Source organism: Malaclemys terrapin, chromosome 4 (genome assembly GCF_027887155.1).
Source record: "Malaclemys terrapin pileata isolate rMalTer1 chromosome 4, rMalTer1.hap1, whole genome shotgun sequence".
NCBI lineage: Eukaryota > Metazoa > Chordata > Testudines > Emydidae > Malaclemys > Malaclemys terrapin.
Window position 1 is genome coordinate 10,074,981 of NC_071508.1, and position 142,439 is coordinate 10,217,419.

The following is a 142,439-nucleotide window of genomic DNA, read 5'->3' on the forward strand; positions in this document are numbered from 1 at the left end:
CAGGCTGGGGCAATGTTCTCTGCAGGGACTCACAGGGCCCCACTGCCTGAGTCACCCCTTTGTTCTCCGGCTGCCCTGGGGCAGAGGGTTGCGTGCAGGCCTGTGGCTTGTTTGGTATCCATGTTATACAGGTTACTCTGTTTATTTTGGAAAGGGCAGGTCAAAGCAACGGGCCTGCCCTTGGAGCAGCGGGTGAGGAGTTTGGGATGGGCCTTGGTTCCTGGGGGAGTTCATGCCACAGTCGCTGGCAGCCCCCCAAGGAAGTTTCTGCCCCCACCTCCCTGATGAGCTTTTCCCTTGCTGTTGAGGGCTCTGCTGTGCCAGAGGGGTGAATTTTCAACCAGGGTCTTCGTCCCAGAGCTTTAGGCTCTTTTAGCTACGCAGGGCCCAGGCCGCGGAGCGTCTTGCCGATTAGGACAAAGGTCTGGGCCCTAGATGGTGTACTGTGGGGAAGCCAGTGCAGAGAGCGGAAGGCAGGGCTGATGTGCCCAAGGCAGCTAGTGTTGCTGGGGGGATGGGCAGCAGTGCTCTGTACTAGTGGAGTCTCCTGCCTGCCTGCAAATATTGCACTGTGCAGTCCCGCCCAGAGGTGATGTGGGCTCCTTGTGCTGTTTTCAAGCAGGGGGTGGGGGTAATGGAGAAGCTGAGTTCTCCTCCCAGCTCTGTCGCTGGCTGCTCCCTGGGCGACCTTGGCTGGGTTACTTCCCCCGTCTTTGGCTCCGCTCTCCCCCTCGCCTGAGCCACCTCTGCAAAATGCTTGAATGCTGAGGCTGGTTCCCCTGGTGTCTCAGGGAGAAATCTCCTCTCTTTGGTGGCCACAAGATGCCAGGGTATATGGCTGCTAGTCAGTCTGGCGCAGTGTATTTCGGATCCGGCTAGCTTTCCTTTTTCTAAATTATAGTCTGGAGACACTGCTGTCTGGAGCCATAGTCCCCAAAGGATGTTAGGGGACAGGCTGCTCTGACCGCAGAACTAGCGCCGTGTGTCGTGTTAGCGGGAAAGTGCTAAGAATAGTTGCGTGGATCTTGCTGGCCATGAGTCAGTCCAAGAATGTTTGTAAATCTATTTCTATAAGGGATCAAGTTTAACTAAACCAATGCTTGATCCTGGGCGCCTAAGTGTATCCCGAGCTGTTGTAGTCCACTTTCCATCAGTGGCTCTCAAACCCTTTCATGGAGGAGGGCAGTATCATTATCCCTATTTTACAAATGGGGAAACTGAGGCACAAGGTGGGGAAGTGACGAGCCCCAGGTGTTCCAGCAGGTGAGTGGTAGAGCCAGGATCAGAGCCTGGGCCACTGACAGCCCCGGTCTCCTGGCTCCCAGGCCCGTCTTCTAGCCATTAGACCCCACTGCCTCCCCAAGGGTCCATTTTGCACCTTTGGAATCACAGATTCTGATAGACACACTGGGCACTTGATACAGGTTTGAAGTTTAAGCAATTGGGCCTGGATTCTGCAAATACTTATTCAGGTGTTGACCTTCGTGCATGTGAGTCATTCCATTCCGTTCCTCATGTGTGTGCAGGATCAGAGCACAAAGGCTACATGCCATCCTGCTACCCCCGCGATTTCACTGCAATAGCTCTGGCTTGACAGGGCGGAACTTGGCCTGTGTTTGCTGTTCTGGGGCTCTCAGCAGAGTGAGCCCCAACTTTTGAGCCTCCCCCCATTGGTACTGTGCTCATCTTACAGCTCTGTAGTTTTGACTCCCCAGCACAGAAGGATCAGTGCCTTTGAAAAATTAAAACCCTCTACCACAGCCTGGTGCACCCTAATCAACAGGCTGGTGACTCAGTCACTGGATGTAAGTAAACTAGCTGATGGTTTCCTCCCTCAGAGAAACGAAAGTTATCCTGCCTCAGGAGAAGGGCGGGGAAAGGGGCAGCAGAGAAGAGGCCAGCCAGAAGATCCCTTCGCTTGCAGGCTGATTTTGTGCCTAGGGAGAGGGCAGGGGCGGCAGGTTTGTAGAAATTTTGGTGGTGCCCAGAATGTGCAGAGCCTGCCCCCCCAACCTGCCTAAGGCTCTGGGAGGGAGTTTGGGTGTGGGGAGGAGGTCTGGGGTGCAGGCCCTGGGCTGGGGATTGGGGTGCAGGCTCTGGACTGGGGATTGGGGTGCAGGCTCTGGGATGGACGTTGGGTGCTGGGTTCAGGCTCCAGGCTGGGGCAGGGGGTGAGGGGTGCAGGCTCTGGGATGGGATGTGGGGGGTGTGGCAAGGGGGAGGAGGTGCAGGCTCTGGGAGGGAGTTTGGGGGCAGGAGAGGGTGCAGCGATTGCCTGGGGCGCCTAAGCAAGGGGTCTCCACACACTGCCCCCCCCAGGCACTGCCCCCACAGCTTCCCATTGGCCACAGGGGCACTTGGGGTGGGAGCAGCAGGGAGACCCAGACCCCTGCCCCAGGCCGGCAGCCAGGTGGAGCGAGCAGGCAACAGCTGCTCCGCTCTGGACCGGTGGTGGGTGGGGGCCCCGGGCCGTTTTAAATCGTGCAGGGGGAGACCCGGCCTCAGACAGTGTTGGAGCCAGGCCGGGCCAGGGATATTCCTGCTGCCCAGGCACAGAGAATTCCCCACCTATGGGAGAGGGGTGTGTAAAGAATGGGCCATTCTTCAGGGTGAACAGTTATTACCATGTTAGTTGCTATTTTCTTCCATGGAGCATTCTGGGAAAGGCAGCCAGGTTAGGGAGGACAGAGGAGAGATTGATCGAGCCCACTGCATACACCAGGGAAGGCTGGCCTTGTGGAGAAGGCATTTTTTCTGGGAGCTAAGGGTCATATGCCCAACTCTGTCAATTGTTCACAGTGTGATCTTGGGCAAGTCCCTTTGCCTTTGAGCCTCAGTTTCCTACTTGTACACCAGGGACATGGTACTTCCCTGCCCCAGAGAGAGTCGGGGGTGTGGATAAGGCTCAGATACTACTGGAAGACTGTAAAATATTCAGATTTCTAGGCAAACTATTGTAGGTCCCCGTGCATTGGGTGTAATGCCATTTATTCCTTTGCAGGAGTCACTCATAGACTCATAGACTCATAGACTTTAAGGTCAGAAGGGACCATTATGATCATCTAGTCTGACCCCCTGCATGCTGCAGGCCATAAAACCGTCCCTACCCCTTCCCTGGACTCTGCTGTTGAAGTCCCCAATCCTGTTTTAGGTGACTTCAATCGGCAGAGACCCTCCTGCTAGAGATCCCTGCCCCATGCTGCGGAGGAAGGCGAAAAACCTCCAGAGGCTCGGCCAATCTGCCCTGGAGGAAAATTCCTTCCCGACCCCAAAAATGGCGATCAGTCAGACCCCGAGCATATAGGCAAGAGTCACCAGCCTGACCCCTGTCAGCCATTATACGATTTACCTACCATTGTTTGGTTTTCCTTGACTACTATGTTTTACCATTAAACCATTCCCTCCATAAATTTATCTAACTTAATCTTAAAACCAGACAGGTCCGTCGCCCCCACCGTTTCCCTCGGAAGGCCGTTCCAATATTTCACCCCTCTGACGGTCAAAAACCTTCGTCTAATTTCAAGCCTGAACTTCCCCACGGCCAGTTTATATCCATTCGTTCTCGTATCCACATTAGTACTAAGCTGGAATAATTCTTCTCCCTCCCTTGTATTAATCCCTCTAATATATTTAAAGATAGCAATCATATCCCCCCTCAGCCTTCGCTTTGTCAGACTAAACAACCCAAGCTCCTCTAGTCTCTTTTCATACGACAGGTTTTCCATTCCTCTGATCATCCTAGTGGCCCTTCTCTGCACCCGTTCCAGTTTGAGTTCATCTTTTTTAAACATGGGAGACCAGAACTGCACACAGTACTCCAAGTGAGGTCTCACCAGCGCCTTGTACAACGGGAGCAGGACCTCCTTATCCCTACTAGATATACCTCGCCTAATGCATCCCAAGACAGCATTGGCTTTTTTCACCGCCACGTCACATTGTCGACTCATAGTCATCCTGCGGTCTACGAGGACCCCTAGGTCCTTCTCCTCTTCCGTTACTTCTAACCAATGCGTCCCCATCTTGTAACTAAAATTGTTATTAGTCATCCCCAAATGCACTACCTTACACTTTTTACTATTAAATTTCATCCTATTTCTGATACTCCAATTCACAAGCTCATTCAAGTCTCCCTGCAGGATATCCCTATCCTCCTCCGAATTTACAACGCCTCCCACCTTCGTATCATCCGCAAACTTTATCAGCCCACTCCTGCAATCGGTCCCGAGGTCAGTTATAAATAGATTAAATAAAATGGGTCCCAAAACCGAACCTTGAGGCACTCCACTAGTAACCTCCCTCCAACCCGACAGTTCACCCTTTAATACGACCCGCTGCATTCTCCCCATTAACCAATTCCTTATCCACCTCTGGATTTTCATATCGATCCCCATGTTTTTCAGTTTAACCAATAGTTCCTCATGGGGTACTGTATCAAACGCTTTACTGAAATCCAGGTATATTAGGTCCACCGCATTTCCCTTATCTAATAAGTCCGTTACTTTCTCAAAGAAGGAGATCAGATTCGTTTGGCACGATCTGCCCTTCGTAAAACCATGTTGTAATTTATCGCAATTGCCACTAACCTCCAGGTCCTCAACTAGTTTCTCTTTCAGAATCTTCTCCAGCACCTTGCACACTACAGATGTTAAACTAACAGGCCTGTAGTTACCCGGATCACTTTTTTTCCCTTTCTTGAAAATAGGAACCACATTAGCTATTCTCCAGTCTAACGGGACCACCCCTGAGTTTACAGATTCATTAAATATTATCGCTAACGGGCCTGCTATTTCCCGCGCCAATTCCTTCAATATTCTCGGATGAAGATCGTCCGGTCCTCCCGACTTAGCCCCATTAAGGCAATCAAGTTTTGTTTCTACCTCGAATACGGTAATCCCCCATCCCGAATGCCCCTCTGTAGTGGTGCTAGTATCCCTAATACCTTCATTGGCCTCATTAAACACCGATGCAAAATATTCATTGAGATATTGCGCCATGCCTAGATTGTCTTTAATCTCCTCTCCGGCAATAGTCTTCAGCGGTCCCACTTCTTCTTTCTTTGCTTTCTTCCTATTTATGTGGCTGTAAAACCTCTTACTATTGCTTTTAATTCCCCTCGCTAGGTCCAACTCTACACGGCCTTTGGCCTTTCTCACTCTATCTCTACATTCTCGGACTTCACTAAGGTAAGTTTCTTTACTAATCCCTCCCCTCTTCCACTCTTTGTACACTTTCTGTTTTTTCCTAATCACCCCTTTGAGTCGGTCGCTCATCCAGCTCGGTCTAAATCTCCTGCTTTGTAATCTTTTTCCCTTTTTTGGAATGCAGGCCTCCGACAGCTCATGCATCTTTAACTTGAAGTAATTCCAGGCTTCTTCTGCCTTTAGATCCCTTAATACGTTTGCCCAATCCACTTCCCTTACCAGTCCCCTTAATTTGTTAAAATTGGCCTTTTTAAAATTATAAACCCTAGTCTTTGACTTAATTCTGTTACTCCTCCCATGTATTTTAAACCGAATTAGCTCATGATCACTGGAGCCCAAATTGTCCCCCACTAGCACTTCCTCAACGAGGTCCTCACTGCTTACCAGAATCAAATCTAAAGTGGCCTCCCCCCTCGTCGGTTCAGCTACCACTTGATGAAGGAATTGATCAGCAAGCACATCTAGGAACATCTGAGCCCTATTATTACTACTAGCGTTTGTGCCCCAATCTATATCCGGGAAGTTAAAGTCCCCCATAATTACACAGTTTCTATTAGTAATTACTTCTCTAAACACATTAAATAGTTCCTTATCCATATCCTGGGTCGATCCCGGCGGTCTATAGCACACCCCAAGCACTATCCCCGGAGAGGCTCTAGTAGTCCTTTTACCCAGTGTGAGTATTGCCCAGACGGACTCTGTGTTATCTAATCCATCCACTATTATTTCTTTACAGCTTATTTCACTGTTGGAAAAGTCTTTAGGGGAGCACTATAAACTCCCAGTAAGTGGGAGAGGGCCGGTGGGCTCATGGGTCAGCCAAGGGCGTGATTTAGAGAGGCTCTGTTGCTGAAGGTTTGTTTATGACCATGTCTCTCCATAAACTGGCTTGTGTGTAACTGACTCACTCTTGTAGGTGTGGTTTTGGGTTTAATTCGGGTTGTGACTTGATTAGCACTAGCCCTTTCCTCTCCCTCGCTGCCTCTGAGATTTCCCTCTGGTGCAGCTCCCCCAGCAGTGGCAATGGTAAGACAGGGGTCCAGGTGGTTCCTAGCACTACCGCTGAAAGCTGTTCTGAGAAATTTTCTCACAACACGAGCCTGCTGGAACAGAACCTTACTGTACAGGAAGCAGGACTAACTTCTGACAGCCCCAGAATGACCCAACCCAGGTTACTGTCCTCAAAGTGCACAGCAGGGGCATTCATCTACTTGCTTAGAAAGGGAATACTTGGGCGGGGGTTTATGGGGCCATCAGAGCAATGCAAGGAAGGAATGCGGAGCGTAAATGGGTTCACTGAGAACACTTTGTAGTTCAGCACCTTCCACCCAACCATCTCAACTGTTTTGCTAACATTGTGACAACGGAGACACTGGCCTACCATTTATGCAAACATCTTTACCTTTGTCCTCCCCACCCGCTTATGGTTTACTCAACTGCTGCATATTGTCTCAGTCTAAGGCTTTGCCTATTTTACAAGTGGCACCAGTTTAACTAACAAAAGATTTTGGACTTGTCTACCTAAGGAGTTGTTCGTGATTAACTCCATGTGTGGATACCCTTATTCTGGAACAAAAGTGCTTTTTGTTCCTGTTTAGCTTAACCCACTTATGCTTTCAAAGACTGTCCACACATGGAATTCTTCAGGAACAGCGACTGCACTTTAAATTCACACCCTACCTTACTCCTCATTAACTTTCAAGTGTAGACAAGCCCTAGTAGATAAAGTAGTGCAAACCTCCTCTATGGAGACGTTTATATCAATTTAAATGTGGGTTATACTGAATTAGAACAAGCAGATTCCTTACAATCCTTAATTAAATCAGTTACACCAGCTTTTCTATTTTTTTTTTAATCAATTCTAGTTAAGCTGGTAACACTGACAAGGCCCTAGATTGTGAGCTCACTAGTACAGGGGAGTCTCTGTTGCTTATTTGAACAGTGCATTCTCCAGTGAGGTTTTGATCAGGTCCTTAGATGCTACTGCAATAAGATGATTGAGCGTCAATATACCCCTCTGAGATCGTTGGTAAGCTTCCATTGTTTGTTTTAAAAATTAGGGAAATGGAGGCAGAACAAGGAAACAGTTTACCCAAAGTCACCCAGGAGAGCAGTGGCAGAGCTAGGAACAGAACCCAGAACTCTTGCTCACAGCTCTGTGCTCTGGGCACACACTCAAGTTACTGTCAATCAAATTTTGTTAGAGATGACAAGGTGAGTGAGGTAATAATATATTTTATTGTGGTGGTGCCCAACTTTATTACAAAGGTGGGCCACATAAACCTAAGCACAACCTTGTGTGGGTCAAACAGATTATCTATCAGGGGCTGACAGCCCGAACCCTGCTGTGGGTCTTATGAAATGCTCTGGTGGACCCTGTATGGCCCACAGGCTGTAGGTTGGGCACTCCCTATTTTATTGGACCAACTTCGGTTGATGAAAGAGACAGGCTTTCCCAGCATCCTACTGTATATTGGGTTGGCATACACATTCTTAAAGTGCAATACATTAAGGCTTATACTGAAAAGGGAAAGAGGATTAGAAAATACTGTGCACATATAACCTGACTGAGTTAATGGCACAATTTTAATCTTTTGGAATTCCCTGACACACACGTTTGATCTTGAAACATTAATGTGGTGGGTATCTTCACATGTAGTTTGAAGGTTATTTAAAAGGGAAAATCTGGAGGTAACCGACTTACACAATTCACTTGCAATGGATATGCCAACAGACCTTAAAATAGGGTTACCATATTTTGTGCCTCCCAAAGGAGGACACTCCACTGGGCCCCGCCCCCGCCCCAACTCCGCCCCCTCCCCAAAGTCTCCGCCCCCTCCCCTGCTTCCCGCGAACATTTGAGTCGCGGGAAGCCTGAAGCAGGTAAGGGGGAGTGTGGGGGGAGGAGGCGCGGCCCAGGCTGTCCCCGGCCCTGGGGTGCCGGCCCCGGGCCCGGCCCACCACCCCCGGCCCGGCCTGGCACCGCCGGCCCGGCCCCCGAGTCCCCGGCCCGGCTGGCGCCCCCGATCCCCCGGCCCGGCCGACCCGGCCCCGCCGGAGCCCCCGGCCAGGCACTGCACCGCGGGCCCGGCCCGACCCCCGAGCACCCGCACCGCCGGCCGGCATGTCCCGATTTTCCCGGACATGTCCGGCTTTTTGGGCTTTCCCCCCGAACGGGGATTTGGAGCCCAAAAAGCCGGACATGTCCAGGAAAATCCGGACGTATGGTAACCCTACATAAAACAACCAATTAGTGTGCAGAACCGCACAATGTGTATTATTCCTATTTGTACCATAATGTATCTGACAGAACCCTGATTGTTCCCAGGAGTTAGCTATAGCCGTGATACACTAGCACATGAGTTATTGAGAGTTCGGTGGATACCATATAACATATCAAGGTACTACAGGGACAGACGGTATAAGCCCCATGTGCAATATTGGAATAGGTGAGGTTGTTTTGCAGTCCTCACAGGCACATGAATATTGCAGCTTTCAGTTCAGGACTCCAATTCTAAGCTGGTTTATAGGAGATGGTGGAAAGATTGTGGAAGCCTAGTGTATAGTACTGCTCACACTGTTGCTACCCCAAACTACTCGTGTTAGGATATGCATCATTACAGCAGGATGCAGAGCGGAGTTCCTGTAGCAGTTAGCTGTATTTTGATTAGGCATAAATATCAGATCCTAAAGGACAGACACGAGTAGCTTTAGAACAAAGACTGGTGTATTTCTACCGGAGTAGATGACACACAGGATGTGTGAGGGATGAATGCATGGATATTCTGAATGGCAAATACAAATATATTTTATTTTGACAAAGAATGGGACACCAACACTCTTATTTTGTGGTATTGCGGAGCAAAACTGATGTTTAATGCACAACCCGCCACTTTTTCTTTGCATTTTTAAAAATAGGAAGACCCCAGCCAATTTAAAAAAAGACCTCAGGAAAGGGGTAAGGACAACGAAGTGTAAACGAAGCAGAGTGAATTAGCTGCACAGAGTTCATTTAGCAGTGCATCCACGTTCTGGTTTCTTAGGCCATGTCTACACTAGCTAGCGTACCAATTGAGTTGTGCCACTGTAAGATCACTCGGGTAGCCGCTCTATGGCGATGGGAAAGAGCTCTCCTGTCAACATAATTAAACTACCTCAAACAAGCGGCGCTAGCTACATTGGCGGAAGAGCATTTCTACCCAACACAGCGTTATCCACACAGGCGCTTCTGTCGGGGTAACTTATGTAGCTCAGGGTGTGGTTTTATTCACACCCATGAGTGACATCAGTTATACTGACAAAAGTGCTAGTGTAGACATGGCCTTAGAGAGAGAGAAAATGTACTTCTCTCTTTCAGGGGAAGCTGCTTCTCAATCACTCAGCTGTTTTCTGTGCTATGAAAAATGGAATAATTTAGAGCAAGTTTTCAAAAGCAGATATTAATCCCAGTGTTCCAAGTATAACAAGAAACTGGCCCCAACAGAAAGAGACCAAGATTGCGAGTGATTTTTCTCTCACTTCGGTGCAAATCTTTTATTTATCATTTAATACACCATCCATTCATACACCTGTGGTACAAATTCTAGGAACCAGCCACAAAGCATTAAAGCACAACATACCTACTATTCCTTAGACATTTGCATTTTTAACTCTATTATTTAATCTCCAACCAGACAAAATGTCTCAGCAGTCACAATACTAACAAACTTAACAATACTAAAAAAAAAAAAAAAAGAGAGAGAGAGAGAGAACTAACTGGATTAGCTGTTCTGTAAAAATGCAGATGTCTATTAACCACACTTCCAGGGAAAAGAAAAGCCAAAAAAAAAAAAAAAAGGTTCACTTAGAGGGAACGTGGAATCTTTGGGTTTAAAAAAATTACTTACACAGAAAATCTGGCCTTCTTGAGATTTCTGTAAGGGATCATGTAAACTCATTTCAGATATTAAAATCTAAGCCTATAGGCCCATTGCTATGTAGAGATCGACAGCAGGCATGTGTGGGAGATGCGTCTTCTCTGGCATTTGTTACAGTTTGCAGCGCAGCAGCTTGAGCTGTTACCAGATCTGACAAACTTACTGAAGTACCTGCAGTGCTGTACAAGGGTGCAGGGAAAATACTCCCAACACCAACTGCCTGTATTTATAAAAGGGCTTTCAGGGCTAGGAAATTTTCCAACCAGTAATTACAGTGACTCCCAAACAGAGCTATACCATCGAACCATGAATGTGGTTTAATTCAAATGACCTACCAGTAAATGCAGTAACAGGAAGTTTATATGGTAGGGAACACAAAACACAAAGACAATGCTATTTGTTCAATAGTTCTCCTTGAGGCAAGAAAACTTGTTAACTTTGAAAGCCCTAGCAAAATGCCACACTGGTTTGGAAACCACCTACTTGGCATATGACCACATTTAGTTTTTTTGTACGCTACCATTTCATCAATCTCATCAGTTCTGCCTTAAGCATTTTGCATTTCTTTTCCAATCTTGTAGCTGAGGATTTTGTTCCAGTCAATCTTGGTGCGAGTGACGGGCAGCTGCCGACGCAAGGCTTTGAACGTGGTGTCGGACATAGTCTGATAGTTTTCACTGATTGCCGTCTGCAAGAGCAACCACATTGAAAGTGTTTGTCTAAACTACAGCAGGAGGATGGATGCTTTCAAAACGCATTACTCAGTATTAAAGCCAGACATGCTACTTACCAACTAGCTGATAAAGCAAATTTAGCAGGGGAGTGTGTGTATGTTGAGAAAGGGTCTCTCTTGCCTTCTCCTTCCCAAGTGAATTTATTTGCAAAAGGCCTTCTGGTAAGGCCCCTTCTTACACACAGAACAAGCATTGCATGGGAAGCTGTAGCAGACCTTTCCTTAGCAAAGGCTCTTAGTCACAGGGAGGTGGAGAGGAGAGTTCAGGCTCCCTGGCCTTTCTGCTGAGCTTGCCAACAGCTGTACGCAGTGTGGAATTGGAATTAGTGACTTTGCACCTTCCGGGCCCCACTGGTTTTCTTGTTAATATCCTTTAAAGGGACTTGCCCTACTGCTGACTTTATTTCATTTGTTTTTTAAACACTTATATAAGCCCCATAACTGTGCCTGGTGGCTTACAGATAAACTACTGTCCCTGCTCCAAAGAATTTACAATCAAAATCAGATAAACTGACTATGAAACTAGAAAAAGAAGGTAGAGAAGAAAGGACAAGGGGTGGAACAAAACTAGAGCATTAATCTCATGTTCTGATTGTTTGTAAATAGAGGGAAGTATATTTTAAAATATTCATGAAAGTAAACAAGCCTAATGGAATCACAGGGATCCCTGCTAAATTCTCTTACCTGATACTCATTTTCCGCATGTTCTATGATTTTAATAAATTCCTTGGCTGTTTGGACGTCATTCTACAGAGTAAGAGGAACAAAATTTACTTTCAAGTTCAATCAAAAGGCTGAATATAAAAATGTATTAAATGGGTTTCCTTCTAGAATGAAATTCTGTAACTACTTAGCTCATCAGCGATTAGGGAAAGACAAAGCGGACAGTTTCAGGCCTACATCGGGCCAGTGCCCATTAGCAACTGTGCTGCTGCTCGGCAGGGAACAGACGTAAGTGAAGCTGACATTAAACACACTATCCAGTACAAAGTGAAAGACAGGGCTGCCCTCTAGTGAGCAAAAGTGAACTGGGCGTTCTTGATACAGAACAGACTTGTGAGCAGATACTACTGCCCCCCTTTTGTCGGTACAAAACTGTTACCTTCTCTTCAGCACTGGGGAGAGGGCACTCAAGCACTTGTTGCAACTACATTTGCCTGGCCTTGGTGCTGAAGGATCAAGATTTTTCAGAAACATGCTGCTGTATTTGGGTTCAAATTCTCCCTTTTCCTCCCACAGGGAAGAGAAGGCAACTGGTTTCCCCCATGGCATACGTGACCCCTACTCTAAATGTGAAGAGCATACAACTAACACCCTGCAGCATGCCTCTCGCTACAGTCTTTAGTCTACAAGCAGTGTAAGAAGCTGGGTTTCCCACAGGCCACTGCATGTGTTGCTGCTGCATTGACTGGTCAGCCTATAATTTGATCAAAAGCCTTTACAGTAAGTGACACAAGGGAGGGGAAGGGATAGCTCAGTGGTTTGAGCATTGGCCTGCTAAACCCAGGGTTGTGAGTTCAATCCTTGAGGGGGCCATTAGGGACCTGGGGCAAAAATCTGTCTAGGGATTGGTCCTGCTTTGAGCAGGGAGTTGGACTAGATGACCTCCTGAGATCCCTTCCAACCCTGATATTCAATGAAGAGTAGAGTCATATTAAAGAGCAAAGCTGCCCTTGGGGACATAAACCAACACAAAAGAGCTGCTGAAATGTTGTAAATTCTCCATACTCACTGAAACCGTTAGAGAGTCTTGGATATCTTTATGGCTAACTAGCTGCACGTTGCCATCTTCATAGTAATGAACCTGCACAAAGAAAGAACAAGCCCGGTTTATAATTAACATTATATTGTGGTAATACCTCGAGCCAGACCCCCATTATGCTAGGCGCTGTCCACAGACACGGCCAAAGACCAGGAGAAACGCACAACACTGTTGTGACAGTTTTCTCAGCCTGCAGTGGAGACTAAGGCTGGCTGGATTTTCCAAGGGATTTTATTCTCAGCCAGGACCTTTCAATATTACGCTAATGTAGTAAACACTCATGACAGCTGGGATGAGAGCAGGCAATAAAGGGTTCACAGGACAACTTGTAGGCTCACTCCTGGTTAGCAGGGACCAGGAGTGAAGTGCAGAGCTTGGATGCACATGGTAATACAATCCACTAACACTAAACCATCGGGCCAGACTTTAGCTATTATAACTTTCAAAGGATTACATTTCTTTAGTATTTTCAACAGCCGACGCACAAGTCAGCAGTCATGGCGTGTCCTAGTTTAAAATGGCATCTTTGTGGACCCCCCTAAGGGTTTCTTTTCTGAGTCAAACCCATAAGAACTTCTGGAGAAGCAGCGATGCAACCGAGGCGATTGTTGCTGAGCGGTGTAACTAACCTGGATCTTTAGGACTGCAACCACCTGAGCTGCAGGGGGCGTGATGGTAAATTTCCACTCTGATCGCCAACGGCCATTCCTAAAAAGAACCAAAGCACAGACGGACTGGGAAAGAGCCCCGTGGGCTCGTCTTCCAGCACCCTGTGACCACATTCAAAGGCCTCACCTGGCACCTCAGTCCATTGGTGCAGAGCAGTTCAAGGCAATGATGCATCAGTACAGCTTGGGCTCTGAAACAATGAGGGCTACAGCTCCCTGGCTTCACTAGTGTCTCCTTCACTGGCTGGTTCATGGAGCAGCACAGGGGCCTCTCTCAGAGCAATTTCATCCGCCAGAAGCACAAGCTATCGGGAAGTGGGCAAGACCGGAAGCAGAGGACCTGTTCTGGATCAGCCTACTGCTTGGAAGCAGGCACGGAAAGGAAGAACTTGTGCTCAAAGGGCTAGAAAAGGCAGGAGCACTGTAGGAGCAGGATTTTATAATTGCACTATGAGACTTAATGTATGATTTGATTTCGTCCTGCCAACCACCCTTTTTGAAAAGCAGAAAGGAATGACCCTCTGGGACTATGGGATTCTGTTTCCCATATACATTACAAATTGGGCCCTTTTAGTTCTTTGTTTTAAGGCTTAGTTAGTAAGAGACACGATCCTGTATTGTGTCTGTGTTAAGTAGATTAGAGATACGCTGAAGGTCTGGGCGGCTTCAATGTGAATTGTTTTGGTTATAAAATTTAGCAAGGTTTAATTTACAATGTCTTTTCGCTCGATATAAAAAACTGCTGTTTGTATTCTCAAAGGTCTCTGTCAAAGACTGTTTGTGTGAATGAGGAATGCATGCATCAGGAAAAGATAAGGTGTGAAGGCCACTGTTAACCAGATGGTCAAAAAGGAGGAGCGAAGACACTTATCGAGACTTATTGACGCCAGAGAACCATCAACACGCATCCATGATTGAGGAAGGGCAGATTGATGACCCTGAGGTTGAGGCTGGCACCCCTACAGACAACTGAGTAAATCAAATCCGGGACAGGATGACCCTCTCAGAGGTGTTTTAGAATGTTAACATCAAAAGATAACACCAATTAAGGAGTAACCTGTCATAAACTGACACAGCAAAATCCATAGATTTCAACGGAGAAAAAGGACTATAAGAACAGGGTGCTTTGCCATGGGGCTTTGGGTTAGTCTTGCCACTACTCCAGGAGCATCGGATCGCGACTGACAGAGCCCGGCTCCCTCTGCGACCAATCTGGCTGGCCACTAGATTGATCCAGACTCTGGACTGGTAATTATAAACATCGACTGGCGGGACTGTGTGCATGGTGTGTGTGTGTGTGTGTGTGTGTGACGTAAAAGCATATGCTATCTGCTGTATTCTCCATAAATGTAGCATGTTGCCTTCTCTCCTATAAAAGATCTTGTGTGCTTTGTTTAAGCATAACAGCACGAACACTTGAAAATATTCTTACCAGAAGTTTTTGGGCTGAAACTGGTGGCTCTCAATACAGGCAATAATTGTCTGCTGTCCATCTATAGTCTTGCCGTAAACCTGAATTCATAAAGAAATGAAAAATAAGCATCACCGTGCCAAGTGTGTATTCCACCAGCTTTGAGTTCCTAATCCAGGAACACTAGATGGAGCTTCAATATCCTGCTATACCACAGCGCTGAGCGAGAGCAGACAGTGCACATACACCATTAGCTACCTTGTCTACGCACACACACATTACTTCCCTTTCCTGGTCAGCTTGGCCCTGGAGAGGGCTGCAAGGTGCATTCGTGCATATTTACCCACAGGTGATTGCGGTAAACAAACATTTTGCCACTGCTTTACACGATATGACTGCGCACACAAAATCTCTGCACCCTCTTGTCTTTGCTGTACAAGAATTAGGACCTACAAGACAGACACTCATGCGAGCCCAAAATACAGTACAAAGTCTCCCTATGGGGCTAACAGACATGGGGCAAAGAACCATCAATGAAATAAGGTAGGTACTTAACAGTACAAAAGCCATTGGGATAGTGATCTTTCACATATGCCCTCAGCGCACTGTCACAGGCATCTCTCCATGGCTTTAGAGCTGCTTCTGTGTCCTCAGGGTGGGGATCACTCGCTTCTTTCCTTAAATGATCAAACTTAAAGGAAAGTTTGTTTCTTGGGTCCAAAAATCTGCCATTGCCCAGGTCACCGTGTTCTGTAATTAAGACCTGAAAAATAAAGCGAAAGATCGAAGCGCTTTCTTATGCTGATTTAAATGTCACATTGCTCTTCTGGGGCTCTTGAGTGCAAGTTTGCTAGATTTCACCACAAGGCGTTATTTGTTTCAGATGAAACCTTATGATCTGAAGTGCCCTCTCCTTTGCAAGGACATTAATGTTTCTATGGTTCACTTAATGATTTGGGGTTTGCTGTGAGGTCCTTGGACAAACTTTCCCTCTCACCAAAGATGGCTGCATTCAGTGATGTTGTGTATAAAAAGCTTACAACGTTTTTTGGGATCCTTTTACGAAATACAAACATCAATTATTCTGCTTCTGTAAAACTATAATAGGATAACTCAAGCCCCATTTCTTTCTCCTTCCTAGAGGGAAGGGTGGGTGTACCTCAGGGTTCCATCATTTTCCTCTCTCTTCTTCCTTCCATAAGCCTGTATGTTGCAGCAACTCCTCCTCTGATCAAGGAGGAAGAGTAGATGTGGCTACTTCACTATGTATCAGGTTTAGGCTGGGGTGAATGGTCTTGAACAGCACAACAGGGCATTCCCTGCCCCACCGGGAGATCAGTCATCTCAAGAACCAGACCAAGCAGAAGAGCCAAACCTCTTTCTCACAGGTTTTACAGCTTCTGTCACATCTGCTTCTATCGGCAGCCTAGTATTGCTATATTTCCCATGCCTGCACCACTTGACCGAGCCCTCTGGCACAAGTGGACACTGGGATGCAGTTCCTGTATCAGTATTGAGCTCAGAGACCAGAGGCAGCCAAGCCTGCTTTCAGTCTCCAACAGGGCCCACTTTCTTCCTCAGAAAAACGGAAATTAATTGTACCCTTTGTGAAACTTCAGTCTGTAAGTATCAAGAGGCAAAAAAATTCCCAGACCATCTTTTGGAGGCAAACGGGAAGTTCTTTAGTTTGTGTTTTTATACAGGAGAAGGGAATGCAGGAAGGCTGAAATGATATAATGGGAGAGCCAATGTATTTGGAATAATTGGATAAGGAGGGGTTTGGTCTAGATGGAAATGGAAAAAACATATGCTATTTTTTAAGAGCCTGATGCTGAAACCAATGGGAGCTGGGAGTATGCAGAATCTGAGAGCTGCTAAACAGCCCTAAAAGAAAAACATTCTTTGCTCACTCTGCCTCAGGCAAGACTTCCGCTGGCTTTAGCAGGGAGTTGTGCCCAAGGAAGGAGTACGGCATTAGCCCCATTTAGTTAGTAACAGAGAGCATGGTCACAAGGAAACATTCAGTCTGAGGCTTTTCTGTAAGGAGAGAAGTTTGCTAAGTACTGAGTGCAAAGAAAAATGTCAGGTGATCAGAAGATCATATTTTCAACCTAACCAGAACTTCCCATCCAGATCGTTATGGAAGGACATCGTAATACCTGCAGTGATGGATACCAATCTGAAAACCTGCAAAGACAGGCAGCAAAACTTTGTCTTACCTGATCATCATACCCCTCGATCTTCACGGGAGTGAACTGATCCATGTTATACTGGGCAAATGCACTGTTAATAATTGAAAAGAAAAAAGGTAAGCTTTAACTGTAGAATCTTTATTATTTATATTTTCACTGAGGGACTAATGAATACAAATCCCAGTACAGAGAAAATGTCCATGTTTAATACGTTCATAGACAGTGCTCTTGGGAATATATTTTGGTGTGATATCTAAGGTATGAATTGACCTGGGGTAAATGACTGGTTTCCTGTGATGGGAGCAACATGAATATTTTGAGATCTTTGGTTTAGAGCAACCAACTATCACTAAGGCCTGGTTTACACTACAAACGCCCATCGGTCTAACCACGTCGCTCAGGGGTGTGAAAAATCCACACCCTGAGCAACGTAGTTTTACCAACCTAGCCCCTGGTGTAGACAGCGCTAGGTTGACAGGAGAGCTTCTCCCATCAACATAGCTACCACGTCTTCACTAAAGCACTACAGCGACACAGCTGCAGCACTGTACATGTACCAAGCCCTCCTTCCAGCTTGCCTGGGGGACAAGACAGACTGGCGTGCCCACGGGGACTGTCTGTGACTCCATGGTACGACTGTTTTTGTGCTTCAGGAGTTCACACTTGTTACTGGGTTGGTGAAAGCTAATTATAGAACATACAACTAGTTGGAGTCTTATCTCTGCTTCTTGATATCTGCCCGCCCTGAGGATGGCATTCACGATCATGAACCACTCCAGAGAGCATGACAGGTACCAGTCCTCTGATGGTTTGAACAAAGGTGAATCATTATTGATCACAGTTCACATCATTATGTCATTAGACTGAAAAACACACACTTACACACTTCCTTAAAATGTTCTGAAACCTGTTTTAAATAATACTTACTGTGCTGCCCCTTCCCTGAGAAGATTGTCATTGTTAAGCAGTAACCGGACATCTAGAGAAAAGAAAGTGTTCAGGCAGATTATCAAATGTCTGTCTTTGCACACTAAAACTGAAACGGAAACAGAGGCTCAACAAACACATTACAGTGGCTGTAAATCATTTTACTAAACACTGTGTGGTTGTATAATGGAACTAAATTCTTCCCTCCTTGCTGTCTGTGTGATGATTCTGATTAAAGGCTAGTAGAGCATAACCATGCTAGGCAGAGGGGCTATACTCCTGTCATTACAAGTAACTATCACTATAGTGGATTGAGCACTGGACTGGAACTCGGGAGACCTGAATTCTATTCCTGGCTCTTCTATTGGCCTGCTGTGGGCAAGCCACTTACCTCCATGCCTCAGTCTCCGCATCTGTAAAATGGGGATGATGATGCTTTGTAAAGTTCTTTGAGATCTACTGATGAAACTCTACATAATATTAGTAGTAGTAGTAGTAGCAGAATAAGAATTAATCATTTTCCATTATACTCTCCATTTTCATACAATCACAGCTTTCTGAAACATGTACCTTTGGGGCTGTAATTTTCTTTCTTGGTCACTGTTCAAAACAACTTTTTTTTTATCATTAAGTTAAAGAATTTCTTTAGCCACTTTTGAGTTATGGTAGAATTAAAGTAAACCAAAAACCCTTCTGGCTCTAACAAAATTCCAGTCACATCATCGTTGGACAGTGAAAATGGCTCCTGTGGTGTTTTCTGATGATGGAGTCCAAAATATATTACATAAATGGAAAGCTAGTTACTATTATGTCTCCATAACATAAGCTTCAGAGTACCTGATGATATCCCTTTACAATTAGATTTTACATTTGTCTGGTAAAAGCCAGTTTAGAATATGTACCAAAGCAGCAAGGTGAAATGGCATCCAGACAAAGGATTTTGCATTCATATAAATGGCTTCAAACAGTTCAGCTCAAGCCTGAAAGGTACTAAGGAAACACAATAGAACAACATCCATGTGACATGCACACATAAACAACGATCACACAAAGATTTACGTTAATCTAGGATCCTAGGCCGTGACTCCAAAAATGGCGGATTTGGGTGCCTCAATTTTGAGGTGTTTAAGTTGGGACACTTTAACAGGGTCTGATTTTCAGAAAGTGCTGTGTATCCAGCCTCTTGTCAGATGTCATAAGGCAGTATTTAAAATCATTAGCCACTTCTGAAAAATCTTGGCCTTAAAAAGTATTGCCCCTCTGCCAACCCTATTTTGTGAGGTACCTTAAATATTTTCTTTCTGATAATAGCTGAAACCTGGAAAATCCTATAAACTATTTAATTTTCTGTTATTTACTCACCATTAAACACTTCATTAAATTCTCCTGGTGGTGCATGAGTGATGAATTTTGCAGCTATACGCACCTGCAGTTAAGCAAAACAGTCATTAGACTAAATTCAATAAACAGTGCACGTTTTTTGTTTTGGTACCAACAAACTGCAACATATTTCCACCAACATAGCTCACTAGCAGAACGGAGTGTTACAGTTCTAGATAGTGCTACTATTTATGGACAGATTTAGGCACAAATTTTCAAAAGCGTCCTTTAGTTAAGCTTGACAGAATCGGATTTTTTTTTTTAAATAATTTCGATGGATAATATTGATGTTTATGTTTAAGTATTTTTAAAAATTTTATCCCGGTAAATTTTCACAGCTGCACAAAATTATAGGTTTTATGCATTCATTTTGATGGTCATAAATTTAGATTTTCACAATTGTAGGAAATTATGAGGGGGTCAGGCAATTATTATTTAGTGACAGATGTTGAAAGTCAAAGTTAAAGCTTTCTAACAGTTAAAATACAAACTGTCAATATCATATGCCAAAATACACGGTAAATACCCTTAAATCAAACTCTAACGTTCCCAAATAGCATTTTTCTTACTTTGCCCATCTGTACATTTTGATGATCAATGGAAATAGTGCGCGTGCGCGCATGTGTGTGTGTGTGTGTAATGAAATTGTGCGCTTCCAGTTCTGGGGACCCAACTTGAGACTTCGGGCCCGATTTTTCAGAGTATCTGAGCACCCACAACTCTAACTGAAGTCAATGGAAGCTGCAGATGCTCAACACCTCTGACAAATCAATCGCTAGGACTCCCAAGATGGTCACCCACAATTTGTGAACACTTGAAAACGTGGACTTTGCTTTGGAAACACCCTTTTTGATCACAAACATCACCTTAGACACCAAACTGCTCAGCCTGCACAAGGGCGCACACAATTAGCCAACATTCTCCCTTTTAAAAAAATCTAACAGTCTTCTTGTGACCTAACAAAATACCACTGAGTTTCCCTGCTTGGAACTACCTGGAGGTCCATATGTCAATTACGGACAGAGTGAGTTACCAAAGTCCTGCTACTAGATGACAGCCTACTGGATAACTGTGTAGCTAAGAGGTGTAATATTCACTGAGAGAGGGGAGGGTTGCCTGTGATGTAATTGCATTGCTGCTGATGACTGGTAGGAGGAGATGCCACTGACCACCAGGAAACAAGCAGCATGTGATAGCTGAGAGAGGAGATCCCTTCCAAGAAGGAAGGCAAATACCCTTTCCCCACCAAGTACCATGGGACTAGAAATTTGCATAAAGATGTAATCCTGCCTACTTTAAACACAATTAGTTATGCTTTACAGGCTTCAAAGAGAAAGTAATTGAAGTTATAAGAACTCATGGAAGAAAGTGTAAAGATACAAAGTGAGAAAGCCAGGAGTGATGGAAACGTACAAAGTACAAAAGTGGACAGTGAGGGAAAGTTACAAAATGAAATTGAGATGTCAGCAGAGGGAGACCCTGCCTCAGAAACAAGCCTCCAGATTTAAACAAGTGATTTCTCTTGCATCTGCTGTTGTGCGATTCTGGTGAATCCCACCACCCTGAGGTGGGGGCACATCTGCCAACACTGCCTGGCTTTGTGATGCATGTCCTCCAGAGCAAACAAGTGTCCACAATGTAGAAAAAAAATGGGAAGACCTCACAGAGGTCAAAGTTATTCTCCAGCTGGCAATTGAAACATTATTTCCTGAACACGTTGTAAAGAGACTACGGCTATGGCTACACTGGTGCTTTACAGCGCTGCAACTTTCTCGCTCGGGTGTGAAAACCCTCCCCCCGGAGCACAGCAAGTTACAGCGCTGTAAAGCACCAGTGTAAACAGTGCCCCAGCGCTGTAAGCTAATCCCCTCGTGGAGGTGGAGTACCTGCAGCGCTGGGAGAGCTCTCTCCCAGCGCTGGCACGCGACCACACTCGCACTTCAAAGCGCTGCCGCAGGAGCGCTCCCGCGGCAGCGCTTTGAAGTTTCGAGTGTAGCCACGGCTTTGGCCTGATTAAGCAGATCAGTGATACAACCCTTGGCCTTAAGGCTTTTCACAAACATTGGAAGGATCAGAGAGTTAGTCAGCAGTGAGGCCAGGCACTTATCTCTAAGTTTTTGACCTGTTTAGCTACTGTGGCAGTCTGATCAGGACTCTCTTGTTCTTGCAATCTAGAGAGCAGGAGCCACAGTTAAACCTTTTTACTGGCGCTAAAGCATCTCCAAATACTTAAATAAAAGCAGCCACAAAACCTTTGGGAATACAAAGCAGCAAACCCTAAGCCAACATTATTTCTGCTGCGTGCATTGAACACCTCTTCAAAATTCAGGATATCGTGTATGTATACTACTTTGATTACACAGGTACATCTCTATCGTTCATCCACACAACATGACCTGTGCAAGAAGACCATGGAGTGAATATGGTCAGGAAACTTTTAGACCTAAGCCCTCCTATTTGGAAACAAGGGAGAAAATTTCTATTTAAGCTCATCTAAGCCTATCAATTAGTTGCTGAGTTTGCACAGAGTTGACTAGGGATTCACTACTGGACACCATGGTTTATCATTATCAGGGATCCTAGCAATCCATTTGCTATGGAAAAATGTGGAATTTGCATTTTTACAGTGAATCTTTTGTGAAAAAATAAAAATGTATACAGTGAAACCCCATTTATCCGAGCCTCCATAATCCAGCTCTTTGTATTAACCAAACCACCAGCTGCCCAATGCTGATAGCTCTTGCAGTCAGCCCCTGGTGGCTGGGGCGTGGGCGGTCAGCCCCTGGGCAGCTGGTAGTTCGGTTAATAAGGAAAGCCAGATAATGGAGGCTCGGATAAATGGGGTTCTACTGTATATCACTAAAACATTGATACCTATATATATTGTGGCTAGGGAACTAGTTCAGTGTTTCATTTTAACCATGGAAAAACATGGATTTTTGTGAGGTTTTTTTAATCGGATAATTTTTTTTCCCCCAATCACGGAAAGTTAAGCTCCCTGATCATTAGTAATGCCACGTTACTCTCTTTCCTGGAATTACTGTTCATTTGGAGACTCCGGTTAAGGAAAAACCTGAGAACAATTCCACATAGAATGTAGAACCATTTCTGGCATGTGTCAATAAAGGGACTTGGTGCCATTCTGTGACACATTGTTAATTCGTTTGTCTAGAACTGTATATTTCACTCATAGTTGTACTGTGGGCCTATCATTAAGCTTCACACTGTAGTGAAAAAATTAAGGCATCTGGAATCAGAAGCACTATGATAAAGATCTGAGCAGGCTGATGTCAGAAGAAAGTAATACCTGAGATTTCCTGAACTCTGAAGTGGGAAAGGAAAATCAAAACCACCAGTGAGTTCTAAAATGTATTAAATGCTAGTGTGTTGTATCATTTGAATTCACATGGTACTAAGGCAAATTTGTTTGTCTAAACAACAGGTTTCCTAATTCCAATCTAGGCTTTATGGTTTGCACAGTACCTGAGGCAATATAATGTTACTGGACAGGACTCTGGAGGCAAATAGACTCAGCCCCACAATTACACTGCTCCCTTTGAGGCTTACATATAAAACATACCACTTTTTTCCACTTAGTTTTACAGTTATTCATAGCTTTCGATTATGGCAAAAGCTGGCTAAGGCTTTCTTGCTGGATAAGGCATTACATTCATTGTCTTCAGCTGATACAGCAAGTATTGTTTTAAATTTGTCCTGTAAAGGCCATTTTGAACAACAAACCAGAGTAGTACAAATATCAAATTAATCATTCAATCAATTAATCTGCAGGAGCAGAGTTGAGAGGCCAACCCCCTTTAAAAACATTTTTCTGGCGTCTAGCTTGTAATTCCACATCCTTCAAAGGGATTTAAAATATTTCACTGACAGAGGAGGCATTGCCATGCTTTCTGGGTGCTTTCCCATCCTACCAGGATCACCTCCATCTTAGCTGGACTAAGCTTGAGCAAGGTGCCAGTATCACCGATACCTGAAAAGCAAAAACTATTTATACTTATTTATTTTAAAAATTATGCTTGAGTGCAACTGACAAAAGAATAAAAAGTCATAAACACGGGCATGAAGCGGGATGGAATGTCTGCCCACCTTTTCAGTCTGGGGACACGTCTTCACTAGCAACGTTAAAATGCTGCCGCGGCCGTGCTTTAACGTGGCTGTGTAGTTGCGGCATCAGCTTATAAAAACCCACCTCCACGAGGGGCGTGGCTCCCAGCGCTGGTGCGCTATCTACACTGGCACTTTCCAGCGCTGAAACTTGCTGCACTCAGGGGGGTGTTTTTTTCACACCCCCGAGCAAGACAGTTGCAGCGCTGTAAAGTGCCAATGCAGACAAGCCCTTAGTTTCCTTCTGCTTTTTGCGGAAACATGCCAGACATTTAAATTGCTAAAATGTGTTTTTTCCATTGCTTAATAAAATTCCACTAGCTAAGTAACTCTCATTCTAGTTAGAGTATCTAATAGCCATATAACTTCTGCAAATGTGTAACAGAAAGCGTTAGACTATCCTCAACTGTGATCAGGATTACGGGATAGTAACTAATATGGACATTGCTGTTCCACAGTTTGCCCTGTAGACTTTACTGTGAGTCCTACCCTACGTGGCTGATGTGTGTGCTTTTCTTAGAAAGTACAAGCATAAGCATAAACATAAGACATGTCACTCTGGAAATGTTAAAGCATTACTACAACTGCTGTACTCAGAGTACACACACAACTTCATCTAACTGATGCCAAGATCCATTTCAATTGGAAGGATCAAGGCAGAGGATATAGTCCCCCTACTCCAGTTCCCCAACTGGACACAGTCACTCTTCCAACTGAGCTCCTAAAATGGCAGCTGGATAAAAGGCCATTAAAAAATAATTATGCAGTGTCTATATTTATGCAACATCTTGGTAATTAGATAAATGATATGGCTGGTCATTAATGCAGCTGCACAACTGCATTGTACTTGGGATCCTGATAAAGTGGGGCCTTATTATAGTTAGGAAGACATAACCACCTCTCTTTTGGTATTTTATCCCACCTTAGACCCAAATTCTGCCCTGCACCTAAAATAGTTTGCTTCCTAAAAGGCTAAGTCCAGGACTCAAACCCTGAATAAACCACAACTCCTACCTACACTTCAATCTGTAAGTAACTTCTCCCACTTTAGTAGGATTGGTGAAGTTAAATAGACAAGACAGTGATTGACAAATCTACATTTAGGACAAGTGCCATTAAAACAGCAGCCATGAGCAAAACACACTGCGAAGGCATGTAATCATTTTTATAAAGTGTAACTTTATCCTCTCCCTCCCCTCCCTTTGATCAGGAGCAATTAAAAAAAAATGGAAAAGATCATTACTCCACACAACTGAAAACAACAATGTCTACCCATGAAATGGAAGAAGCAGACTTTGTATGTGGTAAAGAAATTAATCCTCTATATCAAGCTTCCGCACTGTTGTCACTTTGGAGTCTCTTCGCCTTTGGGTGTCAGCACACTGATAGCATGTTCATCTGCAGAAGTATGAAACTAACACTATTTCTGCAAAACTGACCTACTTCCTGGCTCATCATTACCATTTCAGGTATCTCTGCAGAGTGCTAGCAGAAACTAACTTCCTCTTTCTAAAATGGGGAAAGCGTCAAGTAGTGAAGTCAGCTGACCACATTTTTTTTTTTAAATGGAAGCAGAAAAAGAGGGTGACGGTACACAGAATTCATAAGAAGCCAGAGCTATATACATTCAAAAAGTCTTGAATATACAGCATACGCTTCAATTATCCAACATTTACTTATGACTATGAGGGACAACGAATAGATACTTATAGATGTGACAAATCAGATTAGTTCATTTTGCTTGGTCTCTCAGTGATGTGCACTGATTTTTTTTTAAATCAGAGCAGTTAAAGCTAAGCATTTAAAAAGAGAAAGTGTATGCAAAACAAACAATGCCCTAGATTTGTCAGCAAAGTGATTGCAAGGTTGTCTATTGGTTAGAACAGAAGACTATGAGCTCAGAGTTCTATTCCCAGTGATGCCACAGGCAACTTGTTTAATCTCTGTCTCAGTTCCCTTCTGATTCCAACATTTTTAAAATTGGGGAAACACCTACTGAAAGGGGTAAAAGATTGCTTAATTTATTTTGTTAAAATCTTCAGCTGAAATTCAATATTGAACTATAAAGTATAAATAGCTGAAAATGGTATAGAATTTACTCAAAAGGAGGAAATATACAATCTTATGGTTAGAATTTATACTATACAATATTGAGCAAACTATCCTAACTAAAGGACTATTGGTCCTGTGGCTACACGGCTACTCTTTGTCGTTTTTTACAGATCCAGACTAACATGGTTACCCCTCTGATAAAGGGCTATGGGTTATTCTGATTTAAGTCTCTCTCAATTTCTCTTGTTGAAGCTGTCCCATTTTGTATATCTAATTAAACATTCATTAGCCCACAGACAGAATGAGTGACTCTATAAATCAGTAGTTAGGACACTCACCTGATAAGGGGAAATCCTGGTTCAAATCCTCTCTCATCAGGCAGAGGCGGGATAACTGAACCAGGGTTTCCTCATCCCACCTGAAAACCCTAACCACTGGGCTAAAGGTATTAAAGGAGGTGATCACTCCTTCATTCATTTTGTGTAGAATTCAGCATGCTCTAAGTTTGCTTAGAAGGCCCAATCTAGTGAGCACAATAGACAGGGCAACACCTGACTCGGTTTTTGATCACACTGGGGCTTAGGTATGAGACAGTGGTGCACATGTCAAAAAGCTGCAACTTAAGCACCTTAGAAACTTTTACAGCAAAAATTTAAGTGCCTACACAGTTAGGCAGCAGCTGAGTGGGGGCTCTGTAAAACACAGCAGAGCCTACATTTTTATTATTTTTTTTGTAGATAGAGGCCTCTGTTCCTTTGCCTAGTTTGTTCCTTTCTTTTGTTGCAAAGGGTCACTAACATCATTGATTTAGGAAGAGGCCTGGACTAAAGAAAGCCACAGAAACAGATGGCCAGAATCACCACAAACACCAGGTATCACTTATTGGGTGTTTAGCTTAAAAACTGCTGTTTGCAAATGGAGAAAACTGTTAGAAATTAGCCTTAGAATTGTTCAGAAGAAAGCATATTTTATCCCATACTACTACTAAGACTAACATAGTACTTGCACTCAAAGCTATGAGAAGATAAATAATGCAAAGTACCAAAATATCAGAATTTAAAATACCAGTGTTTAGTTAAGTAAAGTAGGTCTCTATTTTTAGTATCAACATTCAGCAGGCAATTCTAGCTTCCAAGTGAGAGGAAAGCCAGGGTAGTACATAAATGAATCTATGAAGCAGATCCTTATTATGAGCTGAAGCTGGTCAGAAAATTTCAAAAGAATATTGGAGGGGGTGGGGGTGGAAAGGAAATGAAGAAAAATTACTGGGAAGAAAAAAAGTGTAAAATGAACCTTCCCAATGGCAGTTTAAAACACTGAAACAAAATTGTGTGTGTGTTTGTGAAGAGATCTGGTGATCTCATTCCATCTTTCTTGTATCTACCCTTTGTGCCGCTTCTTGCGTATGAAACCAAAGTTTAATCAATGAGAACTCCTATTGCTAGCAGAAGTTAGGGTTACCATACGTCCTCTTTTTCCCGGACATGTCCGGCTTTTCGGCAGTCAAACCCCCGTCCGGGGGGAATTGCCAAAAAGCGGAACATGTCCGGGAAAATGGCGGCTCTGTTTAAGAGCCCGGCTGCCTGAACGCTACCGGCTTCGGGCAGCCCCGTGCCTGGAGACCCTGCGCCGCCGGAGCCCGGGAGGGGAAGTGCCCGGCTGGGGGCGCAGGGTCTGGAGGCACGGGGCTGCCCGAAGCCGGTAGCGCTCGGGCAGCCCGGCTCTTAAATAGAGCCGCGGGGACTGGAGCCTCCAGCCGCCGGGGCTGTGTGTAACTGACACAGTGTCAGTTACACAGAGCCCCAGCCGCTGGAGGCTCTGTTTAAGAGCCGGGCTGCCCGAGCGCTACCGGCTTCGGGCAGCCCCATGCCTGGAGACCCTGCGCCCCCAGCCGGGCACTTCCCCTCCCGGGCTCCGGCGGCGCAGGGTCTCCAGGCACGGGGCTGCCCGAAGCCGGTAGCTCTCGGGCAGCCCGGCTCTGTGTAACTGACACTGTGTCAGTTACACACAGCCCCGGCGGCTGGAGGCTCCAGTCCCGGCGGCTCTATTTAAGAGCCGGGCTGCCCGAGCGCTACCGGCTTCGGGCAGCCCCGTGCCTCCGGACCCTGTGCCGCCGGAGCCCGGGAGGGGAAGTGCCCAGCTGGGGGTGCAGGGTCTGGAGGCACGGGGCTGCCCGAAGCCGGTAGCGCTCGGGCAGCCCGGCTCTTAAATAGAGCCCCCGGGACTGGAGCCTCCAGCCGCCGGGGCTGTGTGTAACTGACACAGTGTCAGTTACACAGAGCCCCAGCCGCTGGAGGCTCTGTTTAAGAGCCGGGCTGCCCGAGCGCTACCGGCTTCGGGCAGCCCCGTGCCTGGAGACCCTGCGCCGCCGGAGCCCGGGAGGGGAAGTGCCCGGCTGGGGGCGCAGGGTCTGGAGGCACGGGGCTGCCCGAAGCCGGTAGCGCTTGGGCAGCCCAGCTCTTAAACAGAGCGGGGGCGGCTGGAGCCTCCAGCCCCCGGGGCTCTGTGTAACTGACCCAGTGTCAGTTACACAGAGCCAAAGAGGAGAAAAGCCTCCAGCCCCCGGGGCTCTGTGTAACTGACACAGGGTCAGTTACACAGAGCCCCAGCCGCTGGAGGCTCTGTTTAAGAACCAGGCTGCCCGAGAGCTACTGGCTTCGGGCAGCCCCCTTGCCTCCGGACCCTGCGCCCCCAGCCGGGCACTTCCCCTCCCGGGCTCCGGCGGCGCAGGGTCCGGAGGCACGGGGGCTGCCCAAAGCCGGTAGCGCTGGGGCAGCTCGGCTCTTAAACAGAGCCTAAGAGGAGCAGAGCCTCCAGCTGCGGGGGCTCTGCTCCTCTTCGGCTCTGTGTAACTTATACAGTGTAAGTTACGCAGAGCCGCCGGAGCCCCGGAGGGGAAGTGCCCGGCTGGGGGCACAGGGTCCGGAGGCATGGGGGCTGCCCAAAGCCCGAGCGCTACCGGCTTCACGGTTTGCTGGGCAGCCTCCAGACCCTGCGCCCCCGGCTGGGCACTTCCCCTCCCGGGCACCAGCTGCGCTGGGGAAGCGCCGGCTGGGGGCGCAGGGTCTGGGGGCTGCCCGGGAAACCGTGATGCTGGTAGCACTGGGGCAGCCCTTTCCCCCTGGCTGGGAGTGGGAGGGAGGAGGGGGCGGAGTTAGGGTGGGGGAAGGGGCGGAGTTGGGGCGGGGCTAGGGGTGGGGAAAGGGGCGGGGCCATGGCCCATGGAGGGTCCTCTTTTTTTATTTATGAGATATGGTAACCCTAGCAGAAGTAGATTAAGGAACTGACACACCCTGACTGACCAGATCTAGAAAAAAACTGAGAACAAGACAGCGTCTTTTATACACTGTAGTAGCAAGCAGGCCATGCTCTGTCTGCCTACACAGTGTGCTGGCAAATTCATGTTCCTGAACATGTCCCAGACTACAGCCATATACTCTCAGGTTATGCAGCTAAATTATGGTTGTAATTTGTTAAGTGTTCTGAATTTTCAGTGTGTTCTTTTCATAGGGGGCTATCCGAAGAGGATTTAGAAAAACTTCAACTAAAGATAAAGGCAAAATGAAAGTTTTAGACTAATTAGGATTGACAATATAGATGTAATCAGTGTATTTGCTTTGTAGGAGAGGCCCTGTCTGCTGTGTTGACACTAAATAGTTCAATGACTTTTCATAGGAGATGAGGCTTGTCACAAGTCTTCCTCCAACTTGTGTGCTAGCTGACTGCTGACTTCCAACCTGAGGTTGGTACATTCAGCAGTGGTGCAGGAGTTGAGACTTACTAGAAAAGGACAAGACATCAACAAGAAAATGGACATTTACAGGGTTTTTTTTTCCCCCCACAATCAGTGAAAAAGATACTTGAAAGAGCATTTGCACAAAAACCTTAGAAGGAAACAATCATCACAAGGAACTGACTGCTCCTCTCCTGGCTCTCCATTAATGACTGTCTCGGTCTTCCTCCCAATGGCAACTGGAAACAGTCCAGATTAACTGTGCTATTCCCACAGCAAGAGCAATTCCCATCCCATGTCTGTGAAGTAATATGTGGAGAGAAAGGCCACCATTCCCCCCACTATTAGAGACACAAAAAGGACATACTAAAAGAGGAAGGAGGTACTACCACCTCCTAGGCACCTTCTCCTCTGAAATGAGCAAGGAGGAGGAGGGAGAATTCTATCAGGAAGGGGATATAGTTATAGGGGGTGTGTGCACATGCCATACTGAATCAAAATTAGTATAAGGGGTTTTCACCCTCTCATGGGGGTGTGACTATCTTCCTTTTTGGAGGCAAGATGATACACTGGGGGCTCTCTTCCCTATAGGGTAACAGTTCACATAGGTCCTTGTCCCTCCTCTATGGGGCACCAGGAAGATATTGGGGGGAGGGCAGCAGAGGGGGATATTGTGGGTCTTGTCCCTCGCTAGAGAGGGATGTGGGGGTATTGGAGGGGGTCTCTCCCCTCGGAATAGGGGAGTAGTGTCAGGGGGTCTCTTCCCTGGACGTGGGAGGTACTGGGAGAAGTTTCTCCCTCGCTATAGGGGCAGGGGGCTGCTTGGGGGTCTCCTCCTGCCGTAGCGCGGGGCCGAGACCCTGTCCGCCTAGGGGATGGGGACAGCAGGGGGCGCTACGCGGTAAGCTCGGGGGAGGCAAGAAACCCTGCCCCTACCTTCTCCTCGTCCGACACCCGATCCTCGAAGTCAGCCATTTTGGGTCCTTTGGCTGGGCCCCGCCCCGCCGGCCACCCCGTGCAAAGCACGCCGGGAACTGACAGCAGGGGATGGGGCGGGGCAGCAGGCAACCGCCCATCCGGAAGTGCCGGGCCGGAAGTGCTGCCGGCGCCATCTTGATTGTGGGCAATCGTGGGCCCCGGTAGTTCTCACTGACGCTAATAGGCGCCATCTCGGTCTTGGGCAGTGGCTCAACCCCGCCCTCTACCCCTGGTGCAATGACCTCGGTGCGTGGCGCGTCCGCACTGTTGGGTGCGGCGGCTCTTAAAGCCCCAGCTCCTGGAGGCAGGGGAAGGGCATTAGGGGAGGTTTTGCGCTCCTGGCTGCAAAGGGGAAGGTGGGAACGTGACTGAATCATTGAATGCATTGGCAGCCACCGGAAAGCAAATGAAAAGGCACCACAACTGCTTTCTAATCTCACGAGTTTTGCTTGCTTGGGGTTGGCGTGTACTGCGTGGAGAGGCCCCACGCACGCCAGAGGGGTGGGTCCTAGGCCTGACACTGACACAGCCAAGCCTCATCCTCGGGCAGTAGGGGACCACAGTCCTTTAGTATTGGGTACCCCTTAAATCTCTAGTCTGGGACATACACCCCAAAATCCCCAGAGCAGGGCATGCACCCCCAGTGCTGTGTGTACCCCCAAATGGTTAGTGTGGGCGGTGTGCCTCAAATCTCCAGAGCAGGGCATGCACCCCCAGTGCTGTGTGTACCCCCAAATGGTTAGTGTGGGCGGTGTGCCTCAAATCTCCAGAGCAGGGCATGCACCCCCAGTGCTGTGTGTACCCCCAAATGGTTAGTGTGGGCGGTGTGCCTCAAATCTCCAGAGCAGGGCATGCACCCCCAGTGCTGTGTGTACCCCCAAATGGTTAGTGTGGGCTGTGTGCCTCGAATCTCCAGAGCAGGGCATGCACCCCCGGTGCTGTGCATCCCCAATGAGTGTAGGACACGCACCCACAATCCCAGAGCAGGGCTTGCACCCCCAGTAATGTGTGCACCCAAGTCCCCAGAACGTGCTAGGCAGCCGACCCCCCCCCCCCCCCCCCGGCGCAGCGCAGCGCGCGGACCCCCCAGAGCGCAGGGCGCGCGCAGCCCAGTCCGTTTGCGGCGGGGACGCCCCCGCGCGCGCGGCCGAGTGGTGCGCTCCGGCCCAGGCGGTGCGGCGCGGCCATGGCGGACAGCGGCAGCGGGGAGGCGGCTCCGGCCGCGCAGCCTCAGGGTTCGCCCGGCGCCCCCGGGCGGTGGGAGCGGCTGAGGCGGCGGGGGGCCGGGCTGGCCGCCGTGCCCTGGGCTCGGGCGCTGGGGCTGCTGGCGGCGCTCGGGCTCCTCTACTGGCTGCGGGTCCCGCTCCGGCTCCGGGACAACCTGGCGGCCGGTGAGAGGCGGGGCGGGGGTTCCCCCGGGCTGGGGGGGCGGGGGTGTGAGGGGGCTGGGGGAACACGTTGGGGGGAGGGGCGGGGGTTCCCCCGGGCTGGGGCGGCGGGGGTGTGAGGGGGCTGGGGGAACACGTTGGGGGGAGGGGCGGGGGTTCCCCCGGGCTGGGGGGGCGGATCTGGGGGAACACGTTGGGGGGAGGGTTCCCCCGGGCTGGGGGGGCGGGTCTGGGGGAACACGTTGGGGGGAGGGTTCCCCCGGGCTGGGGGGGCGGGTCTGGGGGAACACGTTGGGGGGAGGGGGGAGGGTTCCCCCGGGCTGGGGGGGCGGGTCTGGGGGAACACGTTGGGGGGAGGGTTCCCCCGGGATGGGGGGGCGGGTCTGGGGGAACACGTTGGGGGGAGGGGGGAGGGTTCCCCTGGGCTGGGGGGGCGGATCTGGGGGAACACGTTGGGGGGAGGGGGGAGGGTTCCCCCGGGCTGGGGGGGCGGGTCTGGGGGAACACGTTGGGGGGGACGAGGGTTCCCCTGGGCTGGGGGATGGGCTCCCTGGGGTGGGGTAGGCAGGAGGGTATATTACCTGTAGGTAGTTGCTTTTGGTTTCTGACCCCTTTGCCCAATCTCCCATGGGCCCAGTGGAGGTTTCTGAGGCGTCACCCGTCATGAGAAATGTCATTAATTCCAAATAAAAGTACTGTAAGTTTTCAAGTCGTGTCAGCCCCAGATTCCTCTCGGTTTGCCCCTCCTGAACCTGACTGCTGAGGCTCCCTGATAGTTGCCATGGTTTTACAGTCACATTGATGGTTTTTTACCCCCCACCCCCCTTGTTGATATGTGAAAGATCCTCCCCCAAGTAGTGACACTGATTGCATTTACAAAACTGTCATATGCACACAGTAAACAAACAGGGTGGGTGGGGAAGAAATATTCTTTTCTTCTGATCTTGTCAAAATCTAGAAATAATTGGGATTTGTTCTTTGTTTTGTTGGTGTTCATTGTAAATAAACCAGCTGCAGCAGACTGTCAAGTGCAGCCCAGAAAAATGGAGCAGGAAGCTACCCTTGCTTTTCTGGATAGTCCTATCATTAAAGCACAGGATAGACCATCAATTCTTCAGGGTTTTAGGCCTGGTTGTTAATTACATGTGGGCACTACTGGAAACAAAAACACTGCTAGTTTCATGTGCTCTGTATGTTGGGTTGGGCATGATATTTTCGAGGACACCAACCCTTCTGTTTAAAAATGTCTTTACCTGTTACTAGGGCCCTACCAAATTCACCCTCCATTTTGGTCAATTTCACAGTCCTAGGATTTTTAAATCGTAAATTTCATGATTTCAGCTATTTAATTCTGAAATTTCACAGTGTTGTAATTGTAGGGGTCCTGACCCAAAAAGGAATGTGTGTGGGGGGGAAGGTCACAAGGTTATTGTAGGGAGGGTTGTGCCACCCTTACTTCTGCACTGCTGCTGGCAGAGCGCTGCCTTCAGAGCTGGATGCCTGGCCAACAGAAACTGCTCTCCGGCCACTGAAGGCAGCGCTGCCACCTGCAGCAGTGCAGAAGCAAGGGTGGCAATACCACAACCTCCCTACAATAACTTTGCAACCCCCCCTGCAGCTCCCTTTTGGGTCAGGAACCCCAGTTTGAGAAATGCTGATCTACTCCATGAAATCTGTATAGTATAGGGTAAAAGCACATAAAAGACCACTTTCACGGTCTGTGACTCGTTTTTCGTGTCCATGAATTTGGTAGGGGCCTATCCATTATTGTTTCAAGTAACATTTAACATGTCCAAAATTGAAAGAGTCTAGAAGAAACAATGCTTTTCCTCTTGTTTTCTAGTGTGTTTACTTTGTGCATTTGGCAGCTTTTTGTGTACAGTTTTCTTTGTGTGGATCTTTCATACATCAGCATGGAAGATTTTGTTTTTTAAGGTTGGAATATGTGACTATAAAATGACAATTTTCAGGGAGACTCGGGCAGGTGGAGGAATTGTAACTGCTTTCACAATTTCCCCCCCCTTCAGATGAAAGCATTTCAAGTTGATGTCCAAACTGGGTGAAATTGACCCAGTCTGAGTTTCATTTCAGCCCATAGGGTTCTGGACAGCATCTTACAGAGGATGCTGCAATTAGCTGTGGAAATAAGGGAGAAAGCTCTCTTGTCTTCCAGGAGCCAGGGGAAAATGGGAAAAGGCTTCACTCTTCAGTTTTATTAGTTAATTATTAGCCAGAGGCTGATACCAAAGATGGAACCTCCTGAGCGTATGAGCACTTGGAAAGAAGCTCTGCATGCTCTCCAGCTGCTGGAATGGGGTTGGTGTCCTAACACCTCTTGTTGGGTGTGGTACAAGCCTCATCTTTTTGTATTAGCTCCTTCCTAGACAATTGGTGTCTTATAAATATTTCAAGTGCTGTATAACACTTGTAAAATACTTGGAAATTCTTGGCTGGATTGAAGCTATCTATTTACAAGATATTAATTATTACTGTCAGCCTTAATTTTGGGAACAAACTCAACAAGCCTTGTCCATTCCCTGATGAGCCCCTTAATAAATTGCACAAGGCACGATTGGGACCCTGGCTAAGGAACAGATATTCATTTGATGAAGTCACTCACCCTTTTGTTAATATCTGCAGTCTCATAACATTAATCATTATGAATTATAGCTTTCTGGTACTAACTTCCAATTTCTGCCCTGCCTAACAAAAATTCCCAATTTCAGTTTCCAAAATTGTCCTCCATGTGGTTTGTTCTTGGTTGAACTTGCAGTTAAGTTGTGTTCAGTGCTGTTTCAACTGCAGTTGTTGCATAAATCGTTTATTAATAGTGGGTAACTCTTGTTAGTGTAGACAAGGTTTTTGTGTCCCTCCACTGCAGACTGCTTTCTGGTTCTTATTTGTGGCTATCAGACAAGACACATTTACCTTAACATAGATTTTGAAAATGTTCTAATACTTTGTACAATGCTTATGTAAAAAGCAGTTCAAGAAATAAAAATGAATATCTACCACTGCCATGGTTTCCTCTTGGCCTGGGGAGAGTTGGGTTGATGGTTTAATTGGCATGTTTATTTCCTATGAACTATGTCAATTAGAAGGATTTTACTGGGCCTTAGGTAATCATAGGCTATAGAATACTTGATAGCATCTCAAGCTCAGTGCTTTGAAATTCACTTAACAAATCGTAGAGATGTTCAGGAATTAAAATTTCCTCTGCAGTTTGTCAATATTGTATGTTTTGTTTGATGCAACTGGAAATGTCCCTTCTGGCCCTGGTTTTGAGTTATTTGGGAGATAGATGGTGTATCACCATTTGGTAACAAAAATGTTCTTGTATTGGAATGGTGGCTGGTGACTGTTAGGTCATGTTCTTTGGTTGTGCCACAGTCAGTTTGAAGGTACTGGTTACCTTATATCCATCATTTCAGCTCAGTTTGGAATGTCACCTGTGGTTGGGCATCCTCTGGAATAACTCAACACTACACCCCAGCTGGTCCCACAAAGGGGTTCTTTAGTCTGCTTTATTGCATGTGGGCGGGAAGACTAGATGAAAATTGATGTTTTTCTTGAGTCTGTAAGATTCTCTGAGCTGTGGGAGTTTCACACAAATTTGGTCTAGTGTTCAAAGCGGTCCTTTGGTCACATTTCTGAGAACAATATGGTTTTCTAGTTAAAGATCTAGAAATAGGTAAAGATTTGGTGAAACTGCAGTGGTCACAAGTATCATTTAAAAACTGAAGGAACACTAGACCATGACATTTATTGCTGAACTACATAGGCTACAGACTGCTGTCATCAGATGTTTCTTTCTTCCATCTCTCCTTTACTGAGGGTCAGTGGCTGGTTAAATAGGTTTATGCTATGAAGGTGGTGGGCCTGCTCCTTAAAATTAATTCTTCCAGAGAAGTCTGCAATTGATGATTGCCTCCGTTTTCTTTAGCCAACAGCTAGGTAGTCAGTATATTTAGTGTCTCTCTCCACAGCTGTAAAAGACGGATTATTTGTGCAAAAGAAGTTTTGACGTTATGCGCTCTGATTCTGGCTTGTGACTTTCCAGTGAAAGTTAAATATGTTCTTGCCTGCCCTTTTAAATACACTGATGATCGTATTGCTGCTTTTCTGTCTGTTGATCTATTTAAAAATCCAGCAAATGAATTCTTCTCTCCCCAGGAGCATGTTTACGTAGGAATTAGCATTTCAACATTTTGGTGTGAAGTTGAATTCAGGATTTTATTATAGTTAGAGAAATTACACTGTTACTTTAATAGCATCCTCATCTAAAAGAGAGTTCATTTTCTGCTTGCAACCCTTGCTGTGATTCCAGCATGACGCTTGTCACTCTTCCTGCATGTGTACTAGTTTCTTTTCAAAGGTAAAACTGGATGTTTCTTGTGTCTGTTTTTCCATTTAGCTGTTGGCCACTGTTTAAATTAGATTTTTAGGTTTTATCAGAACGAAGTCAATTTTCAACCTGCAGTATTAAACTCAGCATATCCTCAGCCTGCAGAGATATTGGACATTGGAAACAGAGGCTATCTCTGTTATGTAATACTCCAGTTGGTGGTGCTATATGATTCTAGTTTTCTCTGTTACTGCTTCCCTGCAGTAGATTAGTAGAACAACGCAGACCAAACATGCCTTTCTTACCTGGAAATGTGACATTCACTCAGGGTGGTAACATTAGGAGGTTTCTTCTGTTCTGTAAATAGCAAGGAATGGAAGTCTGTGTAAATCTACACGGTACAATGTATTTGAACATAATAACTTTTGATGCACTCTTTGTTTTGCTGTGCCTTTTTTAATATCTGGGAAATAGCAGCACCTATTTATTGTTGATTGATTATTAATTCTGTGTGGCTAAGGTAGTTTAGGATAGAACATATGCGCCTTTTTAAAACAGAACTTCTGATCAGTTTACTTGCTAAGACTTAATAGAAACTTGTATCAAAATAATATAGCTCACTTTTAAATTAAAATAAAGCATATGGTCTATCAGAATTACTTATTCATTCAGTAACCATGCAACTGTTAAGATCCTTTGGTGTAGCAAGAGCATTACAATTGAGATGTCTTTTCAAAGGATTTGTATAGAGTCATTCTGATTGCAAAGACTAGCCATGTTTGTTACAGTATCTTCTTTTAAGTCTCATCTTTCTGCTTGCTGTACTCTTCCATCTGTGAAATTACCAAGGCCCTTGCAAAACCTAAGCAATTTTGTTGTGTGTATGTGTAGTGTGCTATATATGGTTGTTTATGTTGCTTTCAAACATATTGTTTGGAATTTTCTAGTTCTGCCTATTGACTGTGCTGTTCTTCCCTCTTAACAGTGACTGTGTTCTTAAGCACTTTGACTCCAAAATTCTACGTTGCACTTACAGGGACTTCATCTCTTATATCTGGACTGATATTTGTAAGTAGATTCCTCTTCTCACTAGAGCTTTTGGATGTCTCTTGTTAAAGTGAGGATGCAAGAAACCCTCCTGTTCTCTAACCAGTCTCTAGGTGGTGTCCTTATACTGTAAAAGAAACTAAAACTCCTTGGTAGTTTCTGATACACAGGACTCTATCCATTGTTACCTGAAGAGGGCATAGGTATGATTCCCACAACAACCTTAACTCTGAATTTCCTGAATCCTGTGCTAATTTAATCTCAACCTTCAATATTGCATATAATTTCCTGTGTTTTAAAGAGGAAAAATTCAGTCCCTTTCCCAATGGATAGTTTGCATCACAAAGCCACTGCCACAACTGGCATTCTCTCATTGGCAGTCTCAGCAGCCAGACCATGAAGACTGACCACCTCTCTCACCGTTGGAAGCGGTCCCTTCAAGTCATGGGTGAGGGACTGGTGGTGTGCGCAGAGAAGGCTTGCACTGCTGCAACATTGCACATGTTCTTTGGACAAACTGATTGCCTTGGAGGGTGAAAGCCGTTCTAGATGTTTCACCAGCACTAAGTTCACTAAAAAGTTACATCTAAAGAGAGGCTGGTGGGGGGAGGGTTTGGGCTAGAAAAGAAATTATTCTTGCTGAACTCTGATAGGTCTTTAGCCATCTGAGATTTCAGGCTCTGATCCTGCAATCAGATCTGTGTGGGCAGATCTGGTTGCAGGATAAGGGCCTTTTGGAACATTCTTTCACTGTCAGATATCACACACAGTTACCAGAATATGCTGAAGCTGTGTTTAGCAGACATTTTGTGTGGCTAAAGTTAAAAGAAAAATCTTTTTTTATGTGAAGGAAGCAATTTGTTTACCATAGCTGCAGGAAAAATGTGGATTGTGAGTACTGAATGGGGGATTTGGGAAGAGCTGTTAAAGAAGGAAATGGATGATGTTGTTTGCCCTAGTCATTTGACATAGTTAAGATACAGAAAAATCCCCGCTTTAAAGAAAAAGTGGATTTTTTGTTGACATTTAAAATGGATGAGTTATTGCAACATTTCACAATAGGAATGCCGTGTATTTGAATGTGACTTATCTCTTCATGCTGATGGAAATACCCAGATGAATTGGTCTAGGGTGGTCCTCTACTGTAACTCCTGGAGATCATGATATATAAATGCCTCATAAGGCCTACAGGAGGAAAGAAGAAGAAAAAAAAAACACTCTTGACCTTAAACATCTCATAAATGAACTAAATGACTTCCCTCCCTGGACTCTCACATGCTATCAACAAAGCATATTGCAGGTGATACAAAATGGGCAAAAAAGGTGAATTTGGAAGAATGAAACCCAAAGCTAGGCCCAGTCATGTAGTCCTTACTTCCAGGGGAAAGTCCCCTTGACTATATGCTGAAGTAAGGGCTGCAGGATCCAGACACCTTATTTGTTAAAATTGCTTCAGAAGTTAGCATACTTTTGTGGATGTTAATCCATTATTTGGCTAAAAGCTGATAAATTTCTTAATGTTTTTTCTTCCCACATTGTTTGGGGAGACCCATGTCTCTCTTGTTTAGTGGAAGGAGATACAAAAATTAACAATATTTTATATAGATAAATAGTGTCTGTAATCAGTTGCAAAGGGATGTCCACATGGCTCACTTTTTTGTTTCACGTCTGTTGTGAATACTGGTAAATTGTTGTCTAGTGAAACATTTGGGTGCAATTTTTCTCTTGTTCCCATTGCAGATATTCGAATGGTGGTACTTCCAAAAATATGGCACCTCTTTCATTGAGCAGGTGTCTGTGAGCCATTTGAGGCCACTCATTGGAGGAGTAGAGAACAGTCCTCCAGTGCCAGGTTTTTCAGCCAACAACGGAGAAAACGAGACAAACAGGCAGAGTTTGTCAGGTAATTGCTTCTAACTTTTGGCTTTGCAGAGACATGTTAAGTGTCGCCCCTAAACCCAGAAAGATTTGTTCAAACTAGTTGGATTTCTGTCTTAGAACGGTCTTGACATCCCGTTAGGGCCTATATTAACAATCAGAGAAAGATGTTCTCTCATTTGGGACCATCAGCACGAGAGAGTAGCAGAAGTAAAGCGAAATGATGATGGTAATCAGTGAAGTAAAATCCGGAATTGCTTTGTGAATATCGTTGCATTTGTTAGAACTGCTGAAAGAAAGAACCTATGTATTGCCTAGTATTTTACATAATTATTAGAAATAAGAGTTTAAGTCAAGAGATTAATACACAGCTTGAATGCAAAAAATAGACTGAAACACACCACTGAATTGTCCCAGTAATACCAGGCTTTTGCAGACACCAAAATTTTACAGTTTGCAGGCTCCAGAATTATACAGTTTGAGCATTGCTCTGGTTATTCTCGTGCAATGTTTAACCCTTCTTCCAAGTGCTTTTGTATGACAGGAATGCTGGAAAACTCTGGCTTTGCACAAGTCATGTCCAGCAGGAAGTGATCAGGGAATGAATTGAAGTTATGTGGATTTTACAGAAAGGGCTGTAGCTGTGTAAAGACAAGGGATTAGTTTTGGAACTTGATTCAAACTTGAAGTAGTGCTCTTTCATTTTGTAGAGTGCAAAGTATGGCGAAACCCTCTTAATCTTTTCAGAGGAGCAGAATATAGCAGGTATTAATTTCATTTTATTTTCAATGTAACAAGCAGCGGTGGAAATGAACTTAGAGCCTGCACACACCTTTTAACTTGTTGCCAGAGCTCTCATCCTTGCACTTCTTGGAAATAATGGTGAGATCCAAAGAGCATCATGGGTAATTGTTGGGATTTATACCAGTCCTACCCTTAAAAAATATCTGTCCAGAGCTCTAAGTGCCTTCATCCCATATTAGAAATACAAATATTTGTGCAAACAAAGTAAATTCTGTGGCTTCCCCAAAGCAAAGAAACAGCCGTTCCAGTGCTCATCACAACCCTCTTTCTCCAAAATTCTAAAATATCTGCAAACTCGAAAAGATCTGAGCTTTGCAGCATGCCCAGAAAGCTGACAAATTTGGGCTATTTCATTCCAAAGCTCGAGGAATGAGTTCCGAAGAGATTCTGTCATATAGAACGCCCTAGTGGAATCACACTCCCCTTTATAGAGTGGTGGTTTCAGCTCGAGCATTGTCGTTGTCCATAACTGTGACCCTGTTGCAAAGGGATAAAAGCATTTCTCAAACAGGCAGTTGCCAAGCCATTCTGGCTTTTAGGTTAAAAAATCATGCATTGCCTTTCACCAGGAAGCCCTCTGGCAACCTGTACAGAACACTGGTGTTGCAATCTTATGATTAGAAAATGCACATAACAAATGACCCTTCAGTGCTAACCTCAGTTTCTGAAGACATCAGACATCCCACTGTACCAGCTGTTACAACACAGGTTTTGAGACTTTTCTTGTCTTTTGCTAAAGGTACACGTGGGTGACTGGGAAGGAACCGCTTACATACTACGACATGAATTTGTCTGCTCAGGATCATCAGACCTTTTTCACGTGTGACACAGACTCTCTTCGGCCTTCAGATACAGGTACTAGCTATTTCTGCATGAAAACAAGGGTGTATGTGGGAAAGATGGAACAGTTGGAATATCTAAAGTATATTGGAAATATTCACCATAAGGCGATCCCAACTACTGAGCAGAAACCTATAAAGTAATAACAGCATAATTCTGCAATGTAGGGAGTACAAAATATATGTTTAGTGATAGATACACTTCTGAGTTCTATAGGGAGTGCAGTCTAGAGGTTTAAAGCGATTCCTAAACTCTGCCATTGACTCACTTTGTAACTCTGAGCAAGTTACTTCCCGTCTTGTGGCTCAGTTCACTCATCTGTAAATTGGGAATAATGCTAATGTAATTTACAGGAGTATGATGAGGCTTCATGTTTTCCTAAACACTCAGATCCTTGGATGAAAGACACACTAAACACAGTGTGTTGCGTATATGAAATAGTAAATTGTGAAAATGTTCCTGTTTTTGCAAAAGGTGCTTTAGACTCTACGACATGCTTCGTATCATAGTTTGGTCTCCTGAAAAATGGTCCCCTCAGCAGCATTCTGCCCTCAGTACTGTGGTTGGTCATTAGTTCAATACTGACTCAGAAAGAAGAGCGCCAACCCTGCTTCTTGCGTCACCTAGATCAGTGGTTCTCAACCTTTTTTTCACAGACTACTTGAAAATTGCTGAGAGTCTCAGTGGACCACTTAATGTTCTTTCCAAATGTTGTTTGTACCATTACCTAACTATTGTAAAGCACTTTGGATAAAAACACTATATTAAAAAACCTTAATAATAATTAACATTTTATTTTTGTTCTACAGATAAAAGCACACAACTTATATTTTAATATCAGTAACCTTACCTTTCTAATGCAATTGATGTGCCTTCTCTCCCCTGCCATGGCAGCACCCGAGCTGGGGCTGGGAAGGAGGGCTGTCTCTCCCCAGCAGCCGCAGCCCTGGAGCTGGGGAAAGTCGCCTCTTTTTCTGGCCGCCACATCCCTGCACATCCCAAATTCCCCCCACCCCCTCTTCTCACCCCACTGCCCCCTCCCACCTAGCCCCTATTCCCCCCAAGGCCACCACCTCACTTTACATTTGCGTCTTCTCCAGGGTCCTGGCAGGCGTGGCTCCACTAATTACATGGGTGGCCCTTCATTCTCTCTTCTTCATTCTGCCCAGGCGTGCACCTTAGCAAGAACTATCCGTGAACCACCTGACTGGAGCTCACGGACCACTGTTTGAGAACCTCTGACCTAGATATTCCTTGGAGTTCTCCTATTGAACAGGCTGTGGCCAACCCTGCTTAGCTTGAGATCTGATGAGTTTTCAGCTCAAGACGGTTTGGCATCCACAATACAGGACTAAACCTCTTGCCATATAATAGATCTATGGTTGCAACTTTGTTGGTATTTTAGTATAGATTACAGAATTACATTTGTTAAGGGATATGGTGAGAGACACTTGTTTTTGTTTACTCCGTTGTTTGTAATACATTTCAGAAGTTTGAAAATAACATCTTTCCTTGTTTGTCTTCAATCAGTTTCTTATTAAACTAGCCCACAGGACTTTCCCTTTGATTACATTTACATCTTCATGGAGGTAAATAGTGCTGCACAGCTTGGTGAAAAGGGAGATCTTGTGCTGTCTCTGCTCGCTGTGAGGTTCGCTGTGCATATAGAAAACCAAATATTTTAGGATGATGCATAAACTAGCTGTTACAGGGTTGTTGTTTTTTCTAATTATATATTTTTAAAACCTGGACTGTGTTCTCCACTAGTTTAATGTCTTTAAAGAAGTTCACGGTTGGGGCCATAACTAATGAACAGGCATGTCTCTTTAAGTGTGTTGTAATGTTACAACATTTTTGTACAGTTAGTATGCCCTACCTGGCTATTGTCAGATGAGGTGCTAACTCTTATCAATTTGTCAAATTCAGGAAGTGTTAGCTGTCAGCTAGCTGGTGACATGTTTGATATGAGGAATGTATTTTTGTTGCACAAATGGAGTATATTGTCTCGTCTTTTAAGCCAAGACTAATATTTTGTTTCCAAAGGAAAACTCAAATATTTTCCACATTATTCTTACTGGACAGTTGCAGTTTTTGTTCCAAAAGAAACATGTATAGATTCTCCAGTTTTTCTTATCAAACTTGAGCGAGGCCAGATATTCCGTTCCATGAACCAACAGTTTTGGAGTCTTTTCAGAAATGTTGTTGGGTGTGAAGACTCTAATTCTGCCTAGGAAATGGTAGTGGTAAGAACATTGCCCTTCTTTTGGTTAAAGTGGGCTCTTAAATTTGGGTTCCATTTTTTCATAATGGGGGCTGATATTGTCCAGAGATGTGCTGTGTTGAATTGGTTCTCTTCCCACTCCTCCTCTTGCTGTAATTCTTTTGCAGAAAATTATAATTCAGACAAACCTCCTAGATTCAAACATAGTTTAAATAAAGAGCATGTTCTGATCTATGTGTATTTTTAGCTGCTTCGTAGCACCTTTCAACAAGATGATAAACAGTAACAGTATATTTTGAATTGGTTGTAACATATTATGCCACTCGAATTTGCTCTTGCTTTCTAACCCCAACTTTAAAAGGAATTGCTTAACCATTTATAATCTATTAAATAACAGCTTTAACACAACAAAACTGCACCAGAACAACAATAATTTGTTTTATCATGTCTTTCCTTAAAATAAAAGTATTGTCAATAAAAAACAAAAAATAGGATTTCATGCAGGTCTGTGCCAGGGCAACTGTCAATGCACACAAAAAACAGTGTGCACCAATCGAGGAATTGTACACCAGTCTGTATGTGCACAGGAACTATGTGATTTGCATATCAAATGAGGTTTTAAATGAACAATGAATAATCTCCTTGCAGATATTCCCATTTTAAGTGGAATTTGTAATCTAATCAGATGTGTCACAAGTGTCATCAGTTGGTGGTGGAAGAAACTTTCCTCAGAATTTAAATCTCCTTTTGCTGCGTGGGTCTGAGGGAAGAATAGAGTCAAGCTCAGAGTACAAATGATTGTTGGTCAAGTGAAGCTGATGTATAAATTACCTCAGTGTTACTTCTTAAAAAGCTCTAGTTTTTGTGGATGGTTAACTATATATTTCATACATAAGCATTTCTATTCATGATCTGTTTTAAAACATTTTTCCCACAGTTATGCAGAAGGCATGGCGAGAGAGAAACCCTCAAGCCCGAATCAAAGCAGCATATCAAGCTTTAGAATTAAATAATGAGTAAGTCTGAAATGAACATAAACATAAATTTAAGTTCTGGCATAAAAAACAAAGCGCTTTACCCAGGACACAGTGTCACTTTTTGTTTAAAGACCTTCCTCCTTGCTAATTCTAAATTCAAATAGTGTGAGGGTTTTCCATGTGGCTATCAGAGTACATTGCATCACTTAGGTCTGGTTTGATTAAAAGATAGCTTTTGGCCTGCCTATCTTTTAATTTTAAAAAGAGAACGTTAGTTTGATTTGTGCCATTTCTATCTGTGGGTCAGTAGAAATAACGTACAGAAGGAGAAAAACCTTATTTTGAGGTGAAACAAAGTAAATCTCCATATGGAGTCTTGTTATTGCAATGTCATTACTGACCCCCAATAATATTGTATGCAGTGTTGTTGTAATCAGACTTATAGATTTCATGGCCACAAGGGACCATTTTCATCATTGTCACACTACCTTTTCATTGTTTTTGAGAAAATATTTTTTCTTGCTGCAACCAACTTATTTTTCCATTTGGAACATTTGCCTTAAGTTCTTAAAACTGTAAAGCAGGGGTCGGCAACCTTTCAGAAGTGGTGTGCCGAGTCTTCATTTATTCACTCTAATTTAAGGTTTCACGTGCCAGTAATACATTTTAATGTTTTTAGAAGGTCTCTTTCTAGAAGTCTATAATATATAACAAAACTATTGTCGTATGTAAAATTAATAAGGTTTCAAAATGTTTAAGAAGCTTCATTTAAAATTAAATTAAAATGCAGAGCCCCTCAGACCGGTGGCCAGGACCCGGGCAGTGTGAGTGCCACTGAAAATCAGCTCGCTTGCCGCCTTCGGCACCTGTGCCATAGGTTGCCTACCCCTGCTGTAAAGGCTTCTGTTTTCCTAGCACTTGTCACTTGACTGTAGTCCAGTGAATACTCTACTAGGTACCATATATTTCACAGGGTGTTTGATAAGGATTCTTGCATGCTTAATTCTTATTCATTAGTAATGGGTTTTCATAAACTTTCAAGTACTACATACAGGACAAAACCCATAGATACCTTTGATGCCATTACTTTCTTGTGCAAAAAATCCTTACAACTGACTTCCATCTGAGTAGTCTGTGGCTTTCTTTTTTTTGTTTCCATTACAGTTGTGCCACTGCATATGTTCTCCTAGCTGAGGAAGAAGCAACAACTATTATAGATGCTGAGAAGTATTTTAAGCAGGCACTAAAAGCAGGCGAAACAGTTTACAGAAAATCTCAGCACTGCCATCCCCAAAACTCCCAACATGAAGCGCAGCTTAGTAAGCACCTTTGCACTGAATAGTTACAGATTTTTCTGTTTGAGCACAAAAGCAAAATGAAAGAAGTATGATTGTTTTTAGGGTAGCAGTTGAAACACCAAACCCTGATAAGGAGCATCATTGTTATTACTTATTCTGTTATTCCACTTTAGCATAATATGCTGTATGAATTTTATATGGTCTGCATATGAGTAAATCTATAAAAAAGCAGATAGAGCTTGTAGTCATCACAGTAGCATACATCACTCTGCCTTGTTGGGCCTGTGCATATACGTGGCAGTGTATCTTAATGTCTTGATAGGATACTCTGGTGGTGGGGAATAATAGAAGGATTAGTAAGCGTTAATGGTGCAGTTCACCATTGGTCACTGATTTTATCCCACCCAACAGATGGAAAGAAACTCAAAAGTTCTTGCCATATGATGACTGGGAACCTAGCTGAAATGAATTGCTGGGTTTGGTCTTTTTCTTGGTGGACCACTGCCAGAATTTTGTCTGGGAAGCATAGGTGATTATTCCATACTCTTACTTCTCTCTGCTGCTGGTTAGGGAAAGGGTGTTGTGCATTCTTTCTTGGGGAATAATGTCATCTCATGCCATTTTAGGCACTCTATTAGAGAGATGTCCACAACACATCCCACAATCCTTTTTTATTACTCCCTTTCTACAACTAAGCATATCTTAACATGAATCTTAACAAAATAAAGATTGAAAGTGAGTTTTTAGAATGGAGATTAATTGTTTTATATTCTTACTCAGGAAGAGACACCAATGTATTGGTTTACGTGAAAAGGAGACTAGCCATGTGTGCAAGAAAACTTGGAAGAATAAAAGAAGCAGTAAAAATTATGAGAGATGTAAGTCATTTTAAATAAAATGTAAACAACTTGTATAATTTGGACAATAGAGTTATTAGCTTAAAAGCACAGTGGAGGTGATGGAACAATTAGGTTGTGACTGAGTTTCATAGTGAGATACGAATGTTTTCAACAAAATTTTAGTTTTTGATATCTGTCAAGTATATATGTACATAATATGGCTAATGTGTTTAGAGTTTTACCTTCCATTTCTCCTTATGTTTGGCTTGATGATTAACTTGTTAAAGTAGCTATACTCTATGCTTCGTACTATGGCACTCAGCGGCGGCTCCAGGCACCAGCACTCCAAGCGCGTGCCTGGGGCGGCAAGCCACGGGGGGGGCACCCTGCTGGTCCCTGCGAGGGCGGCAGTCAGGCAGCCTTCGGCGGCATGCCTGCGGGAGGTCCGCTGGTCCCATGGATTCGGCGGCAATTCGGTGGCAGGTACGCCGAAGCTGTGGGATTGGTGGACCTCCCGCAGGCAAGCCGCCGAAGGCTGCCTGCCTTCCGTGCTTGGGGCAGCAAAAAAGCTAGAGCCGCCCCTGATGGCACTTTATTTCTTTCACTTGCCCAAGGTGGATGCGACATTATTTTTACACAGGCATGTATTATAGATCAAACCGACCACTTTGTGCAGCTAGCCAAGTCATGGGAGCACATTGTGTGAACACCTGGGAAACAAGTGTACTGAGCAGATAAATGTAGAGAAAATTGTGGTGGTCTCTTTGGTGGCGGGGGGCAGAGAGAGATGGGAAGAAGTAAAGGATGAAAAGGAACATCAGCCATTAAGTTCTTGAAACCATTGCATTGAATATTATGTACTCTATTTTATCTGAATGCCTTGCTGAATTTATTGAACAATGTGATTAGATTTATCATCTGGTTTGGTTTAGCAGCTCAGAGCTGATAATTTATTAAGGATGTAAAACAGTGACCTAAACAACACTGGAAAATGAATAAAATTCTGATATTGTATTTTGGAGCAATTTATGGATACTTGCTTTGGTTAACAGATTGAATATAAGTAAGTGTGTCTATTGCATTGGCAGGAAGAATTACAAGGCCTAAGATGGGTTATTTATCAACTTTTTTTTCTGGATTTCCACAGAAGAACTGGTTGAGGGCCTGATTTCTTTGGGCTTTTGTGACCTTGCATAATTTGAAGCATGAATACCAGACAAATGTTATTTGGCTAAATTAGATTATTGTTGGTCTTAAATTTTGGGTTATTGTGCCCAAACTACCATTTTAATAAATAAAGGCAAAGGGCTTTCTGTGTTTTCAAATCCCGCTTATGGTAAGTGTGAGTAAAATGGAGTTATTTCTCTTTTCTGATGTGCAGTTAATGAAAGAGTTTCCACTTCTTAGTATGTTGAATATTCACGAAAACCTTCTGGAGGCACTGCTGGAATTACAGGCGTATGCTGATGTCCAGGCAGTTTTAGCGAAGTATGATGGTGAGTGACATTTGTCATGAAGCATAAAAACATTCATGTTTGCCATTCTGTATGTTAACATAGAGCATGTGACAGACATTCTTCAAACCTCAGCTTTAATCCGTGAACAAATATAACTGCTCTGTGTAGTGGGGGCAAAATGAGCTCCAGGAGCACTCTTTTTGTACCTCTCCCAGTTCCTTCATTGCTAATGGATTTTTTTCAGCCCTTCACAGTCAATGCGCTGCCCCCCTCACCAGAGTAGTCAATGCGAGTGAGCGGAAAAGCGGCAGTCTTCCCTACTGCCTGGCCTGCGTCTTTCATACCACTCTTGGATCCTGTTTGCCAGAGAGATCAGGACTCAAGCATTTGATCCCTTATGTTGCAGAGTTACTAGTCCTCCAGGCTGACCTGCTTCCAGTGTGCCATATGCTTAGATATTCTTCTGTGGAAGAGCCTAGCTATTTTGTTTGTGTCCCTAGAGTTATAACACATAAGTGTTTCCCAAAGCAGTTTTTCTTCTGGTCGGGGACCAGAATGTTACACCCAAGTCACTGTCAGAACTGTCCCTTAAATCAACTTCAGAGAGGAGGCCTATAGAAGCAATGTTTCTGTCACTCTTCCTCGCACCCAGGAGTCAGTGTGTTCCATAATGCCTCTATTCACTATTGCTTCAGGGAATAAGTGGCATGAGATTCTTGCCAAAATCTAATACCCAAGTGTATGGCCAGTGTGCTGATATTACTCAACCCAGGCTGTGCTGTGCAGGTATTTTTCATTAACACGGTAAAAAACATTTACGTGGTCATGAATTTTTTTCATGTTGGCTTCAGAAAGTTTGACACTTATTTAATTTAGGGGGCACTGATTCCTTCTAAACATCTGGAACAGTTAGGATGAGCTTCAGAGGGCTGTTCAGAGAAACTTGCAAGAAATCCTTCCCATATGGTACTTGCCAGATGCTTGGCTGGCTTGTTACATGATGGACAAGCCTGAGAGAGGTTTTAAAAAACAGGAGGCGTTCAACTGGTACGCATAGACTAGTATTCAGGAATTTATTTAGAAACAGAATCTTTTATCTATTTTTACAATAACCTTGTACTGTAGAATTTTAACTCTCCTAAAGACAGTCAGGTCAAATTTGGAACCAAATTTAAGCTTTGTATAAATTTAGGTTTTACAGAAACTAAAATTAATAGATATTTTTCCATAGAACTAAAAATAATTAAATGGTAAGATATTTTAGTTAAATTCCCCTTTAGTGTTTGTAGTTCAATGTTGAAAGGTGCTAATGTATGAGAACTTGGAAAATGAAATTTACTAGAAACTGACTAGTATATTTTTAAGTTAAGAAATGCAAAAAGTAAGTTGAAGGTTAAAAATTATTTATTTTAATACTGAGAGTGGTGTTAAACACAGCTGAAGGCGCTTTCTAAAAGTGTTTAACCCGATAATGTACTCTGTATAAATTCAGTTTTACAGCATCATATTTGATAACTATGCTCAGAAATGAGTGGTGAGGAACAATTCCTGACCCTGCAACTGGGACTGTAAAATCAGGGGATTTTTCTGAAAGAGGATTTTGGGGACTGGTGCAAGGCAGTTAAGGAATTGAAAGTTTCTAGTCATAACTGAAATGTTCCAGATGTTGAATTTACTGTATGGGCCATCCCAAATGCAAATCATTCAGCTCAGAGGAGACAGATTTAAAATGTTTGTCTTACTTTAGAATCGTAAAGTTAACTATTTATTGTACCGTAGATATCAGTCTTCCAAAATCAGCAGCAATATGTTACACAGCAGCACTGTTGAAGGCCAGAGCTGTTTCAGACAGGTAAGTGAACACAGAAACTACTGAAATCAGTGTATTATGCTAATCTTGGATTCTGGTGTAAAAAAATAGATCAATTATTAAAAACAAACAAAACCCTAAATCCCATATATAGCATTCACATCTCTGAAGACAGATTCTTTCTTTATTCATGAGCAAATGTTCAGCTTCTCTCTATTACTATTATTCTCCTGCTTTCTTTAAAGTATAAATTACAGGGGTTGGCAATCTTTCAGAAGTGGTGTGCCGAGTCTTCATTTATTCACTGTAATTTAAGGTTTCACGTGCCAGTAGTACATTTGAATGTTTTTAGACGGTTTCTTTCTATAAGTCTATAATATATAACTAAACTATTGTTGGATGTAAAGTAAATAAGGTTTTTAAAATGTTTAAGAAGCTTCATTTAAAATTAAATTAAAATGCAGAGTCCCCCAGACTGGTGGCCAGGACCTGGGCAGTGCGAGTGCAACTGAAAATCAGCTTGCGTGCCGCCTTCGGCACGCGTGCCGCAGGTTGCCTACCCCTGAATTACACTCACAACTAGTCCATCCAAATATCTGATATCTTAGCTCTTCTGGATTTTAGATGGTTCACTCTTCCTGAGCATGTGCTGAGATGGTGGAGGGTGTGTGGGGAAGATGGATGCTTGACCCTACATGGAGATTGTTTGGTGCTCCCCCTTCTCTGGTTGCTTGCTGACTGTATCCTCTGCTAATTTTAGCTTTGCCTCTTAGTGTATGTCATCATAAAATCTTGTATCACTAATTGAATGCTCAGCTTTAAGTCCAGTTTCCATCAGAAAACTCCAGATGGAAAAGTTTCTAGTATCTTAGTCGTCACTTCAACTTCTTGTGTTTGTTATGCTCCAGAGAAAATCCTTCTATAGTGCCACTTGGTTTCCAAAAGCTTAAGATGCCTTTGGCACATGAATAAGGATGGTAGTCAAGATACCTGAGTTAGTCACCTGTGGTGGTTAGCTGCATAAAGAGCAAAGCAGGGCTGAGCCAAAAGGCGTTTTCTCTTTCTCAAGAATCAGTCTTTCCCACAGTTGATGATGATCTTCGATCTTAAAGTATCATTCTTATTTGGATTTTCTTTAGTAAATTGTTCAGTTCAGGTTTTCCATGCAGGTTCTCTCCAGAAACAGCCTCCAGAAGAGGGCTCAGCACAGCAGAAATTAATGCTGTGGAAGCAATTCACAGAGCTGTGGAATTTAACCCTCATGTCCCAAAGGTAAGAACTGACTTTTTTTCTCCTTATGGGATCATTTTAGCTTACTATCTGAAATATAGTCACCGTTTGCAGTGGTCCTGGAGTCTCGCTACCCCTGTGAAACATGTGACTACTTCTCTGTGGTTGAAGTAGGCTGAGGATAGCTCATGTAGAACCTGAAACTACTTGGAAATCCTGGGTGAATCGTAGCATGGATAGAAATAATAGCATCCACCACTAATGACTGCTATAGTTAAGGTTGCAAATCAGCCTGAGCCTCATCACTCCTGAGAAGGTGGGGAAGTCACTGGCTGCCTGCTCCTCCAGCGCTGTGCCCCAGGTAACGCCATAGGGAGGCAGGGCCCAATCCGTACTGATGGCCCCAGCAACCAACACCAAGACGGTGCATCCAGGAGCAACAGGGAGGGGGAAGGGGCATTACTCCCCTCCCCACCCTCCAGCCCCCCATCACAGCCCAGGAGGCTGTGGCCGCATTTGAAAAACGCTAACTTCCTGATTTTTAGTCCAACTTCTGCTGCTAACTTAGTATTTAGCACTTTCCAAACATTTAATTAAGTCTCTTTGCACATCAGTAGAGTAGGTAACAATATAATTGTCCCACTTCACAGATGGGGAAACAGGCACAAAGAGTGGAAATGACTTTTCTAAAGTTTTGTATTAGAACTAGGATTAGAAACCACATGTCCTGATTGCTGTGCCTGTGCATAATCTGCCACTATAACACTTCTCAAACAAGGCACCTAATTTCTGTCAGTTTCCTCATCTGTAAAATGGGCACAATACTGATACTTGTCTAATGGGTAGGACCTTTGCCAATATTCAACTTCTTGTTGGGGAAATTACAACCACTGAGGTTAAGGGTGTCCAGAAGCAGATCTAGATGGAAGTTGTTCAGTTTGACGATTTTATGATAACTGCATCTTTGATGGAATACCCCCATTTAACCCAAGTTGAGTTGGGACTGTAATTATTGTATGTTGGTGCAAACTGTTCTTGAATTAGAAATTTCTTTGGGCATAAATAGCAAAATTGCATGCTCTTAATAGTAGCTTCTCTGACAATTTCAAACAATGAACCTATTAGATCAAATTTCCTGTGTTTTAACTATAAGTAAAAGCTTTTTCTAAACATCTGAAATTTTGGAGTTTGCAAGTGCTGATAAAGACTGGACATGTAAAAGATCAAATAATTAACAATAGGGAACAGATGATTCCCAAAAGAATGGCTGAGTCATTATTTTAGTCCCGAGTTCATTTCTGTACCAATCTCTCTCAGAAATTTCTCCCACTTGTAATTAAACAAGTGCATGGAACAATATTCCCAAATTCCCCTCCAAGGCAAACCGCACAATATATCTAGTTTAGCACAGAGTGCCTACTCCTGTTGCAGCAGTAATTGCATACTAGAAGAAATCCTTCTGCTGCCATAAAGCTTAAGGGCCCAGAAGCCATGACACAGCTTCTGGGAGAAAATGGTGAATTAGCTACATTTTCCTGCTGTCCTGGCTAGTAAATCCTCGGTGATCTAGTGATTACAGGACTAGAAGTCGGGATGGTACTGAGGTCTTATGTGACCGAAGATAGTAATTTGCTGGGCAAGCTACTTCACTACCTTACACACCACTCGTTCTACCTGCAAACTCGGGGCAAAGGCAGAAGATTACTCTTCGGAACCTTTTGGCAACCGTCTGCTTACCAGAGGACTTTCCAGGCTTATTTTCCTAAACATCTCCTGTGACTAGCAACTTTTCTATGTAGTAAAGCTGTCTTTTTAACACTGTACTTGATAACATTGGCAAGAGTTAGCATTATCTTTAAAGAACATAGCAGCAAAATGGCTACAGATAGAATTGTTTATCAGGGATTCTTTGCCATTTCCCTCTCTGGGTTTAAAGGGCCTGGCTATCCGTAGCACGCATTTGGTTAAAGAGGGAAACTTAGTGTGGTGGATTAATCTCCCTTAGCTGCAAATTTGCTCTTAAATATTTCATTAGCACTAATTGCTTATACAGGGCTTTGATTCATCTGAATAGATAATAGTTTGAATAATTCTGTGCTTAACTGCTATACATAAACGCATGTAAGCTGCTACATCCTTGTGGTTACATAGGAAGATCTTTTTAAAATCAGCAGCATATTTAAAATATTTATGCCTAGATGAGAAATCACTTATTTGGTTATCACATGCAGACTGCGACAGCATTAGCTTCGTTACTGTGAGAATGTCTGTGAAGCTGAAAAACAAGGGTGTCAGAACACACTTTTCATTCAGCTGCAGCCGTTAGCAGATCCGAATGAAATATAAAACTGAACAAATGGGCTAAATGTAACCATACCTGCAGCAGATGTCCTCACTGTTTCACCAGGATTGTCACAATATGCTGTGATAACTGCACCCCCATGAACTGTTAAAATTGGCTTACAGCACATGTCCTGTTCCCTGCCTGTCTAAGCCTCACTGTGCAGTCTTTCCTGCTAAGACAAGGCCTATGTTTGCATGCTCCCCTTATCAGGGAAATTTTCTTGAGGACTGTGGTAATTCCAACCCATTATTGGTATTAGGCCATTTAATATTTATATCACAGCAGTACTTGGAGGCCCAGACAAGGTCTCTGTGCGAGGTGCTATACAAACCACAGTCATAGGTCCTGTCCCAAAAAGCTTACGGTCCATGCTAAAATTTCCTGTCCTCCTTAGGACAGTCTGCTTGTGTGCTACTGAAGACACTGTCAGGCAAGGGTAACGGCTAATTAAAATGTGTAGTCTTCAAAATCCCTGAAGCTGGACAGGCCTCTCCAAGGAGTAACTACTTATTTTGTTTTTCTAGATTATTGGCAAGAGAGCCTTTAAAACTCTGATAATTGTATGAGATCTGAAATCTCTAATTCAAAACAGTATGTGTTCATCTCTCCCCCCGCCTCCCAGTCTGTATATGAACAAAAATAAAACCAGTTCACTCTTGTGCTGCCGTTCATGTCTGCTAATACCTGAAGTGGCCGGATATTAGGCTCCCCAAGCAGGCCATGTAACTAAAATCTAGAGCAGCGCGGGACTTTTTTGCCTAGGGAAAATGTCAATTTGTTGAAAAGGAAACTTTTAATGGAAATATCAGTTTTGACAAAATCTTTGGGAAGAGGGAGCAAGAGACATCCCCTGCCAGAACTTCCCACAGCTTGATGGTTAGGGCACTCACCTGGGATATAGGAAACCCTGCTCCAAACCAGGCAGGGTAGGGGCTTGAACCCATATCCCCCACATACCAGGCAAGTGCCCTCATCACTGGGATACTGGCTATTCCAGGGTGGGGGGGTCTCTCTCTCTCCCCCCTCCCCTCCCATACATTTTTTTTCATGAAAATTTTCAAATGATCTAGATTTTTGTTCCAATGCACAATGAAAACGTTGAAACCTCAGAATTTTTTGTGATAAGGAATTCTTGTTTTCCGGCTAACCTTACTGAACTCTCAGCAACCCCTTTACTAGCACTGTTGATACATGCAAGTTGTAGTCTTGAAAGTGGAAAGATGGCTTAGCACTAATTCTCCTCAACTAATCATGGAGTCCAAATGAATCTAGACATGAAGGTCTGAATTTATCTATCCACAGTGTTCTGTCTGCCTGTCCAGTTTAATAGAATGTGCATGGAGAAAGCTAATTGCTGAGAGAAATTGCTGCTTGTTCGCATGATTGATCAAGAGTGTAGCAAGTTCATTTCAGGCAGTCTCAGACAGATTTTTCTTCAGACTGTGCCTTTAGGGGAAGAAGATTATAACACATTATCATCACCTAAAAGTTCTTTTATTTTGTGTATCCTTCAGAACCCTTATGTTCTCTGAAAGAGTTATATTAAACTACTTAATCAGTGTTTATGTGAGATGCATTCACTAGTTTTGTAGACAATCAACTAAATTAGTATCATGTTTCAATAACTGTCTCTTCTCCTCTGACCATACCCAATTCAGACTTTTATTATTTGTATTACCGTAGCACCTAAGGGCCCCAGTTGAGATTGGGAGCCCGTTGTTTGTAGAGTTTACAGTCTAAACAGACAAAGCAGACAAAAGACAGGAGGGAAAATGGGCACGGGGGGGTGAAGTGACTTGCCCAAGGTCACACAGAAGTCCAGTGCCAAAGCTGGGAATAGAACCCAGGTCTTCTGAGTCTCAGTCCGTTGTCCTATCTCCTGACCAAAAATGTACCTACGTAACATAGACATTCATCTTTCTTTGCATTTAATGGAAGTGGTTGGTTTGGGGGAATAACATCATGCAAGGGAAGTGAACAACAGGTGTTTTCTTTTCCTTTCATTGCAGTGACACTTCTTTGAGATGGATCTTATTCTGAAAGGGTGGGGGGGTCATCTTAGCATATTATTTTGTTTCCCCTTTTAGAGGTGAGGCACTGAGTCAGAGCTATAAATCCAGATCCCTGTCCTATATTATAATAGGAATGAACTACAGGCACTGAGATGTAACCAGGAGAGGATTAGGAAAGGGGGTCTCAATATTGCAAACATAAGTTTGCTTTGAATTGGGTGAACGAGTAGCTTTTGGAAATAGACATTTTCTGCATTAGTACCTGGTTTGCTTTTTATTACCTAAAACTAAATGGTTAAACAGGGACTAGAAGAAGTGAAGTTCAAAAATTTGCAACTGCCTCTTTTATTTGGACAGCACCATAAATGTGCCTGGCATAACACACACAAGGCAAAATACATGATCCCTGCCCTCTAGAGCTGACAAACATGTTGAGGCACTAATAATTACATCGAGGCTTCACCATTGCTGCTACATTTTCCTTCCCTTACTGTTTAAGCACTTAATTCAACTGCCAACTAGTCACTGCAGAGAGTATGAGGAGTCATGTCAAAGGTCAGATATTTGAGACCATTTTCCCACAGCAGCCCTGTGCGAGTGATCCTTTACCGTGTTAAAAAAAAAAAAAAATAGAAGGGATTAAAAAGGATTAGCAAGAATATTACCCTCCAGAGTGCAGGCCCAAGGCACTAAGAGAAGAACCCAGCCAGGCAGTAAATGTGCTTTATTTGGCCAGAGCACAACCTCTGCTACATTCCTTCAAGAATCTGAATGGGAAAAGTTAAGTCCCCAAACTGGATTAGTAAATAATCTCATAGTTTGTGGCATCTGCTGAAATAAATCGGTGAGTTGACTGCATTCTTATACTTTGGGAGGGAGTTAAAGGAATTACCAGCTACACTGATCAAAGATGAGGATTAACTTTGGCCATTATTGAGTGGGACACTATATACTACGAAAGGACAACTCATAAGCATATACTAGAAAATTGGAACATTCATTTTAAACTTGTAAAATTATTTAACATTTCTTAAAAACAAAGTTGAGAATTAAAACATTGGCTTATCTTCCTCTGCTGCATTTTAAAAAATAAAAATAAACTGAACATCCTGTAAGGTTTTAGAAAAATGTAAAATGTTTGTTTAGAAATTCTGCAATTTTCATAGTGCATATGTTCAGTTTTATGCTCGCCGCCTCCCGTTCTGAGCATCTAAAATTGGGAGTTCACTGCCTGGAAACAAGTCAGTGTGTTCTGCCTGTGTATCGGCGCACCATCACTTCTGCCTTCTCCCATCACCTTGTAACTGCAGCTATAGTTGTGCCAGCACAACATAGCTGTGAATTAAGGATGGGATTTTCAAAAAAGTGCTCAGCATTGGTTTAACAGCTCCCATTGAAGTCAGTGGAATCAGAGCTAGATCCTTGCTTGGTACTTCTGAAAATACTGTTCTAAACTTTACAATCAAGGATATACCTGATAGCCTGGCAGTTAGCATCAGTTTCTAATTTGCACCTGACACTTGGGAACTAACAGATCTTAAACCCTTTAGATTGAAAGTTTTCAGAGGCAAAGGTATCAAGGTGCAAATGAACCTAGACTTGCAGCAAGCACTTCAGTGTCATATCATTAGCATTGCTTTACATGGAGCTCTTAACAGAGTTAAAGGATGACTTCTGGGATACCGGTGTATGAAACACTTGCGCTTAATCAGTCCACTTTCCTTTGGCCTTCATGGAGCACGACCTGATGCAGCATAAAACCTGTGTATATGTGTGTGCGTTTCCCCAGATAAATTACCTTGTGTGTTATGATCCAGGAACTACACTCCAGCCATAGAAGGGTTTTAAATCTCCTCACTGAAGTAAAATGCAGATCCATTTTGATAGCATATATACTTTTTAACATTGAGTGTAACATTCTGCTGAGTTTAGCAGCCCAAGCTCCCAATTGTTCTGTGTAAATAAGATCTGTCAAGAATTTATCAGGACTGGGCCCTAAATTGCAATACCTCCTTAATGCATTAAAGACCTCCATATGCTATGCTCTGGTCATTTTGAAAAAATCAGGGAAATCCTTTGGCAGTAACAAGGATTTGGGCATGGCCCCATAACTAAGCATGCTTTCTCTTTCCATTTTCTACTTCTAGTACTTACTAGAAATGAAAAGCTTAATTCTACCTCCAGAGCATATTCTGAAACGAGGGGACAGTGAGGCAGTAGCATATGCTTTCTTCCATCTTCAGCACTGGAAGCGGATAGAAGGGGCCCTTAACCTGCTGCATTGTACATGGGAGGGCAGTAAGTATCTTTTTTTTTCCAGTGCAGCTAGCTAATCTCTCTACCTTTTTATTCAAATCATTCATAATAGGCCTACTTTAACCAGTGTCTGAACTTCCTTAAGGCAGCCTTGTTCAGTTCAGTTTCAAAGGGAACTCAGTGCTGTTGTTTGGCTTTTTGCTGGAGATGCTTAATTGATGCCACATTACAGGAAGGCAAAGGGATTTACCCAGGGGGATGTAGACAGCTACTATCAATAGATACAACTATTTGTATTCATCAGCAGGGCTCCAACGATAGCGGTTCACTGCCATATACAGAACTAACACTTTTTGTGGCCTCCACCAACTTGTTTCCTCCCCCCACAAAAGCTCCCCAGTGTGTCTTTGTCACTGGGCAATGGGAGTCAGTGCCACCAAGCAGCCAGGGTATAAAAAGCCGCACTGAGGCTGCAGACACCCTTACCTAGAGAGGGACCTAGGGCTGAGAACAGCCAGCCCCTGAACTGGGATGGGGTTGGGGGGGAGTAGGTCCTGAACAGTCACCTAGGAAGAGGTCTGTGTTTGCTTAGCAGCTAGCCAGCAACAGCTCCCGTGCTGCTGCTGGCTGAATCAAGAAGCCAGGAGTGACCCTGGCAGGTCAGGATGAAGAGCAGCAGCAACCCCAACAAGAGCAGAGCAGAAGAGACCAATCCACCCCAGATCAAGACCCAGTGGGATTTGATAATTGTTTGCTTTTCTTTCACTGTTTGATTAAAACGTGTTTATCTTATTATCTGTTAAGTCTCTGTACCGGAGACTGAAGTATCCTCTTTCTTCTCCCCAGAACTGGGGTACAGCACAAGCAGCAGCAGTGCAACTTGGCACACACATACACACACCTGCCATCATGCCCTAACATGCAGTTGGCCACCTTGTTGGCATTGTCAGCAGGGAGAAATGGAATGTTCCTTGGAGACTGAGCTTCCTTCTTACTCCTGGAGGGGCTTGCTCCACGATGGAAACACCTTGGTAGGGGGGTACAAGGGGCATGCGCTGCTGCTTATACTGGAACAGATCTGTAGAATAATAGGGCTCGTCCGTCTCTAATGTTGCTGTCAATCTTCTCTCTCATCTGTATTTGTACAGCACCCAGCACAAGGGGGCCCCCAGTCCTAATAGTAGAATTTATACTGTGGTAGGACCCCATCCAGACTGGGGCCTTTGAGTGCCAGCGTGGTATGAATTCTTACTAGAGTTACGACACCTTTCTCCAAATTCACTTCTAAAAGAAAATACAAAATACAAGATGCAGCTATTTTCAGTCTATTTCTAAATTTGCTTTCTTCGTGACTGAGAGGTTCTTTGTGGTGGAATTTAGGGGGTTTGCTTTGCACATAGGTCTAGCATAAGTCTGACTGACTGTCTTGTCCTCAGCATTTAGAATGATCCCGTATCCGTTAGAGAAGGGCCATCTTTTCTATCCCTATCCTAGTTGCACAGAGACAGCAGACAGAGAGCTATTGCCAAGTAAGTGGTTATTTTGTTTCTAATTAATAACTAGAATAAAATATATGTAATAAAATTCCAGTGTGTACTGTACTGTATTGCTGTGTATTTACTCTCTTGTGTCCTTAGCTCATGAACTGCTTGTGACATGGATTCTGCTGTTTGTCTGGTGTATTTGGCCAGATGGAACGCACTGTGCAAATGCAACAGCAGTATAGGTTGTAACTTTGCATCCCAAAGGATCCCAAGGCAGTTCACAAATGCATGTGTGTGTGTGGGGGTGGGTATAGAAATATATAATATTACATACTTTCCCACTGAAATGCAGCCACCATTTGGATGAAATAAACTGTGTAACTGAATAGCGGCACTGCCCAACAGTTTAGTGGGGAGAGTGAGAAACGCCATACCAATTGCAACAACAAGGGGAATTTAAGCAGATGGACTATAATAACATCTTGGCATCCGTACCAAATTCCAGTTTAGTGTACACCTAGACTGAGTGCCATGGGATCTTTAATGACCACTGGCTATCAGAAATTAAGTTTTCAATCTCACTTGGATGGAGTCCCCACCAACGGCAAAGCGCACCTCTCTGCTGACGCCTTAAATCAGGACCAAATGCTAGCAGAGGGTGCCACCAAGGGTTTACTGAGTTGCCAGTGAGTGTTACCCTATGTCATGAGGATTTTGTAATAACATCATGTCTGGCGGAAAGAGGCTTCCATACCTGGTGCTTCCACATTCTGTTTCTCAACTTGGAGGGCAAGAAAACTTGGCTAGTCCTCTGTGATCACTTCTTCTTCTTCTTTTTTTTTTTTTTTTTTTTTAAGTAATGGGTTCCCTGACTGTTGTAGTGGAGCTGCTTCCTTCGTCATTATCTGCAAGTAGCAGGTAGATAGATAATCATTCCAGACTCTTGCATTAGAGTACCCAGCAGAACCTTTATATTTATCAGCCTTGGTTAACCTATAGTTTGAGAGAACACTTTATTGTTCCATAATTTGATTCGATTGATTGTACATTCCATGGAATATTTATGATCATACATTGCTGTACGTTAGCAATGAGACCTGAGATTTGACACTGAAGAATGAGTCTTCTCCTCTACTTCGTTATCCAGGTATTAGCCCACATATATGCTGTCTGTAAAGCAACCTGAAAATAAACCACTAGGACCCTCACTCATTCTGTCGCTCATTCACTTAGATGATAATGGGGCTCTTGTTTCATCTTACCTGCTGGTGGGATTCTAAGGGCGGGCTTCAACAACTCTGGAAATCTCAGCTTCTTCATAGAATTGCAGGGGCTACTGCTAAAGTGTCAGAGGGATACAGCTGCAGAAGAGCAAACTTACACATGTGTGTTTCTGTTACAAAAAGTGAAAAGTTAAATTTAAAATGTGTAATTGAAGTCTGCCCCCAGACTGCTTTAAATTATTCATTTCTCACTTATGCAGGATATTGCACAAGGAATTCCTTGGTTAGTGACTAACCCTAAGCTGTAGGCTTTCCAGCATAATTAAACACCAGCACATGCATGTATTTCAACACAATCATTCACGCATTCCTGCTACGTTTTAAATATAAGGCTATTCATAAAATAAAGCCATCTTAACATTTTTTATTGTGCAGCTTTCTCAAGAAGTCTTGGAATTAAAAAAAAAATCAATTCTTTTAATATATTTGAAAACAGAAAGTAAACTAAATTGATAAACTTCAAATAGAAAGCTAATTGTTCTAATTGATAAGGATGCACAAAGAGAGAACTCTGACCATGCAGAAATCTATTTAGCTCCTTTTACATACTTTGGGCCTGATCCTGCATTCCTTGTGTAGTGGCAGTTCTGGGAGCATAAGGAATTCTTGTATATTTTTATTTGTTGCTCTCCCCAATTTTTCCAGGCTTTCCTACTCTTGTGTTCAGGTTACTTGCTAGTTTTCTACTATTTGTTCCTCTCTCTAGTTCCTGTTTAAAAAGCACCCCCCTCCAACCCATATATGTCCTTAATATATGGTTTCACACCATTCTGTGAGCTGACCATGTCCCAGTTCAGTTTTTATGAGGGTGGCTGATGGAAGATGGACTGTATTGCATGTCAAGCTTCATCATGGGCAGGCCACTGCTTTGTTTGCCCAGTAGAAGAACAGTATGGGTATCCTACTTGTCTGCTGAGTAGCAGGGATGACTAGATGTCAAGGAGGTGAAATGAGAGAGAATCTTGAGGGGAGCACCCTTAAGCATGTTTGATTAGGACTTACTTTCTTTTCCTTTGGCGTCTGGCCTCACAGAAAACCTTAGCATTCCACATCATTGTACTTCAGAATCTCAGCTTTCATTCAACAATTTTTTTTCTAGCCTTCATGGGTTACAAAGGAAAGGTTGCATCGCAGATCGGGTCACATTTGCAGTTATCACTTCCTGAATTTGAAGGCAACCTGAAACTTGGTGACATCTTGATTTCTGTCACCAGAAATCTTCATGGGTTACAAAGGAAAGGTTGCATCGCAGATCGGGTCACATTTGCAGTTATCACTTCCTGAATTTGAAGGCAACCTGAAACTTGGTGACACTTGATTTCTGTCACCTCTGTCATCTTTAAATTTCCTTCTGCAGCCTACTGAAAGCTGAAAACGCGCACAACCCAAAAGTGAATAAAAATAAAAAACACTGGCTGTTGCACCGACTATACCTATTTTCCATATTTAATTAAATCAAAAGTTACTTTTTGCTGGGTCTGCTCCAGAATTAAGTCTAGTTTACTGAAGAATATACAGGACTTTTCATACTTAATTGCATGTACAGACCCTGCCTGCTCCTTTTATTTAAAAACATTGCAAAATTGTTGGATAAAAAATCTAGAATTGTCACAGTCCCTAGATGGTGACCACTTTCAATGTCTTGAGCTGTCGAAGCTCCATATTCCACTCCCAAGAGCTGTCTAGTGAAATTATTTTGATTTCTTTGCCCTAAAGTGTAACTAATGGTTGTGTACAAAATTTGTAACCCAGTCTTGATGCTGCTTTCTTTGAGATCTGCTTTGTCAATTGCTGTGAAATTTACTGTAGTCTGCCAGCTTGCAGTTTTTGGGAAGTTTTAACAGAATCTGACCATGTATATTATCTGATTTCTTTCAGAGTTATTTTACTTTTTAGACATGGGAATTCTTAAGATAGAAAAACATTACATTAAAAAGTAGGAAAAAATAGGATGCTTGCTTTTTAAAACATTGGCATACACTAAAATAACAGAATTTAGCATTTGTAACTGTTACAAATTCCTTGATTATTTAAATTGGGCCAAGTGTTTTCATTGGAACCTTTGTCTTGATGACATCTTGTGAATTTTATATTACTTTCTTCTCTTCTGTTGCAACAGTTGATTCCAAAAATTAACCCTGCAATGTTCTTAAAAATAAAGGAGAGAAAAAAGTGGTGGGGGAAGGATAGCTTTAGTGACACCAAAAATAACTAAAGAGCAAAAACACGTAGTATATGAGAAAATATATCAGGACTAAGCCACTTAAATCTGCTTTGAGCAAATGTCAGGGATTTAGTCTTGTGTTGCACTTAAGCTTCAGGTCCATGTATATGTCCTTTGGAACTATAAATCTGAATGTAAAACACTGGCTGCTCTGCAATAATAGTTCTCTTTGTCATATTTGCATAATGTAAACTGGTGTGTAATTATGACCTTTTGTAAAACAATCAGTGAATATTAAAATGTCAAATAACTTTTCAATATTTCCCTTTCAGCGTTTCACGATGTCTCCGTTTACCCACAGAAGGAGCTTCCTTTCTTCATCCACTTCACAGCAGGGTTGTGTTCCTTTTCGGCAATGCTTGCCGTTCTCACACACCAATTCCCTGAACTCATGGTCATTTTTGCTAAAGCTGTAAGTATTGTCTCCAGTCCAGGACTTGCTTAGAGTGTTTGTGAGATATTCAGAAGCTGAGGGCCCTGTCTGTGCAGATGTTTTGAGATGCAGTTAAAATGCATTGTCATGTGCTTCTGAAGTTCCTTGTCATGTAACTATTAAACTTGATTCTTCACTTGGACTCAGAGTTCCTCATTTTGTAAAGAGAAATATTTTTATATTATAAAGCTGGTTTCTGCATATCAATCTTAGTAGATAATCAGTCCTGATTACCAACTTAGGAACACCCCAGCCCTCTCTTTCTCCCTTGGCTGGAAAGGCTGTGGTAGAGAATTTGGTTTGCGGATTAGACCTATGTGTCACAGACATAGCTTCTGATTTTTAGTTTAAATTGAATTATTGGAAGCAAAAGCTTCTGAAGTTCAAGTTAAGGGCTCTTCAGTAACTAATAGGTTAAAACCAAAGCCATGGGAACGTTTAGATTGTAAGCTTTGTGAGGCAAGGACTCTGTTTATAGCTACATCTTGTACCATGCTGAGGGCATTGTCTGTGCTTAACAAATACAATTTTGCACACACCCTCTCAAGCTGTTTAACCTCCTCCTCCTACCCCATTGCTGCTTGATGCTACTGCTTTTCATTCTGCAAAATGCTGGATAGTGACCATCCAAAGATGCTTCAGTAGTGACATTAAGGACTGAAAAACATCTGCAAAACACTTTCATTGCATCAGATAAAGTTGGAAAGCAAATAAGTGAATCCCCAGAACAGGGCTTTAGTAAGTGCGGGACCCGATTCGACTACCCGGCGGCGGTCCGGGTCTTCGGCACTTCGGCGGCGGGTCCTTCACTCGCTCCGGGTCTTCGGCGGCACTGAAGGACCCGCCACCGAAATGCCGCCAAAGACCCGGAGCGAGTGAAGGACCCGCCGCTGAACCGCCACCGGGTGAGTAAAAATTAAAGAGGCGCCTAAGTTAGGTGCTCTTCTTTAGGGCACGGGGCCCTCTTAGGCATGGGGCCCAATTCGGGGGAATCAGCCTAAAGCCGGCCCTGCCCCAGAAAACCTGCTAATAAAATAGCCCTTTTTTCACATGCATCTCACTTCTCTCTTGTGCCTCTTCCCTCTTCTTTGCCTTTAAAGATCTGGGAAACAAAACTGCACATGAAAGGTGTTAATTATGTTACTTAGTGTGCTTCTGGAAAGTGCTCAGATACTATGATGATGAGCATGGTATCAAACCTATCTAGAATAGAGGGAGAGTGGTCTAGTTAGTGTGACCAGACAGCAAGTGTGAAAACTCGGGACAGGGGGTGGGAGGTAATAGGAGCCTAGATAAGCAAAAGTCCCAAATATCAGGACGGTCCCTATAAAATCGGGACATCTGGTCACCCTAAGTCTAGTGGACAGGGCAGTGGCCTGGGACTCAGGAGACCTGGCTTCTGTTCCAGCTCTTCTACTGATCATCTGGGTGACTGTGGGCAAGTCCCTTTATCTCACTGTGCCTCTGTTTTCCCTGCTGCTGTTTTTGTCAGTTTAGACTGGAAGGTCTTCAGGGTGGGGCTGTGTCTTACTGTGTGTTTGTACCATGCTCAGTGTGGAGGCGCCCCAGTTTCAGTTGGGACCTTTAGGCACTACTCTTTTATAAACAAGCAGGCAGTATTAAAGTTGCTCAGTAGTTAATGGAGCTGGTCTCCCTGGAGCGCCTCTTCATCAATTGCATTGTGTTAAGCCACTGCTACTGTGAGCCTGGGAGGCAGAGTCTACATCCAGCCAGAGCAGCGTTGTCTTCCTGCTCAGAGAGAGTTCTTTCTAAACGTGCAACAGACAGTACAAGGGAGTTTTACAGAAATAGCCAATGGAGTATTACACTATGCTGTGACTTTCCTGATGGCCATGCAGTCAGTCCCTAGTGGGAGGGCTGGGAAACACCCCATAGCACTGTGCACCTCTTGGCTAATGTGGAAGGGTCACTGCTAGGCTCCATGGGGAGCTGCACAGGGTGGAGTGAAATGGGAGTCCCCTACATAGATAACTTCCATACAGGCTTCTACTAGCCCCCCATGGAGAAATTAGCCATGAGCTGGGATTTGCATTTGTATGGTGCCCACAGCAACCACTCAGATAGTTTGAAAAGAGCCTGTAAGGTATGTATGGTAGACTGGGGGGGGGGGGGGGGGGGGAAGGTTGGAGAACAAAACCAATGTTCTCAGAGTCCTTTGAGACCGATGGAAAAGCTTCTTGGGCATGCACAGCGATGAGTCTAAATGCAGCAGTTTCATTTCCATAGTGGGAATGGCAATACAGCAGTTTCTAAGACGTTGGAGTGCAAAAGACACCTTATACATTCCGAGCGTCTTCTGTTAAAGTCTTGTGACTTAAAACACGCACATTGATTTTTGTTTTTGCTTAACACAATTTGAATCGGAACTTTGCACACTGTTCAGTTAGGACCTTTCATGCTAAATTTAAGGCAGAGATTTTTTTTAAACAGTTGAGTTGTTAATGCATGAAATTAGGAGGGTTCTAATGGAAATTCTCCTATATAGAGCAGTGCAATTGCTGTCATAAAGCTAATGGTAAGTTGCTGAGCCAGGTATCCCAGTGCATTCAAACGTTAGTAAGTCAGCTACTACAATAAATTAACTTCTTCTTTCATGCTAAGCTCTGTTTGTTTTGTTACCTCATTTCCTTCCCTTACCCTATTTGTCTCATCCACTTGTTGCATTTCATCTGACACTTAAATTGTGTAAGCTCTTTGCAACAGGGTCTTTGCTTCTTGATTGCAATACGTTTACTACAGTGGGGCCCTGACCATTGATTGATTGGGTTTCCTAGGTGTTATATAATAGAAATCAATGAGCTAAAGCCTATAAATAGGTTCCTATGTAGTTATCTTTCGGTTGATTTAAAAGTTATTTTAACACTTTTTCTGTGAACTTTGTTAGTACATGGCCTGAGTGCTAAGATACTGTGATGATACGTGGATAGATGTTAACCAAATCTATGTAAACTTGGCACTTACACAGTTGCTGTCTTCTAACATGTTGTTCATATTGCAGTGTAATGCAAAACTTTTGGCTTGCATTGGTGAAAGTGAAGTTCTAAACCCTTTCTCAGGAAGAGGCACTGGTCATGAGTCACCTTGTCCTGCTTTGTAAGGAACTAATTTGTGAAAAATGGTTTTTGAAGTTGGGGTAAAACCAATAGTCAACTTGGACAAAGAAGTGGAGTGATTAAAACATACTGTGGTATTCACTTGTTCTCTTATTGGGGCAGTGGAGCATTTCATCCCCACGGAAACTTCCCCACCAAGCACTGCATTGAAGATAGATTTTATTTTCATAAAATTTTACAGTGTGTGAGCTGCAAAAAAGAAATTGGAAACTGGAAACTCTGAAAAGTGAGAGTGAAAAGGCAGATTGGAAGCCAGAGCAAGAGAGTCTCAGAATGGGACTGACAAGGACAGAGAGGTGAATTACGTGTTTGCTTCCAAGCCAGCTGTTAATTAACTGCCATTTGCATTTTAGAAACTAAAGCAATTGGATATAAAACATTCTGGTTCCAGTTACTAGGTGGGAAGTTGAATGAACCTTACAATATGGTTAACTCATTCTGTTTCAAGGAAGCACCATGTTCTGCTAATTTGAGCTTCAGGATGGAAGTTGGATGTAGGCTTTGATCCTGATTTACTGTGCTCAGTCCCCTTACTTGTGAAATGGGGATTTTTGCCTATCTTCTGGAAAGTATTGTGAGGCACTTAGAAATGTGCTACATCGAGATAGAGTATCTTGCATGTCTCAGGGAGAACTGAGTCTTCCCACCCACACCTTTTGTTTCTCTTCATGGTTTCTCTCCCCCTGCCAGCCCCATATAAGGTTGCACATAGTGGTAACCTTCCTTCCGACTCTCAAAAATTGGTTATGCGATCTAGAAAAGAGGGAAAGCTACAGGCATACAAGCTGCTTGCCACGCTGCTTATCCCTCAAATAAAAATAATCAGAAAACCAAAACCACATTGCAATGTGCTTGCCCTCATGTCTTTCATGTGGTAGCCTGGAGCACTAACCACAGAGCCACTGAACACACATTCAGTAACTAAAAAAACCTTGAATAACTTGAGAATGAGAGCGCATCAGGCTTTCTGCTGTTGAACAAGTCAGGTACTGAGACAGATGGAACAAAAATGCTAACTTATTTTAAAGTGCAAAGTTCTCATGAAATCCTTGTTTTGCTGACATTTCTGCTCGGTGGTGTCCAAGCCACACAGGTCTGAGAGCGGGGCCCCATTTCCACACTGTTCTGTTAATCTTTATGTGGGAAAATGTAGTTGGACATGCCAATGACAAATTTCTCTGCTGCTCGTAATTGGCTGGCTTCATGGCAACCAGGGTCTAACTATTTGCTTGATTAATTCTTTAAGGACTACATTAGCAAAGTTGTATGATTTCCAAAGAGATACAAGGTCAAATGTTATACTAACAAAGACTCGCTTGGGGAAGTTCTCTCGGCCGAGTTTCTTCAACCAAAAAAATGCAATTTGTGTGCGTTACGTTCGCTTTGCATACCAGGCAATTTGCATGTCAAGTGGAATGTTGGTGAATGTGGGCAAAAGCACTAACCTGGTTTGTTCATTGGGCAAGTGCTTTAAATTGCACTTATTTTCCACGGGAAGGGATGGTTTCCTAGTCCCTGTTCAATTGAAAAGATGGATGAGAAGTGTGCGTGCCTCTGTGCCTCTCCCAGCAGGATCCCAAGGGATAACCTCCACAGAAAGTACAGAAATGGTTGTACTGACTTGCATTGTCCCTGGATGTGTTCTTTTCCCTGACTGGGTGCAATAATAGTTCTTAAAGTGCCATTCAGAACAGGTGCTTCATATTGACACTTTTTAAAAAAATGAATTCAACTAGTTATCCATATCCAGTATGTAGAAAAGCTTCCTTTTGAGATAGAATGCCTAGTGGTTAGAACGTAAACTGGGAGTCTGAAAACCTGCCTTCGAATCCTGACTCTGCCACAGCTTTGCTCTTTGACCCTGGAAAGTCCCTTCAGCACGGTCTCATTTTCCCCATTAGTAAAGTGGGGTTCTGAGACTTTAAGAACATACGTAATTAATAATAAACTCTTACTGTTTTTCTGTGATTTTTCTTGCATCGAAATGAAAAGAAAATGCTAATTTTGATTCACTCCAATGTTCTAGCTCAGTGTTTCTCAAACTGGGGTCACCGCTTGTGTAGGGAAAGCCCCTGGCGGGCCGGGCCGGTTTGTTTACCTGCCCAGTCCGCCGGTCCAGCCGATCGCGGCTCCCACTGGCCGCGGTTTGCTGCTCCAGGCCAATGGGAGCTGCTGGAAGCAGCGCGGGCTGAGGGACGTACTGGCCGCCGCTTCCAGCAGCTCTCATTGGCCTGGAGCTGCGAACTGCGGCCAGTGGGAGCCGCGATCGGCCGGACCTGCGGACGGGGCAGGTAAACAAACCGGCCCGGCCCGCCAGGGGCTTTCCCTACGCAAGCAGCGACCCTAGTTTGAGAAATACTTCTCTAGCTAGTGACGAGCCAAACAGTAGATTGTCTGCCTTTTAGACACAACTTGGTATCTTCAGGTACCAATTGAATCAGAAATACAGTCAGATTTCCTTAAATTTCAGCGAGGAGGCAGTGCCTCACGTAAATTTGGGACGTCTGTCAGATGCTAGCAAGAATTCCATATATTTGTATGAATTGGAACTCATACCTAGAAAACTGGTACCCAATTGGATCAGTTTAAAAAGAGATGTTGAGGTCTGCTTGAATATGTTTTAATTTTCATGCCCTCACTTTTAATCTAATTTAACTTGATTCATACATCCTGAATTTGGAGATGTCCCTTTTGAAAAATGTAGGTTGTGAAGTGGCAGAGAGCTGCTGCGGGAGCTGTAGGGGAAAAGGCTTGGTCTTGCCACATAGTGGTATTTTAGTTTTGATAGCAGCAAGGGAGAAATGTTTTTGTTTTGTTTTTTGTAGTGAGCAACATAAAACTTGTCAGCTCTACAACAGCCTACTGAAGTTAATATCAGGGATACAAAGTTATAACTCAGGGGTCGGCAGCCTTTCAGAAGTGATGTGCCGAGTCTTCATTTATTCACTCTAATTTAAGGTTTCGCGTGCCAGTCCTACATTTTAACGTTTTTAGAAGGTCTCTTTCTATAAGTCTATAATATATAACTAAATTATTGTTGTATGTAAAGTAAATAAGGTTTATAAAATGTTTAAGAAGCTTCATTTAAAATTAAATTAAAACACAGAGCTCCCCGGACCGGTGGCCAGGACACGGGAATTGTGAGTGCCACTGAAAATCAGCTTGCGTGTCACCTTCAGCACGCGTGCCATAGGTTGCCTACCCCGATATAACTACTGGTTTTCTGATATTTAAAAAAATAGGATTATCGCTATAAACTTTATTCATACTCAAGTGGTTAAAATTTCATTATTCCTAAGCATAAGTGTGTCACTATACTGTGAATATTACATAAGTCTTATTTTTATACCTTCATAAAGGTCTAAAGGCCTTAAGTTTATCCCTTTGAAATGGAAAAATCCTAATTACAGGTAAATCATAATACTTTTGTGCATTCGTTTTTATTACATAGTTCAGGATTTTTTCTGTAATGGAAATTTTGAATGGTTTGACCACAGTGAAGTGTGATGCCAAGGATGGGTTTATAGGAAATCAAAGAGACACAACTGTGCGCTTGGTGGGTGGGGTAGAATGGTATTTGTAATACCTGGATTTTTCACAATTAAGCTCTAGGTGAATGTAAACCCTAATTTTGTTTCTTATATCGTAATTCATTGAGTAGATTATTTTAATCAAACCATTGTTTTCAGCTGTTTGATTCTGTATTGTTAATTATATGCTTCACAAAAGCCCAGATGTTAATATTTTTTTTAATTTGAGTTGAATAGTCCTGGTTTACATATTTTCACAGTTTAGTGCTTTAATTTAGTGCCTTGCCGACATGCTCATTATCTAACTGATCGCCATATTTGGGGCTGGGAAGGAATTTTCCCTGAGGTCAGATTGGCAGAGACACTGGAGGGCTTTCACCTTCCTCTGCAGCATGAGGCATGGGTCACATGCTGGTATGAATGAAAGTAAAATGGTGGATTCTCTGTAACTCGAAGCCTTTACATCGCAATTGAAGACTTCAGTAAGTCAGCCAGAGGCTATGAGCCTATTTCAGAAGCGGGGTTCTGTGACCTGCAGTGTGCAGGAGCTCAGACTAGATGATTATCATGATCCCTTCTGGCTTTAAAGTCTGAGTCTATGATAATTGGGCCTTCAAAAGTATGAATGCACTTGTAGAAGCAAAGTTTCCCAACTCTTTAATGTGTGCAGTCTTACATATACCTAGGCTTGGAATGGGGTAAGATTTTTATCGGTAAATATCAGTACACATCGATTTCACCCTACACACACAAACCGACAAAACATATTTCTATCAATAATCAACATTTACAGATAGGCAAGGTAAGAAAAATGCTGCTTGAAAACTTCTTACTTTGATTTAAGGGTATCTATTCAGTATATTTTGACACAATGTTGATAATTTGTGTTTTAATGGTTATAAACCTTTAACGTTTTGAATCTCAATGTCTGCTGTCGTTAAATAATTGTCTGACCGCCCATAATTTCCTGCAACTGTGAAATTGTAAATAGATAAAAACAGTGTTTTAAAATAAACATCAATATTCTCCATTGAAGCGATAAAAAATTGAAATTGAATTCTGCCAAGCCAACACATACTCCAGAGTTCTACAATAGCTGCCATCAATCTGTATCAGATAGTGATTTTATTCAAGGTAAATTATTTTGTTTTCAAGGTAAAGCATCTTACCTGGATGTCTGTCATTTTAATTCATCCCACTTTGTAAATCATATTAACTGTATTCCAGGGTATCCTGCTGGAATTTGCCCCTATTAGTTTCTTATACATGTTTAGCGATATAGCAGTAATGTCCAGAGTCTCCAGACAGAACACAACCCCACTATGAGGGTATGGCACAAACCCATTGGAAGGCAGCCCCTGCCTTGCAGAGCTTGTAATAAAATAATTGCTCAACAATGTAAGAAAGAAAAAGTCTTCCCAAAAACAAAGAAAGGGTCTTTGGGGATTTGTTTTAAATATCTCACCTAGCCAGTCTCTGATGGGATTAGGAAGAAACTTTCTCTGTGGACAGGTTATTCCAGAACTGCCTACTGGAGGGTTAGTTGCTGCTGTCTCCGAAGCAGCTGGTACTTCCGCTATTGGAAACAGGACACTGGACCATTGCTCTGATCCAGTGTGGCATGTCCTATGTTTTTGTGACAATCTGCTTTACTCTATGAACAAATCCCCTACCATTTTCTGAAGGCTCATTAAGTGAAATTGGAGAATTAACTTTTTACCCAGCTGCTGAACTTTTCATATTTATAAACACTTGAGGCTTTTGCTTATCTAAGAGAAAATGTACATAGTTTGGAGATGTGCAGTTCCCTGCCAATATGTAATGATAATAGTTCTACACTTCGTATAAAAAATCCTAATGTTTCCTGTCACAAGCTGTGTGTGTCGATGCCAAGGGCAAAGGTTTCTTGCCTTGCTAATCTACATCTTAATTCATGGATTTAATGTGAAGGTGTTGCATTAAAGGGGGGAAAAAAAAGTCTTGGTGGTTTACAGAACTATATCTGTGAGCACTGTCTATTTGTTAGATTGTATTTATACTATTGAATCAATGGTCTAAGCACTTCTTGCCTGGAAAACTAAGGAAATGTGCCGCATTCCTCCCCCAGCCTCCCTGATCAACGTCAAGGGGGTAGAACTTAATGAAGCAGCAGGACGATTCAGAGCAAAGAGAAACTCCATCCTAACTCATCCTGTTGTGCCTAGGTGTTGTGGCTCTTTTGGGGTGCAAGTTCCCCCAGTGTTCTGGCATCCAGATGATAGCAGACTGCACCATCTAAGCACAGTGGGGTGAGTTAAATTGAGTTTCAGCTCCTCCTCTGCATTCTCTTGATTTTTGTAGATTTGTCAGACCCTCCAATATAGGATAATTTTTTTAAAAAGTGATAGTTACTCTTGGATGAGTTTATATACACACATTCTGTACAGTGTTATCACATTCCTTCTTGGGGCTATACTGTGGCTATAAGTGTCATACAAGCGAACATTAAGGTGCAATTAGAGCAAAGGACTGGAGGCCGGGATCTGCTGGGTTTTATCCCCAGCTCTGTCATTGTCCCATCAACTTCAGACAAGTCACTTAACCTCTGCCTCAGTTTGCCCATCTCTAAAATGGGAATAAGACTTCCCGTGTCACAGAAGTGTTGAGTGTTTAATGTTTTGTGACATGCACTGAGATTCTGAGAGAAGTGTCTGTAAGTGTAAACCAGTATTAGTATTAAATTTCTACTTCATGGTGGCAGTACAGCAGCAAGGATGATGTAGCCTGGGTTTGATCTGAAGAAAGATGAGAGATTTCTCCATTCGTACTCCAATGATGCAAGATATCCCACTGCTTTTTTAACTCAAGCACAAACTTTTTCTGTTTTGTTTCTTCTAGTTCTTTGGGATGCTTCTTTCACCCTTCAATTTCATTATGGAAAAGATTAAGCGCTTCATGCCATCCAGTCTCTGGCATCAGCTGACCCAAATTTGACAGGAATGTGTTTTGCACAGTAATGAGTCCCGATGTTCTCAGGAACCTTATCACCAGCTCCCGTTGGGCAATGGAGCACTTACCTGGCAGCTAGAGGAGCGAAAGGAAGATAAGCTGCATTACTTAAACTGTTGTCTTCCATCTTGTTAATGGTGCTTAAAGTAACCAAATCCCTTGTTTGGCCTTAGGATCTGTAATCATTTAAGAAAACATTTTTGTTGAACAATAACTTGTTTGCTCCCTGAACCAGATGTACAAGTCGAAGCTGCTACTTTCTCTGTACTAAACTTCAGAACACAATAAATCAGGTAGATGTTTTCAGTGTTGGCATTTCCTCCTGAACTGCCAATAGCGATACCGTCACTAGCCAGCCTCCCTGGTTTAAGTATTCCTAAAGGACTGAGTACAGTTCTGCACTCTCTTTATTAGAAGGCCCCCTTTGTAAGTAGCTGAATGTGTCGACCCTTTAAGTGGCAGTTTAAGACAGGTTACACTAGACAGTAAGCAGCACGAGCAGTCTGCTTATGTCCTATCCCATAGGCTTACGTTGCACAAGGAAACTAAGTGCACACTTAGAAAAAGCGTCTGGATTCAGCATTCAGATCGTTCTAGGTTAAATGCTAAACATTCTGCCTTCGTTTTTGTTTTCAAAGTGAAAGGATTTAAGAATTGCCTTTTAAAGTGCCACCAAGATGCTTGAGGTACCGGTATATGAGTCATTTTGTGAGGCAGGGACTCCTAAAGGTAGGTCCAAGATTCGTACTAGCATCCACTGATTCTGAGGTGTGAAAACTGAAACTTGGAGCACTCCTGAGAGGGATAGCACACTTACATAGATGTTCACTGGTCAGTAATGTAAAGAATCTCCCAAAGGAGGTAGATGGCAGCAGCATGGCTTGGGACAATTGAAATATGAGACATTCAGGGGGCAAATTGCCTGTTTTGTGCTTACAGGGCTTGGGTGTCTGTTACTCCTTTGAGGAAACAAAACCACACTAACCTTGGCCTCTTGAAGTATGGCAGTCGTAAAAATGTAACAGACATAAATGTAAAGGTATCTGCTTTTGGGTGGGGGAGGTGTCTATTCATAAAGATCAGTGTTTATCTGCATTCACTTCTGGAGTCCCAGGAAGGCTGTACAAGGCTGCTATCCTCACATTTCAACCATTTCACAGAGGTCTCGGGAGTGCAGCAACTCGCGATGCTTTTCACTGCACTCTGGGCACATAACTTGGATTGTGGTGGCCGATACAGTCCTCTCACACCCTCTTTCTTGTTACTGCCAGCCAAATGCACAATGACTAACTTCTGTGCCCCTAATGGAAGCAGCTGCTGGGTGCTGCATATCGTCATGTTACTGTTCGGCAACACATAAATCAAGATCAGACACTCAAGGTTCTTTCGATCTTTTCTTTAAGCACTTCTGTGTTCATGGTGCCCAATGGAGTCAGGGCTCCTGAGGAGATGGGGGTATTCTAATTGATGCAAATAAAGGCCATGTTTAGCCAAACCTTTGATCCTATGGAAGCATCCCAACCCACCAGCCGCTCAGTCCAGTCTCCAGTCCCAGCCAAGGAACAGGTGGGCAAAGTCAGGGTCTGAAATCTGATCCACACAGTGGCAATGCAGTCTCAATAGGCTACATAAGGGATGTTTCCCCCACCATTCAGATTTGCCCCGTAATTCCCCCTTGATGCAGGAGAATGAGCACGGATTAGCCAAATCCTTCTTTAATTTGTCATTGAAGGACTGTGAAGCAGCTGGTCATTAGCACATCCATCCTTAAGTATCTCTTATGCCACTATTGTGGCTGAGAGAAAGACCCCCCCTTAGGTAGAAGCTGTGACACAGCATTTTTATCTCCCACTGTACATTTGCATTAATGGGGCCTTTGCTGTAGGCAGTAGGTTAAATACTTGATTTCATTTAGGAGTCAAGAGGGGAGATCTACAGAAAGATACTGACAAAGTTTTGGAGTTCTCCAACTACCGGTAGGTAATTTTCTCAACTTTTCCTTCCAGTTGAATATAAGCCAGTGGGACTATTTCTCACTGTGGAATCATTGCAGTGATTAATAGACATGTTGTGCTCATGTAATTTCACTTCATGGCCCACAGGGGCCCAGAAGGTAACCAACCTAATGCTTTTTAAAGTTGAACATTTTCCAGCATTTGTGTGGGGTTATAAATGAAGCACTACCTCCCATGTATCATCCCAAGAGCTGCTTTCTCTCACTGTCCTCCCCTGACATAACAGTAACAGAAAGGGGATGGGCTTGTGCCGAAAGGAGTGCTAGCAACTTTCTCTGTCATGAAAATCTGCTTGCCTTCCAGCGCTGTCAGTGATTCTTAATGAGGGAGCCGCTCTGTTTCATTTCTTAGGGGAACCACGCATGCCCTACATAGCATTCCTTTGCCATTTGTGAGCAGTGTCCCAGCACCTGATCCATACATAGCAATGCCATTTAACTGTATCCCCAGTGATGTGCACAGGTATCTCTATAGAACTGGGTAATGATGGCTGCTCAGGGGAGATAGAAAAATCAACTATTGTTACCATATGTTCCATTTAAGAATATTTAAGCAAAGTGCAACACACAACCTCAAACACACCTAGCTCCTCACAGCAGCCCACACCCCATCATTTACCACCGGCGCAAACCCGCACAGCAACACCACCAGCACACACAACAGCCACAAACATCATTCAAGCCTAGCAGTCTGTTGAGTCAGTGAGAAGCGATGGAAACAGCTGCAAACAGGACGGAGAGCTCTCTTTCGGATATCGCCAGGTTTGTAGTTCACCGGGCTTTGTAGTCCATTGCCCTCCAGTTCTTAAGTTCTCGACCATTTTTGGTTTTTTACACGTGACTTTACAAATTACCCCGTGAGACAACATAGACTTTTGGCTGCTAGCTTATCTAGAACTTTGTCATGACTGAGATTTCAAAGGAACCTACGGGAGGTAAGGTCCCAAATTCCCCTGGAAGTCAGTGGGCTAGGATACCAATTCCCTTAGGTCCGTTTAACACACTGCCAGGGAACACAGTATCCCTATGTGTTGTACCCTTTTTTATGCTCTTAAACGGAGGCCTGGATAAATGAATGATTCAGAGAAAGAAACCTGTTTCTGCTAGAAATTCTCTCTATATCTTAATCCCCTTTGCACAGGTCTGAGCATTTCCTGCTTCTGCAACATGTCACATAAATCCTGTCATTAAAAAGATTTCCACTCGCTGACCTGCTGCGACTGACGTGGCATTTTGCGGGTTGCAATATGTTTCTGTGTAGCAGGGTCTGCGAGAGACAACATCACTTCCCTCGGGCTTATAAACCAAAGAGGGAAGGCCCTTGGTGCCCTAGAATTCCTGGTGATTTATTTACAACACTGCAAGCCTTTTGTATAGGGGAGAGGGGACAGGTGCACGTGCCGCTGGACTTCATTGTTACCCATCAGCGTGTGTGTAGTGACACTGCTAACCAAGGTCATGGGGGCAAGCGCAGTGCAAATGTCATGTTGGCACAATGAAAGCCGTGTCCTGGCCATGGCAGTTGAGTGGAAGAGGTTCCCGGGGCAGTTTTGCTGAGGCCTAATTCCCACTTACTGCGTCCAATGAATTTATTCCCCACCCCCTCAGTTTGGAATTGTTGTGAAGGTGCCAAGGCTCGTAGATCCCCGACTCTGAGCGAGGCAGGGTTCAGGGGTCGCAGGCAAAACCATTAATAACAAGGTGCAAACGGCTGGTTTATATGGAACGTGAAGCTTTTTACTTATTTCGTTTTTGCACTTTGGGGGCTCTGTCTGGTTGCTTACGGAGCACTTGGTGTCTGGTACCTATTTTGGCTGAGAGCAGGCGATTGGGTTCCTACAGGGCTTCGGAGGAATGCAGCAAATTGTTCTCTGGTGTTGTAATTCTGCAGCAGTAGCTGGAGCTTGTCTTCCAGTTATTAAATACATGCTCATCTTGAGGTCCTTTTTCTTTCTGGGAAGCAATGGGTGAAAACCTCCAGAAATACAGACTGGAGAGGGGTCAGTGGGGGGGCGGTGCTGGGGTCTGCCTCTCTCCTTCAGCTGGATCACAGGTCTCTAGTACCAGCAGACTGAAGCGGTTAAAACGTGAGCTAGTTCCCCAGAAGGAGGTGGATGCTCTTATCGGATTCTCACAGGCATAAATGAACTGAGCCTATCATTTCTGGGCTGGGGGAGAGGAGCAGCACTCCCCAGTTTGCTAGGATCTGGTGCTGGGGTGTGGGAGCCAAGTTGAATAACTCCCAGGATTTCAGGATAGGAATGGCTGCAGAGGTAGGGGCTTCCTCTCCCGAGGGACCAGAGGACAGTGCAGCTGCTGACGGTGCAGAGAGAGACAGGGGTGAGGAAGAGATGCAGTATAAAATCCTGCCCAGCAGCCTATGAGCAGCGCCAGCTTTCCATGTATGTTGCACTTCCAAAGAACGAACTGGCGTCTCATCTGCCTGTGGACAGCTGGTGTCCACTCTTCTTTACCCAGGTTGCAGGGTAGAGTGAGCGGCCTTTGGACAAAATCGCCCCTGTGCCCTCCACTCTGGGGTTATATAGACAATTGCAGCAGAAACCCACTCCCACTTCGAATCCTCTACAGTCACTCCACCTGGCCTGCCACCCATTCACTCTGCTTCCCTGTCCCCATTTCGCCCTTCTGGCCACCAACCTCCCTCCCTCCCCTGAGGAATATCAGGGCACCGTGTGCGCTGCTGCCGATGGCTTGGCAGCTGGGCGTAGCTGTCTCTAGTGCTGCCCGTCTCTTTTGAGCTTTGCCTCTCCCTCGGAGCCACTTCCCCTTCCGTCTGGCCTTTTAAATCTAAGGAACCCTGTCTGAGCCAGTGCCCTGAGGATGCTGTGTAACACACTGTCTCTACCATAATTCATGGTATCAATCGACTGTTTCCATGGGGTTCATGTCTCTCTCTGTGGGGGGTCTCTTCTCATTAGTCTTTGGCTCCTTGTTTGTTTGGTGAATTCCTGGCTCTAGCCCTAGAGCTTTGTCCAGTGATGTGTTCCTCTGCTCTTGATAGCCTCTGAATTATGCAACCACAGCTTGGGCTCAGAAACACCCTGCTGTCTAGATTTCCCCTCTAATCCCGCTGTAGGCTATCATCAGTCATACAACGGACTCTGACTAGTGCGTTCTCTTGTCTTGAGTCATCAGCTGAGATTCCAGGGCCGTAATCCAGTCCTTCCCCCTCCTCCGCTGCTCTCTGGGGCAGCCTCTCATGTTCAGTAATAATGGACTTGGAGGCTGTAACAAAACAAAACAAAAAAGTCCTCCCACGTGGGTCACGACAGGTTATGCAACAAATGTCCCAAGAAATCTGACCCTGGGGCTTGGCGCTGTGGTCCCTGCTGTGGGGGAGCATGGCGGCTTGGCTAGCACCCTCTCAAGGTGACAACTGGCAGGTGTATGTCAGCAGAGCTCCTTGTGTCCATGCACACACACAGGAGACGGGCACAGCATGGGCTGTTGGCTAAGTGTACAAGTTGTTGGTGGGTCTATAGCAGCAAGGAGGCACTTTCAGGGCTGGGGCACATTGGAGCAGTCCCCTGGCTCTCCTTAAGTGCCTGTTTCTGACTTTAACCATATCTTGTAACTAGCACCATGTTATCCACGAAAAGCAGGTCATTGTGTAGTCAGGGCACAGTGCTGGCTCTCGCTCATGCACGGCTTCTGAGGAGGAAAATCCCGTACTCAATTTATGTCCATTTGGAAGCGTAGGATATATCCAACCGGTGCTTCATTTGTAATGAAAGCGGTGCCCAGGCTCAAGCAATTTTTTTACATTAATAACTGATGCAGCAAGCCCAGCGGTGCCAGGGCTGTCACCGGCCAGGCCCAGCGGTCCCAGGGCTGTCACCGGCCAGGCCCAGAGGTGCCGGGACTCAGCCCTGGCAAGCCCCAGCACAAATTAAGCACTGCATCCTACCTCTTACCCAGCCCCACTATGTGTCCTGTCCAAGATCTCAGCCTCACAGCCATCCATTCAGAAACCCATAAAGCAATTAATTCTGCTCCTTGTCTTTTGGTTCAGACAGGCCTTGGGGAATTTCAGGATGATTAGCACATGATCTTCCATGGAGGGCTTTCCATACACTTAGCACAGATCACTTAAGAGAGGTTAGTGAGTGGAATTGAGTATCCTCTGACAAGACTCCAGCCTTAGTAAGCTCTTATAGATAGAAAACATCTGCTTTCTAAGGAGGCTTGTGGTGAATGGAGGGGGAGTTTGTTGGTCCCATTTGTAGCAGAGCACAAGGGAGGTCTGAATTTCATTAGCCCTGCAAATGGAAAGTCTCCACATTAGGCACGAGAAGGTAATTCCATGTAACCAACTTATTTCTAATTGCTAGATATTTAATGACTAATTCTTTGCTGATAGAACACGGGGCAAACATTAGCTGTCTCACAGTGGCCTCTGTGTGGTCACAGACGAGTGGAGAGGCAAAGGGAGTCCTCCAAGGCTGCACAGCAAGTTGGTTGCAGAGCCAGGAGTGAGTCCTCTGCTAACTCCACTGGGCCACTGTCCTTGTCTGTGCTACTTTGGATGTATTTCAGTGTTGTTGATACAAGCTCCTTTGTTAATGCCAGCAACCCACTCAAACCCAGGGAAGTGTCAGGTATCACTGTCTGCCCTGTGCCTTATCCCATGCATGGCTGGAAAAAAAAGAACACATTTCTACATTGCTAGGTGTGAGATGTGCATGCAGTCCTGCTTGGACTCCCTCCGAGGCCTTAAGCAAGCCACATAAGGCCCAGTTTTCAAAGGTGTTAAGCACCTGCCGCTCCCACTGGCTTCAGCTGGGGTTGTGCTGCCTCAGTGTTTCTGAAGATTTGGCCCTTAACTCGTCTGCTTTGGTCTTGCTGTCTGCAAGACGGGGATAATCCTGCGCAGTGCTGTACGGGTTGATGAATGTCTGTCACATGCTAAGGATGCCCCTTGTAGGGAGAAGATAACTTTAATATTTCCTGCCTTATGTGCAAGTCACAAACACGCATCCTCCGTGATCTCCTAGACGTATTCCAGCACTGGTTCACACACCTGCCTGCTCAGTCTCTCTCTTCCCCCGGTGAGCACCTCTCACAGAACCGGCACAGCTCATCCGAAATGACCTGGAACTTGTTATTGCCTTATTGGGAGTGTGTTAAAGCTCAGACTGACTTTTCCCAGTCCCTCAGAGGTCACACTCCTGCCCTGTTTAAACAGATGTAAGCACCGACGGAGGAGTGACACATCCCCTATCTGCCCCTTGTGCACACAAGTCACTCCCTCATTTTGCACAAAAATCCACCTCCCCCATCTCGTGTCTAACATGCATTGTAAGCTTATTGGAGCCAGAATTGAGACTTTTGTCTGTAATGTCCTATCGAAATCATGATTATTTTGCCTCTGGTTGCTCATTCCCCTTCATCTATCTCTAGTAATGCCCCTAGGAGAAGCGCCCATTGGTAGTGGTGGATTGTTTCATTTGCATTTATTTGGACTCTTGAGATTTTTCCTTCCTCTTCTATGGCGTGCCTAAAAATCTAAACAAAAAGGCAGGGTGGTCTTGTGATGCACTGGAGTGGGATTCAGGAGATCTGGCTTCAGTTCCTCTGCCACAGACCCCTCCTGTGTGTCCCTGGGCAAGTCACTTAGTCGCTTATGCCTCAGTTCCCCACCTGTGAAGCGTGGAGAATACTTCCTTTTTCTCATCCTTGGTCTACCTGGTTTATTTAGGACTATACATTCTTTGGGGCAGAGACTGTCTCACACTAGATATGTGCAGCCTTCAGCACAATGGAGCCTTGCTCTCGCTTGGGGCCTCTAGCTGCTTCTTTAATAATTGCTAACAGGCATCCTTAATCCACTGCCCTGTGTCATTCTAATTCCCCATCATGCCGGGGTGGGGAAGGCCACAATTACCAGTGCTTGAGAGGCTTGCCCCTTCAGCTGCTGTCACACCGTGAAATGACGCTTTCCCAAGGTTAACCTTGTAGCGTTGGTGTGGTTTGCAGCTAGGAAGGGAAAGCCAATAAACCCCCGTGGCTGAAGCAGTCTGCCAGCATTGTTGGATGGTGTGCAAGACTTTTTTCTCCATTGCTTTAAAATATTGAACACCCGCGTTCAGGGAGAAGAAATATTCCAAGGCTTTAATGGCAGTTAATGATGAAGGTGCAGCACATGTCCTATCATTCATCAGGTGGACCTGTAAACCCGCAACATTGTATTTCTGCCAGAGGAGCACTCCCGAAAGGTCTGCAGGGAGAAAGAAACGTTTCTTCAACACTGAGGGCACTGGGGTCCTTTCTGGCCCATTCAGTGTGCATTACCCAGGGGGAGGGGAGGCAGATTTCTTGCAAAAATTCTTTTTTTCTTTTTTAGTTTGTCTTAAATTGATGGCAGGCGGGGCCGTAATGAAGATAAACGAGGGGCGCTCTTCCTGGTAGATTAGACCTTGCACAGGTGAACACGTCTGCTACAGCAGCTTTGAAATGCCCTGGGTGGAGCACAAACCCTTCTCCTCCCCTTCACCTGCAGGAATTCCACCAACACCCTTTGGAGAGGAAACAAATCGCTGTGAAAATTGCATAATGTCGGAAACCCAGGCGGGTTTGGAGAGCCCAAGGGGAGGCACCAAAACCTCTGAGATGAACAAACCTGACCTTGAACCAAAGCCTTGCATCAGCTGAGAGAGGCTGGGAGCTGCTGGTGGGCCCTCTAACAACTAATATGAGCACTGTTCAAAAGGGAAACCAGTCTGTAACTGCAATGCGTTACCAGCCCCTGCTGAACTTGTAGTGTTATCAAATGTCCCCTCTAGTCCGTGTTCACACACAAACCCATCCAATGCTGCACTGGCCCTGCTCTGGGCCTCTAGGCTGGCCGAGGGTTGAGTCCTTTGCCACTGCATTTCATACAAGACTAGTTCAAGTTTCAGCTCATTACCTTGTCTATATGAAAAGGATTCAGCAAGGGCCAGACGGGGAGCCCCTTCCACTCCTGGGCAGCCCACACCAACTTGCCACGCAGAGGAAGGGATTCACAGCTCGGCTCACCAGCAGACGGTTTCGATTCCTGGGATGCGTCTAGGTAAGCTGGTTCCCCCACTTCAGCCTAGTAACTCCCGAGGCAGAGCGGGGTAAGATCACAGTCCAAAGCAGGAGCTTCATTCCGAGCCATGAAACGGCACAGGCATGGGTTAAAAATAATCATAAAAAAATCCCTTTGCTTTAATCCCTCCCTGCCCCGCTTCTGCTGGCTGCATCTCTAACTGCCTAGTGCTAGAGGAGGCTAATCATTATCAGAGAGTTTTCCCAGCTCTCTTAGGCGTGGTGGAAATACAAAGAGGTGCAGAAAGGACCCCCCAATTTTTTTTTTTCAGATGGAAAAAAATGTAAATGTTGAATTGTCCATTGCCATGGAAACCAGTGAGCCATGTTTCCAGGGAAGTTGGATTTCATTCCAGTCGCTTTAGGTTTATGACACCCTTGCAAACTTGCATAAAAATGTCCAGGTTCAGGCACACCGGTTACTCACCTGCCCTTCAGCAGGATGATTGAGCATGGAAAACCCAGTCACACTTTAGTCAGCCATCAAACAAGCATGACTCGCCCTGGGCAAATAGGGAAACAAACTTGGGGAGGAGAGTTTAGAGGCATCCTTAACCATTTGATTCAGTATCATGGCATTTCATATATATTGCCTTTAAAGGACTTGTATAAAATGACACAAAAACGAACTATATCTGTATCCCAGTAAATAAATACACTACTGTAAACCCACCAGGAGGGGAGGGGAATGTGCATCGGACATACTAAATTACAGTTAACTCCTAAGGCACAATACTGTCCAAGCAACGGTGCATACTCTTGAGAGTTGGACACCACAAATGGTGGGCCAGTCTATACGCCAAAATTACATTGGGTTAGCTACATCGGTTTCTGAACCAGTTTAGTTACACTGGTGCCACCTGCTTGTTAGGAAAGTCTTAAACCAGCTCAGAGTGGCTAACAAATCAACGTAAAGCACCCTTAAACCAAATTCTCTGCACTCCAAGGCTTGAACTCTACTCATTCAGAAACGTAGGTAGTTGGTGCAATTTCTGTGTGTAGACCAGGCCTAATTTAGGGCTTGCAGTGGTGGGGGGCAAGGGGTGGTGTGTGTGGGGGGTGGTAACAAGTATTTTTTTCTATCAACTTGAATTTCGGTCAATAATAAAGTTTCAGCCACTCAGCAAAGATCTGGAGGCTAACCTAGTACTTAGTCTAGCACTGTGCAATCAGGCGGCTTTCACAGAGAACTGCCTGCCTATAAGGCAGCCAGCGGTAGAGACAGGACGCTCTACCTGAACTATTGTTCTGTTCTGGTGGGACATGTCTGGCATGCTGACGAGCTTCACGGAAAGCCAAGAATGATCATTTCAGGGGGTTGTGGTGGAAATCTCACTGGAAGACTGCACCATCTGCCAGCCTACAGGCTTTAAACAGAGTGGGGAAGCAGGTCGGCTTCTGTATTGGAGACTGTGAAGAGAAGCTCTCGCTCCCAGTCACACGTGTAGTAATGCACAAAGCAAAGAGCGTTGGTTTCTGATATAGGTTTATAATGAATTTTATCTTAAAATAATAAAGCCGTATACACAACATACAAATGAGTTTTACAAAGAGCCACTGTTATATAAGTTTACTTTAAAACCTACCAGTCTCTTCACAGACTCTTTGCTCTCTTTCTCTCTCTCTGGACTTTTTCCCCCCTTTAGTAGTTAATCAGATTTTGGGTGACAATTTGCAACTCTGCCTGTCCTCTTCATTGAGGAGTGGAAGAAAAGTCCACTTACAAAGAGTTGCTCTTGTCAGCTCCTGTCTCTAGTGCAGCCGTGCATTAACGTGCTGGGTCTGTTTGAGACCATCGCGCTTCCTTAGGGCTTTGCAACATCCTTCCTTGGGCCTCGCTAAAAACAAAGCAAAGAGAGAGAGCTTTCTGCAAGGATTTCATAGTTTGCTCTAGGTTGGTGACGGTTGTTTTGGGGTGTTTTTTTTTTTGTTTTCCTGGTGAAATTTAATTTATAGCAAGAAAATTCTTTAGGGACACGCAGGGATCAGTCACTCACATTCCGACGATCGGTCTCACGTTCGTAAGCAGCTGCGCTGACCTTTTGCAAGACGACAATGGGCAGAAGACGCTTCACAGTTTAAGCAATGATTGCAGACTCCTTCGAGGGAAGGGGATAGACTTGCTGAGCAGTTGGAAAGGTCCACGGTATCTCCTGGGAAATGTAGTCCTGTCGTTAGTGCTTTGCAGAATTCATTAAATAAAAGCCATGCAGCTGAACTACAGCTCCCGGAATGCCATGGCCCATGGGGCACGGGTCGTGCGTGAGTTTGTTTTTTCCCTCTCTGGTTCCTGTCTCCTCAGGTTTGGTCTAACCACTCGGCCCGCTTCGGTGCTTTACACGTGTGCACGTCAACAGTGTCCTCGCACTCCTTGCAGCGCACAGCGCAGCACCAGTGGAACTTGCACTCGCACTTGGTGATACGCGTGACGCGGGTGGTGTCATAGCCCCGGCCACAGCACATGACCTCGCAGCCGTCGGTCCCACGGGACAGTTTATTGCACACACGACCCGCCGTCCCCAGGGAACCTGTAGGAAGGAAGCAAGGGTTCATTACACTGTCCCGCTCAATCTCGCTGTGAACGAAAACGCACCATTGTGACATAAGAACGGCCCTACTGGGTCAGACCCAAGGTCCATCTAGCCCAGTATCCTGTCTTCCAACAGTGGCCAATGCCACAGAGGGAATGAACAGAACAGGTCATCATCAAGTGATCCATCCCCTGTCACCCATTCCCAGCTTCTGGCAAACAAAGGGTAGGGACACCATCCCTGCCCATCCTGGCTAATAGCCATTGATGGACCTATCCTCCGGGAACTTATCTCGTTCCCCTTGTATAGTTTTTGGGGTGATTTTCCAGGCATTGCTATCAGGGGCTCTCTGAAACCAACTACTGTCCATCTAGACTTTAAGGTCTTTGGGCCAGAGCCTGCTTGTTTTGTTCTCTGTCTGTACAGCACCTCACATGATGGGACCAGGTCAGGATTGGGGGGCCACTAGGCCCTACTGCAATATAAGTTGGAGAGACTGAGTTTAAACACATGCTGTTTTAGCAGTGCATGAACTCCTAATTTACTATTTTTACATGGTAGGTTCTTGGGTGCAGGGACCGTACTGTGCCTTGTGGGTCAACAGCAGTATGTTTATAGATCTATGGACCAATTGTCTTTCTGCCTTAGCATTCAGCTCCCTCGCCCAGAGAGGACGTGAATCCTTACACAACAGCCCCAGGTCTTTCTATGAAATGCAGAGCACAATTTTCTGTATACATTTTCAACCAGGCCACATCCTTGAACCAGGTTTCATTTGTGTCCTGTGGCTCAGAACTCACAGGGCAGATGGGTTCAGAAATAGAGACGCTTTGCCCCGAGCTGCTCTGAGCGCTGGCCCACATGGTGGAGCCTGGTCATACAAAGTGACCTGCCTTGAAGTCCCTGATCCCGTGATAGCCCCATAAGCAAAAGCACAAGCGTGGCATCTACTGGCTAATGCTCAGGAGTCATTGGGGCCCAATTCCCCGTGGCCCTGCACCTCAGGCTGATGATTAGACCAGTGCAACGTGGGTGGGAACCACTGCCACATTGGCACGGTAACATTCCCCACTCACTCGCCACTGGTGTAAATGACTGCACCAGGCGCAGGGAAATGGGGAATTGGTTCCCATAGATGAGGCCCTCTGCATGCACGGACATAAATGGTATCAGCTAAGTCCCCTAAACAGCAGCAGGGAAATACCCAATAATGCATGCTTTAAACAACACAGGGAGAGCCGAGGGGTTGCTCAGGCCCCAAACCGCACCTGAATGCTCTTCCCTAGGTCTGTACGGTTCCTGAAATTCTTGGGCTCTACTTTTCCTAGCACAAACACCTCGCATTCTCATTTTGGGGGCAGTGTTGTGTGCAAGTGCCCGTGTCAATGGAGAGCCTTTCCTCTCCTGCGGGGTTTCTGTTGGAGGATGTGGGGGGATCTGGGCCCTGAGGTCACATCTTCTGTCTAGTATCAGATGAGTTCAGACCTGCCCTGGCTGAGGTCAGGTCTCTGAGGGGAAAGAGGCCCCAGTTTGGTCTCTAGCAGCCACTCTGAGCCGTCTAGCCATAGCTGAGGGACCGAGCTGGTGAGGGACAGGGACCTTCAGCCTTGCTGATCACGCCTTATTCAGACAGGCCTTTGGTTTCTGGGGAATTGGGGCAATGCACTGAGTAAATTCTTTCTTCTTCTGGCCTCTCCCTTGGATCCAGTTCAGGGGTTGTCTAGACACAAACTGGCCCCCTTTCACCTCTGTCTGACACGTGAACCGGTTTAGAAATGGCTGATCTTGCTTTTGCCTAAACCAGCTCAAGCCAGAATGGTTGAAGCCACTTCTGCCCTGGCAGGAGCTCGTGTTAACCTGATGGAAGTGTGTATCTACACCAGCCCCGTGCTCCTGGTTTCAGCAGTGAATGCTCGCCAGGAGTTTGAACATTGGGCACTGCTGAATCCCCTCTGGAGCTGCAGGCTGTGCCCATCCTAGCATCAGTGTCTGCGCTGCTCATCAGCATCACACAGGGCTGCCCAGAGGATTCACGGGGCTCGGGGCAAAGCAATTTCAGGAGCCCCTTCCATAAAAAAAAGTTGCAATACTATAGAATACTATATTCTTGTGGGGGCCCCTGTGGGGCCCAGGGCCTGGGGCAAATTGACCCACTTCCCCGCCCCTCTGGGCAACCCTGGCTTCACAGCACGACAGGCCAGACTCAGCCGGCTGGCTTCGGGGACTCTGTACTGCTCATGCCAGGCCTAGGGAAGCAGGTAGCACCGGGAGAGTGGTGGTAGCAGAGCGGTTCTTCTTCGAGTGATTGTTCATGTCCATTCCAAGCAGGTCTGTGCGCGCCGTGTGCACGCCAGCACGCGGCGCGCACACACCTGCTTGGAATGGACATGAACAACACATCTCGAAGAACAACAGTTACGAGAAGGTGAGTAACCGTTTTTTCTAACTCGTGCTCGGTGATTTCTAGTATCCAGCAAAGGCGGTAACGCAGACTTGTCTATTCTGGAATCCTTCTGCCTGTGTGCCTTGCCAGCTGGTGTGAGGGAGGAGCAGACAGAGTCTGCGGGGAGAGGCATATAAAATAGCAGGCCCAGGGTTTAGAGGACTCCTGGGTTCTCAGCTCTGCCACGGCACTCATTCTGCTGCTGCCTCCCCACCAGTACAGCGGGAAAGGACCAGGCCCGCGGGTGCTGCAGGGGTTCATGTGTTTAATGCTCTTTGGGTCCCTAGGGAGGAAGAGGCTACAGAGGGTGGAATCTGATGAACAGCCCACGCGCACAGGCTCCCGTGGCCCTGCGCCGGGACCGGCACACGCTTTCCAGGCCGCCGCTCCTGAGACAGCAGGCTGGGCATGGTGCCGCCCCACGGAGGGGACCCTCTGGCTGGGCCCCTTCAGGGGGGCTGGATGTGACTTTCTCCTCCGAGCTACTCCCCAATTCTTGAATCATTTCTGTCACTGCTACCTTAGCCCCTCTTGCTGCCCTGGGGACCGTCCTTGCACTTCTATCTGTGCGCTCTGTATGCACAACCAGGGCCGGCCCTGTTCGTGCTCTCTGCTGCTCCTTTGGAAAGCGCTGCATGCTCGGGGTGATTTCCAAGCTGCCTTTCTTAGCCCAGAGCCTTCCAGCTGCACTGGCCCATTAGCCAGACCCTCTCGGCAGCTCCTAGTGTGTGAGAGGTGGAGATTTGGAAGCAACCTCCTAAAATGGCTGAAACTCTCCTATTAAACATCCCCTCAGCTTTGCTGATCTTCCTTCCCCACCCCACCCTCTGTCCGTGCACTAATCCGTTCTCTAGGCCAGGTACAGGCCATGGATATCCCCCACCCCACCTCCCTCTCGTCTTCGCAGTTTGGCTCTGCATTCCCTGGGTTTGCTCTCTCCCTGTGCCTGGCCCTGTCTCCCCTGGGGTGAGTTACTCTGAGCTGGATGGAACACACAGCCAGCCCTCCCTTGAGGCAGGTATGCAGAGAGCTCTCCCCACTAGCGTGTGTCAAATTCCCTTCACTTGTGGTTTAATTATCCTGTATGACGGCTGGAGAGGCCAAGTACTAGAAGCAAAGGTTTATACACAGCAGGAAGCTACTGGACCTGGGACCTGTACCAAGGCATTGGCAGACAGCTCTTGAGTGTCCAGTTAAGTGGCCCTGGCCAATCCCTATTTAGAAGTGGAAATGTCTCCCTCCAGTTGTGAGGCCCTCTGCAGGGCTAACGGCCTTTGCAGAGCCGGTGCAGCTGCCAGCGAACTGGCACGGCTGCTCTTACCCCACACCGCCTGGAGGTCCAGGCTTCTTTGGTCGTGCAAAAAAGAAAAAAAAAAAAAAAAAAAGACTGTAGCCTGCTGCTGCTCTGAAAACCCCATGTAAAGTTTGTTCATTGCTCTCTGCAATGGTTCAGGTAGGTAAGGGAGACTCTGAGTGACTGAAGCTCACTTTGGAAGATTCTGCTCAGCTGTGCCCTGGTGCAAATGAATGGGGTTACTCTGGATTAACACCAGTGTAAGGGTCAGTCAGACAGGCTGACTCCCAGCAGCTGAAATGGAGACAGAGTTTAGATAGGACTGGTTTAAACTTGCGATTTAAGCTAGTGTAAATGGTGAATTCTCTGTAACTTGAAATCTTTAAACCATGATTTGAGGACTTCAGTAACTCAGCCAGAGGTTAGGGGATATTTCAGGAGTGGGCGAGGTGCTGTGGCCTGCAATGTGCAGGAGGTCAGACTAGATGATCACGATGGTCCCTTCTGACCTTAAAGTCTATGATTCTAGTGGTGGATGCAGCATGAGAGCGAAGAACTGAGATGACTCCTGGGTTTCCAGTTCTGTCCTCTGATTCACTGCGAGACCTTGAGCAAGTTCTAGGTGAAGTTACTTCACTTCTCTGCTTCCATTCCCCCTTCAGTAACACAGGGTAATACTTACTAGAGGGGGTTGAAATTTTGTCAAAAAGAATGGTTAGTTTTTCATTTAAAACTTATTTTTGACAAATGTTCATGTTTTCATTGGGGGGAAAAAAACAAACTTTTGGGTGTTAAAGTGAAAATGTGTTAGAATTGGGGTTTTCATTTTTTTATCAAAACCCCTCTCCCTCTGGGGGAGAAGAGGGAATTCTTTCCTGACCAGCTCTCGTCACTTCCTGCTATGCAGGTTGCTGTTTGTACAGTGCAAGGTGCTTTGTGAGGCTCTGCTGGAAGGTGATCGTGTAACCCACACACCTGGGTGGGGTGTTCTGTCCCATCCAGAGGCACCAAGACAGAGATAAAATGACTCTGCTGTATAGTAACAGCCAATTGGCTTTTAGCTCATGCGATAGAGGTTCATGCACTAAGCTCCAGGGGTCCCAGGTTCAGTCCCGCCCGACAACAACTGGCGTCTGTTGGTGTTACACTAGTGCCGTGTGTGGGTTTAGTACTCAATTTTTGGGACACATTTTAAACAAACCCTCCCAAAAAAGCAAGACTGAAAATTCGACTCATTTGAGTCTGTTTTCTGACTGACTTCACAGTTCACGGCCTGGCCAGGACGTCAGGGCATGTCTACGCTGTAGCTGGGGGTGAGCCTTGCAGCCCAGCTTGGCAGATTGTCTGCACAGCATTTTGGAGCCTGTGGCAGCGAGCCTCCTGCCCCAACTCCACAGACTTGGGCTAGCACTGTAAAGACAGCTGTGTAGACAGCCGCGGCTCGGCCTGGAGCTGGGACTCTGACACCTAGGGATGAGGGCGGGCTGGAGAGCCTGAGCTCCAGCCTGGGCCATAACGTCCACACTGCTATTTTTAGCAAGCTAGCTCGAGTGCTTGTGTGTGTCTGTCATCCGGGGCCGGGAGTCTCGCTCCCAGCTGCCGTGTAGATGCACCCGCCGAGTCCAGCCGCAGGGCCCTGCAGTGCATGGCTGCAATCGCAATGGAATTCCAGTGGCGTGATTAATAAACCATGCGGCTATTTGGTTTTAATTTGCTATGTTGTTAGTGCTTATTAGAACTAGTTGGAAAACGAGTAGTTGTGAAACGCTTTTGAATTCTTTTGCTGTTTTTTAGAATTTTTTCACAAATTAAAAATTCAGACCAACTGCTCAGAAACCCCCAAATGGTGAAAAAAATTGTTCAACAAAATTTAAGTTTTTTAATATTAATCAGTCTGAAGTGTGTGTGTGTGTGAGAGTGAGTGAGTGAGTAAGTCAGGTCTGAATATGCCCTGGGCCTGGCTAGATGAGTCTTTTGTTCCTCTTTGTGAGTTTAACTGTACAGGCATGTCTGAAGTGGCCATGGCTGGCTCTGAAGGTTACAAAAGGGCAGGGGCGGCTCCAGGCACCAGCGCCCCAAGCACATGCCTGGGGCGGCAAGCCGTGGGGGGGCGGCAGTCAGGGAGCCTTCGGTGGCATGCCTGCGGGAGGCCCGCCGGTCCCGCGGCTTCGGCGGTAATTCGGCGGCGGGGATACCGAAGCTGCAGGACCGGTGGACCTCCCGCAGGCATGCCTGCCGTGCTTGGGGCGGCAAAATACATAGAGCCGCCCCTGCACAAGGGCGACAAAGTTTGTGGTTGGTTTATTGTGTGTTTGGTTGATTGTTTGGAGCACATCTTTGATCAGGAGGAGGGTGCATGGTATTTACTGAAACCACCATGCTGCTCCATGGGGTTGCCTGGTGCCAAAGGCAGCAACGAACTGGTCGTGAGCTACTTCTGCCCTGTCAGTTCATCCAGTTTGCCGCTGGTGTACGTGCCCTCTGCTGGCTTGATTGCAACACGGTGGCAGGTACGGCTAGGCTCCCTCCACCTGGGGCAGAGACCAGCCATGGGTCTGCGTATGTGTATGATGGGGTGGCTGAGGTGGAAGGGGACGGGTGGGACTACTAGAAGGTAGAAATACCTCTGTGCTGCTGATGCATAGAATAAATGTGGGGCGAGTGGCTTGTTTAAGTGTAGAAACCGTTTGTTCATTGCTATTTTCCTCCCTCACAGATTGCCTGGGTACCGCGGCTGCACTGCTGGGTCCAGGGAGCTGTGCCTGTTGCCAGGGAAATCGATGGCAATGCAGGGCTGTTTGACCTGGTGGCCAGAACCGTCACACAGAAGACCGGTGCTTTCTCTGCAAAAGCTGAATAACAGCCACTTGGACTTCTCTGCACGTCGCCCCAAGCCCATGCAGTGTAGCTACAGTGACTCAAAAGCCTGCAGTAACAGCTCGTGCACACCCTGCATGGCTGCGTGCTGGAGCAGCAGGGCTGGCTCCAGGGTTTTTGCCGCCCCAAGCAGCCAAAAAAAAAAAAAAAAAAAAAAATCCGCGATCGCGATCTGCAGCGGCAATTCGGCGGGAGGTCCTTCGCTCCGAGCCGGAGTGAGGGACCGTCCGCCGAATTGCCGCCGAATAGCTGGACGTGCCGCCCCTCTCCGGAGTGGCCGCCCCAAGCACCTGCTTGACAAGCTGGTGCCTGGAGCCGGCCCTGTGGAGCAGTGTGTCCAAGAAAGGCCTAGGGTTTAGAGAGGAGTCTCCAATCACATACACCCAGAACTGGGGCAGGTGAAATACTGGAGAAACCGGTGCAATGCAAATCTCTATCCCAGCAGAATTTCTGCCCCTTGCTCACTTCTAGTGCTGGCTGCTGCCCAGGGAACATGCTGATAACTTGGAGGGCAGGTGTGGGCGGCAGCGGCTGCCTGGTAATACTGGGGGATGATTCCCTGATATTCCTGGGCCCTCAATGCACCTTCTTTCCTACCGTTTGAGCATATGGGGTCAGAGTGTAACCAGATCAAACCCATGCTGCTTAGAGCTGGGCCCTGTGCTGTGAAGGGCCCCAGTGGTGGGAGGGTGGCAGAACTTGGGGAAAGGCACTGGGACGTTTGACAGGAGTTTCCTGAGGCCAGTAAGGCGAACTCCAGTGGGTTGGCTCCCCCTCTGGCTGTTGGGACTCCGAGCTGATTAGTATATTCGTCTGAAAGCCCCAGAGGAGAAGTAGCCACCAGCCCCGAGTGACGCACAGCAACAAGCAGGCTTGCAAATGGCTGGGGTGTTCCCAGAGCTGGGCTGCCGGCGGGGGGTTCTTCTGACTCCTTCCCAGCAGCAGCCTGACAACTGCCACTCACCATTTTTTCACACCTGGACGTTTGTGCGCTTGGATGGCTACAGGATTCACATCCGACTGAGTCACCTCTGATTTCCCAGGCATGCAGCACAGAGCCAGCCCCCTTCATGTCCTTCCTGTTGCCTACTGCAGCTCCCATAATCCCTTGCTGCTCAGACTGCCCAAGTGGTAGCGGTCTGCTAGTTGCACTTTCACAATCACAATGGTTGGGAAGATGCTGTTGGGCTTTTTATTTTAATTTTTTTCTTGTCATGAGAAATTCCACAGTAAACCTCCTCAGGGGCTGTTTTGTGGGGCCTTTTGAGGGCGGAGAGAAGGGAATAAATATGGCTCTGAAACCTAGACATGTCCCACAAAGCAATGGAACAGCAGAGAACGCACAGCGTATGCTGGAGGCTACCCTACATTCTGCCTTGCTGGTGCAGCCCCGGCCCCAGCCGCAGGCGTTCAAACCTCACTCTCTGCTAGGCAGCCCTCTACACGTGCAAGCTAAATGCCAAGCAGTAACTGCAGTGCGGCTGTAGGCGTGTCAGTCCCAGGATATTAGAGAGACAAGGTGGGGGAGGTCATATCTTTTATTGGACCAACTTCTGCTGGGGAGACAGTTCTGAGCTAAAGAAGAGCTCTCTGTGCTCAAAAGTTTGTCTCAGAACAGAAGTTGGTCCAATAAAAGACAACACCTCACCCACCTGGTCTCTCTAAGTGCTAACCAGGTGAGATAGGCCTGCACTGCCTAAATTCGACAATTGGGCTGAGTCCAAGGGGTGGGTTGCTCTTTAATATGGGTTGTGGGAGTCCTCCTGTGGGTTAGTGGGAGGCTGCAGGCCTGGCAAGGGGGTGGGAGATGTTTTGCTAGATTGCCCGCCGCACCGGCCATGCAGACAGCTGTTGGGGCAGGTTCTTACCTGCCGACTTGTCCATCACACAGTAATCAGGAGAGTTCTCAAAGTACACCAGGTCTGTTTTGGTGGGTTTCCTGAAGTTCTTGTTGGCCACGGTGAAGCCGGTGCCATCCTGGTTCATTGTCACCTGGATGGCCCCATTGTATTTCTTCCTAAGGTAATCCCCAGTTTTCCGAAAATCTGACATTGCCAACCAACAAGTCCTTAGGGTGCAGGAGCCGCTGACTCCATGGCATTTACACTCCAGCTTCAGGAATCGCTTGACAGCCTATAAGAGAAAAGAAGCCATGAGGAAAAGGTAGGGCCGAGCCAGCCCGTTGCACTCACGTCGGTCAGATCCCAGCTATGGACACTCAGCCTCCTGGAGTTGCTCGCTGTTTCATGCCCACGTGGGATGGTGATAGCTAATGGGAAGAGGCAGGGAGTTCTGTGAGCCTTCTTCTCAGAAGAGCCAAAGGGAGGCTTTGGAAAATTACGCAAGACTGGCTTTCGTGAAGCCCCCTGATCACCCCAGGGAGCCGCCGAGCAGCAGGGATTGAAGGCAGAAGGCCTCTGCCATGCCACAAACCTCTCTCCCCTTGCAACAGCTCTGACACCAAAAGGCCACAGGCATGATTTATGCACAGGACACATCTCAGGCTATGTCTACACAATGCAGTGTTCAGCGACACAGCTGTGTCACTACAGCCATGCCGCTAAAAGGTGCACAGCGTAGCGGCTGTTTGTGCTGACAAAAAACTTCCACCCCCCACAAGCGGTGTTAGTGTGTTCGCAGCGGCGCTTGTCGTCGGCAAAACTTTTGACTTTCGGGTGTGAGGTTTTTTTTAACCTCTTTTGTCGTTCGCTTGCCAGTGTAGACAAAGCTTCAGTTTAAAGCAGGTTTGTGCTACTGCTAGTTGTCTTGCCCTGTGGCCGTTTATCCTGGAATGGAGGTGGGAGGAGCGATAAGACTGATTGAGAGAAGGGAGCTTTCAGCATCAGGCCATTTATAAAACTGAGCTCATGGCTAGGGACAGGTCAGGGGTTAGCTCTGTCCAGAAGGGGACACAGACACAGGCCCGACTTCAGTGCTAATGGGGTGTGACGGATGTTCACCACTTTTACAAGACTAGGATAAATGTTGTACAAAGGCTGCCTGGTGAGCTATCATTTGAAACATTGTAATCTGCTGAACATTATCATCCTGGTAAAATGTGTGCATCAACCGTGCATGTAAAGTTACAAGTTTCTGCTGTATAACATTGCTGTAACATGTTCCAAAGTTAGACAGGCAGACCTAAACCAGTTCTTCAGAGACACTAGCACACCCAGACACGTATCAACACAGTCACCTGGGTTATCACTTAGTTAAGCGACCATTCTCCAGCAATGGGAAGATGTGAAAGAGAAATCTACATTTCAGCACAGGGACTGCTCAATGCTCACATCCACAAGACGCTACGTGTCACCTGCACCCAGCTGGGGGTAATCCTCAGAGGGGAGAGTGGTGTAAGAATGAGAGACAGTGGCCTCAAATCACCTCTTTCTCCCCCATCACTGCTCACTGCAGCTGCAATGCTCGAAAGACAAGGAAAGCATCATTGAACTGGGAGAGCAGTTTTCAGCAAGTATAGACTGCTGTAAGTGTATGGCAAGACAAAACCTTTTGCTTTTCAGTTCACTTAGCTTGTGAAGTTAGGCATTAGCGGGCGTTTTACTCTTATTTCTTTTGTAACCAATCCTGACTTTGATGCATCATCGCTTGTAATCACTTACAATCTATTTCCCCATGCTTATTCCCCCCCCCCCCCCCCCCACACACACAGTTCCTCACATCTCCTTGTCAATTGCTGGAAATGGGCCATTTTCATTACCACTACAAACAGTTCTTTTTCTCTCCTGCTGATAATAGCTAACCTTAACTGATCACTCTCCTTATAGTGTGTATGGTAATACCCATTGTTTCATGTTCTCTGTGTATATATATATCTTCCTACTGTATTTTCCACTACATGCATCTGATGAAGTGGGCTGTAGCCCACGAAAGCTTATGCTCTAATAAATTTGTTAGTCTCTAAGGTGCCACACGTACTCCTGTTCTTTCTGCGGATACAGACTAACACGGCTGCTACTCTGAAATCTATCTTTCTGTAGTTAATAAACTTATTTTATTGTTTAATCTTAACCAGTGTGTTTGGATTAAAGTGTGTAGGAAACTCCATTTGGGATCACAAGGTTGGTGCATATCATGTTCCACTGATGAAATGACGGACTTTCTATGAGCTTGCATTGTTCAGCCGTGTGCTGAGCAGGACAAGACGCACATTTCTGGGGGACAAGGCTGGGACCAGGAATCTGCCGGTGGTCTTCTGCTGTGGCATTCATGAGTGGCCAGCTAGTAGCACTCAGTAGTGTGCAGTTGGGAGCAAGGGACATGCTGGAGGCTGTGTGTGAACTGGCCAGGAGGGGCTGCTCCCCAGTAAAGCAGTGTGATAGGAGACACAGCTATTCAGCCGTCCAGATTATACCCTGGGGAATGTCACATGGGGCTCTGCCTTCCCTGAGGCCAGTGGGACTGCAGGGAGGGCTGCAGGCCCTGGTGGCCCACAGGGTCCATCTGCTCCCCGGAGTCTGCAGGGACCCGGCACTAGCTGCTCGTGCAGGAGCCTGGGCTCTTTGCTGCAGAGAAGAGCTTGGAAGCAAACAGCTCAGCAAGGGGGGGTGAGGAGGGCACCCCCAGTCTGGTTGCCTCTGAGAGAGTCCCAGTTAAATGGGGAATCACCCCAAATACAGGGGCTCTGTTGTGCCCTGGAAGCTGGATGTGCTGTTCCCAGCCCCCTTACCTTTCCCCCACAAACTAGCACTGCTGTGCTGCAAACTGCCAGGGCGGGAAGTCCAGGCAGGCGAGGGCATTCCTGCTGGTGGGGGAGGGTGTGGGCTGGATCGGGGTCCCCCCCACTGGAGAGTTAGTGCCTCTAACTCTCAGCCGGCAGCTATCTCACCCCGGGGCACCCGGCTGGGGAGGAAAGCTGCTTTCCTGCCAGGCTCCAGTGGCCGACTGGGGCTGCAGCAAGGGGCCTGGCACAGCGGCTGCTCAGTTCCTGTGCCCCATGCTGTCCCTAGGTGCTCGGCCCAAGGGGGGTGTGAACAGCTGTGCCCACAGCTTGGCAACAACCTGGCTACTGGGCACCAGGCTGGGTGCAGAGGGGCCCTGCAGGGTAGGAAGTCAGGCTGCAAACTGGCCCAGGGTGGTGGACTGGGCCAGGGTGGTGGCCTGCGCCGGCTGCGGTCGCCGGGCTCTGGTGCTGGCCCGGGCCTGGACCCTGGTACTCACCGTCCTTCCGCAGCGGTTGTTGTGCAGGTTCATCAGCGCCCGGGCGTCCTTCACCTTCTTCTCCTTGGCGTCCACAAAAGCCTTGGCGAACTTGATCCCGTAGTGGATGTTGTCGCTGCAGCCGCCCCAGTCAAACTCCCCTCGCTCGTCCTTGGAGCGGCCGCGCTTCAGGGGGTCGCAGCTGCAGGCTTTCAGCTCCCCTTGGCTGCAGGCCCTGGTGATGGCGTAGACGACCCCGGCCGAGGAGATGGCGTAGACGAAGGCTGCCTCTCTGCTGCCTGCCGGGGGTAGTGAGGGACAGGCCTGAGGGTGTGCACTGGGCCCGGGCATAGGCAGCCCCATGAGAGCAGGAAACCTCAGAGACATCCCCAGGTATAAAGCATGGCTGTGCCTGGCTGCCCCAAGGCCCCTCCAACAGGGCCCCGCAGCACCTGCCTCCTCATTCTGCCCCCCTGCTCCATGCACTGAGCCCACGGGCATCAAAGCGGCCAAGGCCACAGGCCGGGGACTCCGGCTGGGAAAAGGCAGGGCCTCAACAGAACTCGGCTAAACAGATTCACAGAGCTGGGGGCCACCAGTTCCTCCCAGCTCCGCCCGTCTGCTCATCCCACAGCCAGGTGGGCACTGCTTGGCCTCCATCTTCCCACCGCACGAGGCAGCCTGGCTGGCACTACTCACGCCTGCCCTGTCTGCCTCACGGCCATGCTCGGGCACTAGGGCCTGGAGCTGACCTGGCACTAGCCCGGCTTTGGACTGCTAGGGTCACGGCTGGCTTGCGAGCCCAAACAGCGTGAGTGGGGCACCTCACCCGGGGGGCTGGCTAGCAGTGCTTGCGCTTCGTCCCCCATCACACTGCCCAGCAAGAGCAATGCATGGCATGAGCCGGGGGCCGGGGCCATGCAGAGCCCGGTAGTTGCCAACGAGGGGGTGACGACTGCACTGGGAGGGAGGAACTGGCGCCCTTTATCGCCCAACCTCCATGTCTCCCTCAAGTGCCGTAATGCTTCCGCCCATGGTCCCGACAAACAGCTGCACAGCCACCAGGGTAGCCCCCTAGGGTTCCCAATTTAGGTTGGATGTATTCCTGGAGGTTTCATCACATGACATAATTGTTAATTAAAGATTCATCTTTAATTCCTGGAGTTTCCAGGACAATCCTGGAGAGTTGGCAACCCTATAGCCCCCTCACTGCTCGCTGTGCTGGGATGCCTGCCCATCACATGCCAGCCCACCCCCTGCCTGGCTGGGATCTTGGCGGCTTGGTAATTAGGACAGTTTACCTGGGCCCCCGCCACCCTTTTTATTTGTGGGAGTCACCTGTTGTCTCGTGTCATGCTTCCTGAAAGCCTTGTGGGACAGGGCCTGTCTTTTAGCGCTTGGCACAAAGGCCCCCCACTATCTTACTGGGCCCTGTAGCAGCTACTGAAAAACAAATAACCACCGTGCGTTACCCCTCCGAAGGACTCTGGGTGTGGGCTAATGTGCTGGGATAGCTGAACCACAGGCCACTGTGCTCTGCAGGCCCCAAGACCCTCCTGCGGCCTGACTGAAGAACTCCAGCGGATCATTCTGCCCCCCGTTCATTTTGTAACCACGTTAAAAAGCAACCAGGGGACGTGGGCCCAAAGGGCAGGCTGTTAACGGGGTGGCTCGTCCGGAAAGCAATGCAGCGGTGCTGCGCGGTGGGCTTTGGGCGGGCGGTGGTCAGCATTGCTAAGCGTAATGGAGCTTACTTTTTCCTCTGCTGGAGGAGTTGGAGGAGACGGGAGATGCCCCCCCGGGGGCTATCCAGAAGCCTTGCTGGTCAGTACTCAGCCCTCACACCAGCCTGTTCAGAGCTCCTTTGCTGGACAGTTCCCCAGAGACCCTGAGCACCACAGGAGCAGTGTAACAGGGCTCTGAGAGAGGGAGCTCCCGGGGATGACAATGAGTGGTGGGCGGCTCTGATGAACATAGAGCTTGAGGTCCTGTTCGGAATGTGCTTGAACTAGAGCTGCCATCTGGTGAGGTGAGAGTCTAAGGCCCCTGGAAGGAACAGGGAGATAAAGGGGGCGGCCTGTCGGCAGATAGGAGTCCCATGGAAGAACAAAGCAGAGCCAAGTTCCAGCAGGTCCCTGCACAGAGCTCTCCTCCTGGCGGCAGATCCCTCGCCTCACAGCCGAGCTTGGGAAGCATGAGCTCGAAGTTAAACCTGGGGGCACAGTCCAGCACCCGAGAGGGATGCCATGGCCAGCGTGATGGAGGAGAGACCCAAGGGCGTTAGGGTGCTGAGAGGGGAACTGCCCTGGAGGCGGCAGACTGAAAGCACAAGGGCTGGGCCCTACTGGGAAGGGACAAAGGCCAGAGAGCGGAGCTGATGGAAGGTGGGGGGTGTATCATGGCAACATGGGATGGAAGATTGAGGTTTAGCTAGAAAAGACACCAACTGTCGTGCCTTTCGGGGTAATTCTGCAGGCATGCCTGGGGTACCTGCCCTGGCTGGAGAGCGTGGTGTTCTGCAGGACATTGGCTGTACATATATTCAAGTCTCTAGCTGAGTTCCCAGCTCCTCACACCTCAATCTGCCCCGCCATTCCCTCTCCTCCCATGGCTGCAGCCAGAGCAGAGGAGCCCTTCCCTCTCAGGCAGTGACAGCAGCCAGCTTTTGATCTCCCCCTCCGGTGCTGGGAAGCGCTTACAATCCCAGCCTGCCGGAGCTGCGAATGGGCAGGCTGCAGGATGCCCCAAGCAGCACAGGACGCCAACTGATATTTTATGGTTCTGGTTTGAGTTCACAGCTGGTTTTATAAGTTGTAAAAGCAGCTGCAAATCAAAACCATGCAGCGGTTCACTGAGGAGGGACCCTGTCAAACACATCCTCAAAGAACAGAGTTCTCTGGGTACCTGGCCAGGGCTGGGGGACAGGTACCAAAGCCGGGAGCTCTCCTGTCGGCTCTCCATCCTCGCTGGCTCTCCCAACAAACCTGGGTGCATGGGGGCTCGGGGACACAGGGTCACAATCTCTCTGCTCTCAACCTATGAACCAAAGCTCCGGGCTGCCCAGGGCCTCTACATCAGAGTTGTCCATCCAGCCCTACCCGACGGGCCACAGGCCTTCTGAACCCCTTGCTGGCCAGCAGCGAGCAGTCCACACCCCAGCACCAGCCGCTGGCGTTGTGTAGCAGGCAGGAAGAGGACTGGCGTCCTAGACAGGACGCCTGCTCTGCGGACGGCGATCAGAGGTGCCCGGGAAAGGGTGAATGCCCCGTGCACGGTGACCTGGCACGGCAGGGTGTGTGCCCAGCCCAGTGTCACACATACAGCTCCAGCCACCACGTAGGCTCCCTGCTCCTGCACACTTGCTGTCTCTGCTTACGCAGCCTGGGGGGGCCCCGGGGCTGCCAGGGCAGGAACTGCTGCTCACTGTTTGCTGGCTCAGGGGTAGAGGTGGGACATCCCAGAGGGTGGGCGACTCCTCTACCCACCAGGCTGTCGTGTGCCAGGCCCCAGGGGAGGCACTGGGGCTATGGGGGATGCCCCTGGACTCAGCGTAGGGAGTTCCAGGTGTCACAGGCTTTGCAGTCTGAACGTCTGGGTGGGCGGGGATGAAGGCCAGAGGTCTCTGGCCTCTGTCATATTCGGGGAGCAGGAGCCTAAAGCCATTGGTTGCATCTGATTGTGGGGGGCCCATAACTCCAACAGGTTTAACCCCTGCCTCTGCCCTTGGCTCTGCAGGGACAGGAAGGCGCTGACCCAGCAGCAAGTGTGCCTCAGTCAGGGGCTGGGGCAGTTCCCCAGACCCATCTCTCCTGCAGGCTGCAGCCCCTTTGTCTCCTCCCACCCAGACAGCTTCCCTCCAGTAACCCGCACTGGGATCTTTCTCCATCTAGCTAGCTCCTTCCTCCTAGCCAGTCCCTGATGTGCAGTGAGGGTGCCAGTGCCTCTGCCTCTTACCCAGGGGTGCTCAGACACTCTCCAGATGAGGTGAAGGAAAGCACCTGGGGTGAAGGAAAGCACCTTCCCAGCTGATCTTGGCCTCCAGGCCCTGTGGCTGAATGTGACCCAGTGTATTGGGGGGGGAGGAGGGCAGGTAGGCAGGCAGGGTGGGAAAGGACAGGATCATCTATCTTGTTGCTAGATCATTCTGGTTCCAGCCTCATTCACAATTGATCACACATGAACTAAAAACACTCCATTCAGAGAACATTGGGTGTCAGAACCCCTTGTGAAGGGGTGAAAATTTTGCAGAACCAGGAGTGAGGAAAAGAGAGGTGATTGGCTGGATGGGGTGTCAATCACCCAGAGAAACAGGGGCGGGACTTCCCTTCCCTGCAAAGGGTTCTGGGTGAGGAAGCCCTCTATAAAACTGGCAACTGCAAGCCAGCTCTTTATGGCTGTTGGAGGAAGAGTCACCTAGAGGAGCCTGGCTCTGCTTGATTGACATTATTAAAGGTAGTCATTGCTGTTAGTGGCCTTTATTTAAAGTAAGTCTTGGTATTGTTTGCTCAAACTTTTCTGAGCTGGGTCTTGTTGCTCTGTTGGGCAGTTTTGTGGCTCCACTGAGCCACACCCCTCTCCCTCCTTACTCTTCCTTCTACTCAGACTGAGTGCCAACCTGCCCTTCTGCCTAGCAAACACTTCCTCCTGCTCCCAGGAGATGCCTGCATCTTTCTGGTGCAAAGTGTATCCAACAGGCTGGGAACTCTTACCCTAAAAGAAATGAGCCTTTTGGGGTCCCCTGGACTTGAACTGCTAATGGGGGCTGGAGGGCAATGTGGAGACTCTAACCTTGGTTATTGTCATTTCCATGGAGGTAGGAGCTACAGGATCTGATCAGTGCGGCATAGTCTCTGTGGCATGCAGGATGCAAATTGTTGCCCACTGTTTGAGCTCATGGTGTTCCTAACTCTTGTAACTTCATCACATCTCATGGGATTTGGTGTTTTTTCTTAAAGCCCTGACTCCTGGAGTCATGGTACTATGTGAGAATCTGATTTGTTTTTTTAGAGGGAAGGTTCTAGTGTGCCTGGTAGCAGAGACTAGCCTGAAAACCTGGCCCCTATAGGCTCACAACCCAGGTGGCAAACAGACCTCAGCACTCGCTATTTTGAATCCCCTGGTTTTTAAAGTAATCTCATGATATTTGGGGACCAGAGTCTGATTTGTGAAAGCTCAGAGTTGGCGGTGCTACCTGCAGCCAGGGCGTGGAGACCAGAAGCACTAGGTCAGATGGATGGTCTGTGTAGCCAGTAACCTTCCTCCCTGGCTCACTCTCTAGAGCAGAGCAATGCCCGCACTAGGCTGCTTTAGTGCTGTGAGATAATGGTCTGTCCAGTTCAGCCGCTAATGCTGTAGGCTTCAGAGAAGGATTCAGTCCCCCTGCTGCACCCATGGCTATTACCTTCTGATTTATGGTACAATGCACCCTTTGTCCCCCCCCTTGTCCCTATATCGGGGGGAGGTGTCACTTCAGTGCCAGGCCTATGGCCCACTCCTCTGGAACCCAAAGCTGTGGTTGTCCTGGGATCTAAGTGCTCTCCGTCTTGGCTTCCCTGTCGCGTAGGGAGACAGCAAGTTCCCATGTGAGCAGCTGACTCCTGGCCAGCCCTGCTCTCCAAATATTTATATATCCTATTACTGTTTACACACAAGCCTGTTCTTCAGAGGTGTCTCCTTCCCCCACCCACTCCTGTCCCAGAGCAGCGATAGGCTCCTGTTACCGCTTGATTAGCTTAGAGAACAGTCCCGCTTCGAAGGAAGTAACCCAGCCTACCACACATGACAGCCTAGCCATGGAGAAACAAGGGAAAAGAGGTTCCTAAGTGATTCTTGAGTGTGGGCACAATAGGAGCTGCCGGTGTTACCAGAGCACCTAGCTGATGGATAGAGGGGGCAAGGGAATCAGGGGCTGGCTGCACTGTGCACGGCTGACTGTGGGGCTGCGGGGGAGGATATTGTCTGGGAAGGCCCTGGGGCTCTGCTTTTTGGGGGGACTTTAGCCTCTGGGTATAGCTGAGGTCTGGGAGTGTGAGTGTAATGTACCCCCAGGGGTGTGGGGAGGGGGGACAGATAGCTGTCTCAGTAGCACTGGACACAGGGTGTGTCTGCCAGACTCCAGAAGGGGGTTAATATACCTTCACCTTGTTGGAACCACTCTTCAGCTGGGCGTTGCTCCATGAGGTACAATCCCTACCACACTGCCCTGGAGGTGCCTGCTGGAACACCAAGCGTGGCATGTCGGGTGCTGGGCTCTTTTGACTGTTTGGCCATAAGTGTCCCTTTGGAGGCTGAGCACACGGAATCTGGTGCCAATGCCATGGTCCCCCCGGGAGTTGATGGTAGAGCCAGAATGAACCCAGCTGCCCTGAATCCTGGTGCAATGCCTCAAGCACAAAGCCATCCTCCTTCCCAGGGCGGCGGGTGCACTGCTGGGGATTTCTTCCTGGGTACATGGGAAGAATCCTGCCCTGGCTGCTACTGAAACCTAGCACAGCATGGTTAGAGACACAACTGTCCCCTGGATGGGTGTGAACCACAGCTCCCATCAAGTCAGCCGACCAAGGGCATTTGGGCATCTGTCTTCCTGCTGACGGGCAGAAGCTTGCTGAGTTCACATCAGGTCTGGCAGTGTCAGTGGCTGGAGCAGGGCTAGGAAGATGAGCCCGGCGGTGGTGTCCAGCAGGACAAACTCCAGGGTTCTGGGGTGCTCAGAGTTCTGTGCAAGTGAGGTGGGGCCACAGGCTGCAGGGGTGAGTCTGGGAGGGAAGGGGCTTGAGACTGTCAGACAGGGGATGACACACCCCCTGGCACAGGGTGCCTTGACTTTCAATGAGGTTAAGTTGTGAGGGAAGGAGCCAGGGATCCTCAGTGAAAGCAGAACTTTGGGATCCCCCTATGTGCTTGCAAAGTAACACTTTCCTTTGTCAGCCACCCTTTCACCTCTTCCCTGTCTGTTATGCCTGAGCCACCAGTGTGCTACGGTGGTCCCATTACATCACTCTGGTACAAGAAACGGGCTGTGAAGCCAGCAGATCTGGCCACTGGGACACACCCATGGGCACAGGGGGATTCTCTGGATGGCACAGGGCTGACCAGTGGCTATATAGCCCTTTCCCCATTAATGCCCTGAGTTTATGGGGCATCAGGGCTGTGGCTGGTGAAAAGAGGGTTTTTCTGCATTTGGTGATTCTTAGCTGCTGGACTGGTCCCTTTGGGCCATAGGGAGCTGCGTCTAAATTAGAGCTGCCCTGAGGCTGCTCTGACTTATGCTGGAGATCAGCTCTGAAACACAGTAACTGCAAAGGTGTGTCCAAAGTGACCCAGCCTCTCTGTACCTGCTATGAATGGACTGTGGTGGAAATGCCAGTCGGGCCCTTGGCTTCCTGGGTTTCTGCATCATTGCTTGTTCCCCAATGTGCCATGCAGCAGCGCTGTGCAGCCTGCCTGCCTGTGGCCTCTCTAGGATTACACCCCCCCTTTGGATGGGGAGGAACCCAATGGTCAAATGGCTAGGAACATCAATGTCAGATCCTCTAGCAAACCTTTCCCCTCCCTGTGGGTTCTCAACTTCCAGCCTCGCCTTCAGATACTCGGTGACTCAGATATGAAAGAACTTAAATGCAGAGCTCCTCCTAAATCTAGAGGGAGGGACTAGATTTTCTTTTCCTTCCAGTGCATTACACAAGGGCTTTATAGATCCTAGTTAATAATCTTCTCTGCAAATACTCCTTTCCTCTGTCAGACAGAAATTGTCCGCCCTCTTCCTGTATTTAGGGCTATGCCCAGGTTTCTCCCTGCCACTGTATGCAGAGTAGAGCTAGTCAGTCTTTCCATCAAAATTCAGTTTTGGTGGAAAAACCCAATCTGGTTTTTCGTGGAAAACATTTGAAAACTGTTCAGTTTCATATTTTGGTCCAAAACCCCAGAGAAATTGTAGAGGGGAAACATCTATTTAAAAGAGTTCTTCAAAATTTCCTACAAAAAATAACTGGCATTTTTCAATCTGCTCTCCAAATTCCCCTCCCTTAGACAAATGCATCCAGGTTGGAGTTGAGCGATCAGTTACCCTGGGCTGGGTGGGAAAGGCAAAACTGACCGAACTTACTGCGTAGCATGACTCTCCCGAAGACCGTGTGGTCTCTATCCAGCGTGCTGCAGTTCCAGCGGTGATGCCGGAACTGATGTTGGCATTCCCGGATCCACTCTTTGGCCCCCTCCCCGACGGACTGCATGATATCAGGGTACCTTTGGCAGAGTTGCCGTTGCTTGTTGACTAATCCAGGGATGTTATCGCAGATCACCCTTGCCCCCAGTGCCCCGATGTACCTGTAGAAAGAGAAAATATACTGTGAAAAATCAGCACAGTGCAGGCACTTGATTGTGTTCAGGGACTGGGGTCCAGTGGGGTAGAGCAGGGGGGACTGGGAGTCAGGACTCCTGGGTTCTATTCTAAGCTTTGGGAGGGGAATGAGGCCTGGTGCTAAAAACCAGGAATCTGGACTCTTGCTTTAGCTCTGGCCCTGGGGGAGGGATCTACTGGCAAAGGGTTGGGGCAGGACTGGCAGTCAGGTCTCCTTGCAATGGGGAGGGATAGCTCAGTGGTTTGAGCATTGGCCTGCTAAACCCAGGGTTGTGAGTTCAATCCTTGAGGGGGCCACTTAGGGATCTGGGGCAAAATCAGTACTTGGTCCTGCTAGTGAAGGCAGGGGGCTGGACTCGATGACCTTTCAAGGTCCCTTCCAGTTCTAGGAGATGGGATATCTCCATTAATAAAATAAATAAATAAATAAATCACTCTGTATGATCTTGCTCACACCATGGTAAGCCTGGTGTGCCCCATTCCTCTCCCTCTTCTGCTGAGTCTTGGATTACGCCACTGGGCAGGCAACCTGCTGCTTCAGCCTCCCCATCCTTCCTCTCCTCCCTGCATGCCAGAAGCCATTCTGGGAGGGACTGTGTTGCCTCCTACTGGTGAAGCTGATCTAGTCGCTTGACTTATGACTGCTTTGGGAGAACATTGGCTGGGGGCTAACCCTGGTTTTCCCCATGAGCAGGATGGCACAAAGTAATCATGACAGGGAGGGTGGGTGGAATATGCTTCTGCAGCAAGGTGTGGGTGGGAGCACAAAGGTGGTGATTTCCCCCCAATTTCACATCTCTGCTGCACACTTGCCACTCTTCCTACCTGGCTGCTATTAATGTTTGCCCTTTAAGAGTGGTGCACTCGGCGCAGAAGGGATTCAATCTTTATTTCCAATGGCGTGAGCTTAGCCCCGCTGTCTGATGCCAGGATGGGGAAAATCGCCTACAAGGATCTGTGCGTGTTGCTGGCAAGCAGACCCTCCTCCTTGGGAGGCAGTGCTCTGCTCATTGTACTTCACGGGGAGACCTGGAGCGCTCTGCTCGGATTTGAATCCAATTCCCAGTGCTGTGATTAAACCAGACTGGCAGGGTGTAGGAGATGTTGCAGTACTGAGCCATCAGGGACTGTGTGTCTAACAAAATAACCCTGAGCTGCACCAAGCCCAGAATGGGAGGAGGGGAGCTGTGTGCTCGGCCTGAATTATTGCTGTAGGAAGCAAAGAAACCCGTGGAGCAGGTTCCCCTTCTGAGATGCTGCAATCAGGTGCGCGAGGGAGGCAGTCGCTTTCAAAAGTGACATTTGTCTGCTAAAGCCTGGTGAACTTTCAGCTCAGGGGATAAGTTACTGCGGTGGCAGCTGAGGCAACAGGCTGATATGCAAAACCCTCTAGCCCTGCCTGTCCCTCCTGCCGCATGAATCCAGCTCTGCTGGCAGCAGCAGGGTTTGATCAAAAAGCTCTTTCCAGCTCAGAGCAGTGGGGCGAATGCACGAACCAGCATGGCCAGGACTTGATGATTACCATTAGTTCATTTCCACTCTGCAGCCCCTTGGGAGCCTAATCGAGGAACAGGCCCTCTGGTGCTAGGTGCAGTACAGACAAGCTAGAAAGGTGACCGTCCCTGCCCCAGAGATCGTGACCCACGGGGCTGACCGGAAGCAACAGCTGGATGAAACAGACCTGTGGCACAGCAGCAGTGGGCTGGGAGGCAGTGACATCAGAGCAAACCGCATTCAGAGGTCTCGGCTGGCCACGTGGAATAGGGTTAGAAGCCCTGCAGTGTATTTTGGGGGTAACAGCAACCCTGGGCTCTAGAGATCCCCAATTTTTGCCCTAGTCTTTTTGTGACACATTAAGGGGCTGGAGGGACCTGCCCTCAATATTTACTAGCAGTCTCTCCCCCTTTTTTCCTGCCTATGGAAGCACATTCCAGAAATCAGCAGGGCAGCCCAGCCCCCTACTGCCCATCAATAGATCAAGATCAGTGGGTAAGGACCCAAAAAAAGCATTAAAATTGCTTTGCCTGCTCAGACTCCGGTCCATCTAGACCAGTCTCCTCTGCTGGGGTCAGAACAAGCTGCCTCAGAGGAAGGGGAAAGAATTCTGCACTAGCAGTGATGGGATAACCTGCCCCTGGGGAATGTCTCTTCCCCTCGCCCCTCAATTAGCTAGAGGCTGACTCCCGTCCCAAAGCAGGGGTGTGTTTATCCCTTCCAAAACACTTAGGTTTTTAAACCCTTACTGCTGCTGTTTTCCATCCACTGGCATCCCAGGCTTGTTTGTAGCGGCAAACATGCCTTAGGCATGGTGTGCCCTGTACCGGTCTGCTCAACTCCCCCATCAGAACTAGACTTCCAAAGCAACACCGATAACTGAGTTGGGTGTAGCATTTTCCAAATCCATCCAAAAGCCCTGCCTAGGTCCCTTGCTTACCCCAGCCAGAAAGCAATGGAGCCTTTGTGCTCGGGAATGGGCTTTGTCACATACCACTGAGCTTAATTGCTGGCTGGAAGAGGAGAGCTTGGGGTGAGAGTCAGGTTTTTTTTTCAAGCCCCTAGACTGGAAATAAGACCCTCCCTTTCATAATAAAAGCAATAAAGGTGGGCAATATTTCACTGTCTCTGGCTGTGCTCTATATCCGTCTCAGAGATAGCTGGCAGCCCCAAGAAAGCCCTGTGACTACAGAGGGAGGAAAGGCTTCCCCTCCCACCACCACCTTTTTAAAATATTTTGTTTAAATGCTGGCAGAAGCACAAGGTCATCTCGGGCTGGAGCTGTGGATAATACACTTGGCTCCCCATGGCTTTGCAAGCCAGGGCTGTGTTGGCCGAGGCACATGATTCTCGCAAGCCTGCTCATCAACCTTTCATCGGGCAGCAGCAGGGCCGGGGAGGTGGGGGGATCCGTGAGAGCCAACAGCAGCTCATCCAGTGATAGCTACCAGGGGATGGAGGCCAGTAACCGCCCCTTGTGCTTTGCTCTAAAGGGAGGATGGGGTGTCATGGCTGCATGGGGGTGCATGCTGGGTTCAGTTCAGCCTGCTCTGGGAGTGTTTCACCAAGAGCAGGGGCACATAGAGGAAGTGGGTCCCCCCCACCACCACCTTTACTCAGCAGGAGAGGGCGCTGCTGGAAACTCAGAGCTGAGTGGTGTGTGCTCTGCTCAGGTGCCCATCTGCAGGCTGGCCTGTTGCTGCTGATAGACCTTTATGGCTTAAAGATTTTCTGTGTGCTGCTGGCATGGGCCAGAGCCCAGTGGCAAGAAGCCATCGCATGGCTGTGCAGCTGCATACGGCAGGGCTGGCTGGCTCCCCAAAGCCAGGGCAGAGCTCTCTGCTCCCTAAGCCCCTTGTTCCCCCATACATCGAAGGAAACGGAGGCTCCTCCCCAAAGCAGGGAAATGGGGCAGGAGGAAGATGGTGAGTCTGGCTCAGCCTGGCTTGGCTCTGGGGTCAGTTGGGAGAGCTGCTGCCTATGGGCTAAGAGAATTGCTGTTTGACCCTGGGCTGCTCTGATGGCTGGGAGGGTTCTGCTAAGGGGCTGAACTGCTGTCTTGGAACTGAGAGGTTCTTCCCGCTTCTGGGCTGCAGCGGGGGGTTGCTCTGTTGGATGATGTGATCAGTGTGGGTTGCTGGGCGCTCTGAGAGGAGTAATACATGTGTCCCCAAGAGAGATGAGGAAGGATGGAGAGGTCAGACCTGGAGTCACCATCTTAGCTTCTCCGGGACCAGTGACCATGGCTGTGGCCAGGGCTGGAATTCTCAAGAGGCAGACCGGGGGGTTGAGTGCAGCAATCTGAGAACAGATGCTCCGTCTCCAGGGGCCTGGGAAGAGGTGCCCGGAGAGGGAGGCATTACTAAGCAAGGCCCGAGGACTTGGCCAAAGCATGAAGGGCTCTGGAAAGCGCCCCAGGGCCCGGTCTCTCCCCACTCGCACCAGTCTAAGCTGGCAATGGCTCCGCTGATGTCCCCAGAGTGGTGCAGGTTGAAGCGGGTGTAAGCAAGAGGTGAATGGGGGCTGCTGGCTTGACAAAGAGGACACCGTGAGCTGACAAAGGAGATGCTTTCATAGCAGGAAGCCCTATTTCTAATGGCGACTGACTAACTTATCCCCACAGGAAGCTTTGGTCACGTAGAATCCTCTGAACAAGATAAACACCAGGCACTCCCTTTCTCATGCTGTGAGCTAATTTCTGCTCTCCTCAGCTCTGCTGCCAAATAGCCAGATCACAGCAGATATTATTGGAAGGAGAAAGTGGGATGAGAGAACAGAGTAGGGTCACTGATTCCTTCATTTTTCCATGATGCACCTTGCCAGCATATCTGGCTCCCAGAGCTCCCTTTCCATGCTGTGTGCGAGAGCTATTTGCAGCTGTCTGCAATCTGGAAGAAAGGCAATGGTTTGATTTTTCTTTAGCATTAGTGGCTTGATTCTTTGCTGTCCTGCACCTCATGGTCATTTACACCTGTGTGAATGCTACACAAGGAACAGGTTGGGTTTGGTTGGGTTTTTTGATGCACCTAATTTGCCCAGGGGCCAGTGACTACACATGGTGCCGGGGCAATGGAGAATCAAGCCCTGTACTCCAATGGCACTATATGAAATTCTGTGACTTTGAAGTTTTTGGGTTTGGTCCATTTCAGAATGGAAATTCTTCAAAATTTCCCAGAAAACAATTGCTGGGGTGTCTGGGGGTGGGGGGGTTGGTTTTGGGCTGAGAAAAATCAAAATGTTTGTTCCACTCATAACTCCATTATTAAAAAATGGAACCAAGTCATTTTGAAACAGAAAACTGAAGCCTTCCTGTCTGAGAAGGTGGAGATGGGACACTGATCTTACCAAAATGCTCTGTTCTGTTTGTAAATGAGAATTTAGTCAGACTCCTTTCCCTGCCGTGTTTCGCTAAATCTGTGTTTCTGATGGACCCCTTGGCCCCCAATGAGCCGTCAGCCAGCTCGACTTGCAGTTGCCTCTAGACAGCCATGGAATTGGGGGTGGGGATGGAAGGCAAAGGGAGGGAAGTAGAATGGCCCCAGCAAGTGGAGATGGCCCAGGCAGACTGTCCTGGCATGAGCCCCTTTGAATGGGGAAAGGAGGTGAGGAGGAGCAAGGGGGCTGGGAGCAGGGAGACATGGCGAAGGGAAGACCAGTGGGTGTGGAGGAGAGATGTCGTCCAAGTGACCGGAGCAGTGTCAGAGGCAATGGGGGGAGCTGATGTCAGGGGTGATGAGGTCCCTCAGCCAGGTGTGAGGCTGAGCAGTTCCTAGCCCCCATGGGAAGAGCCAGGGGGCCAGTGACAAGCCACAGAAGGCAGCAGATGCCAGGGGAGGGAGGCTATTTTAGCTGCTGAATAGTGGCAAGGGAGAGTTGAGAAGGGCATGTAGGAGGCCAGGTGAGAAGTAGGGTGAGCCAGTGGAGAGCTGGGCAGGGGGAGCAAGGGGAATTTAGAAACATTGCCTGTCTGCAAAATGGGCATAAGGATAGCTCTATAGTGACTGGGGGGCAGGCAGTGAGATGGTGTTCAGGGGAGGGGTGGGAGAGGGGAGAGTAGGGTAAATCTTAGTATGGTTATTCCTGCCAGTGTCTATTCTATCCCCAGGGACAGTGGAAAGAGCACAGCTATACCCAGACTTGCAGGCAGACTTGGGATGTTGCTCTTTTCCATGAGTTTTGCTAAATAAGAGACATACTTTGTGTAATGTTAAGTCTGTGACTCCAGTGAATGCGTGTAGTTTGACATGCTCATAAAGTCTCATGTCCCCCTCTAGTGGCTTGTTGCATGGAGGATAAGAGCCTGACTGCTGCCAGCTAAAGGAGTTACTTGATTAGCTCAAGTAGAGGTCAGGGTTGATGCTCTGTGTGTGCATCACCTGGCAATGACACGTCGCTACTTTGTCCTCAATGCTACTCTTTACAAATAGCACCCAGGAGACCCGTTAGAACAGCATCCGAACCTGCCATTTCTACAGAGCTCAGATCCCACAGCTGCCAGGAGATGGCTGTGAACCTCAAGGAAGATCATGGGAGATGCCAGGCTAATGTTGATTCCTACTCTCAGAGCTTCCACCTTCTGTTTTGTTACTCTTCCCTTCAGGAGCAGTTGGATAACACACTTTGAGAGCATTGGCAATCTGAGTGCTGACTATAGAGTTGAGGTTGCTCTACACACAGGCAAGTGGCTTTGAGAGCCGGAGATGTCAAGGAGGTAAAGTGGTTCTGACCTCCTGCTACTATTTTTTTTCCCCCCATGGGTAAATTTGTCTTACAAGCAAATCCAAATATACAGTTGACGTGGGCTCTTTCTCAATTGCTTCTGAGTGCAGGCTCCTCCAGTGCGGAGGGAGAACAGAAGAGAACTGTCACATGTTGGCTTCCAGTTGTTTTTCTCGTTCTAAGAATCTGCTGACTTCTATCCTTATAAACAAGGAGAACCCTAAATTGCTTCTAAGATAAACACACAAACTGGAGGCAGACGCATCTGTTTACTCAACAGTACAAGTTTCCTTTTAACCCCCTATCAGCGGGTGTTCCTGTGTAGTGCGCACTCTAGTTCTTGAAAAATTCCCATGGGGGCTTATGTTCTCAGAAGGCTGCTGGCACTAGGTTGGGTCATCCAAGAGAGATTTGAATCCTGCGTCACATCCCTGCTCTCCTACTGCTCTGGCTATGAAATAAGGTCTGCAGGGCTGTGGGCTTTCCTACCCTCATCGCTTCTCCTGAGGTTCTACATTCAATTCCGCTATGGATTAAGGGAGGAAAGACCTGTGTATTGCATGCAGGAATGGCTGTTGCACAGTGGATAAAGGCTGTGCCTGTGTCTACGCCATGGAGTCTACATAGCAGTGTCTAGACCCACATATGTAGTGTTAGATGGAGCCTACACAGATGAAAGAGGTTTTCTGGGAGATGCAGCTCCCTGAGTAAAGTTAGCTACAGTGATGGAAGCATTCTTCTGCCAGCCTAGCTGTCTACACTGGGGGTTAGGTCAACATAGCTATGTCAGTGTGGTGTGGGTTGTTTCACACCTCTGATGTAGTTATGTTAACCTAACTCTTAAGTGTAGACCGAGCCTCTGTCACTCGTCTGCTGGGACCACAGTCCCTGGTTCCTGTTCCACCTCCATGTCATAAGGGGATTTTGTTCTTCAACAGTAATCTCTTGCAGACTTTCAGCATGCAGATAAGTTTTTAAAAATCCCTCTGCCTTGCTTCTACCCCCAGCTCTGTACAGGGCCAATGCAAGGAAGTTTCACGCCCTAGGTGAAACTTCCACCATGCGCCCCCCCCCCACGGCAGCTCCCCACCCCAGCTCACCTCTGCTCCGCCTCCTCCCCGAGCACGCTGCCCCCACTCTAATTCTCCTCCCCTCCCAGGCTTGCAGCGCCAAACAGCTGATTCCCGCTGGGAGGTGGGAGAAGTGGAGCGGTGACCGCACACTCGGGGAGGGGGCGTAGGAACGATGTTAGTAAATAAATAAATAAATAAATGGGGGGCACCACTTTTTGGTGCCCCCAAATCTTGGCACCCTAAGCAACTGCCTAGTTTGCCTAAATGGTAGCACCGGCCCTGGCTCTGTAACAAGCAGCACCCTGAAAGCACTAGGGTGACACCAAGCGGCAGAGAGGAATTGGCTTATGGCTTCCTTCTCCAGCAAGATGCGTTCCTGTTACATACCTCCACAATCTGCCATGACCGGTCCCCAGGCTGACTGGAATGTTCTGGGAGCTGTGGCTGTGACGTGGGAGAAGGTTTGACACCCATCTTTCCACTTATTGGCTAGGCGGTCGTTTTCTCACTACTTCCTGCTGTGTTTCTCCTGCCCCATTGTCATTGAATTTCGTGATCTGAGCTTTGCTCCAGGACAGAACTTGTCCCTGTGATCCTCTGATCCTTGCTCCTAACATGGAACAAACTTGCCCTGCGGCCTGGATTGCTGCAGTGACCGAGTTGTGGTTTTGGGGGGTGCTGGGGAGGTCAGTACAGACAGCACACTTGAATACAGGATTTAGAACAGGTTATAAGCTGTCCCCAACCCTGACCATGCACTTTGAGCTCCCAGGGCATACACACCCCAAAGGACTTGGCAAACACCCCATCAGGTCTTCTACTAGCTATCTATGGCTCCATCCTGCCCCTTCTCTTTTGCATCTGAGGCTGCAGCCCGCTCTTAAAGCTGTGCTGCATGTGAGACTACCAAGCCCCAGTCAAGGGAACAGCTGACACATTTATAGACCAGGCTCAGGTAAACTTCCTGTTTAAATGCCACAACTTCTCTGGCCTGAATTAGAAATGAATCATTCTGTGCTCAGCGTTCTTTTGTAACAGGGACCTGGGCAGCCCTTGCTTCTCATTCTGCAAAGGCCATCAGCAATGAGCGCTATGCTCCCCTCAGCGGTACCAGACACGTCTCAGCCACCCTCTGTAGAGGCAGCACACGGTCTCTGCATCTCTGGGTTGAAGTGGCACTTACGGTGCCTAGGCCATGGGGAAGCTGCTGTATACAAGGGATCAGGTTTCAAGCAGACCCAGCACGCTGAGGCCTCAAGCAAATGTACCGAATATTCCAAAGATCTGGGAATATTTGCTGTGAAATGTATTTAATTTTTGCTACATGAATGGATTTGAAAAGCCTGCACCCATTAACTTGTCTCAGATATCTAGCAATAGGCCTGTGGCCAGGAGGGATATGAGACCATGGTAAAGAATCACCAGAGAAACCTTTTCATTCTAGCAATGAATAAGGAACTTGGTAGCAATTGGGAGAATTGACAACCCTGCCTGTGTGGTAGTGCAGAATCTTTCCCCGTCTACCCCAGCAATGGCTTTGTGCTATAGGCTTACAGGGAATGTGCACAGGGCCAACTCCAGCTTTTTTGCTGCCCCAAGCGGTAAAGGGGGGGTGGGGGGGAGAAAAACCCAATTGAGCTGCTGCCAAAGTGCCACCGAAGAGGAAGAGAGGGAGTGAAGGACCCGTGGCTGAAGACCCGGACGTACTGCCCCTTTCTATTGGCCGCCCCAGGCACCTGCTTCCTTCGCTGGTGCCTGGCGCCGGCCCTGAATGTGCAGATAAATTAGCAAAGTCTGCCTGCTGGCGTTAAAAGAAACCATTCTACAGAACACTGGCAATTTAAGAATCTTCATGCCCCTTCTCCCTCCACTGCTCACTTTCACCTAAGTGAGTGAACTGCTTCTGCATCATGCAGCCTGATTTATAGCCCTGCTTACGTGGACAGCCAACAAGCCTTAAGATGGTCAATTGGGTTTGACCCTAGTTGCTCCCAATTAGATCCCCATGTCCTACTGCTCCCTAGGAAGGCACCTCCATTATCTGTGTCTGTCTAAAGCCTCCCTGGGAGGAAAGCAGGTGCTACTGCACTAGGGTGTTTATAGCACCAGTGTGCAGCCTCGGAGGAGTCCAGCCCTGGTGTGGTGATGTGGGGGAGAGATCCACTTGGGGGATGGAGGCACAGACTCAGGTCTGCAAGGCAGGGGCTACTGCCTGGGTTCCACAGGGGACGGGGCCACTCAAAGGGTCAGGAGGGGGGAGAGCTGCCAAGGGAGAAGGGGGAAATCCGCTTATTCTCAGCTTAGACATAACCCAGAGGACGTCCCAGCTTTTGCTGTTTAAAAATCAAATCCACTCCCAAAATACCGCTTAGCACTAGGGCCACACGGAAAGCTGCTTGTAGCAATGGCCGGCAAACTCTGTGCCTGCCCCAGCTCAAGCCTGGGAGCACAGGGCTCGTTGCAAGTGAAACAATCAACAAAAAGGAAATCAATTTAATTTTGTTAATTTGTGTGTGTGGTGTAAAAAAAAAAAAAAAAAAAAAAAAAAAAACCAACAAAAACCTAAACTGGGTCACAAGTTTCCTACCAATAACCCCAGCCCCAATGGTCCAGGTAAAGAAGGTAAATTCTCTGCCCCAATGGCCAATTCGGTCTAGTCTGGGAGGACTTCTAGATTCCTCACTAATGCTGAGCTCCTGCGTAGCAGCATTCATGAGCAGTGCTTTCAACCATCTCTGCTTGGTTAGGAAACTCCACCCCATGCTGGCAGAAGCTGAACTGGCCTCCGTTATTCTGGCTTTTTGTTACCTCTCTGCTGGATTATGGCAATGGTGTACATGGGCATGAGGCCTTTGGCATGTAGGAAGCTCCAACTAGTACAGAACGTGGCCTTGTGTCTCCTCAGCAACACAGGCTTCCATGAGCACATCACCTATCCTCTCCTCTGCCTTCCGATGGAATACTGGATCAAGTTCAAGGTTTGGTCTTTATCGTCAAAATGCTCCATGGCCTGGGCCCAGGAGATAGCAAAGACTATCTAAAGCTCTGGGACAAAGCCCATGGTCATCAACAACTCCTCTAGGACAGTGGAACTCGCAACAAGGGAGAAACTTGTCACACTGAAACACAACTTCTTGTGGTCTGGTCCCAGGCTGGGGAATAAAACTCCTCCAGGAGCTATCGCAAACCTCAGCACTCCAAGTGTATTGGCGCATTTTTCTCTTTCCCTTCATTAACAAATACAGCAACAGATGTGTGGATATGACACCCCCTACCAGAGCAAGACACTCCACGGCACATGCTTCTCCCTTTGGAGAGACCAAACAATGTGACAGATGTTAGGCACCGGGTGTAATGCACTGCTGGAAGGTGCTTAGGTGCTCTGGTGATGGGTATTGCATCCTGACTAGAACAGCCCTGCAGGGGCTCCATCCATCGCTGCCCGTCAGCAAAGCAGAGCGTCTCACTGTCTGAAAATAATTAAGGTTGTCCCTTGACACATCAAGGGAAACTTCTGCTTTTCTGGCGCTCTGGTGGAAATGCTTGGGCTCTTTATGGCAATTGTAAAGGGCTTTAATGAAATCCAGGCAGGGCTCTGGGGTGAAAAGAATGGTCATGTTTATGGGACAGGCTGCTAGTTTGAAAGCAAAAATGTTTCCTCTTCCTAGTGTGGTGTGGGGATTGAATCACTGCTAGAATACCAACATGATACTAGCTGCTCCTCCGGAATATCGGAGATTCTCCTTCTCTAACACAAGCCATGTGCTCTGAGCAAACAGGGAAACTGTCCAGGCCTCCCCGCTACTGACCTCACAACAGTCAAGGTCATTATTCAGGGCTCTGGTAGTGATCTGATGGGAGCGGAGAGCTAGAATAATAGGAACCTCTCTGACTGGCTTTAGGATATACACAGCCTAGTGCTCGATAGCACAGGTTTCTACTGGGGTGGGGGTGGGGAAATGCATTTTTGTCAAATTGAAACATTTTGTGGGAGTGTGGTGATGTCTTTGATTTTAGATGGGAGAAAGTTGAAAGGAATCATTTTGGCTCTTACTTTATTTTGCTAATGTCTGTTTTATAGAGACTTGTATGATAAATATTCATTTAATATTATGAATGCGTTTTACATAACGTTTTGACATTACTGAAGTGAAACATTTATCTCAAATGTTTTTCAACATTTTTCATTATTTCCAAATCATAATATTTTTGCAGTTTGTTTCACAATAAATGTCAAAATGTTGAAGGGTCAGGATTTGCTCTGGGAAGGTAATTCCATTTTCCAACCAGCATTATTGCATTCAGGGTTGCACCAGTTCAATGAAAGGTGTTGGTTTTGAACGGATTTAACTTGGTTTAAATTACTTAAATATGATAAACAAGATTTAAATCAAATTAAGGGTGTCCACATGGATTTGCACTGGTAAAACTAAGCTGGCTTTTAAATTCCTCTGCACCTCTGACTAGAGGCAAGGCCTTAGACCCACTGACTTCAGCTCAGACACAAAGGGTCCACGGGCTGCCGGCCCCGGCGTGGTCCGAGCCAAGGCAGGAGGTGCTAGCTCTAGTTCTCTGTAGTGCATGGAGAGGTCGTGACTGCAAACTGATGCCAGGATATTTGCTCTTCCTGCATCTTCTGTCATCCCAAAGGCTCCCAAGGCATCTTGCAGACTATCCACTACCACCCAAATTGAACATCGCTCAGGACGTACAGTGTGCACCGCAGGGCAGAGTCAGGAGGGGATATTTTGACCAAGGAAAGCAGAGTAAATCCGAACTCCTAAAATATCCATGTTGGCGCTGATCCAAAGCCCGCTGAAGTCTGTAGGAGACTTTCGATTGACTCCCTTTGGAGCAGGCTCTTAGGGCAAACTGGGCTTTAAGACTTGCTCTGAAAGGTCCAACACGGAATGGTGGAGTAGGTGGTGCCTTCACACTGAAGTACCTGGCACTCAACTTTCCTATACTCCCTTAAGACAGTTTGGAAGCTCTGGATTCCCTCGTACCCCTTCAGTATAGTCACCACTTAGTCACAAGCAGCGGCTTTGGCAGCTGCAGGTAGACTGGATCAAGCAAAGAAATGCTGGCAGCCTTATCCTGTGGCTCTCGGCAGAGCAGTGTTCACAGGCTCAGAGCTTAACAAGGCTTTCTTAAAAGCAGCCAATCCATTGTTTTTGGCCCAGGCATCAGACACTCTTCCCCCATTCAATACCCTCCTCTGGCTGTTGGATGCCTGTAATATTTCACGCTCCCACCTATTATTACTCAGGCTAGTAGGCCCAGCATCATTTGGAAGAAATGCTAAGCATGTAATTCCTCTGCAGCTAAGCAAGCGGTGCCATCAGAATCTCTTCAATTGAGTTATAACCTCAGTCAAACATGACTCGTGAGCACAGGATGTTTGTCCTAGCTGCTGGGCGAATGGATCAGTGCTGGATTCTTTAAAGGTTTAATTCTGATCTCTGGCACATGGGCTGCTGCCAGCTGTAGATGGGGCAATGTATGAGGGCGTGTTATAGGATCCTATTCTGGAAGGGACAGCACAGTGCCGTCTCTGGCAAGGAGTAAGTGCAGGCACGGGGAAGCTTTGCCTTGCTGTGATTTCTTCTGTGGAGGGAAGAGACTGGGGTCTCCGGGCCCTCAACACAGTGCGCACAGTGAAGTAGGCCACAAAAATCCACAAGTGACAGGTTGATCCTGAAGCCTCCAAAGTCCTGACATCTGTGTACCTAGCTTCCAGATTTTGTTCTCATTCTCTGCCTCTTCTCCAAGACTGGCAGTGTTACGATGGTTTTTGTGAGGGCAGCGTTCTGCCCCCTGAGGGGGGAGTGCAAGCACCCACTGGAGTGAAGGGCTCTGAACCTGCCTTAGAGGGATCCCTGTACCTTGCAGAATCAGGCCATAGGAAGTGGTCTAGGGCCATGAACTCACTTCATATAGCAGATCCCCAGGCTGCCACTGGGCATCACTTCAGGTGGTGCTGGCCTGGGCTGGAAAAGATTTGCTGGTGTGGAGGGGAAACCTCTGCATCTCCTCTCTGACCTTTCCAGCTCCCCTATGGAATCCCCCTTAGTTCCCAGTTGCTTTGATACCCAGTGCTCCACGTGTGCCACAGTTAGATGAACCTGCAGCAGGGTTCTGAGGTTCTGCATCCACTTAGTTTAAACATGAGCAAGATGGTCAGCCCAGTGGCATTGATTTGCATTAGCTAGTTTAATATTCCATTTATTTCACTGTCCCTGTGGTTTCCATTTTCGGTGTGCCACAGACTCATACAACTTATCACAGAGAATCATAGACGTGGAGGGCCAATCCTTCTGTGCACTAAACCCCTGGCCTCGCATGGTGCTCCCTGCTCCAGGAAGTGGGTGCTGGTGACTCATTGCGAAGAGTCCCACCTATTGACTCATTACTGAACCAGTGCATTGGTGTGGTGCTAGAGGACACCGGGAGACTGAAGAGGTCTGTTAGGTGAGATGTAAAATGGAGATCCCAGTCACTTTTGGTTGCTAAAGAGCCCATGGTGGCTTTTTGCAAAAGCAGGGGGCAAATGCCAAACAGGATGACTATCCCCTGAGCCGGTTTCACATGGATTCTGTGTTCTCTTCCTTTCCTGGTCCTGGCTACTGTGGGTACAGAATTTCTAGCTGACCACAAAGCACTTTAGGATTCATTCATGGAGTCAGAGGCCAGAAGGGACCAGTATGATCAGCTGTCTGACCTCAAGGTGCTATATATGTGCAAGATATTACTTTGTTGTTATAAATCCGTAATATTTTATTAAGCCGTACTGGGAGTGGAGCCATCCTGGCCTGTTAAAATTGTTAACACCTTGGAATGATTAACAGCCCTAATTTCCTTAGAGCCACTGCTCTGTATATTGAAAATGCTGGTCTCACTGCACAGCATTATGCTGTTAAATCTCCCAACCCCATTTAATTTGTGTGGGTTTTTCCATTCTTTGCGCTCTGGTCACTTTTTAATTTTTTTTTTTTTTTACATTTCCCCAGCCCTGTGGCTGATTCCTGATCAAACCCTCCACTCCATGACCTCACAGCCCTAATGTCTGTGGTATCAAATTGTGGATACTACAGAGAATTGTTTCATAAACAAGTGTCTAGAAACTACTGATCTCCTCTGGATCTGAAGAATCAAAGAGCCTGCCCCCAAGAACTGGCCAATGGCATACTGACACCCATCTTGGTTATGTGAGAGTATTGCTGTGGTACCTAGAACCCCAACTGAGCTTGGGGCTCTGTGCTTGGTGCTGTACAAACCCATAGGAAGAGATAATGTCGCTCCCAAAGAAGCACAGAGATCAGATGGGCACAGAGGCGAAGGGACTTGTCACAGCAGGTCAATGGCTAAGCTAGAAAATAGAAGCCAGGTCTCCCGAGTGTTGGGCCAAAGAATGTATTGAAGAGAAGACACAAATGTGGTCTTAGAAAGCAGTAGGGAATGGAAACCTAGCTCAGTCCAGGCTGGAAGGTGGATAAGTATCACTCCCCCATTTGATGGATAGGAAGCGAATACACAGAGGAACCTGATTTTTCTGAGGTGCCGAGCACCTGCATCTCCCATCAACTGGAGCTGAGGGTGCTCAATACTCCTGACCCCTGGCTTCAGTGCGACTTGCGCAAGCTCGTACAATGAACCAATGCTAGAAGCCAGGGCTTGCGAGTTCCTAGCCACTACAGTGTTTACCCTGCTCAAGAGCTCAGATAAGGGCCTTTGGTAGCTCAGAGAGATGATGGTCTGTGGTTCCAGCACTGGGCTGGGACTTAGATCTGGGTTGGATTCCTGGCTCTGCCACAGCCTCCTTGTGTGACCTTGGACAAATCACTTAGTCTCTCTGCCTCAGTTCCCCATCTGCAAAATGAGGATAATAATTCTCCCATCCTCTGTCTTGTGTATTTGGATTGTAAAATCTTCGGGACAGAGACCTTTTCCTGTGTCTGGACAGAGCCTAGCACAAGAGAGTCCTGATCTCCGTTAGGGCCTTGAAGCACTGCAGCAGTGACTATTAATGATGACTAGTAGGTTTGTAACAGCAACAGATGAGTTCCCCCTGCAACCTCCATTTTCTTCAGTGAAATACCATCTAGGTAAAAGTTCCTCTGCAGAATGAACCAAGAAATAGAATTGGACCAGATTGTGTGCAATGACCTGAGAACCCATCTGTGGCAATAGGTTCCCACCAACACACATTGGAACAATTCCACAGGCCAGAGTTCATTTTTAGCTGGGTTTGACTTAAAAACCAACAACAAACCCAACACGTATTGCCATTGTTGGATAGCGAGCATTAGAGCACGTCAGCACAAATCTGATGGTTTGTGACCCCCAATTGCTACCATTCAGCAGCAGTGTGTGAACACTTCCTTTTATCCAGAGAGTCCATTTCCTGGGAACCTGCCCGTCGCATCCTCCTTCCCCTACTCAGCCATGCGGAATGAGACTGGGTGGAAAGGAATGGCTCTGTACTTTGCGGCAGGTATTGTGGAAGAGAGAAGCAAACCAAGGCAGAGCTATGTAGAGAACTGTTGTGACAGCTGCTGTCTTGGCAGATGCACTGGGGATTGAACCGGGCACCTCCAAGCTAAAAGCATAAACTGCTACTGTGTGGGCCAAAGCTGTTTGGGTGGGGCTGTGACAGATCCTTTGCCAATCAGCATGGAGGGAACCCTCGAATTCACCCTCAGTAGAGGGCTACACTGACTGTAAGAGTCAGTTTTAAGGTTGACTTTATGCCGATGACTTGTTTCTACTGAATGTCTGACTTGACCTCCTGGCTTGGGTACTGCCAGTCTGCCCCAGTAATGATCTTTGGGATGCATCTTCATGGGGATTTAAACACAATCCCAATGCGAATACAATCGGTGTTAGCACAGGATCTCCCTTACTGTGTCTGTGGTTTTAAAGGAACCCAAGTGGCCCCAAGCATCCCATGAGCTTCTGAGCCAGGGAATGAGCTTGCTTGTTTTATCTCAAAGGAGTTTGATGCCTCACATCTGTTCTGGTGCCAGACAAAATTAAATATTTGTAGTTTCCAAGGATTGTGGTTAGCATTAAACAAGTTAGCTAAGGAGGATTGTGTGGCTCTGAGTTTATAGGGGGCTGGAGCATGCGTGTGAGGGTTAGGTGTCGGAGGGAGAAGGGGGCACATGTTTGTGTACATTCTTCTTTAACCAAACCTTTATTTGGAAATGACTTTCCACACTCCAGTAACCAAGCTCTCAACAGCGAGTAAACTCTACTAAGTTACTTGCACCACATTTGTTTATTGCATAGTTTATATTGACAAGCAACATTTGTTTAATCTGCCCCTAATCTTTCAAAAGACATTTGAGGCCCATGGTGGGGCCTGATCTTCTCCTTCATACAATAGTCCCAGTATCGTGTATAGGATTAAGCACTGGAGTAAGGCTTTGCAAAGTGGGCTGTATCCCAGAGCAGAGTCTGGGGATAACCAGGCTTCCCCAGGCCTGAAGTCATTTTGTATATGACCAGTGTGAGCTCATGTGCAAATGTGACTGAGATTTTTTCCCTCTGTGCTCCTTTCTCAATTTCGGTGATCAGTTGGTATTGTGTTGCAAGTAACACTTTATAGTTTGGAGGCTTTCTACATATGTGCTGTGATATATACATGACTTTTTCTTCTTGCTGTTGGTAGTTAACACAATATACTGTGAAGCTTGAACTGCACTGAGTAACACAAACCCAGATGTGATGGCACCACAAACTTTCACAGCTCTGAGACCGGCAAGTGAGCCCATGTCATCATTTGAACTTAAGCTTCCGTGGTAGTGTAAATAACAAATATTCAGAGCTACAGGCTTTGAACAAACACATTGTTTTCAGCTAGCAAAGTTTGCCAATTCTTGGAACTTTGAAGCAACGTGGGCCTGCCTGATGTCCCTGAAAAATCCAGAATTTGCTGTTTAGATGAAGCATTTGGTTGATATTTCCTTTCCATGCACTGTTGGCTGAACTGACCCAGTTCCTTCAATTAAAATCCTTTAAAAGTTGACTGGGAAAATGAGATGCATTTCCTCTAAGGCACAAGTTTGTGTGTCAATCCCTAAAGGGATTTGGCAATAATAAAAACAATGAATGATGCACCACCAGGAGCATTTACTGTAATAGCAATGGCATAAAAGATGTGCTTGCAAACCCATCTAGATCATGAGGAAGATAGCATTCAAAGAAAAGCTGGCCAGAACACTTTCCATGAAGAGTCATTTCATCTAAATATGCTGAAATATTTCAAGGAGATAGAATGGTTTCAACAAAGTTTTCATCAGGAATGTGAGGTCCAGGGCTCACTGGTCACATCTGACCAGAGAGATCTGAACTGTGAACACCTGAGCTTTTCAGACCCAAACCAGCCCTTTTCACAACTATGTTGCAAAAAGGTTTTGTTTGTATTCCAGTGTGGAGCAAAAACAAATGTTGAAACCTCAATGTTGTGCAACAGAATTCTTTCCCCAGCCAGCGCAGAGTTAGTGCCAATACCCACGCAGGGTTTTATCACCTGAAAGCCATTTCCGGTTCCGCAAAACCCCGTCCCTAGAGCCACGTTCTGCCAGAACTAAAACTGCCAGCCAAGAGGGTCATCTTGAGAGCGTGGGAGATCTTTCATAAGAGCTAGATGCAGCTTCCCCAGAAAGCATGCTAAACATGCTCCTAAATCTAACAAAGTATTTACTTCTATCAGCTGGAAAGAGGGAGAGACCTTGAATTGTAGACCCTGAGAGATGATCAGATACCACGGTGATGGGAGGTGCCTGTAAGAATCTGGATAGACAGAACTTAGCTGTTATCTGTCACTAAAATGAAAGGTCCACACCTGCCATCTCCTGGGAATCCCTGAGAATGCCCAGTTTCTGAGTGACAGCTCTAAAAGTCCAACTTTAAAAATATTTTTAATGTGAATTTAGTGGTGGTAGAAGGTGCTGAATAGTTAGAACAGGAGCCAGGAGATCTCTTTAGTCCCAGAACTGGGACTGTCAGGAGAGCAGCAGGCCAGTAACTGTAATATCTAATAGGCTGTAAACTCTTGGGAGCAGGTATGGTATTTTCTCACTTTCTGTAAAGTGCTATATAAATACCAATGATGGCCACACCTTGTTCTGTTTGAAAATGTTGAGATAGTCTCTTCTTCTCCCTCCACCCATCCTTCAGTGTAGGGAGGGAAGGGAGTCTGGGCACAAAGGCTAGACCTGCATCTAAATCCATAGCTTCCAAGAGTGCAGCATTCAGGGTGCTAGCTGCTATGGGTATCCCTTCACTGCAGAGTTTACCTAGGTCTGGGCACCTGGATGTGGGTTCCTGAGTTACCCATGGCATCCAACAACAATGCTGTGCTTGGATCAGACCTGTGTAGCTATGCAGGTGCTAGGATTTCTGGGGCCTCATCCCAGGGGTCAGCCCAAGTCTGGATGCCAGTCTGAATCGGAGTTTGCCTGAAGCTCAGAGGGTTTGGATCAGGGACTCCCTCCAGGGAAGAAGAATTCCCTCCACTGCAGGAATCTGGGTGAAATTCTGACCTGTTATGCAGGTGGTCAGACTAATGGTCCATTTGGCCCTTACTATCTATGGATCTATAAGCAGAAGTTCAAGTCCATGCTGCAGAATGGCCTGTAATTCAGCACAGGGAGAGTTAGCTTTGTTCATCCAGAACAGGTCCTACTCTTGCCATGTTCTCACTAGACACTGGAGACATTGTCAGATGTCTGCTGTCTCCAAACGATTTGGAGTTACTGTATAAGATTTATTGGCTCCCCAGCACTGATCACATCTCACTCCCTGTTCCCCATGCCCTTGTGATCAAAATGTCAGTTACATTTACAGTGTGAGAGGAGGAGGGATAGAAATCCTCTGACCAAACATTATTTTCTAACCAGCAGAGTGGAGACAGGATTATACTGTGTGTGAGAGCAGGAATGGTAGAGTGAGCTCTGAGGGGCATGATCTGCATCTTCTGGTATGTTTGCACAGAACCTAGAAATCTTACTAAAATCTAAAGATTAGAGCTGGTCAAAACCATATCCATCAAATGTTTTTGAACAGAAAATGGCCTTTTCTTAAATGAAAACTTCTATAGAAAATATTGGTTCCCTTTGAAATATCAGTGTTTCATCATAAACCTAAGAAACAAATGGGTCATTTTATTTCTCCCTGTTTCTTTGCCTTTTTCCTCCTCTGACAGTCGCAAAAAGGAAAAAGTAGGGGAGGCAGCAGGAGGAAAACTTCAAGTAAATAGTTTTGGTTGGAAAAGTGGAAGAAAAGTTGCAGAATTTTTTGGGGGGGAGGGGAGGCTGGAGGAAATGGGGCAACAAGTCTTTCAAAACTTCCCATGAAAACTAAATGGCCTTTTCCTACCAGCTCAGTTAATAAGATAGGAAGCACTTCAGCTGGGACTAGCCAGTACTCATGACTGCTTACTCCAAATGCTGTTAGCTGGCCCATGGAGGGCTCTCTTCCAGCCCCTTTCCCCCAAATACACAGTCCTTTAACCAGCCTTCCCTTCTCCCTCCTCCTTGGTAAGGAGCTGAAATATTCCAACTCCCCTCCTAGTCCCTGAGCCTTTTCCTTCCTCAGCTCCTCATGTATCAGTAACCTCACATTCCAAGAGGATGTTATTCTGGTCTCACCTGCCCTGAAGCTGGGGGCAGACACCATAGGTAGCTAGCTGTGGCCCCAGGCCAGTGCCTGTATCAACCTGATACTCATGGTTGGTGGTGCACGTTTGCTGCCCCACTCACTTCAGATCCACACAGGCTGAATGTGCCGTATGAGTCCTCCTCTGGGCATTGCTGGGAACAGCATTATTGTTCATTTGTTTGCATTATACTAGCGGCCAGAGCCCCATTGTACTGGGTGCTATAGTTCACACATTCCACTTCTTGTGTCTGTCACCACTTCTTCCTCATTACTAAACTCTGGGCTATGAGCTGAATGCACACCATCCTTGGCCTCTCCCCTCTTACCAGTTGCTGAAGCAGTCCAGTGGCAATCAGGGTACCACTATGGAAGTGGCCTCTGAGATTATGCCAATGAGAATGCAATTGTCATCACCTCAACAGCAAAAACAACCAGCTTCCTGGCTGGAGAGCACTTGGAGGGCACCTGCCATCCAAGAAGCTACTGAGGCAGAGTATGAATTAAGCAGCGTGAGAAGACAAGTTCCTCTTCACTGTCAGGTTTGGTTCTTTCACTCCCACTTTCTGGCTTTGCTAAAAACTGGCAACTAAATCCATGTTGGGTTAGGGCCTTTTGCAGGCTGGACTGCACTGACCGCTTCCCTGAACCTGAGAAGCAGTAGCCAATGATGTAGTCTTAGTATCACTGGAATGTTAGAGCCACTAGTGCCTTCTGGGAAACCTCACATTCTCCATTTTCCTGGTCCCTCTTGCTCTGTCTCCCCCGCTTCTTATTTCCGAGGGAACTAACAAGGAATGAGACTAGTACTAGAAGGCTGAATGGCTCCTGTTACGTTGTCCCTGCAAGAGTCCTCTCTGACATCATACTTGAGTTGTCATGGAGATGATTATGACAGGGTTACCTATTTCAATAAGAACTCATCAGGAGCAAGTGAAGTATGAAAGAGCAAAGTTCCTGTGTTAATTCAAATATCCCAGAAAAGAAGCTGTCCCAAAACCATTCAGGCACTGTGCCTTATGAATAGCAGTGTGGCATTCCAGTTCTGTCTCCTGCTATAAAATCTAACCTCTAACGAAGTGACTGACAGCTCATTAACAGTAGGATTAAAGCTGCAATCTTCAAAGGGTCCTTTGAAAATTAGTGGGTGCCTAAATCTCGTGGGTTCCTTTGAAAAGCCCAAGAATGTAGTGGGTTAAATTGCTCTCCCAATTTCTTTGACTTGGGCATCTATAGCATGATACCCTAGAACTGGCTATGGTTTTTTGCTACTTAAATGGATTATTTTTTTGTGTCTGAGCTAAGAGGTTTTGCAAACAATGTGTTGGCCAAAAATATTTTCAAATGCTTTGGGGGCTCTGGGGCAGGGAGGGGACTTTATGGTTGAAATGCAATTTTTAGAGGGTTTCATCTCACGTTAGAGAATCTGCAGATGCTGAGGCACTGGGTCGTGATGGGTCATTACAACCCCCTAAAATATACCTGGGGCCAGATTTTTCAAGAGATCTCCTCCACCCAACCCCCACCGCTGAGAACAATCAGGAATTTTCCCACCTTTCTCCATGGGCGCAGAGAATCTAAGAGCTGCAGTACGAAAAGCCGTGATGCCATCTTCTCTTCACTTTGCTACATGAGCAAATGCTTTACAAAAAAAAAAAATCTCTTTTTTTCTGGCAACTCAAAAACGCATAACAAGCCCTCCCTAACACGCTCTGATTCTTAATACGAGCCACCTGTCAGACCCAAGGCTAGGTCCCTTGCATTCACAATCTTTCAAACCTTTTTGGCCGTTTTTCTTGGAGCTGTGAATTAGCAAAACCTGAGACAGCTCATTGAACTTTGCTGGCTAATGGCGCGATCCTAGAGGAGCTGAACAAGTCCTGGCTCCCACCGATTTCACAACCGCTCCCGATCAGGTCCTAATACCGTTCTCCTAAGCAAGGGGCTTCAATCCCCGATTTTAAGGAAATTGATGAGATGAAGAACAGACCTTCCCTGGAGTTCAACCAAGGTTGGTAGCAGCAAAACCTGACAAGAGCTCCACAAAGGGGGCTTCTGAAGGGAAAACTCGGTTTGATCTGTTTCTGGCTCGGCTCTTCCTTGAAGCTGAACTTGAAAGGCGGTGTTTTGAATAGCAGAGAGATACTGAAGCCCCATAGATCTGTATCTAAGGCAGAGAGTTTTAATCTTCCATAGGATGATCAGAAAGCTCCCATCCTCAAAGTCCACAGGTGAGCATTCTCCAAAGGACACCAGCTTTGGTGACTCGCCTCTTTCTATAATATTGCCCGCTGCAGAATTCAGCAGTGACCTACTCTCCTGTACCCAGGTTGAGTATTTGGCTGTGGAAGTCGGAACCCCCCCCACCCCATTGGTTTTTCTATTTCTGTCCGCGATTTGGGTGCGTAGCAAAATCACAGCAACCAGTTAGTTAACTGCCTTCTCCTTTTCGTAACTTGTAGCAGCATAAAGGAGGAAAAGTGTAAGCCCTCTTCCCTGATCTGCAATGGATGCAGCTAATGAACATCTTTCACAGGATAGGAGAAATCAGGGAGCAGTTTTTTTGGGGGGGAGGGGGGAGAAGTGGGGGAATAAAGAACTGAGGCTTTGTGCCCCTATGTCTGTATTGATCAACGCCCTGCTCCGCGAACGCCAGTGTTTGAGGGGGGAGTTGCTCGCAGAGCTGTGCAGGTTGGAACAGGGCCATGAAAGCAGGTTCGGTGCTAGCCTGGGGAATGAAGCGTTGGCATGGCTGGACGGGGCGCTGTCATTTTGGTTTGGGGAACTTCTCGTCGGGAAACAGGACCTGTTTTCAGGCGTCAATCCTCTCCTAGCTCCGGGCCCGATCCTGCAGTTTTTACTCAGCCAAATGTCCGCCGGACTCCTTGCCTGAGTATAATCCTGCGGGTTTCTCGGTTCTTTGCGTGGTTTGAGTTTTTTGAGAGGCTGGAGTCGGTTAGTTTGTTCAATTCGTTTTGGTTCTCTCCGGATAACAAGACGGTGGGTGAGATGATTTCCTGGCACGTCAGCAGAGAGCGAACTTTTAACAAGCACCCTGTTCTCGGGCTAACCATGCAATTTACACGAGACTGAAATATGTTCTTGCCCCCTCTTCCCTTATGTGTCTGGATGGTCAGCGGGGCTCTTAGCTCGGGGTTGACAGTTTCTACACGTTGGAAGTTAAATCCAATAGTCGTATTTGAAATAAACAGGTTTTCTACATGTTTTATAACAGCCCCACGCTCTAGATCGCAGCTTGTACTACCAAGCCCTCAAGGTAACTAGCTGCAGTATTGACCCAGCGCCTCGCTAGTTCTGGGTCCTGCCGCAGCGGACGGTCGGCCCTAGTCACTCACGGAGCGTTTTGTTTAATTCCAACGTATGAAAAATAAAAACACCCTTAAATTACAACTAGTGTGGGAGTAGGAGGCTAAAGCCCTGTTTATTCCCTAGCTGCATTAACAATGACAAGCGTAAACTTTTGCTTTGGGCATGAGACGGTATCCTAACAACCGGGCCAACCGAGCAGTCAGCCTGCAGTATTCTCTCCCCCCCCCTCGGCAGAGGGGGGCTTTTAACAGGGCAGTTTTGCTAGGGGAAGGTGGGGGCTGGCTTCTGCCCCCAACGCCTCTGCTGGGAGCACTGGGGCTGGGAGCAGTCGGGGCGAGCGGAGCTAACGCGAGGGGAAGGGGTGCAGGGCACCAGCACGCCGGGCCGGGGGTCCTAGGGCCTAGCAGTTCTGTCTTCACGGAGTGTCACGCTGCCTTCGACTGCCTGGACGGGACCCCCACTCTCGGGCCGCTCGCTCTGGGGTTGGCGCCGGGGGAGCTTTGGCCCAAGGGAAAGCGCCCCGGCTAGTTACAAACCCGGCTGGGGGGGGTCAGCAGGGCAGTAACTTCTCCCAGCTCAGCCAGCCCCGGCCCTGTCCTCCCTCGGCCGTTCCCAGCCTCGCTGCGCCCTGCGCGCAGCTCCGCGGAACACTCCCCCCCCCCTCCAACGCAGAAAGCCCGGGGCCCAGCCCGGCCCGCGCCCGAAGGCACCAGCTGTCACTGCGCGCTGGCTGCTGGCGGGAGCCCGTTCGCACCTTCGGCTCCCGGGGCTGGGTCCCTGACCGGCCCGAGCTGTCCGGGCAGGGGGACGAACCGGAGCGCTCCCCAGCCAGCCTGCTGGAGGGGTTGCGGGCTCCAGCTCCCTCAACCCCCCCCCCCCCAAATCACTTACCACCACGAGGAGTCCACTCCGGGCGTGAGCGTCAGCAGCACCAGCACCACGGCGAAGCAGAGCCGGGAGCTGGCATTCGTGCCCTCGGCGGGGGCCGCTGTCCGCGGGAGCTGGCTGCAGCCGGGGGCCCGGGGGGCCAAGGGAATCCTACCAGCGCCTTCCCCGCGGCTTAAGCTCAGCATCGCTTCCCCAGGGCGGCTCTCGAGACGGAGAAAGAACAGGGGCAAGTTTTATCCGGCTTCCCTCGGGGCGCGGGACGGGGCCGGCCCCCCTCACTCCTCCCGGGGCAGCCAGGCTCCGCCTCGTCCGTGGGGCCGAGCGCGGCTTGGCAGGTCCCGCTCTCCACGGCTCGCGCGGCTGCGTGGGCAGCGGGAGGCAGCCGAGGGCAGGAGAACTGCTCCATGCGCCCGGGCGCACCGGCTGGCGTGGGGACGCGCCGCCCGCTGGCGGGCACTTCCAGCAGGGCTAAGCCCCCAGCGCGGGCCGGGGCAGCTCGCTCCCGAGCAGGGAAGGGGCCGCTTCCATGGAGCTCCTGGCGCGGGGGCTGCGGACACACTGGAGCTGCGGGCGTGGGGGCAGCCTAGAAATATTGACAGCTCCTGTGCGCTCCGGGCTCTCATTGGGCAGAGTCAGCGGCGCGGGGACACGGCTGGGCTGGAGCCGGCCCTGCGCTCCCCTCTCCCCAGAGGCGCCTTGGCCACCCCCTGCAGGCTGCGGGTCCCGGGCCTCTTTCCCCCAGGCACCAGCCCATCTGCTGCCCGGCGAGAGCTCCGAGCGCCTCGGGGAGCGGCCGGCTCCGGGGTGGGCACCACTGAGCGAGCAGGGGGTGGGAGCGGAGCAGGAGGATTTCCTTGGCACGGAACCCCCAGCCCTTCCTGGGGCTGCCCCGGGGCATGGTGCGCGCCCTGCCCCGAGCCTTGCGGGCAGTGCGTCTAGGGGGGACCCTGACTTCCAACAAGCCAGCACTTCCCGGAGCGGGGTTACCGCTGAAAGCTCAGCCCCGGTGGAGCAGCCTTTCCTCAGGCCAGTGATCCCCCCGGCGGGCCTTGGGGTCCCCGCCCGACCGACGGGACAGGACTTCCAGCCACTCACTCGCCTTCCTGCTCCTTTGGCCTCCCGCCGCCGAAACACTGAGCCCCGCACGCCTATAAAGTCAGGCTTATTTTAGTGCTTCCCTGTGGAGACGGTCCGATACGGGTGACTGTGATTTCCCCCGGGCTCAGAGGCGCTACTGCCCAGGTATAGACCTCCCCCCCGCTACCGGGGCGATCGGGAGGGATAGAGAACCCAGAGCAGCTGGGGGATGGTGTGTGCTGATTCACTAACCAGCATTGCCCAGATTCCCAACAGTGACGAGTGATTTAGGGCGCTCAGTGTGTGGGACTCTGACAATTAGGCTGCTTGAAGGCGTCTCACCCTCACCCCCAAATCATTTGCATCTTGCAGATCTCGGTGCACGTCCCAAAGCGTTTATTCCAACCTGTAGCAAAAGCAGTTACAAATGCCGGCTTCTCTACAGGCGGATCTCAGGCGGCTTCCTGTCTGTCCTGTTTTTGTACCAATTCTGGCTCTGCTCAGAGCGGGAGAGGTGTGCGCAGGTACCTGTGTGTGCGCAGGTAGCTAACTCCAGTTGTTGGTTTCATGTGCACAGGGAGAGCGAGGGAGACTCTCTGAGCATATTGGCTGAAAAAAAAAAAAGATCCCATTAGCCTTTGGCTTTTTAGGATTTCCTTTCAAGGTCTCAGAGAAGAATGTCTGTGAGAGAGGGACAGTCCACTCTGAGGCCTTGGCCATTGGGATGGTTGTAGCAACCCTGGTGTTGGATTTCTCAGAATGGGTTTCAGGCAAAAATTCTGGGGTTCAGTGTATCTTTATAATTTCCTCTGATAACTTGTTTCCTGACTCCCAGCTATAGAGTAATAAAAATGCTTCACACTCTGTTCCAGGACCTTTCATTTTCAAAGCAGCTCTTTGCAAACATTAACCAATGAATCCTTGCAGGGAGTTAAGCATTTGGCCCCAATCCTGTAAACACTGAAGGGCCTGCCTTAAATCCCATTGACTTCACTGGAACTACTCACAGGCTTAAAGTTAAGCATGTGCATAAGTGTTGTCAGGGTCTTAGCTGACAAGCTTTATTGGTTTAAGTGGGGCTGCTCATTGTAGCAGAAATAGCCAATTGCTGTGGGTAGAATGTCCCCTTTATGGTAGGAGAAATCCTTCCTAACCTTGCTGAGGAGAAGATGATGCCCTGAAGCATGAGATTTAGTTGCCCTTTTTAGGCTGCATAACTAGGAGTTCACCCCAGGCTAGGTTTCTATGCTGCATAGACATGTTTTACAATTTCAGATTCTCTCCCACCCCTGCTTGGTTAAATTGCTGCTTTGGACAAAACGCTATTAAATCGATGTATTTGAGGAGGCAGCATAACCTAATGGCTAGATCACTGGACTGGGACTCTGGAGACATGGGCTGTCTTCGTGGCTCTGACCCTGATGTGCTGCATGACCTTGGGCAAGTCACTTCCCATCTCTCCTGCCCTGTGTCTGAAGTGTGTGCGTAAGCTCTTGAGGGCACTGCTGTCCATCTGGGCAGCACCCAGCGGCAAGGAACCTTGCACGGGCTACAGTAATGCAAATAATGGATCTGACTGTTAGTACACCAAGAGAGGCAGCAAATAGAACTTTCATGTTAAAATACGTCCTGTTGCCTTAAGTTGCAAGCCCCCTGAGTGGTAGCTCAGTCAGAAATATTAACCGGGTGTCTAATATCTGCTTAATGCAGGTGGAGCACACCCACTGAAATCACTGGGACCTTTGCCCAGCGTGTATTGCTACAGCAGGGTTCGGACAGCCTTCCTCTGAAGTGCCTTGTGCTACCACTTTCCCAGACAGGACGCTGACCTCCCTGGGCCAGGGCTCTGTAGGAACACAGTCTAGCCAGCCCTGTGTTCCTATGATGGGGTCAGGCACAGCAGGGCTGCTGCATGCCCCGGGGGCTCAGATATCTCTGCAGTGGCAAGGCTATGAGGCAGAAGCAGGCCAACAGAAATCAGGAGCTGAGGGGAGCACAGACTGTTTTTGTGCTCCCCACACGCTGAAATCCACCATGATTGCAGCACTTATCACTGAAGGTAACTTAAACACTTGTATTGCCAGCAGACGCTTGGCTTCTAGCTCAGGTCCTGATCCCTCAAGGCCCTTACTCACCTGAGTAATCCCCAGGAAGACTGTAGAACTGCTCATCGGAGTAAGGGCCTGAGCCTGCAGAATTTGTCTTTTCACTGTGGCTAAGTGCATCCATGTAGGAGCCTGGGATCTGTTATGTTAGTTGGGCTCACCCAGCAGGTGTCACTGCAGGGTGAGAACTATGGAGAGGAATCACTGGGTAGGAAAACGATGAACAGAGAAAATAGTCTCCGCACATCTGTGTGAACTGCCAGCCTGAGCTGAGAGCTTGGGGGGGCTGTCTCATGATTTTTGAACACTTTGGGGTTGATCTCTGCTTTCCTGTGCAAGGTTCAGGATCTGGGCAATTTGGCTTTCTTTTTTTAATGGAAAGGATTTCAAGGAGAGTCCCCATGGTTTGCAGTTTCCCCAGCATCACCTCTTTTCAGAGCAGCCTGACCCCACTCCACCTTGTAACATAAGCATAGAGGGAGAATTCCCCCTATTGGAATAGACAGGCTGGTGGGGATGAGCCGCCAGGTGCTATGCATGGTCTCAGGGCTCTGTGATAAAGTTAACCCAACCCTCAAACTTATTTGTCTTGTTTTTCATTCCTATTAAACATCTTGGATATAAACTCCTGAGGGAGAGGGAATAAGCGGGTCTGAAGGTGAGCACTTTGGAAGCCAGACCTCTCGGACAGCAACCAAATGGGGGAAGACTATAATGAGGCAGCCGTGTAAGGTGAGCGGTTTCAATATCGCCATCCAGAGTATTCAAAAATGGTGAGTCAGGCCCCTGGATTTAGGGAAATTTAAAGACTGATGAATGCTGGGTTCTCTTGTTCTGCCTGCTGGGGTTCTGAGCTGTCAGGATTCACATTTCTCAAGCTTTCCTCTTGCACCAGGAGAAACTTACTTTCCATTTGAAATGAAAGCTGAGATCGTCCTGTAACAACAGGACCAGAGGCCTTAAGGAAAACACCAAATATCCCAAGACCTATGATCAAGTTGTGATAGTTGGCAAGACTTCATGAAGATGTGTACTGTTTCTTTAAATCTACAGCAGGAATCCAGGCAGGAACTGGAGGCTGGAGGCGGTACTGGAAGTAGAGACCAACAGAAGGCTTTAGGGATAACACTGGTTTCTTTATTCCAATAAAGTTCCTTGTTCAGAGTTAGAAGAAAACAGCTCTTTCTGTGACTCCTTGGCACTGTCACATGACAGCACCCAAAATCTGACATCCCAGAGACCATATACCACCAGGACTGAGATAACATCCTAGCCTGCTGGAGTCAGTGGCAAAGCTCCCTTTAACTTCAGTGGGGACCAGGATTTCACCCTTGCCGTTTAATGCAAGGAGAGCAGGCAGCCCAGTTCCTGCTGAAAGCCTCTTCAGAAGACTGTCTTCTTCTAATCACAGGGCAGGTGGCTGTTGGGGGCTCAGCCAGAGTGCTCCCACCCCCCCAAAGCAGGGCAAGGAAGTTGGAGAAACACCACGTTCTGAGGTTCAATGGGCAGCCTGCAGAGTTGCTCATCTTGCTGCTCTGTGCTTGGGAGCACAAGAGTAGTAACCTTACGCTTCACTGGGAACCCTTCACTCTCTCAACTCCGATAAGACCCTGTTTGTCCCTGGACCTCTCTGCCTTGTTGTCCCTCCATCTCCCCAACCACCAAATCTCGCATCATAACCCCTCTCTGCTCAATACGGTTGTGCATTTGCCATCATGGCCTCAGTCAGACTTGCTTCTGTTGGCCCCAAAACACTGCAACATGGTGTTGGCTTAATTGACCGTGGAGCTATGCCACCACACCAGATGAGGATCTGCCCTTCTGCCTCACACTGGTTCAAAACCACAAATGATATCACAATGAAACCATTGTCCGGCGACTCACAAAGACTGATCTTACCTTGAAGAGCTGGCTTCTGGACCCTAGCTGGCTTGTCCTTCCCTGGTGTTGGATGCCAGCAGGTGTCTGGACTACCACGGAGCAGGTTTCCTCTGAGTGGCTTTTCAGGCACTTTCAGTGGTGCCTATTTGCTTTCATGGGACTGCAAACCTCAGTATCTGCTGGAGTCCTCGGATCTTTTGCCGACTTAGCTTTGCCAAAGTCTCCAGCCAGACCCACCCCCTTGCGTTCTCGGCCCTTTCCTTCGTCCTACAATTGTTAGATTAAATAATGACTTCACTGGCCGAAGAGAAACTGAGACCAGAAACAGATGCCAGCTTTTAATCCAATTAGACTTCTCAAAAGTACAGTGACAGAAAGCAAGTGCCAGTGGGGCTCGGTCCTTTTGTCTGCGACCCAACTGAAATATTGCATTACATCTTATTTATAAAGCTGTCCCGCTGGGGAAAAAAGATTGAAATATCTATATATAGACTATTGTTGGAGCCTGTGGATTTGTTTAGAAGTCTCATCATAGTGTATCGTGTGCTATGATCTTACGGCTGCTTCTGCCACCAGCGAACACTGAGGGCTGCTAGCAGAACATACTGTATTCCATTCTCTTCAACCTAATACAATAGCCTGGGGCACATTCTCTAGTTGGTAATATTTCCCACGGGGGGGGGGGGGGTATGTTTCTGCTTTAGGCTGTTGCCATGAAGTGTAACTTTCTTCAGTGCTGGAACTTTGGTATTGAATCTTCATTCATGGCTCTGAATTTGTATTTCCTTTTTTGCTGGCAGGGTTATACCCGCCAAGATGCAGGCCCCCTGAGTCTTGTGCTTTCTCATCAATAATTGGTTGGAAATAATTACTAACCATTCCTATTTCACGATGCTTTCCCACTGTAAACAGACTGAGAATCACACAAATTATGAAATCAAAAAATGGTCCTGTCCCAAATTGGGATGAAAGGTCAAAAGCTTGAAAATTTTCATGCACCAAAAATACATTTAAAAAAAACCCAACAAACCATTTGGGTCAATTAGAATGTTGCATTTTGATTTTGAAACATTTTATTTTCATTGTGACCATTTAAAACCATTAAAAATACTGTAAACTGTAACTTACGTTTTGAAACAAAGCTGTTTTGAACCAGAAAACGAGATTGTTTTTTACATGTTGAGAAATGTTTTGACTAGTTTGAAACTTTTTTCAAAAATTATTTTTAAAGTCATTGAAATGGACCCATACCAGGGAAAACTTTTTTGATTTTGATGAATTGGCATTTTCTAATGAAAAAAGCATAGATTCCAAGGCCAGAAGGGATCATTGTGACCATTTAGTCTGATCTCCTGTAACACAGGCCAGAGACCTTCCCCAAAATAATTCCTCCAGTATATACTTTAAATCCAGTCTTGATTTAAATTATTGCCAATGATGGCAAATCCATCATGACCCGTTGAAAATTGTTCCAATAGTTCCCATCAACTATTTCCCCTTTCTTCCTCTTGCTTCATCCCACTTCCAACCCCCCCCCCATCCCACACACAGCTTTGTATACCCCCCCAGAAGAGAGAGGAGTTAGATGCTCTAAGGGCACGTCTACACTCGAAGTCGTGCTGCTGCAGCTACGCCACGGTAGTGCAGATGCTTACTACAGCAATAGCAGATGTTTTCCATCCCTGTAGTAAATTTACCCCCTTGAGAGGTGGCAGCTGGATTGATGAAGAAGTCTTCCATTGACTTAGCTGCATCTACAGCAGGGGGATGTCACACAGGGCATAGAAGTTTTTACAGCCCCTTGGAATGTAGCTAGGTGGACCTAAGCTGTAGATGTAGACTAGGCCTAAGAAGGCCACAAGGGCCTGCACTATTGCCAATCTATCCTATGTGGAAGGAGCCCAGATACTATGGTGATAGGTGGCTGTACCCCACCCTAGGATGGATGAAGAGCTGGGAGCTATATTCTTTAGGTGGTGGTAGTAGTGCTGTCACAATGGACACCTAGGGCTCTGGTCTTTGTTCTTTTTCAGAAAAGGAAGAGAGGAAATGACAAGTATTGTACTTTAAAGCACATTCGTTTCCAGATGGTAAGAATACAAATGGGCAGCCCCATCACTTGGGTCTACGGATGGGACCTCCACTGGGCAAATTTAGAACCTGCCCGAAAATTGCTCAGGATTGGAATGATCGAGGTTCTGGATTTGCAGTGGAGTGACTGGCTGAGGCTCTGGGTGGACAGTGGAGATAAGAGCACTTTTAGAGTGAGGAGGGGACATGTTTTGTGCTTTGACTTTCATTTGGCTCTGATAAAAAGCAAGGTAAGGGGATGTATGTGTGTGTGTGTGTGTGTGATTTAATTTAGTCCTTGAGAAAGAACTGGAGCTGCACCCACAAGGCCAGTTTTCACAGTGCACAGCACCCATGGCATAGTCAGTGTCAGATTTTTCAAGAGCTCAGCATCCAAATTGCTGAAATCTTCTGGAAACATAGCTCCTTGTTTTGGTGACTGATGGAAATGGAGTCCTCTTGAAAATCTGTCCATAGGTTCTGATCTACACTATAGGGAAAGACTCCTGTTGACTTCACGGGGGGTTGAATCAGGCTTGTATTTATTAGATTGTATTTAAGAATAACTCTCAGTGGGGTTTAAGTGGCTCAAAGGTGGCTGAAGATTTCACAAGGAGAGGGAGCCCGAGTCTTGCTCTACAAACTGCTGCATGCCAGGGCCTGCTTGGCTCTGGCCGGAAGAGTGTGTATTTGATCTTTCATTCAAATTAGCAGCGTGCACAGAATGTGTGTGTGTTTTATACACATGAGCTGCTCTGCGTAAATAAACAAGGCTCTGCTTTCAAAGGCTTTCATGGTTCATTAACTTCAAAGGAACAAACTATTTTCTTAACAGGTCAGTCACTCTGGAAACTCTCATTCCCTTGGTGTTGAAGGTGGCTATTGGCTATCGCCGGGTCTTGGCACTGGCTTGGTGCGGCTGCTGTTGTGTCTGTTAGTAGTAACACTTTGCTTTGTCAGCATGCCTCTGATCCGGGGGCTGCAGTGTGCGTGGGCACACACACACACACACATATATACACACACAGTTGGCTTTATCATTTATTTTGATTTTTTTTTAAAGTTTGTAAAGGAAGAAAAGAGCATGAGGAAAAAAAAAAAAAAAAAAGTTTGTAGACATTCATTGTTTCCAGAGAATTGATGGTAGATGGCATCCAGCCTGCAAAGGAGCATGTCGTAGAGCATACCTGTTTGGAGGGCTGGTTTGTGAAGTCTCAGACTTCTTAGTAGTGTTGGGTGGGAAACAGTTTTCCAAACCCGTGAAAACTTCGGAGATTTCAAAAATGCTTCCCCTCCTGAGTTGTGACAAAAAGTCCACCTCAAATTTCAAGAAACCAAATATATATAAAATGTTTCGTCAATTTAAACATGTTTCCATTTTGGTCATTTTAAAATTTTTTTTTTACTATAGTTAGTTTAAATTCTAAATAAAGTTGTTCTGAATTGAAAAACTGGCATTTTTTTAATTTTGAAAAGTTTCAGATGTTTCATTTAGATAACTTGCAAAAAAAATTTTTTTTTTTTAGTTGTGAAATTCATCAGAACTGATCCTCTCTCACAAAAAGTTTTGGTCTTGATAAATTGGCATTTGCCAATGAAATTTTTTGTCAGAAAATTCCTGACCAGCTCTACTTTTTGGTGGCAGTAGAGAGAGGGGTAGGGCTTGCGGATAAGACACTGCCTTGACCCAAAAGATCTGGGCTCCGTCCCTGGCTCTTACAGACTTCCTGGGCATGTCACTTAATCTCTCTAGGCCTCAGTAAAATGGGAATAGCAATCCTTCCTGCCTTTGTCCTGGCTCTTTGGGGCAGGGCCTGTCTCTTACTATGCGTCTGTACAGCGCCTAGCGCAATAGAGCCACAACCTGGATTGGGGCTGTAAGTGTTACTGTAATACACACGATAAGTGAGTGTGGGGCGAACCTATGGTTTTGGTTAAATGTAAAACTTTCTGGTTTCAGCCCCCAGAGCCAGCGAATCTTGTCAAATTCAGCCCCCTGGCAAAGCAAAGCTGGAGGAAAACATGCATGAACTCCTGCAAATGGGAACTCCCACGTTATCTAGAGCTATAATGCTAACCTTTCGTGTAGAAGCTTCTAACCCTGTAAACTGTAATTCTAGGGTGTGGAGGGGCTCAGATTTGTACCCGGAGCTAGATCAATAATGTAACAGGCAAAGAGAGCTCTTGGGGAGCCTGTTCACTGTGTTAAAACTTCCTTTTTAAAATAACGCTGAGCCTTGCGTGGTCGCAGCTGCTTGGAATCCCAAGAGGAAAATCTTTGTCCCAAAACAACCCCCAGCATCAGTCCTGCTGACCTCACATGAAACCTGTTTTCTGAGGTGACGCAGCCCCTTATAAATAGACCATTTATTAACTGCTTACTTTGGAACAGGACGTTAAAGTGACACTGACAGGCAAACCTGACCCTCCCTAGGCAACACGACCCAGGAACTCTGTCACCAAGTGGGCGGGGAGGATAGTTCTCCTCAGAAAGCCTTGTGTGCGTCACATCTGAGCAAAGGAGGTATGTCTCCAGGACCTGCCGAGGGTTTTGTGTAGGAAGCTGAACTGTTCTTGGTTAGATGGGATTCCAACAAGACTCTAAAGTTGCCATTTGTTGTTTTCTGGCAGCGAGGGAGTGGGCCTCAAACTTCCCTATGCCGGGACCTCCCCACTGTCTACATAGGACCTAGCTAGAATCACCCCCATCCCAGTTAGCAATAGGCGCAGGGCAGGGTGGTCACAATCCCCGAGGACTGTTTGTGATACCCTGATGGGTCACAGCCCCCGGCTCCCCACCCATACCCTACAGCCCTGATTCTGCACTCGGACCCATGCCAGCAGATTCCTGGCAACAGGACTCCTTGTGGAGTTGATAGCAGGACGAGGCTTATCCTGGCATAAATGCTGCTTTCCCCTCAGTTCTAGGCCATTTTTCACCCCAGAGTGAATGGCAATAGCCCTGTTCTGGTTTTTATACAGCCCTTGCCCACTGTAGCATCTGACGGCCTCCATAATAGGGACATGCACCTATGTGACGTGGGCCCATGGTGGCCTATGCTGTATGTTTCTGGCACCTAAGATGATTAAACTACCTGAGAAAGGTCCACAGTTCTTGAAAAGTGAAAGCTCCATGTTTGCAACAGGGTTGTCCCCCCAACTCCAATGCTGCTGGGATCTCCCACACAGCAATTTATGCAACTGATCCAGGGTCAGATTCGACCCTCCCCACACAGGACTGGAAGGGGTTAAGGTGGCCAGGCAGGCCAATTAACTCCACAGGCTGCACCTGAAGGAAGAGCCAGAGAGCAGGGAATGGATTGAAAGCAGGCTCAGCGGTGTAGGACCAAGTAGGGCCCAAGCCAGGTAGCTGGTGCAAGGCTGCAGGAAGGCATGCAGCAGCCACTCCCTGGGAAGAGAGAAGGGGAACCAGATGTGGTAGGGAGCAGTGAGGGCTGGGAGAGGAAAGCCCAGAACTGCTGAACTGAGGATCCCTGGACGAGAGCCCAGAGTAGAGGGCACTGAGGGAGTGGCGCCATGGGGCAGTGAGAGGGAAGACTGCTGAGGACTGCTAGGGAGAAGGGACTTCGCTACCTTGGAAGGTGGGAACACCGAGTTAGCTGGCTCTAGGGTTACAAAAAGGGGCTGCAGACCTGTGAGAGAGAGAGACAGCCGTGGTGTGCAAACTGCGGATAGGGACATCGACTTCAAGCACTATTCCCCAGTGTGACCAGGAGGAGGTGCCAGACCAGTGGTGAGTACTGTGCCCCGTGACACCCTCTGCGGACACTGAAAAGTGTCTGACTCTGTAAGGAGTCACACTGGTTCCAATGAAGGGCAAGTTCTAGCCAGTGGCTGACTCTGACCCTCTTTGGGGAAGGAGCACCCCCAGCGCTGAAATGAAACCCTGGGCTGCTGCTTGGAAACTCTGACTTTACGCTCTAATAAACTGAGGCTCAGCGTCATTAATGCTGAATCACTGCTCATTAGTGAGCCCCTACGTCTCTACTTTCATACATGATTGTAAGAAAGTTTCCTTCTAGCTGGAGAGGAATTAAACTTCCCAAAGTGTGAGGCAGTTTTAATTAAACCATTTGGTCTCGCTTTTAGGTCTGCGTTAATAACTTCAGATGGGTAGGAAAAAACATAGCAATGAATTGGTCATTCAGAACCACTCGCACCACCATGGAAACAGGAGTCAAACAAACAAAACGTAATGATACTCTTCAGAAGTGCTTTGTTAGGGTCTCCCCCTAATTCTCTTGACCCCTGCACTAATTACTTTGTTCTCTCACAAATGGCTTACATAATTGCCCCATGGATGGTGCTGGGAGACTGCAGTTCCCCTTATTTGCAGTTGTAGGGAGGTGATGAGCTTCTGGGTTTCTCATGTTATCCAGCCCTGTGTGGCATAGCTCGTCAGCGTGGAGAAGTTTCAGGTGTCCTGCCAATGCTGCCCATGATGGGCGCACCAGTGTAGGCCAGGCAGGGGTGGGTTTGCCATGGTGTCGGCTAACACTGCTCCTGGAGTTTCCCAGACTGTTGTATCTAAATAGAAGCCTGCTTGGCATTTTCCAAAGGCTCTTTGAATGTGTTTTTACCTTTGCAACTTTCCAAACACCTGGAAGGGCGCAGGGCAGTTTTGAACTGGACACAACTGATGCACTGTGCAGGCCGCTGTCTCTGTAGTTCTGTCCTGGTGCTGCCAGCCCAGCCCAGCCCCCGCCCCCTCCAATCTCAGTAGTGGTGGAGCAGAAGGCAAAGGGGACCAAAGTTTTCTGAGGACAGATAAGGCCATTCCTGGAACTTAGGGGGGAGAAAATGGACCTCTTTAGTGTCTGAACCCCCTGGGCTTGTTCCTGTGATGTTGCCTAGAAAACTGTAGCAACCTTCCAGTTTGCACACACTCCTGCTTTTCTAGTTTGTGACTCCATGTAACCTGGTCCCTTTTTCTCATTGCTAAGGGACAAGTGTCTGAAACAGGGGCTGCGTGCCCTAGAAATCTCATCCAGTGCTTGTCCCCATCCTGACATGAGGATCCAGACTTCTGTGGCCTGAAGTTCAATGTCTCAGCAACCACCTGACAGGTTCCCGCTGTTGGCCAAGCGCTGGCTTCGTTCCCAGGATATGGTGTAGATGAAATGCAGTGCCTGGGGGAGAGCATGAAAATGGTTTCTGAAAAGGAGGCATTTCAGACTTATCCAGGTTCATAATTTATATCACTGCAGCACCTAGCTCCATTGTGCTTTGCACGCAGATAGTAAGAGACAGTCCCTGCACCAAAGCATTTAGACCCCTAAAAACCTTTCCCTATATATGCAGATAGGTGCCTAGTGGATTTTCAGCAGCACCTACGTGCCTATATCTGCACATGCCTAAATACCTTTGAAAATCTGGCCCTTAGTCTCTAGTAAGTGCCACTGGGGCTTCTCCAGTTCAGGTGGTGGACATCAGGGACTCTCATGTGTGCCGGTTAGTTGTCAGCTGTGATGACCCTATGGGTACCTCTGCTGCAATTGGAGGTATGGCTGCAGCCCGTGCAGACGCACCCTACCTAGCTGTGATCGAGCGCACATCTACTCCGTAATCGCGGGTCTCTGCATGGGCTGAAGTCACCCCTTTGCTAGCATACAGATGCAGGCAGTAGGACTGGCTGTCAAGCTTTTTGCTTTAAAGTTTAAGCCATAGAGCAGCGTCCAGGCTACAACCCTGCTTTTCAGCCAGTCGTCTAACTGGGGGAAGGAGGTGAGCTGCTTCATGTGCCAATATCTGCTATGAAGTGGAGAGCCAGCCTCTCATTCCCATTGGGTCGTGCATGTAGCTGTGGCATGCCTGCCAGACGGAGCTGATCGTGACTTCAGAGGCAGAGAAGTGCCTGGTTTTCCATCCTGGGTAATTGTTCCCCAGCCTCCAAAGCTGCATGTATCATCTCTTCAGCCTGGAACTCGGCTTCTCTTGCCCTCTTCCCTGGCTCCCTAGCTGGAGGTCCTGCTTGTTTGCTTGCAACATACAACTAAATCAGCCCGAGCTAGGTGCCTTCCCGACCGCTGATGAGGTCTCAGTTTAGAGCAGAGCCCCAGAGGGCTCCTCTTCTTTGCGGTTTCCATAGGGTGGACTGGCCGATGCTGTGCTCCGTGTGCAGGACTGACCAGATTCAGATTAATGGTGGCAAATCCAGGTGCATTAGTCATAAAGCCCCCAAAGATCAGGAACAGTGCGCCCCTACTGAAAATACCAGGGCTAGGCAGAGTAGCCCTTGTTTTATGTTGCTTGGCCTTCATCACCTAGAGGCAGTCGGTATGTCGTATGCGGTGTGGTGTAGAGAGAGCGAGTAGACTGCTGAGACAGTGAGGAGAGAATTAGTTTTAAATCCCATAACCCTGCCCTCTCTGGCTGTCATCGGCAGATCAGATGGGGCCAAACGTTGACAGGGGGTGACATCACCCAGAGACACGAGTCCACTGATTAATCTCCAAGGTCAGTGGCTGTTTTATTTATAACCAGGCAAGTGGTTGAATTGGATTTCTACAGTGACACTCTTGTAACAAGTTGTTCACAAAATGTTGGAATCCTCAGTCAAGCAGCATTTGAGAAGACACTGTGCAAGTGAATGATTTTTTCCTCCACCCCGAGTTCAGATACCTCTGTTGGCCAATATGCTAGCACTCTACTGAGATGAGATTCTGTGTGAAATGAACACTTCTTCTTTGTCCTCCACCGCATGTGCTATTCTACATAGTCCATTAAAATGTGAAGGGGATTAAGTCTGGTTGAGTGAGAGAGCCTGCCCACTCCAGACAACCCTTATAAATCAAGGAAATGCCAAACTATGGGACACTTCTCAATGGCACATGTCTGACACAATGATTGACTTCATATTGTCACAGGGGACTTCCTTCTGTCTCCAGCTGATAAGGAAAGACCTAGCATATTAACCTCCCTCACAGCAAACTTTATATACAATTCTCTGCTTCCCCATGAGCACATTGCACACCTCACCTGTGGGACTATGCCAACTCTGAATATTTGCTGAGACCTGGGACTTAAACTATCTGAATTCATCCACATAAAAAATCTTTGGCATCTGTCCAAACACAGATCAGATTCTGTTTCAGGGAAGAATAATTTCTGTGCTTCCCTTTCCCCATTTCATTTTTATTTCATGAAAATAGGATCTTTATTTCTAACAACTTTCTTTTGCTCCTTGGTTTTTGTTTTTCTTCATCTGACATCAGGAGCCTCTGGTTGGGACTTCAGAATTCTATTATGTTGCAACTGTGCCTTGTAGAGCCAGTCAGAAAACTTTGATGGAACAGTTTTCTGTCAGAAAATGCAATTTCATCAAAATCAAGTTGCTTTGCAAAACAGTGACAATTTCACTGAAACTTCATTTTGGAGGAGAAAACGTTGGGGGAGGAGGGGAAGAGTGCTGATACTGTCAAATGTCCTGTTTCCATATTTTTGGAAAGAAATCT

General features: G+C 47.0%; 3 protein-coding genes across 5 annotated transcripts; 1 reads left to right on the forward strand and 2 right to left on the reverse strand.

The window, feature by feature from the left end:
* Positions 1 to 9,704: 9,704 nt before the first annotated feature.
* CAPZA1 (capping actin protein of muscle Z-line subunit alpha 1) lies at positions 9,705 to 32,143 on the reverse strand. Of its 2 annotated transcripts, none has more exons than XM_054027284.1 (10): positions 32,045 to 32,143; positions 19,173 to 19,236; positions 17,811 to 17,862; positions 16,911 to 16,974; positions 15,248 to 15,454; positions 14,713 to 14,792; positions 13,242 to 13,320; positions 12,583 to 12,654; positions 11,535 to 11,597; positions 9,705 to 10,805 (listed from the first exon to the last, which is right to left on the reverse strand). In XM_054027284.1, exons 1-10 carry the CDS (start codon positions 32,138 to 32,140, stop codon positions 10,665 to 10,667), a joined length of 918 nt encoding a protein of 305 aa, XP_053883259.1. In that variant the 5' UTR covers positions 32,141 to 32,143; the 3' UTR covers positions 9,705 to 10,664. The 2 variants fall into 2 exon arrangements, with proteins under 2 accessions (XP_053883259.1, XP_053883260.1); XM_054027285.1 differs by lacking the exon at positions 32,045 to 32,143 and adding an exon at positions 30,034 to 30,114.
* ST7L (suppression of tumorigenicity 7 like) lies at positions 31,258 to 72,206 on the forward strand. Of its 2 annotated transcripts, XM_054027281.1 has the most exons (15): positions 31,258 to 31,466; positions 36,794 to 36,876; positions 38,596 to 38,758; positions 39,444 to 39,498; positions 40,277 to 40,392; positions 43,536 to 43,614; positions 44,740 to 44,894; positions 45,654 to 45,751; positions 47,094 to 47,208; positions 48,949 to 49,021; positions 50,149 to 50,251; positions 56,713 to 56,863; positions 58,258 to 58,350; positions 62,085 to 62,224; positions 71,787 to 72,206. In XM_054027281.1, exons 1-15 carry the CDS (start codon positions 31,262 to 31,264, stop codon positions 71,880 to 71,882), a joined length of 1,725 nt encoding a protein of 574 aa, XP_053883256.1. In that variant the 5' UTR covers positions 31,258 to 31,261; the 3' UTR covers positions 71,883 to 72,206. The 2 variants fall into 2 exon arrangements, with proteins under 2 accessions (XP_053883256.1, XP_053883257.1); XM_054027282.1 differs by lacking the exon at positions 36,794 to 36,876 and having other exon boundaries at positions 31,348 to 31,466.
* Positions 72,207 to 82,472: 10,266 nt separating this feature from the next.
* WNT2B (Wnt family member 2B) lies at positions 82,473 to 128,559 on the reverse strand. The gene is made up of 5 exons (XM_054027283.1): positions 127,835 to 128,559; positions 103,410 to 103,630; positions 95,327 to 95,604; positions 92,017 to 92,281; positions 82,473 to 83,531 (listed from the first exon to the last, which is right to left on the reverse strand). The coding sequence occupies exons 1-5, from the start codon at positions 128,014 to 128,016 to the stop codon at positions 83,302 to 83,304; spliced, it is 1,176 nt and encodes a 391-aa protein (XP_053883258.1). The 5' UTR covers positions 128,017 to 128,559; the 3' UTR covers positions 82,473 to 83,301.
* Positions 128,560 to 142,439: the final 13,880 nt, after the last annotated feature.

Bases quoted from the DNA above. Each gene is read 5' to 3' on its own strand.
- ST7L (XM_054027281.1), top strand. From the start codon at position 31,262: ATGGCGGACAGCGGCAGCGGGGAGGCGGCTCCGGCCGCGCAGCCTCAG. The intron at 36,877-38,595 runs GTAAGTAGATTC...TTCCCATTGCAG, and splicing joins TTATATCTGGACTGATATTT to ATATTCGAATGGTGGTACTT. The intron at 45,752-47,093 runs GTAAGTCATTTT...TCTGATGTGCAG, and splicing joins CAGTAAAAATTATGAGAGAT to TTAATGAAAGAGTTTCCACT.
- CAPZA1 (XM_054027284.1), bottom strand. From the start codon at position 32,140: ATGACATTTCTCATGACGGGTGACGCCTCAGAAACCTCCACTGGGCCC. The intron at 17,863-19,172 runs GTGAGTAAATAA...TCTTTTCTCTAG, and splicing joins ATTTAATGAAGTGTTTAATG to ATGTCCGGTTACTGCTTAAC. The intron at 10,806-11,534 runs GTAAGAGAATTT...TTGCTCTTGCAG, and splicing joins ATGCGGAAAATGAGTATCAG to ACGGCAATCAGTGAAAACTA.
- WNT2B (XM_054027283.1), bottom strand. From the start codon at position 128,016: ATGCTGAGCTTAAGCCGCGGGGAAGGCGCTGGTAGGATTCCCTTGGCC. The intron at 103,631-127,834 runs GTAAGTGATTTG...CTCTTTCTACAG, and splicing joins GGAGTGGACTCCTCGTGGTG to GTACATCGGGGCACTGGGGG. The intron at 83,532-92,016 runs GTAAGAACCTGC...TCCTTCCTACAG, and splicing joins TGTGATGGACAAGTCGGCAG to GTTCCCTGGGGACGGCGGGT.